This window comes from Lichenostomus cassidix, chromosome 1 (genome assembly GCF_008360975.1).
Source record: "Lichenostomus cassidix isolate B80296 chromosome 1, HeHo_3.0, whole genome shotgun sequence".
Taxonomy (NCBI): Eukaryota; Metazoa; Chordata; class Aves; order Passeriformes; family Meliphagidae; genus Lichenostomus; species Lichenostomus cassidix.
In genome coordinates, this window is record NC_139479.1 from 85,336,985 (window position 1) to 85,455,087 (window position 118,103).

Genomic DNA, 118,103 nt, shown 5'->3' on the forward strand with positions numbered 1-118,103 from the left:
CAATGCTCAAATGGTTTAGCTGTTTTGCATTAAGTGGTTGTTTTCCTGTTATTGTAGGAAGCTCTGGTTTCATGAAAATTCATGCTATTGAGAAGAAAATGTTTTGGACAACAACAAAAAATATTTTTACTCCCCCACAGAAGGAAATTTTGAATCAAAATGTTTTGTTCCTCTATGTCAACTTAAGCTGACACATTTTCTTTCAAATTGACATTTCAGCTGCAAATGCCAATTTAATGCTATTTTCAAAACTAAAATGACAGTTTTGAAATGAAACAGTTCGGTATGAATCAATATTTGTTTCAAATGCCGAAATGAGATTCTGCTCAAAATGTCAAAATATGTCATATTCGCAAATCCAGATCTGAATTGCAAGAAGGTTTTTGACTTTTATGTGCTTTATACACACACATATACAAGTTATGGAAAACATTTTATACTTTTCATCCCCAAGCAAGATGAAAATGGAATGCCAAGATATTGCAAAACTGAGATGCAGTTCCATTAGCTGAGTAATACTAATAAAATATAAATTTTTTCCTGTGAAAGTGGGGCTGAAAGAATGAAGAGAACACCATTAAAGCAGTACAATGCCTAAAATCTATCACTCTTTTTCTTTACCAATCTCCAAGTGGTCTCTAAGGCACTTATCTATAAAGTAAGCCTCCCTATGAGTAAAAAAGCTTTTGTAAAGGGTCAACATTTGGCCTGTAGGCACTTCCATCAGAGCACTCTTCCTCAATGTCAAATAATTTTGATGTTGCCCCCTTCTTCTTCCAAGTTTTTTACTCCTGTTCTACATCTGGCTTCTAATAACCTTCTGGGAATTGTCTCTTCTGCAAGGCTGAAGAGAAGAGCGGGTATGGTAATTTATTCAATATTACTACCAGAAGGTGTTAATTGAGAACACTGAGACCTTTCTCAAGTTCAGTTTGAACTCTTCTCATCAGACCAATCAAAACAGATTTTTACCATTCGGGTAATAAATAAGAATCAACAACCCCTTGGCAAATTTTCATTGAATATTAAAATGAAAATATTAATATTTTCATATTAATGAATATGAATATAATATATGAATATAATAATATTCATTCATTGAATATTAAAAATATCTTTATGAAACAAGATTAGTCTGACTTCACAAAGCTAAGGAACACAGTATTTTCCCACCTAATTCACCGTATCAAGTATAAAACATGCACTGTCAAAGTAGAATCTGTTTGAAGTATGAACATCTGAAAAGCAAAAACAGAAGGGAAATTCATTAATGCCCTTTAATAGTGAGTTTCACTCTGTGGCACCTGGTTTTGTAAAAAAGCTTCTGCTTTTTTAGTGGTGAGTTGATATTCCACGTGGGAGAAGTTGGCCCTTGAAGGACACCTGTCAAAAAGCTCATACAACCCTCGAGATATCAAACAGGGATTAGGAAAGCCTTCACTTTCTTCCCTGTGCTCACCCTCTGTTTGAAAATTCATTCATTTCTGTTTGAAATTTCATTCAGAAATAATTCAGAAATAATTCATTCAGAAGAGACATGGAGCAGGTAATTCTGACACAATATACCTCAACGTACATTTCCAGAGAGGAACATTATCTGGATTGGTTTGTGCAAATGTGATTTTAAAATCAAACTATTTCCACATAATTTGTGTCTTTTTCATTATTTTCCAATGTAAAGAAAACATTTAACATTGCTGTCCTGTTACCTCTCAGCATGGGTTAAATCAACCTGAACTTTCCATGAAAATAATTGAAACAAGATTTCAACCCACACTTCTGCACACAGTTTTGAATCCTTTCTTCAGCCTGTAGTCTTCTAAAATAAACAACATCCTTTGAATTCCTTTTAGAAAATAAGATAGTAAATCTGTGGGAAAGGGTAGCAGAGAAGCAAAGTTCTAGTCACTGATGACTTTAGTAATCCCAGGATAATTCTTAATTCTCTTTGAAGCCAGTGGTAATTTTTTCTCTTAGTTTCAACAGGAAGAGGCCAAGGACTCATCCCTGAGTGTGATTACCTCTACTGTTAGAAATATATAAAACATATTTATATTTTCCCGGTATTGTTCTGTTTAGACAGATTTGGGTTCACTCATGAGATTTCTTCCCATACAAACTAAGATTACTGTATCATGCTCTTTTTTTTTAATACTCTGCTCCTAAAACTAGTGTTAGGATGTTGCAATGAGGAAGATGTGGGCTGGAAGCAGCAAATGTAAGTTTTTATAACTCCACATCAGACTTCTCTGGTGATTGTAGACAAGGCACTTGGTGGATTCTTAGATAGGGAAGCACACCTTGTAGTAAGCATTATCAACAAGAACCTACCACATGATTGCTGGAAGTTTTACCACTAATGCCATAGAATGAATTTTAATGTAGTTGTGCAAACCTCCTGAGAGCTGTAGAAGATGTATTTACGCAAAATAAACATTGTTTGAACACCATTTGTATTTCCTACTGTATTTTTAACAGTCAGTTTATAACAAACGACAATAAAGATCCTTGAGGACTTGTCCCTCCACCTGAAAATCTCATTCTAGTTTGTATATTTAGCTTCAGCTGACTTCTCAGCTTACTTTCCATCTCCCTGTGAAGATGAGGCACCTGTGGAGATCCCTGTACACATATTCACTGGATTGCACAATAATTTAAAAGCAGGTCTCAAGACACACAAGCCAGTGGCAGGACAGTCAGGCAGGGAAGGTGTGAGATGCAGAAGAATCCAGGGAAGGTATGGAGCAGCCACAGCATGGATGGGAGCCCAAGCAGCTGCAGCAGCCAAGGTCAGGGAATGTTTCCATTGAGAGGGGATCTTAATGTGAGAAGGGGGAAACACCACTCCCTGCAGCATATTTCTCATTAAAGAATATGAACATGCTTTTCTGGGGCCACACTTACATGTCTTTTAAACACCTCCAGGGACAATGACTCCACCACTTCCCTGTCCCAATGCTTGACAACCCTTTCCATCAATGAAGCAGAATTTCCAAATACTCTAATCCTTTCCTAGTGCAACTTGAGGCCATTTCCTCTGGTCCTATTGCTTTTTATCTGGGAGAAAAGGCCAGATAAACCTAGCCAGATACAACCTCCTTTGAAGTAGTTGTAGAGAGTGATTAGAATAAAAGAATACATGGGAGAAGGCAGAGAAACTGTAGTTCTTCATGCACAGACTGAAGCTGTGTGAAATGGTGGTGTTACCTAAAGCTCTTACAGGTAAAACTCAGCCTGATGAAGAACTATAGGATTGCTAGGTCAGCTGTAGGATACAGAGTTTGATGTGCAGGGAGGTTGGGTTAGCACACGGAGCTGAAAGAGACCTCCCAAAATGCACTAAAAGCCATTGCACTAAGGATTATTTCCAGATCCTGGGTGACTGCAATCCTCTCCTCCAACCCCCTGCAGCTGCAGGGTGAGCAGCAACACACATTGCTCCTAGACCAGCAGCTACTGAGACAGGTGAGCAGGGAAAGCTTTTCTGTGTTCATCCCACACCAGGATACTCCTCCAGCCTTCCTGAAATGACCAGAGGAGAATGCTCTGGTGAAACCAGAATCCATGTTCTGTGCAATGCAAGAAGCATATAATGCTTTTCTTCTGATGCTCATTACTGTACAGCTGTTGGTATTAAATGTCATTCACCAGCTTTTTCATCATTTATAGTTTCTCCTAATTCTTCCCATGGCTGACTTCATATTTGCAGATGTCAGCGTCCCATGGTTCTCCTTCATTCCCTGACCATCCCTAAATGCTGCTGAACAGTGCCAGATGCAGTGTATGGACTTTGAGGACCACCCACCAAAGTTGTTACACAATGCATCCTGGAAATGCAATTCTCCACCTTGCTTCTTCACTCCACACCTATCCTGATCCATGACTTTCCTGCTTCACTTTGTCATTACTTGGTGCAATGCATCCTCCTTTCCTGCACAGGACCTGTTCAATCAAGAAAAATTTTATCAGATGATTCTCTTTTATTGACTGCTTTCATTGACATATTACAATTATTTTATTCAAAGGAATTAAATTTCCCTTTTGCCATTTTCTGTTCTCAACTCGGGGCTGTCCAGGGGCCAGACTTGATGGCACAAACTTCAGGCAAAGTTAAAAAAACAACAGATTATGAAAGTGTATACACTCACTTTCACAAATCTAGGTATCTGAAACATGTTCATTAACATATACAGAGAAGCTCAGGAAAAACTGATTCAGGGCCAAGGACCAAGCTGAAATATATTAATATACATATAAGCCTGATGCCCAGATGAAAACTGCAAAACCACGCATGAAATCCCAGTTGGTCTTGAACAGAAGGCATTTATTAAGTGCTGGAGACTTTTTTTCTCTATTGTTGTTAAAATTTGTCAAATTGAAAACACTCTGCAGTTTTCAAGTGGAAAATGGCCTGGTTTTCAGACAGTTTGTTTGCCAGACACCTCAGCTGCCCATCTGCTGGGCTATTGCAGTCACTGATTCCAAAGCAACCCTGAGGCAGATGTCTCAGGTCCAATCTCCACATACAATTTCCTCCTTTATTTTTTTTTTTTTTGTTGTTGTTCAAAAGCTGGAACTGAAATAGCATTTCAAAATATTGCAATCCTGCAGGAAACCAGCTGACCTTTTTCCACACTAGTGAGAAAAACGTGGGCAGGAAGAGAAGGCAGCAAAAAGACTCTGCAGGGCTAAATCTCCAGCCTTGAGGTCTTTTCTCACCAGAAGAAGTGCACTTTCTTGAACAACACACAGTAATATCTGATGACAGATGTGCTGCAACTAACTGCTTTATTAAGCATGGCTTATTGAATATTTCTTCTGTTGTCTCATGGACTGAGAGTCTGGTACTGTAAAAAGTTGGTTACACTTCCCTGCATGTGAATTCTGCTTTGGTACATTATTGCTTTACAGGACAAATCTAAAAACTATTAATCTGAACACTTCTGATTTTAAAGGAAGGCCAGGCTCGGCTCTGAACATGCATTTTCTGACTCAGGGCTGTTTGCAATAAAAAAGCATGACAGGAGCACAGCATTCCTTTCCAATCCTTGTTTTGAGCTGTCTGTGAAATCTTGGCACTGTGTCCCAAGAACACTGTGTGGAAATAAAGCTTTTGTTTAACCTACTTGTGTGGGCTCCCTGAGGAGGTGACTGCCTGCTCAGCCAAATCTGTAACTCCTAGCTCCCCAAACACCATCAGCAAATAGAAAGCACTGGAGGGAACAACCACAGTTTGTTATCCAAATAAGGTGCCAAAGTTTATTCATGGATTCAAAGTTTATTCAAAGTTTATTCATTTATTAATGTCATCAAGGTTGCTCTGGCTTACTGCACCTGTCAGGGCTGCAACACAGTCAGGACAAAAGGAGAATATGACCTGATACTTATGGTGGGTCCAAGACTTGGGTCCAATCTGCAGGGTGATCCAGGGAGCTCCATTTCTCAAGCTATGGAGGGGAGGGATCAGCCTGAAAACCTTCTCCTCTCCATCCCTGCTGCCATACTTTTGCTCTTCTGGCTGCTGCTGGGATGGGTACAGACTGTCTAACACTGGTGTGTGTGGAGAGGAAGCAGCCAGCAGAAGGTGGGCAAGTGGAAATGAACTGAGTAAAGAATCTTCCCAGATGGGGAGTCCTCCAGCTCAGGTGGGACAGTAGTTCTCATATCCTGTGAGGTCTCCACCAAATCATTCCCCATATCTGGAATAACAGGAGGCCCTAAGCATTGAGAAGAACCAGCTTTCCATTTTCTATCAAGATTCCAGTAAAGTGTTTGACACTGTTATACAGAACATTCCCCTGGAGAAACTGGCTGCTCATGTCTTGGACAGGTGTACTCTTCTCTGTGTGGAAAACTGCCTGTCTGGCTGAGCCCAGAGAGTGGTGGTGAATGGAGTTAACTCCAGTTGGCAGCTGGTCACAGGTAGTGTTTCCCAAGGCTCAGAAGTGGGGCCAGTCCTTTTTAATATCTCTATCAATGTTCTGGACAAGGAGATCAAGGGCATCCTCAATAAATTCACAGATGACACCAAGTTGGGTGGGAGTGTTGATCTGCTGGAGGGCAGGAGGGATCTGGACAGGCTGGATGGATGGGCTGAGGCCAATTGTGTGAGGTTCAACAAGGCCAAGTGCCAGATCCTGCATTTTGGTTGCAGCAACCCCAGGCAGTGTTAAAGGCTGCGGGACGAGTGGCTGGAAAACTGCCCAGCAGGAAAGGATGTGAGGATGCTGTGGCCACATCCCTGGGGAGCCTGTGACTATGGACATCACACCCATGTTGCCTCATGCTCCAGGGGCCCAGACACACAGTGTGCTCATCCCTGCACATGGCTTCAAAACAAATTCCAAGGCAAATGTGTAATCAGGATAATAATCTATGGAAGGGCTTGCAGATGTCAAGGGCTCCAAGGACTGAAGGCTGTTCTCTCTTCCCCTGAGGGGCAATCTGTAGTTTCACTTGGAAGCACTGAGTGGTGAATTAAGGTGTTGATGGGAAGCTTTTCTGTTTCACTTCTCTCTGGACACAGACAAATCCCATCAATTTGAATATCACCTTTGCTGCCCTTCCCACTGCAATAGGTCATCCAAAGAGAAAAGGCTGGAACTATGTGTTCAGCCAATACCTCCTATAGTTATGTAAGTACTGAAAGCTGCAGTGCTGAATGCATTTATCCTCACTATCTTGTGTCCAGATGCTGGACACATTTCTACTAGTTGTGAAGGGCTGCATGGCAAATCCTTCTACTCTTTACAGCTACAAGGAAAAATGAGTGGAAATATGATGCTGAATCCTTGCTGAACCTATAAAAAACCTCACCAAGGGTGAAGGAGTACTCAGATTACCTCAGCTGGTTAGTGCATAGTGCTAATAATGCCAAGGTTGTGGATGTGATCCCTGAGTTGGATTCAATTACGTTGTGGATCCCTTCCAACTCAGAATATTTTTTGATTCTGTGAGTACATGTCTTCCAAGTTTTCACCACTCTCTGTGGCCTCCTGCTATCCCAGACTGGCGTTGTGTAGGGAAAGGAACATCCGTGCTGTGGCAGTTATCTTTTTTGCTGTCCCTTATTTGCTATAAGAACTGGTCCTGGAAAAACATTTTGCTCTTGATTTTGTAGAGCTCACCCAGTTTCAGTGGAGTTTATAATGAGGAAAAGGACCCATGAAGACCTTGCTGGTCTCTTGAGCTGGAGAAAATATTTCACTACACTCCTATTATTTTTATTCTGAAATATTTTAAATGAACTAAATTTTAACATAATCACAGTAAAATCCTCAGCATTGAAAAGACCAGCCACAGCCAATGGCAATAGTTAACTACTGCTCACATCTGTAACATCACATCAGATGTAAGCATTTTTTGCTGCGTGTGCCAGTGTGTGTGTGCTCACGTGTGTATATCTATATATCTATACAAATGTGTATATGTAAATATACTTATATGCTCACAATTAAGCAGCAGCCATTCACCACCAGAGGGCAGGCGAAGAATATGGGAATCAATTGTCCTGTGTGTCCCAGCACATGCCAATGAACAAATTGCTCAGTGGCCAGAAAGATGTCACCAACTTATTCTTTGACTATCTCCAATTACTTTCTTTTCATAGAATCATGGAATAGTTTGGGTTGGAAGAGACCATTCCAAGTCATCTAGTCCACCCCTCCTGCAAAGAGCAGGGACACATTCAACTGGATCTGGTGGCTCAAAGCCCTGCCCAGGCTGACCTTGAATATTTCCAGGGATGAGGCATCCACCACCTCTCTGGACAACCTGTGCTTGTGTTTCACCATCTTCATTGTAAAAAACTTCTTCCTAATATCTAAACCAACCAGCTTGTAGTTTAAAAACATTAACCTTTGTTCTATCACAACAGGCCCTGCTAAAATGTTTTTGTCCTGAATCTCAGCCCTTTCAATTACCTCGCATTGCACAGTGTGATGGCTAGGTTTTTGTTTTGTTTATTTGTCTGAGATCTAAATGTAGCAATGTTGTTATGAACCAATGTGTCCACTGTTCCATATGAACCAATGAGTCCCAGGACCTTTTGGAAAGGTGCAGTGAGCAAAGAAGAGCTTCTCTTCTTTGCACTCACATTCTGGAAAAGATAAATATACTTAAGTCTTGATGCCAGAAAGCAAATCTTTACAAGCATATACGTCCAACCAGGAGATGCTTATGATATGGAACAGACAGACCTTCTCAATATGATGGGTCAGGAGATCCATAAGGATCATGGTCTAAAACCCAGTGCGTTTGACCTGAGGAGGAAAAGGGGTGTACAGTCTTACCTCAGAAGCTTCATCTTAACAAAGATCTTCACAATTGTGTACAAGGAGATGAAAGTTTATGGGGGTACAGAGGCCCCTCAGGGAAGGAATCCTGTTCAGGGCTTTGCTCAATGGGATGATGGATGTCAGACCCTCAAAGCAACAACAGAATGGCAGAATCACTTATAATGTTTGCAGCACATCCTGCAGTACCATCCCCAACTGGCTTCACTCAAGGAAACCTGGAAAGAATTTTAAGGGGTTTCTGTGTCCAGCCTGGGCTGGGAGGCTGGGATTTACACCAGCAGGATGTATACTCACAACCATCAGAATAATCCAGTTCTCTGTTTCCTGATGTCAAGAGGGATTAATTTCCTTTAATTCTGAATCTACATCTGCAGTAGTCACGCACCAATCCTTTCATGTTCACAAGAGAGTCAGAGTTAGTGGAGGTGACTCATCTGCTGGACGATTAGATGAATCATGAGCAAGACAAGCTTTCATTTCCCTCCATGAGCTGTGGAGGATATCAAGATCAGTGGCTCATTTGGTTGATCCCAACCTTGCAGCTGTCTACGTTTCACTGAGTGTAGCTCATCTCTTTCACCATTCTGGATTCTTTTTCATCATTCCGGATTTTCTCATAAATTTTTATGAGAAAAGGATACCAGGACTTTACTCAGCTCTTCAGTGCAGTCACTAATTCTACCTGGGCTTGGCAGGAGGCAGGGGATACATGCTTGAGCATAATTGTGTGTGCTTCTGTGTTCCCCATATTTCACCATACAACGCACGAAACTTCCTTGAAATGTAGCCCATGCACTGGATTCTAAGTTTTATCTGAGGTGCATCCCACTTCTGAAATCTAGAAAGAAATGCTCAGGAGCAAATTACACTTACAGTGTTTTGAAAAATCAAAGAGATAGATGAGCAGGATTTTTTCCTTCAGATTGTTGCCTTATGTCTGCTTTCTGTCTCCACTGAAATAACTCTAGGATTCCCCTGTGTCTCCCAATACATCCCTTGCTTCATCATTTGGTTCAGAGGGTTTGTTAGGTGGTACAGGTACCTTTCCCCTCCAGCAGTATTTTCCACCTAAAACACAGGGCAATTGTCGTGCACACATTCCTGCACACAGGAATTGTCATGATGTAAGGTTGTAGCTCAGAAAGAACCATGAAGGAATTAGATAAGGGTTTCAGCATTTTTCCTTCGTGAAAAAAAATACATCATTTGGGGTGGGAGTTAGATTATTCAAGAAAAACTAACACACTGAGCAGTAAGCAAAGACATTTTGGAAATAACCCAGAGTCCCACTGTGAGCTATAAAAAAACCCCATGATTTCAGTAAGTGATGACGTAGTGATGGATCAAGGGGCTGTGGGAAGGATCAAGGGGTTTAAGAAACATGACAAAAATAGAGCATTTCTAACTCATTTCTACTCTCTCTATGATTATGATTCCAGCCTTCTTTTTTTCAGCATTTGCCTACAAAACAGTATAGAAGGAGCAAAATACAGCATAGATCATACTCTCCATTAACTGTTGTGAAATCCTTTTCTGCAAGAGCTGAAAATTACCTGCATCATGATCAGCTCCAAGTTCTTGCAGATATAATGCCAGTAATCCATTCACTATAGCTTCCCTGCAGTAAAACACCACCTATCCAAAGTAAACATGGTAAAGAGGTGAAAAGAAGGGATAAGAAAAAGGGAAAACTGATTATTTAAATGGTGATTGATAGATGAGAGTAATTTTTATAAGGTTTGATTCAATAGTAGGGACTGAAAATGCCGGGAAAGAGACCAACTTCCTTCTTAATTCCTCCATCCAAAAGAAAACCAGAAGGAGGAAAAATGGATGCTATTACACACTTTAAATTAAGCAGGAGATTTAGAGAGAAACATGATCTTTAAGCCCATTAACAGAGAAGACAGAGCAAACTGTTCTGCAGCTTGTTCCACACCACCTGATTCATAGATCCTCCTGCTATTGCAGTAGTAGAGCAGACATATAGGAAATATTTGCAAGAGAAACCACATCAATCTCATTTGGTTTGCATTTCAAGATAAATCAGATTTGTCATGTGCAGCACAGTTCCCTGGACCTGCTGATAAAGCTTTAGGATGTTTCAAGCACAGGCTTGAAGATGTCCCTGGAGATGGTACTGTTTTTTTGAGATGTTCACCTATTAACTTTGCTTGCAAGCCATACCTCAAAGTCTCACTGAACAATGATGCATGTCTGAGGACCACAGGGTTTGGAAAATAAAACCAAAGGAGCCTGGAGATTGTTATGGCCTTCCATAATAAAAACACAATTTCCATCTGCACCATTTCAACCTCTCCAAAATTATGAGACTCTCTGCAGCTCCTGTGATATGAGTTTACTTGTCTAGGAGTTTTCCCACATTATTTCCCCCTCTTTTTTCTCTTACTGTCTCACTGCCATGAGCCCCAGCAGCAACCCCATCAGGCATTGTTTTCTCCCAATTTATTTGTGTTACCTTCTGTGCTCTCTCAGAAGAGTCTGCAGAAGACCCTAATCACCAGAGTCATCCCATCTACATCCTGTGGCAACACCTACCTTTGCTGGGAGTTTCCACAATATCTGCCACTCCAAGTGTTGCACAACGTCTCTCTAGGGTTCCATGAATGTGTTTTTGCACCGTTAGGTGCATTTTGCTTTCCTGCTCCACTTTCTGGCACTGTCTGCCTATGCATCAAGCAGTGCTTGAGAACCCTGGCACCCAAGAGTAACAAGATGAGCCAGGACTTTGTCCATCCTTCCAATCTCTGCATTGTAACATGGTCACAGCTAACTCTTTCACAGCTGGTCACGTCTGGCTGGGTAAATGTGGAGTGTCCCGGGAGAGCTGGACATGCATTTTTCACCCTGCCATGTGGACCTGAGGAAGGTTATGGTTGGTACCAAAGGGGACTGAGACAAATCTAGTATGGGGAAATGCCAAGTGCAACATCTTCTTTGAGTTCAAAAAGTCACAGTTCCTGAGACCTCCAGGCATCACACGATGGGGGCTGAGATGGGACAGGAATCACAGCTGACCTGCTGACCAGGACAACTTCACCATTCTGCTCACCAGTGCATGAAGCATCATCCCAGCAACAAACTTCCCTCAACAGCAGCAGAAACAGAAGAGTGGCCAGAGCAAAGCTCTTGCCCCCCTTGTTCTTCATGTATTTTTAAAAAAGAAGAGGTTATAATCAGAGCTGGAGGAAATGGAGCATAAATATCAAACTTTGTTTAGTCTGGGAAAATATAATTTATAATTAAAGATGTGCATCTTGTTGACAAGATGCAACTTATTTTAACTGTGAGGTGAGCACATGGTCAACTTCTAATTTTTTGCAAGTTGTTAAAACCAGCCGGTTCTTCTCTTCCTGGCTGGTTTATTTCACGTTATTTTTGGGGGGATTTTTTTAGTGTAATTTCTAAAAAAGCAACTGGGCTAACGTCAGCTCAAGATAATGATGCTTATACTGGCAGTGATGTCTTGGAGCATCTCAGTAGCTGGGAATTTTGCTTTTCGTTCATGCACTACTGCTTGTCTCCACGCCAGCCCCACCAACCAAGCCTGTTCCCCTCTCCCATGGAAGAGTGGGAATTGCATGACACTTTGAAGGGAAGGAGAGGGACCAGGGTTGACTTTGTGTGACCAGAACTAACCTGTGGGGTTTTTTTAAGTGGGATTTGCTGGTTGCTACATCCTGTTGCCTCAGTATGGAGGTGTTTAGGATCCGTGCATGGCAGGTACCAGCAGAGATTATTGCTGGACTGGTGCTTGTAATGCAATTTGGTGACAAGATCCTACAAGTCTGCAGGGTGTGGTGACCTTCCTCATATCCTCAGGATTTTCATGGGGTATGCTTGGATGCATCGATGCTGTAAGACAACCCAGCTCCCCAGAGTCAATCACACTGAGGGGTAGCTCTCCCAAGGGCCCTCTTTCCTATTAAACCAGCTTGTTCCCTCCAAGCTGCGTGTAGTTCTGGGGTTTCTTTCAGGCCCTGCATCTGGTTTGGTTACTTCTTCTCCACACAGTTCTCCCACACTATTCCACAGCAGATTTGGAAGTTGTCTCTGCAATATTCAAGGCATTCTGAAAGAAAGCTAGTAGGGAAACAACAAACTGAAGGCTGTGGGGGCACCATCCAGAGTTAGAGATCTGAATGCTACACACCTGGAAATAGTCAGCTTGCTCTAGAGAAGGGACAGGTCTGTATGGATCTGGGCAGGTATCACCCCCTGGGAGAGATGTAACTGGAGAAGCATCAGCACCCAGGTGTCACTGGGTATCAACCATTGGCTGACCCAGCTTTCTGCAGCCCACACACCAGAGATGAAGATCTAACAGCAGCACCATCTGTGTGAGTAATTTCTCCTGTTTCCATATAAGTCTGAAATTTATTGTGGGGAGACTTCCTATCCTTTCTGTGACAGGGCATTTTCCTTTAGCTTGCCACCTGGAAAATACACTGGCCCACATCCTCCAGGCTCACTTGGCTGCTGTGACATCAAGTTGGCCATCAGGTTGGCCTGGCATGATTACAGGAGGAGAGACAATATCTCATTGTACCTTGGTGACCCCCCTCTGTCAGTCCCAGCCAAATAAATAGCAGACTATGAGGGGAGGTGCAGCTTGGGTGGGAGATGTATATCAACACATCAGTGTCAAGCTGATGCCAAACAAAAAGCACAACCATAGTTACTGGGCATTGTGCCACAAGATAGAGCAATAGTGGAATCATAGTTTAGCACAGCACAGGGTTGTTGGGGCTTTCAGACCCCATGCTCACTCATTGATACTGTGCTGTATTGTTTGGACCACCCCCATGTAAGTGCTACTCTGAGGTCCTCAATAAGGTTTTGATGCAGCTCTACACAAGCAAACTCCTCCAGATCTGCTTGTTACCAAGATAAGTCAATGAGAAATAGTTCATTTACTAATTGTGAAACCATTCGGCCTTTAAAAACTATGCATATACAGCTGTACATTTTCATTATCATTCATGATACAATTATGAATATGTATCATTATTGTTTACTTCTTTGCCATAATGTACACATTACTTTTAAATTGATTATCCTTGTTTTCCCTGCATTCTTATTGCAGTACGTGCAAAATGCACTTATTGCAACGTTTAACAAACCACATCTTCCACATCTGTAGCCATTTTCACCTTGAATTTCCCAGTATGGTGCAGATCTGAAGTAATGCTGTCAGGAGCTGGCGTGCTAAAGAGAACAGTAACCTGTGGCAGAGGAGCAAAAGCTGGAGCCAACATATGTTTAGCAGAATCCACAAAGCTGTTTGGCACATGGAGTTAAAGGACACAGTTTTTATCTGATTTTCATAAACAGATCCAGGAAAGCTGAACAGAATTGATGCTGTCCAGGAGAAGGGAGTCAATAGCCCATTGTTTTTTGGTCGATCCAAAATCCTTGTCCATCATGGCAGATGTCAGTACAAAGTGGGGAAAACACACAATGCTGAAGGCAAACCTCTCCTCCAGGTGGGAGCTCTCTCAGTGGAGATACTCCTCATACATCCCCAGAAGAAGGTTTGCAGTGGCCCCTGGAGGTTTGCTTTGGTCTCTGATGCCTGCGGGAGTTCCCCAGTGGGGTAGCCCAGGCAGGGTTGTGTCTTGGCTGGTGAAACCAACACATTTTGTTCATGAGACACCCACTGAGGAGCTGGCCACACTCTCTCAGAGGTCTGCACTGCTGTAAACTCACATGCAGAGGCTGATGCACCCCGGTCCAGGTACCAGGGGATATCTAAGCAGAAAAGACAGCACAGGCAGTGTGCAGGTACCCCACCAGTTTACACAAGACCATTGCTTCTGAAATAAAAGAGAGCTTCATATCCAAGGAAAAGGAAAAGAAAGAAAAATCCATCCCACTGCCTTTTCTAGAAGGCATTTACATTGTTTCCCATTCAAGCATTAAATTAAATTTGTCCTTTCCCCCAAGGGTGCATTTGGTCACCCCACTGCTGTGCTATAGAGACACACCTGAGCTGCTGGGAAACCAAATGTGATGTGTTCTCCCTACTGCAAAGCTTCCCTCCCATATACCCTTTCCTTATGCATCCCACCCTCCATGGACTTGGAGTTTAGGGTTTGCAGCTAGCTCAGTGCCCCTGCTTTACTCCATCCCCTGGGAATCTGCAAGCTGACAGCTGTGGGACAGGCACGGATGACTTCAGAGACAAGCACGTGTCTGCAAAGCCTGCAGAGGGGATCTTTTTGTGGAATTTACAGCCTGTTTCATGTGTCAATACGAGAATAGTGTAATTACCAGCTGAGAAACTGTAGGAAATAAGCCAAGACTGAATGAATGAAATGGAAAATAAAGAGGAGTGCAGAGGACACACACATTTTAAAACAATTACGGAGGTATGTATTCGCATGCTCGTGGGAGCCTGGGAATATATAAGAGATCGTGACTGCAAAGGAATGAACTCAAGGACCAGTCTATGGGGAGTATTTTTTTTTTCCTGTGACTTCAAACTTCTCTCGGAGCTCACAGAGTTTTAGTCAGCTGGCATGCAATAGAGGTACGACTTCCCTAAGGAAACTCTTCCTCGACTTGCCCTGGAAAAGCTGCCGGGAGAGACTGTGAGACAGAAGGCTGCAAGCAGAGGTGAAACCTGCTCCTCCTTCTCCTCCAGCCACAGAGCAGGTACGTGGAGATGCATGCAAACCTGGCAGCATGCTGGAAAGTTGAGCTTTTGACTGCAGGAGAGATGGGGACTCCTGTGACTTAGAGCTGCAGCCCTTAAAAGTAACACAGATGAGGAAGGTACTGTGTAAATAAAATATATCATGTTTATGGATAGGCTGAGGAAGTGGCTAAACACAGGGTGTAGATGGCTCTATCCACACAGCTGTATATTTAATCCATGAGGGACTTGCACTGCAGCGAGTCAGATCCCTTAATCTGTTAAGGAGGAACGGATTAGTTTATAACAATACAGCTGTCATACGCCGGGTTTGTTATTATTCCCTGTGTTTACAGCAGTGAAAGGTGGGGTCATGTCTGGGTGTTTTTTCTCTCTTTACAGGACTTTATTCTGTTTGTGGAATTGCTGCATTGTAGTGCTCAGAACTGGGAGTGCTGCAGAGATCAGCCTTGTACACTGATTAAATGCCACTCAGCCAGCCCCCCACACTGAATCTTAACACAGCCCTGGGCAAATCACAGAGCCCTCGGGTAAAAAACCGGCAGAAGCCTCTTTGGCTCCTCTGCTCTTCTTCCTAGCAGCACTGACATTGAGCTCTCCCTGTTGGAGCACGAGGTGTGAGATGGCAGCGTTGTTTTGCTACTCTTAACATCCTGACAGCTTGAATGTCACCTTGGGTGAACAATGACTTATTCAGAGGCTTTTGCTGCATCTGGGCTGTTACCACGGGAATTAACACTTAGACAGTATTTGGAACCGATGAAGTTTTAGAAAATCCTGATTTTATAAAAAAGTCGCAGATGAGTTTATAAAGCTGTTGTATTTTGATAAAAGTAATTTTGATGAAAGTGCAGATGTTTCCCCTAAATAGAATGAAAAGTTAGGTTTTCCACAACAGTATAAATTTGGGGTTTTGGCATTTTTTCTTTTTTTACTCAGATGCAATCATTTCAACTTCAAAATAACTTATTACTCTAAAATGCTAAAATCCTTTACTTTTCAATAACAGAAATTCACAATTCATCTCTTTTTAAAGCACATGCTTACATTTCAGTGATTGTATCAGTGCTTAACCTTTTATTATTATAATGATGGATGGGTTCAAGGGTGGGGTATCAGTATCATGCAATCAGATCTATCAGAAATAATTATCCTCACCTCCTTTTGTCTCCTGTTGGATCACATAAATTGAATATATCTCTTCCCAGATACTGACTCCACCATCAACTAAAACAAATTGCTGAATTAAAAGCCTATTTTTCTCCCTTTTTCCTGCACTAAGATAATATGAGAAATTAATATGTTTTTGTTCCTGAGTTTGAGTTTCCCCAGGAAGTTTGTTTTCCAGGGAGATAGTTTGTTTTCATGGTCAGAGAGTTTAATCTGCAACTGTCACTTTCTGCTGATACAAGTGTTTTCATTTTCCCATCTCCTACTGTCCCTTCACCCAGCCCCTCACTCAGCAAGAGTTCAGGCTAGTGTATTTCATGCAATTGTCATTTATTTTCTTTTTCTTTCCTGGAGAGAGGAGTAGGGGGAAAAAGGTGAATAAAATGGGGAATCTAGCTAAACTCTGTGTATCCAATGAATTGAAAATGTTGTTTTTTTCTTGGGGAACTGCTGTTGGCTAAACACCTGATACAGGTGCAAGTGGAGAGAGGACAGATAGAGAAACAAGGAAGGCAACAGCTTCAAAGACAGGAGAAAAGCCATGTTGGAGTTACAGGGGATGTTGGAGTCCTTAGTTTGCTATGCAGACTTGACTTGGCTGTGATTTTAATGAAGAAAAGTCCTGAGCAGCAGAATCAGTGCATGCCCTTCCCTCCTGCTTTGGCATTTGTTTCTGTCCAGGCTCTTCTTCACAGTTCACCTGGCACAACTGTTTGGTCACTTGGTAAAACAGCTTGAGGAGCTGAGCTGGCTTTTAAAAAAGCACAACCAACAAAATCTCTGCTATTTTTATCCCTGCAAACCCAAACTTCCCAAGGTGCTCTGATCATCCATGAGCAGAAAATTTGAAGCTGCAGTCATCCTGGTCACTTGCTGCTCTTTATTGCAGGAATGATATTAGTACTCCATCTCTAAATTAAATCAAAATATCCTATTTAATTTATTGTTTTTTTTCTCTTGGAGGCCTCAAATATTTGAGGTTTTCCTTGCGAAAGTGTCTATGCATTGCAAGTGCTATTGCACAGTGCTGACCAGGCAAACTCTAAGCACAGAACATCCAAAAGGAATTTAAACTTCTGGACACCACAGTGGTCCCCAGCTTCAACATGAGTTCCCTGCTCACCCCAAGGGGGTTGCAGATAGAGTTCTTGACTCCAGGAAGAATGCCAAAATCAGCACTGCAGCCAGCTCCAACCAGGGGAAGCTCAAGACACAATGTGCTTGAGGGAACATGATCAAAAGTCTGATGAGAACTCAGCCAAGGGGAACCTGTCCAGGCTTCTGATAATCTCACTGACAGAGTGTCCTCTTGAGAACTTAGCATGGATTCTTCTGTCCATTGCACCTAACCATGCCCTCCCCTGCTGTCTTTTCATAGCATTTTCATGGCTAGAGCAGAAATGTGGTCTGGAGGAAGGTGTCCCAGTCCATGGCAGAGGAGTTGGAGCTAGAGATCTTTAAGGTCCCTTCCAACCCAAACCATTCTATGATTCCAGGATTTATGCCTCTCATTTCAGGGTGTGTTGTAAAGCAAATAAGGTGCAAAGAGCTCTTTGGCATATTATTTCAACCGTGGGAAAAGTGCATTGCGAGAGTTAATGCTTGTGGTTCTGGGAGAAAGCAACGGGGAAATCTGTGTAAAAGTGGATTTTCCAGCAGCAGTACTTAATTAGCAAAAGGAAGTGAGGAAACCAGCAATTAGACAGCTGCTTCAGCCCTAGAGGGCAGCACAAAATAATAAATAAAAAACAGAACTCACAAACAATGTGAAATCATCTTCTGCATGACAGAATCATGTCCGTCAGGGTGGTGTTCTGTTGTGGCTAATATCCTCAGCCTAACTCACTGGATCTAAACAGAAACCATTTCCATTTGAGGGCTCTTTTTACGTGATGCCAGACACACAGCCCAGCACGAGCATCTGGTCTTCATTGGGTGGCCTGGATATCATCTAGGCAGCAGCTGAAACCACAGAAACCCATTAAATGCCTTGAATCTTCCTTTTCCCACCGGGCTCAAAGGAACGCAAAGCTACACGGGTAGGTCATAAGTGTAGTAGGGTCAGAGATGGATTAATTTATTGCACTGTTGTGTCCATCTCCATATTAGAGGATGATCTGGTGCCAGCTTTTTGGTGTGTTGACCTCTGTGTTCCATTTGAAATCTGACCGTAATTGCTTTTACCTGCAGAACCATGAAACTGAACATCATCTTCTTGCTGGCAGTGGTGAACACAGGAACCTTGAACTATCATCCTACAGAGGGGACATCCTGTGAAATGGTAAGGCAGGATCCCTACTCAGACCCCTTAGGATCCCCTTGTTACAAACAGCTACAGTCTCTGAAATGGGAAATCCCCCAGGACCTGGGAATTCTGTGGTGGCAGAGGTGGGATTTGCAGGGTTAGGGGATGGGTAGCAGGCAGTTCTCAGGCTATGTCCTTTTTGTAGTGACAGCACATAAAAGGGGTGGAGGAGGGGTGAGGTGGGAAGAAGGGTCATTATCTCATTTTTTTCCTAAGTGGGAGCTGGTTAAGAGAAATCTGACCTGATTTCCCTATGACCATAGAGGGGTTCTGGGACTGAGACAGAAAAAAGACTTAGCCCTAAAATCAACTCCTTTATATCAGGCCTAAGTTCTTTGTGCTTTAAATAAAGAATCTTCTGTGAAATAGAATCATACCAGCCCTTTTGTAATAGCAGGGAGACTGACCTCCTCTGCCCTGACACAACATTGCTGCCAGGGAAGTTGTACCTGACTTCTACTGGAGGGAAAAAAAGTGACAAAGCCTCTTGCTCTGGTGTAAAATCTGCTCCTTGTATTTTTGCAAGCACCTGGTACAATATTATAAATGTTATTCACAGCTGAACTTTCTTCCTTCCCTATCAAAGTGCTTCTGACTGTAACAGGCTTTTAAAAGTACTTTTTCCCTGGGTATTGAAGCTGTACAGCACAAATCCTCAAGAATTTCCAAAATAGGAAAAAAAATATTTGCTAGCTGTACACAACTCCCTTATGGGACTCATTCCATTCCTGCCCACCCTGCTGTGTTGTTGCACTTCCTGAATTCCAAACAAATTAAAACCTAGTTTATATAGAGGGATCTTGGGAAGGTGACTGAGTAGCTCAGTTCATTGGCTGGAGAGGGAAGACTGATGCAGCTTGGATGCCATGTACCTCAGTCACATGAAGGCTGGGCAAGACACACAGTAATCCAAGCAGATTTGTCCCATCCCATTTTTTTTTGATGGGTCACAGACCAGGCTGACTGCTGAGAGGTAAACACATGCTTTTTTCCACCACTCCACTCTAAACTGCTTTCATCAAGCCAATGACCCAAGGCTCTAAGCAGTTAACTGAGATAAATTTAGCTCTGACAGAAAACTGCAGTCAAGGGCTGGGATGCTCATCTCGGATAAACGAACAGCTCAGCATTGCTGATGTCAAGGCTGATCATCTTCCTGCACTGGATGTTCGCTCCAACGAAAGGTGTGTGTAAATTCAAGCACTGTTTAAAGAAAAAAGGAGATACTGGATTAGCTGCTGTGTCCACTGAAGTCCTGCATTACTATTTTTCATCACAGCCTCACAGTTTCACACAGTACTTTCCCTGCGGTGACATCTTTAGAACAGTAAAGGCTCAGAAATTAATACTTTCCTCCCAAGTCTCCTGGAAGAGGCATGAGTCAGAAACTTGTGCTCATCTCTGACTCACCACTGGTGCTCCTGTCCTTGAACTAGAGTATTTGCAAGACAGCAGAGCACAGTTTAAATGTCAGGAGGTTCTTCCTAACTCATGTTGCCTTCCAAGGACAGGCAAGGCTTCAAGTAGATCATGTTCTACCTCTCAGAGAAAGATGTTTCTGCTCATTCGTGTTACCTGCCAAAGGATAAACTTTGAAATAATTACAGAAGGGAAGGGATTTGGGGAATTCTGTCTTACCTTGCACTGAGGTGGTGCAAGAGCATGTGCATAACTGGTTACCACAGGTCAGCTGGTGTGGGACATCTGTGCAAACTGCTGAGATTTGGTTGTGTAGCTGAGACTCCACCTGGGCAGCTTTTCTAAGAATGGCCATGAACACCATGCAAGTGCAGGTCAGTGCCAAGTGGCTCCAGCCCAAATTCTTCGGTTCAAATGTTCATGAGTTGACAAAGGAGAACATGAGTGGAGGCTTGGATCTAGCTGCTTTTTTGGTAGGGCTCCTACAAACATGGGTGGCAACTTCCTCCCAGTGCTGAGCAGTGAAGAACTGAAATCAGAATCCAAATAATGCTCAGCTTTTGAGCTGTTGGATCTTTTTTTTGCCAGCACATGGATGGAACCAGACACTGAAGGGACCAAGTGCTCCTAACCCTGCAGTACTTTTTGACAATGGACTTGAAATAAACTGATGGCAGCACTGGCAAAAAAGATGAAGTCAGAACATGCAAGTAGCAAAAACCTCTTTTCCAGGCTCAGGCTGCCAACCCACTGGGCTAAGATGTGGGAAGAGGGGAGTTACACCAAACAGATGCTGGCTCCATCCCACTGAGATGTGCTTCGTCTATGCTTCCTACTGCTGATGAAGGTGAAATTCACACTGTTTGATGCTCAGGGGAGAAAAGATGGTGCAGAAGATAAGAAATATGGTGAGGATCAAAAAGTCAGTGAAAAGGAAAGAAAGTTTAAAAAGAAAAATGGGAGGGAAATATTATAGGAATAAATGGAAGACTGAGAGATTTTATCTGTCCATTTTATCCCTGGGAGGGCCCCGTGGAGGCAAATTAAAGGCCAAATTAAGGGCCAAATTCTGCAAGATACATGGTGATCTGAGGCTGACCTCTCAGCCACTGACTTCAGTGAAAACTGGCTGGCTGGAGTTGACAGGAGTTGGATCAGGACTTTGCTAAGATGATTCCTCCCAAACAGAACAGAGAGGGCCCAACACTTGGTGAGATCTGGCTCAAAGTGTGTGAAGAAACTTGGCATCTGCCTTAGGCTGCAAAGCACCTGCTGCTTTTTCACTCTGGATTTTTTTATCCTTCTGGCTTCTCCTTCTTCCACAAACCAAATAAGAAAAGGCTTCCTTCTCATGCTTTGGAGCTAAGCCCAACCGTAGGCATATTTTAGCTCAAAATGAGCAATTCTGTGATGGCTTTGCAGGAAAGAAATAATGTCAGGGAGAAGCCAGAAAATTTCCTTCTTTCTCCCTAATATTTTTAGCTGGGGGAGATTTCAGTCAGTTGGAGGGGAGCAAAAAAGGGGTTCAGGTTTTAGTAGTCAATTTACTTGGGATCTTTGAGAAAGATGTTCTACAGGAAGGACTGTGGAGCAGTCTGACTATATCTAAAGTTTGGATGAGCACTTATAATTCTCTGACACATTTTTGTGTGGTCTCCAAAATTTGGATGATGCAAAAGAGATTCACAAAAACTGCCTAGTGCCACGCTTCCCCAAAACAGGCCTGCCACTTCATTCACCTTAAAGTTCACATGAAACAGATGAGTTTTAATATTTTTTCACTTTTAATGTTTCTTTCATAATATCTGAAAAGCTTTGTGTCATGGAACGTGTATTCTGCTTCTCCACAAAAATTAAGAATCAACAGATTTTTTCTTTATTTCTTTCCTTTCTGATCTTCCTACAAATACTATATGGTCCAGACAGCCAAATACATTAATGACAAGAGATTTCCTCCACTAAATTAAATGTTGCCTAAGCCTTTCACATTCCACATCCTCACATTGCTGTATGTTCTCCTTATTAACAAAACATAGCTTGATATTTATTCAAGGATGCTCATGTTCCTGTTTCCAATCTTCCTTATGAACACACACTCCAAATTTTGGTGTGGACACAGACTCAATCCTAGCTGCAATTAAACAGACTTGCATCTGGAAGATGGATTTGATTTTTGACATCTGGGTTTTTTTTCTCTATCTGCTGCTGAGAATTGGCCTGAAAAAGTATGACCCTCAATACACCTCACAGCTTTTTTCTCTCTCAAGAGCTGGCTTTACAGAATTTGTCTTTTCCATGTTGTGTCACATGTGTTTTGTTGGAGCAGTTTCACAAGGCACTCTCCCCATGCAAGAAGAAGGGAACTGTTGCCCTAGGAAAAGGTAAAACATGGATGGTAAAAGCAGGAAGAGTTTGGAGATTTGCATCAGAAATGTTTCAGTTCTTGAATGACCCATTTTGGATAAAGGTACTTTACTAAACTCAGCCATGGCTAAAGGAAGACGTGATCAAATAACTGAAGGTGTGACTTTGAGGTTTTGTGATAAAGGATCCTTACATGTTTTTCCACCTCCTTGCTTTGGGACCCACACTGCCAACAGAGTGCAGCTTTTTCAAGTACTGCTTACTGTTGCAAGCAGACTTTGAAAAACCTAATACAGAGATCAAAGAGAGAAAATTAAACATCAGAAGAAAAATTAAGAGATGGTGCTTGATTGCAATGGAAAAAGGGCAAAACCCCTCCACTCTGGATTATTAAAAAGGTACAAAAAGGAGAACATTTAGTAGTTATCGCATCCTGATAAAACTCTACTGTTGTAAGTCAGAGATGTCTTAAAAATGAGAAGGATGCTGTTAGCTGCAGAGAAGTGTTAGGATGGTTGGTCTTGCTGTCTGAGTGCTCCAAGAAAGTGGTGTGATCACGGTTTCAGAAGGAGGTTCTGTCTGGATGCTGAATGTTATTTTCCTCATATATATGTATCATGCAAAAATTATTTTCACTTGTCATGTGACAACCCCTTTTCTCTCTTTTTCTGGCAGGCAAACTCACAGGCATTTTGCCACAACAAAGGCCTCCATCAAATCCCTCATGATCTCTATCTGAATACAAACAAAATAGATCTGTCTGGAAATCTGATTCAAAGCATCCATGAAATGCCATTATCATTTTACAGTTCCCTCCAATGTCTGGATTTAAGCTCCAACCAGATAAGCTTCATCATGCCTGGAGTGTTTGCACACATGACGAATTTGCTGGAAATAAATTTAGCCAATAATAACCTATATGAGCTTGCTCAGAATGGGACAGAGGGGATTGGACTTTTACCCAAGGTGGAAATAATGGACTTGTCCCACAACAATCTCTACAATGGGATGGCTGAGTATTTCATTAAGCAAGCTCCAACCCTGAGGTACCTTTCCTTGGCAGACAACAGTATTGTAATGATATCGCACAAGATGTTTCAGGGATCTCCCAACCTTGTGGAGATAGATCTTCAGAGAAATATCATCATGGAAATAGAAGAAGGTGCTTTTGAGACTCTGATGAACCTTTCCAAACTCAGCCTCTCCACAAATTCAATTACTTGCATCTCTGATTTCAACCTCAGGCAGTTGGAGATACTTGACCTTAGCAGGAATAGCATTGAGACATTCCGCATCACAAAGACAGATGATGAATATAGCTTAAGATGTCTGGATCTTAGTGAAAACAAATTGCTTCATTTCCCCATCTTCCCTCAGGTAAATAAGCTGGTAACTCTGAATTTATCAAATAATTTAATCCAGCTCACTGCTGAATCCCCTTATAATAAAATGGACTACATGGATAATGAATGGCTAGATGCTTCTTTTCCTCTTGTTGATCAAAAGCAAAACAGAAATGTAAGTTCTCTTTATTTATCCCAGCTTGTATATTTAGACTTAAGTTATAATGAAATCAAATCCATTCCAGATAAGTTCTTTGAGTCAATGTCGTCCCTTCACACCCTTAATCTCAGCAAAAACTGTCTTCAGGCATTTGCAGTAAATTATGAGAGTTCACTGATGTCCCTAACTGTCCTTGACTTGAGCTACAATGCTTTGCAGAACCTTCTCCTCGATGCTGGGGCTTTGCCAAATTTGAAGGAGTTTCATATTCAAAACAATTATCTTCAGACCCTGCAATTTGACACCTTCTCAAGTCTTTCTAGCCTCAGACTCCTTGACCTACAGAGCAATAATATCAGCCTTTGCAGCATATACTCAGGATTAGCTAAGCAAAGACTTGCTGGAGAGGAAAGTGGTTGTGTATCATTTATCAATTCTCCTACTCTCCAGTACTTGTACCTAGCTGACAACATGCTGAACATCCTACCAGCACACACCTTTTACAACACTCCTCTGGTTGTCTTGGATCTCTCCATGAACCCTGGACTGAAAATTGAACTTAAAGCACTATCAGGACTGGAAAAGTCTCTGGAATACTTGCATTTACATGGTAATAGCCTGATAGATTTAAATATTGACTTGCCTTGTTTCAGGCACCTTAAACATTTAAACCTCTCTGAAAATCAGCTGAACTGGCTGCCCAAGTGGGGTAATGACTCTCCTCTGGAAGTTCTAGACCTACGGAACAATAGGTTCAGCACATTACAGAGCAGCAATATCTTAGCATTAGAAAATTCACTTAAAAACTTGTATCTCTCGGGGAACCCACTGAACTGCTGTGGAAACATCTGGCTTTCATCAATGGTCCGGAACAAAAATGTCCAGATCCCCAACGTGGAGCACTTAACGTGCCAGTACATTCAGAACTTCGGGTATCGGGAAGAAATGCACGTCGAGAACATTAGACCAGAGGACTGTGAAAAAGAGGATCTGAAGAAAATCAACATCCTTATTATATTAACATTTGTATTGGTTTTATCTGTGATCATCATTGGCGTGGGTTCATTTTTTTGCTTCCGCAGGCAAAACTTCAGCCATCACTTTAAAGCATAGGAACATAAAATGCCTTGAAAACTGAAGGAATAAGGTGCTACACTGGCACTGTGTAGAAATGAAGGATAAAATTCTCATCTTTGATCTTTAACTGTGGATTTTAAGATGGTTTTGAAGTGCCCCTGAACTGCACCACTGTAGTGGTCTGGGTTGCAGGGACTGGAAGGAAAATTTGCTGTGTTTTGCACTTGCTTCAGTCACAAGCAGATCTGCTTTAAAGATTTTACAGTGTTAGAAGAGGCCACTGTAAAGTGCTGCTGTTGTTTTGAGGGATGTGTAATTGAAACCAGCTCGAAAGAAAAAGGCCTCTAAGGTCTCGAGACCTGAGACTTTCCTCTAAGCCCAGACGATGACATCAGCCAGTTAGGAAATCCCTTCTCAAAGTTACCTCCACAAGATGTTTCCGTTTGGTCTGAGCTTCGCTTTCCCCTAGCTGGTTAGCTCCTAACCCTTCTTAAACTGAAATCATACAAAGATATGCCAGAGTGGGTCAAAACACCATCTTCACTCTGTGAAGCTGGTCGCAAATTCCCCTCGAGTTCCAAAACAATGTGAATTTAGCTAAAAACCAACCAACTAACCAACCACACGGAAATTACTGTTTGTGTCTATTTTGCTCCTGGCTATCATTTAGAAAATCCACAGCTGACCATGGGAGCCAAAGACCGTGGTGGTAGGAACCTCTTTGGATACCTTCTTTTATTTGTTAGGATGTTGCTTCAGTCACTGGGGCAAGACATGAGCGGCAGAGGAGGTCAATTAGTCCTGGCACTTAGTCCCCAAGAGGGATATAAAAGAAATATCAAGCATGAAACAACTGCTGATGTTACCCAGATCTGCTCAGAAGGTCACAGGTCCACAGTGCAAATAAAAGAGGAGAAATTTGCCTCTCAGGTGCAATACATATTTAACTAGGTATAATGTGAAGAAATCAATCACTGGGGTGAATACTTTTTAAAAGAAAAATTTTGGAGAATGAATTTCAACCAGCTAGTATTGGACTGAAATGCTTACATTTCTAAGGAAAACTGGGGGAAATTCATGGTATACAGTTGCATTTCAATGCAAAAGAGTAATATATCTATTTTTAAAGGTCATGGAAGGTTAGACTGCAAAAAGATACCATTGTGAAAAGATACACAGGGAACCTAGTCCTGTGCCATTACTCAGAAGAGATGTTCATTGTGTCTCCCTAGAAAGATATCATGGTCTAGAGGATGGGCTGTAAGAAAGGTTATGTAGATCCTCATTCTGTGATGGGTTTAACATGGCTAACATGGTACACTGCTAAAAGTTGACACTGACATACATTTTGTTCTGTACCTTGACAGAAAATTCACCCTTTTGAAGTGAAGAAAGCTCACCAACAGTGGGAGCCTGACCTGCTAACTGGGTGCCATGGCTTCAAAAAGAACTATTTCAGGTGTTCTCTTAATGCCAGGAACTGTACATTAGGTCCTATAAGAGAAATAGAGGTCAATCCAAACCTGTCCAGGTAAATAACTCAGAGTCAAATTGCTGCTTCATTTCTTCAAACTGGTGAATGCAATAATTAACACACTGCAAAAAGGTGTATAATTCTATTTTTAAAGCAGCTATGCAAAAACCTGGTTGATTTCACTGTGGAACTTTGTACAATAAAAACATCTTTGAATTTTGTAAAAAGCATAGGATTGTGAATATATTAAAGCATCAGTTTGAAGTGATGAAAAGAAAAGCCTTCCTAATTTTCTTGTGGTGTTCAGACCCCACCTTAGGCCTTTACCTTCTGGTCCTGAAGCAGGGACAACTGCACCATATCTTAAAGTGCAAACAATGGAGACCAAGGAGATCTACGGAAGATCTAGGCAAAAAATATTGGAACAGGTTTTCCAGAGAACTTGTGGATACCCCATCCCTGGAAATGTTCAAGGCCAAGTTGGATGGTGCTTTGAGCAACCTGATCTAGTGGAAAGTGTCCTTGCCCATGGCAAGGTGGCTGGAACTAGATGGTCTTGAAGTCCTTTCCAACCCAAGCTGTGTGATTCTGTGATTCTACAAATTTGCACGAACCATCAGCAACAATGGGGCCTGATCTAATGTCTGCAAAAGCTTATGCCTGAGCACATCATTGGCTCAAACCTTTAGTAGGGAAAATTTTGCACAAGCAGCAATCCAGGGAAGTCCAATGTTGAAACTGATGAGCTTTTCCTTCGGTGTGAAGGCAAGATGAGCTATGTACCCAGACATGGTCTGATTTGCCACACACTGGCTTTTGTGTCAAGAATGGCAATCTCATTCTGAGAGCCAGTATTAGCTTGACTAGCATGACTGGAATTAGTTAAGCACCTGATGACAGAGTCAAACTAGTTTAATTAATAGTTTTCACACCGTGTTTGGTTGGTTCTCCCAAGAGGAGGTGCTTGTTATTACTAAACATCTGGTATTAATTAGATTTCCATTGACTTCCCTAGGAGCAGAAACAGTTTTCTCAAGAATCAGCCTCAGGAGTAAAATGCAGGATGGCTCGTTTAGATTTTTCTGTTAGCAGCATAATCAACCAAGAAGTGACATGACCCTGCTGCAGCCAATTCTATTATTCTGGATGGGATGAGGAGCAAGAGGAAAAGAATGCATGAATAAAATATCAGAGGGGAAAACCAGGGAGAAATGAGCCCTGTATGATATTATTCATCAAAACAGGGGTATGTAGTTGACAGCCCAAATTCTTGCCTCTCCAGCCTGTTACGGTGCCTGCAAGAAGCCCAAACACCAAAGTACCTGATCCTGCATCAAACGTGGCACTTACTCACACATTACACATCTTCCCACCAGTCAGCTCCATTTTCCTAATAGGTTGGTGTCATGGTTTAATGAAGAAGAAAATTAATCCTATCCCAGCTGACATGAGGATAGTAGGCATGATAACAGGCTGTTTTGACTAGAATTTTGCAAACAAGAGTTTATGCCCTCATTCACTGTTGTTTTTTTTTTATTAAGTCCTTGCAACAGATTTTGTTGATGCAAAAAAAACTTATATTGCTAAGCCAAGGAATATTGTCCTGGGATTCTGCAATATGTTATAAAGTGTTTAGGATTTATGGAACCAATGCAATGTTTTGGGGTTTTTTTACTTGCTTCATGCAACAAGGGCCTTCCTCTCTGCAGGTATTTTCATGGTACAGGACAATAGAAACATAGAATCACAGAATGATAAGGGACCTTAAAGATCATCTAGTCCAACCCTATCATCTAGTTCCAACCCTCCTGCCATGGACAGGGACACCTTCCACCAGACCAGATTGCTCAAAGCCCCAACCAGCCTGGTCTTGAACACTTACTGGGATGGGGCAACCTGTTCCAGTGTTTCACCACCCCCTGAGTAAAGAATTTCTTCGTAACATCTAATCTAAACATGCCTGGAATCAGGTAGATATAAGTACTGGAAACATAAGAAACACTAGAAAGAGCAGAAACAGAAAGAGACCCTAAAGCATCAGCAAGTCATGGCTCATGTTAGCCATCCATGGAAAATCAAGTCTCAGTTTCCAGAAGCATTGGCTTTTTTTCCTGCAAAGCCAAGACAGTACCCTAACAAAGTACCAGAGCCTCTGACTACAGACTCCCCTGCAGGAACTCTACTCAGCCCTAGTAGGTTAGTATACAACACAGCAAGTGCCTCCTAATATTTTGGGAGCCCAAAGCATTTGCTTTCCTATTCCTGCCTAATCCCCACGTCATCCAGTATCCTCTTATTTTTCTGGGGAGAAAAAAACCAAAAGAACAACGTGGATCCCCTGTATCTCCATGAGAAAGAAAACCAAGCAAGGTACCCTCTGGCCCTAAACAATTACCTATTTTGTATTTTAATTTACTTTCCATAAACAATTGCCTATTTTGTTTGTGCACACATGTGCAAAGGCACAGATGCACACAGCCTCATTGAAGAAATACATCACTTCAGGGTTAGCTTTTTTTAACTTAAATTAGAGTAGCCTGTGCTAACTGATCATCTGTAAAAACAAACAGATTGTGGTGCTGCTGCCTGTGGATTCCTATTTCATTTCTGTCCATGTGAAGCATTTTGATCAAGATTTTCAAAAGTGATCACTGATTCATTTCAGATGCCTAAATTTGCAGCCTGCATCTTGCCAACTCTGAAACAAGTCTCATTTTCCAGAAAACTGGGTCCATTTCCTTTCAAAACCAAGGCTCTATGGTGTGTCTTATACAAGCCCCAGAAAAGAAATTAGGTTGTCCAGATGTATATATAAATTATTTCACTTAGAGCTTTCTAATGATAGTTTCTGTTCTGCCAGAGTTGTTTGGAGCATCTGAAGAGATGAAAAACAGCAAAGCTACAATAAACACCTCCTCTCCCTTTAGAAGGACCATGTTAGCCCAAGTTAACTATCCCCCCACTCTCACGCCCATCCTCAGCTAATGTTGTGGAAAAATTTGAGTGAAAAAAGGAGCAGCTTTTTAAATGGGCTTTTGAAACAGGACAAGAAGGAAGAGTTTTAACTAAAAGGGGGGAGATTTGGATTAGACATGTGGAAGAAATTCCTTACTATGAGGGGGCTGAGGCACTGGCACGGGTTGCCAAGAAGCTGTGGATGCTCCATCCATGCAATTCAGGTTGGACAGGACTTGGAGCAATCTGACCCAGTGGGTGGCATCCCTGCCCATGGCAGGGTGATCGGAGCTAGATGATCTGTAAGATCTCTTCCAGCCCAAAACATTCTGTAATTCTATGACTTTCCAGTTCATAAGCAGTATACTTTGTGAAGATACATTCTGAAAAGTGACTACAGAGAAGAATCTTCCGTACTGTTCCTGGCTTTCCCAGAAAATGGAGGGGAGCAGGAAATCCAGGTTGCTGAAGACAAAACAAGAGAAGGGGAGGATTCCATTTTCAGGTAGGAAATCACCAAAGAGAAGAAAGTTTGGGACAGACAAATGGGTAGGAGATGTGGCATGAGAAGAACAGAAGAGGAGTAAGAATAGCTAAACCAGGATTTTGAAATACAAATAATGGAATCAGAGAATGGTTTGGGTTGGAAGGGACCTCTGCAGATCATCTAGTCCAGCCCCTCTGCTTAAGCAGGGTCACCTAGAATATTTCCAGAGAAAGAGACTGGATGGGCACTTAAAAGGAAGAGAGCATCAGCTCCTCCCAGGAGGATTCAGTTGAAGGACAAACTGCAACTGCTGTGAGTTGCAATTGCAGAAGAACACATTAAATATAAGGAAAAAATCCTTCGTAATGAGAGAGGCTGAACTCTAAAAAATCCTTGTAGACTTTCAAAACTCGTCAGGGCAAAGCCCCAGACAAACAATTCTGACAGTGAAGTTGGCTCTGCTTTTACCAGGGAGCTGGACTGGAGTTTTCTAGAGGCTCCTTCCAATTTGAATTATTCTCCAAATCTTTGCAAACAGGTATAGGTCATGCGCTTAGGTGAGGAACAGAGTAGCAGAGAAGCTTTGGAGCAACAGAGCCTGCAAGCAGTATCTACTTCCTATCTATCACACAGATGCTGTGGAAGGGATTTGACAGTAGAAGTGTCCAGAGATGGCAAAAGTGGTTGATGACATCACATGTGGGCAGAGCTGGTGAGATTATAGAAATCTGCGTTCACACATTTTTAATTTGTTTGTTTTCATGTTTTTGTAGTTCAAAACTAAAATTAATATTTTCAACATTTTCCATGAAAATTTCCATGAAAAATGTGAGGCTGGCAAATGTGTCCTTTGTAAAGCCAAGCTTCAGTTTGAATTCAGATATTCCTACTGCACAAAGCGCATTCTCATACAATAAAATAAAGAAAAAGTAATCATTGCAACATTGTTTGCTTTTGCTATCTTTGTTCAAGAGAAGATGAGGAAATGTTTCAATCAGCTAATCCTAAATAACATCCCTCTCAGCCATCACTAAAACAAAACAAAGCAAAATAAAACAAAACAAAGTAAAAAATGCATCAGGCTGTTGAAATTATGTAAATGTTTTCATATTTTTACACTTCAATTAATGCTGGGACACAGGAAGAACTTAAAATAAAATAATGGCAGAAAACGTACAAAATTCCAGAAGAAACCTATCAGGTAAGATTTTAATTAAAAATTATTATTTATTGCAAAACTTCCTTTCATCATGAGTACTTACATTGTAATTTGTGTTTTTTATAATATTTACAAGTTTTATGACTCCACTGCCTTTCCCTTTAAAATGTTACAAAAAATTCTGGCGAGAGTCATAGATTGAGGAATTTCAAACCTCCAGCTTCATTAATTGTTGTTTACTCTTGGAAAAAGCTCCTTGTAACAGACTTTAGCATATGTTCCTTGCCTTACATATGTGATTTGAGACCATATGTTTCCTCTAATCTGCCCCTTGTGTTTCACCACAGACATCAGGCAAGTTATTGCAATGCTGAACTGGACCAATCACACCTTAATCGAGCTCCTTTCCTGTTTGGAAAAAATGATACTCAGTTCGGTGAAGCTGAAGTTCCAGGTACTTTAATTGCCTCTCTAGATATTTAAATCCAAAATATAAATCTTTGCTGTCCTTGTACAGTTGTTGATTCTTCCATCTGGTGCCTAAAGTCAGTAGAGGACCATGTTTAGTTTTGAAATTACTTATGAATTTCACAGTCTGTTCATTGTCACGTTCAGAAATGCCACAAAGAGCATAAAACCATTTATATCTGTGCAAACCCCAGCAGGGCTGTCATGTTGAGCATCCCCGTGCTGAGGGATGATCATCTCCTAAATGGATGAACATTGTCAAAGCATCACTGCTGGAAAAAGCTCTGTAGAAAGTGCGGCTGGAAATAGAGCTGCCATGATGACTTCTTGCCTAGATGACCAAACCAATTCTCTCCCCTACCCTCATGGGTATTTTCTATTCCCCAAATGGTGCCTGCCTTGGCAGTCCTTGGGGAATTCTATCTGGAGCCTATCAATTTATGCTCATTTTTGTCTCCATTTATAGAATGTTATGCTCCGTAAGGGGCATTTAAATAATCTCTGGAGAACTGAACACAACAAATTGGCCACTGGGACTGCAGAAGCAGAGGGGAAGAGTCTGAACAAGACTGTTGGGAAGCACCACCCTCCCATATTTTTTTATGCACTACTTAAAGCAATTCCCTTCCTGCAGGGAACACTGAGCCATGGTGTGCCATACTCTGTCTACATGGTGCTCTGAACACTAGGCTATAGGAGAGAAAAGAAAGAAAACTCAACACAACTGTCAGACCTTCACGGATGTGAACCACCAGTGGTCACTTCTGCCTCCCTCTATAGCCCAGATTTGGAGGCATTTAAGTCACTGAGGAATTTAAAATGAAGGTGCCACCATGAAGGATTATGACATCAGCACATTCCAAGGTATCTGAAAGGCAGCTGAGCACCAGTTTGTGGGAATCCAGTCAAACTCAGTGTTGGATAAGGAGTCAGAATTAGTTGGAAAAACAGAGGCTCCAAGTGCTGTGCCTTAACTGGTTAATATGTTAGACCTGATCTCTGAAGTTTAATGTCAGCTTACCCTCTTAGAACAGTAACCAAAACCAGAAATCAAGCCAAGCTTTCATCAAGGAAGGTTTTGCACAACTCTCTGCCTGTGTACACAAAATGTCATGTTGTCTTCTTTGTTTACTTTTCCAGCCTCCTGCTTCCTTAGACTGCTCACAAGGAGTCTCTCCAGTAGATGCAGTAAAAGTGCAATGACACCACATGTTTGTGCACTAGAGGATGTGTCACTTCATTTGGTTTGCATCATGTATTACCTACCACTTTTCAGTAGGCTTCTGGATTCACCCACACATCCATTCTTGGATGTTTCTTAGCAGAGTGCCCAACTGCTGCACAGTTAAAGAAATCATTTACTGCTGTCTGTGGAGCAATGCTTTCAGCATCTCACCTACCAAAGGCTGTTTTTTTCTTACCACTTCTTGTTTCACAACTTGCTGGTTGTGATTTTGGTCTTGTGCAAGAGTTTTTATGGGAAAATAGTCTTATCTCAAAGAAAGATCTTGCTTTAGTTGGATTAAATAAAATGAGCAGATCTTCCTATCTTCCCATCTTCCCTCCTGCAATAAGAATAAAAAAAGGCTTTATTCAATTAATAAAGTCTAAAAGACATGCCTAGCACATAGCTAAGTTTTCTGTGCAAACATCCAAACCTCTCTTGCTTTTCCACTGCACTGTTTCAGACATTCCACAAATTAGAAATAAATCCACGAGGTTCTATCCGCATTAGAAAGTCATGAAAATAATTTTTCTGGTTAAACCAGTGCAGCTTTTAAAGATGTCTCAGCTGTAAATGAATGAGGTCAAGTTACAATCTGTTCACCAGCCAAGATCTCACAGCTCTCTACACGTCTCCTTGCTTGTGAAGTAGTTTAAACCTTCTTCATGTTTTACTTGAGAAATGGGACAGGCTGAGGCTATCTGCAGTATCATTAACGTCTTGACTTGGGATAATTTACTAGGACACAGCTCTGTGGCAGCTGCTCCTAATCTGCCTTGTGCTGTCTTGCTTTGCAGAGCTCCCAGGTGTGCTCCTCAAGAACCATGGTCTAAAGAATAAGGTTACAAAACCTGGCAAAGTTTTCCAGTCAGACTCTGTGAGAAAGTTCAGAGAGGATCCCGGAGCAACTGGGAAAGGTGTGGGAAATGGGACCTTTACAAAAAGGTTGTGAGAGCTGGTTCACAGAGGGAGAGAATTAAAGGATATAAACAGAAAGGGGATTTCTGAATCAGCAGGGAAGAAGGAAGAAACACACAGAAAATATAAGTCAAATGTTTGGTGGATTTTTACATTCTCACTGGTGGCACAGATGCAAATGTTTGTTGGGATCAATCCTGAACCTGGGGAACCCAGCAGAGTCTGCTTCCTGGAAGAGGTTTTATGTATGGGGAAAGGAATGGATGATTCTCCAGCAGTTTGGACTTCAAGATGTTGAAATGTAAATTATTTAGGACCTCTAAGACAACTCTAATTTTTTTGGATGGTTTTACCAGCCTGAGTGCCTGAATCCTTCCTGTTCCATGAATGAAAATTGTCCCAGAACAATTAAACCAGCATATCCAGGTTCCTGACTGGGGGCACCCCTTTGGCAGGATAGCTTCAGTCACACTAGTGACTGACCAGCACTGCTGCCACTGGTGCTCATTTATTGTTTTACCAAAACAAAGTAAAATGTATGGGACCTGTCCCAGCAAGGGCAGCACAGTCTCACAACAAACATGTGGTTTGCAAAATGGTCTAACGATTGCTGCTAACACCACAAACCCAGGATATCTGGACTGATGGGCAGCTGGGATGTGAGGGATAAGTACTTGCTATATCTCACCCATGATTAGTCAACACAGGCAGCCCCATTTCCCTTCAGGGTTCTGGAGAAAGCTGTGGCACTTGCAGGACAGCAATGCTCTGGAGAAGAACTGTATTTGGTGCCTGGGGATGAAGAAGCAAGTAAGGATTGAGCTGGTTTTGTAGCCTAAGGATTCTGTTAGGTGCATTCCATTCCTTCCCTGTGAGGAGGAGTGACCCAGGCCTCACCAGGCTTCTTGTTGTCTGTGCAGTATTGTGGTTACACTACAGCAAAGCACAGAGGTAGATGAGACAGGCTTAACCAGTCCCTGGGAGCAGACCAAACCCCTTTGCTCTCTGTACTGGAGGGGGAAGATAGGCTGGGAGGGCTGAAAAAGGCCACAGAGCAGCCCAGAGGAGGGGTTTTTGGCTGATTCAGCAGTGTTACTCATGCAGAATCTTTGGCTGCCTGCTCCTGTCTGGGATGATTGAAAGATAAGCAGTTCCCTGATTATCAGCTGCAGAAGTGATAGTCAATTTAACAAGCCAAATATTACATTTTTCTCACAGTGGGAGGATTGTCCCTATTGGGGTGGCTTGGAAAATGCCCAAATGGGCATGAGAAATTGGTTGGACTGTAGGCAGACATTATTCAAGGTAGGATACTCTCTTTTCCTGGGGTAGTTTTGGGTCTTCAGCCTCTACTTGAAAAGTTCCAGGCAGTGCAGACTGGGGTACATGTGGACATAGGGAGCATGACATTTTGTTTGTTCTTTTTTCTGTTGTCACCACTTTTTTTCTCTGACCATTTATTGGCAGTGATTGCAAGGCAAACTAAAAATCCTTCCTTCTGGCATAGTTCCCTTCTCCTGTGTCCTCACTCCCTGTTCAGGTGACTCTCACTGCAGAGATAGCAGGATCTCTGTTGTTAATTTTTCCCATAAATTCTGGCTTGAATCACAGTTCACATGAATTGTATTGCTAGGAAGGCAGAGGTCTGGAGGAGGGCAAGTAGATGTCATCACTAACTAAGAATAGAAAACAACAACTAATCAACATTTGTAATTTATTTGTAGTATTTGAATTAATTATCAGTGTCTGAATATCTAAGCCTCTTTCTTTTAAGGCTGTCCAAACCATCACACTCCTATGTCACTACTGGGCTCTTGCAGAGTATTGCAACTGAGCCTTGGAGGAGTTAACTGAGTGTAGCAGTGTAGGTGGAAACTGAATGTAGCAGCTGTGAGTCACAGTCAATTTCTTGTTTCCCTGTATTGTTTGTATTGCTTGTACTGTTTTTAGAGTTTCTGTTTCTGAAAACTGGCAGCTGTAGCCAGCCTAGTAGAAACAAAAAGCAATCTAGAATTAACATTAGGGAAATAAATACCTTAATGACTAACCAATACATATAACTAGCAGTTACCTGACATACCAAGTTTGAAAGGTTCTGCTTCTTGGAGAGGTTGTTTTTAATTATAAGTTTAATTAATGGCCCAACCAAAAAAGGGCCACATGGGGTTTTGGCTGGCAGAGGGTGACAAGAGTCCAGCCAGGGCACCATTGCCAAGTCAGACAGGAATTTGAGAACCCATTGAAGAAGCTAAAGGAGCACAAAGGGAGCTACAAATTAAAACCAGACAATAGAACACTATTGATGCAGAAGGGGCAAGAACAGTGCTTTGTACATGCACAGTACTTACTTAAGATCTCTCAAGGCACTCATATTGATAAGGCAAAATACATCATTTGGGTTGAAAGAAACTTTAAAGACAATCTAGTTTCAACACCTTCCACTAGACCAGGTATTCAAAGCCCTATCCAACCTGGCCTTAAACACTTCCAGGGATGGACCAGACACAGCTTCTCTGAGAGACACCTGCCAGTCCCTCACCACCTTCACAGGAAAGAATTTCTTCCTAATATCTAATCTAAACCTTCCCTCTTTAAATATGAAGTCAATGCCCTTTGTCCTGTCATTCCATGCCTTTGTCAAAATTCCCTCTCCAGCTCTCTTGCAGCCCCACTAGGCACTGGAAGGTGCTCTAAAGGTCTCCCCAAAGCCTTCCTTTCTCCAAGCTGAACAACCCCAACTCTCTCAGCCTGCCTTTGTAGCAGAGGTGCTCCAGCCCTCTGAACATCTTTGTGCCCTCCTCTGGACTTGCTTCAGCCTGTCCACATCCTTATGTTGGGAGCACAGAGCTGGATGCAGCATTCCAGGTGGGGTCTCATGAGGGCAGAGCAGAAGGGCAGAATCCCCTCCCTTGCCTTGCTGACCACACTGCTTTGCCTGCAGCTCAGGATGTGCTTGGCTTTCTGGGCTGTGAATGCACATACCTGGCTCATGTCATGCTTATTGTTCACCAGTGCCACCAAGTCCTTCTCCTCAGGGCTGCTCTCAATCCATTCTCCACCCAGACTGTGCTTGTTGTTGGGATTGCCCCAACACAGGTCCAGGACCTTGCACTTGGCCTTGCTGAACTTCATGAGGCTCACAAAGGTCCACCTCTTCAGTCTGACCAGGTCCCTTTGGATGGCATCCCTTTCCTCCAATGTGTTGACAAGCTGTTATGGGAACCAGGGAAAGCAGATAGATATTTTTAGCCCATTTCACCTGAGATAGAAAATTACAGTTTCAGAAGATTTCAAAAGCTTGTCAGCCTGAATTCCAGCTGAGGAGTGTAGTTTTCAGTGAACAACCATGGTTATTGTGCAGGAGGTTTTTTAACATAACATCCTATACAGTTGAATTGCATATTTTTTTGTTAAGCATTTCCTTTGTTAAGCATTTGCATATGGGTAAAATATCAGTTTGTGAGAGGTTACCATGGAGATGGGGAGAAATAACAGCCTCAGTCATCAGTTCTACTGCCTTAACCCAATGTGCCAACATGATCCCAGAACAACTCATGTGTCATTCAGCAAAATCAAGGGAAAGGTCACTGTGCATTATCCCACTCAGCTGGTACAAGAGGAAGCAGAATGGAGCTTAGATCACACAGCTTGTGGACTTGAGAAGCCTCACTGCACAGACACATGGCTCCAACAAGGCTGAAGAGACCTCAATTATTTTTTTCCAAAAAAACACATCAGGCTGCCTTAAAATCATGGCTGCACCTGGGCTGTATGTCCTGCCAAATTTCAACATGAAAATTTGCATGAATTGTAGGAAACCAGCATGAAGCTGCTCATATCACTGATGCCTGATGGTGACTCATGTGACAGCTTTCCAGATGCTGCTGAGGGAGAGCTGTCATGGGGCAGGCTTGACCAGGGATCCAGATCTCATGCCAAAGAAGGGCACAGGAAGGCAGACACAGCATCCTGGTGCCCATCTCTCAACACCAAGCATGAATCCAGACTGCTGTGCATACAAGGACAAGGAAGAAGATCCTGAAGAAGAGCTCTCTGCAGGAAAAACAGGTTTCCCTGGCCCAAATAATATTTAAACTTTGGAGCTGTACTTGCATTCCAGAGGCACTTAACCTACGAACCTCTTAAAACTTTGGAGCCATTTTACACTTGAAGTATCTCACTTCTAAAGCATTGCTTGAGATTTGAAGATGACCTGGGACCCACCTAAGTTCAAGTACAACTGGTTGAGAACATGAAAAGCACCAAGAGTCAGTCTTAAAAGGATCCAGTATAAATCACTGCACAACTGCTCTTGGAGATTGTGTTTGGTCTCAGTGTTTCTAGAACAAGTAGACAGCGCTCTGACAACAAGAGAAATTACTAACTTGTGTTTGGGCTTCAGCAGAAAATGGGAAATTATCAGGAAACAGTTATTGAGAAAATTAGTTTGGTTCTCAAAATAATACTTCCTATTACAGCAATGTGTTGTGCTGGGAAAAACATCCTGAAGGAAAAAATCTTCACAGATCATTAATGAGTGTAATAACAGCAAAAATAATGATGCACTGACTCCAGTAATTAGAAAAACCACCAAGCATAATAAAATGGACTATCATCAAAGGGATCTTACATTAGAAAAATATGCAGATTACAAAGGCAGACTGTAAATGATATATAGAAATTGCACAATAATGTAATGCTTAACAATCAGTCATCTGAAATCCTGTTTTAGACACACAAGCAATTCCCTTATTTACACAATGGTTGTCCTCTTACTCCTTTCCACAATATTTACTTTCCTATGCACTTTGCATAGTTAGTGATATAACCAGGACTCAGAAAGTCTTTTCAAACAGAGCTTACCCACATAGAGCCTTTAAGTGCCCATTAAAGCTGTGATATAACAGCAGTAGCACTTATAATCCTGAGAGTCAAGATAATATCCTGGTGTACTCTGCAAATGACAGAAGAACTCTTCCTGTTGCCATCAGAGTGGAGTGTTGAATTTTTCAGATGCACTTTATCCATCAGGCTCTGATGGAAAAATAATAATAGCAGGTGGGAGAGAAGACTGATGATCTTCTGGTCATTTAGTTCTTCCCATCTGGTATCTGCCTTGCAAGAATTTTTATGTCACATTTGAATCAAATTAAATATTTAAGGAGATCTGATCTTAGCTTGTCACTGGCAGGTACTTTTCTTATATATAGATAATCTCTTTCACTTAAGGTACATGGGCTCACATTTTTCAGAAACATGTTTTAAGTCTTCAATTTGGTAGAGGCTACTTTCTTTTTCTTTTTTTTTTTTTTTTAATGTATCACCAATTAAGTATGGAATCTGATCACCTTCAAAGTCATCTTATGAAAATCTTTTTCCAGATATGGGCTCTGAGTTCTGGCCTGGTAATGGTCAGATTAATCCCATCTCACTCCATCATGGCTAAAGCTGGGCAGATAATTTGAGGTGTTGGTTTACAACCAACAGAGAGACAGAGACACCTCTCTAGGATTAACATCACCAAGAAATTATTTTACATATTTGGGACAGAAAGGATGTTTTTCAGAGATTTCTTTCTCTCTCTCCATGGCCAATAGTAGAACAACTTAAAGCAAGTATACAACTTTTCAGAAGATGAAATAAAGTGTCAGATACAATCAATCATCAGTTGGTGTGGGATTAAGTCATCTGTGAATGTCTTTTCTACCGAGGTCAACACAGAACATGGTCTTGCCCTTTTATTAATAACCACTCAGACAAACTTTCTTTGTCCAGGAATGTCCTGGAGTGCTTGATCCACCTTATTTGATTGACTCAATGGGGGCTCAGGTAACCTCTTCCAGATCTTCCCAGCCTGTATCTCTATGATATCATATGGAATAAAGATCAATTTCTGGATGAGAGTCCTCTTCAATCAGTCTCTAAAACTGCCTCTTTTTCTCCAGCAGCAAAAAGTGGAGCTCAAACATCACCATCAAATATGTTTATATTTAATCTGGCAAATCCCACCATTATGGTTCAAATAGAAAGCACATCTTGTGCAATTTAGTGTCAAATATTTACAGCTTTGATATTGCAGCTGGGTATCTCCTAGTTCCTAGCAAAGGACAAAGATTTCCAAAGCCATTGCTATGCCTGTGATGTTTATTCAAAGTAAAGTCTCTCTTATATCTGTTATTGAGTGATAATGTGAGAGGTTGAAGAGCAACCTCACAGTTTATATTTCAGTACACTTTCTGGCTGTCTAGAGACCAGATGTTTAAGCAAGAAGATGATTAGCACTGCATCGGTGGAAGGTTTGAGGACAGGATGATAATGTAGAACTGAAGATTACACATTCTCCAGAATCTTATGTGACTATAAATCAGTGGGCTTCTTCAAGCTGCACCAAGAGAGAAATTCCATGTATGCCCTCTATCAAAATGAAAATTCATAGCAGTGGGAATAGTTATGGTCTGGCTTTGACACATAGTAGTTAATAAACTAGTGGGATGAAAGCAATTTTATTTGAATTTCAAGGTAGCATGAACTTAAAAATCAATTGAAGATCACCTCCTATCATATTGTTGCAATGAAGTTGAATGGATAAAGGAGTGCAGCACATAAAAGTCAAAGCAATTCATAGAATTAGCCTTTGGAGAAGGCAAAGATTTCTTCCTGTGTATGGAAAAGGAATTATAACCCTGACCCATTCGCCAAAATGCCAAATCAGGGATTAATACAGCAAATTACTTCTCTTACTGCCCCTCACAACATTATGCTAAATGAGCCTCTCCAAGAGGATCAGGGATGAAACAGATCATTCTCATCAGAAAATGGGTGGCCACAGTTTCAGGTGCATGGTACCTCTTCTTGGGTTACAAATCCCAGCCATTTCTAGGAAGAGCACTTCAACACAGTTCAAGAAGAAAAATAACCCATATTCCATCTCATTTCTAAGTCTGATGACATAAAAACTTTACTACATGTTGGCAACTTGAGATACATTTTTCTAACAAGCTCAAAGACAAATGCCGGGGGTAAAATTCTGGCATTGGTAAAGGCAAGAGTTTTGATTTGAATGTCACAAAAGTTCTCCCCAACGTCTGAACTCTGGACACTTTTTCCTCACTCTGGACGTTTTTGACCCAGTTTTAAAGGTTGTGGAATGAATTCTATGTATGACTGGAGGGCTCAAGCCCTCAGACTGTGTCCTCTTGCAGTGCTCTTGTGCCACAGCAGCAGCGATGATGTTGCACAATAGCAAAATGATGTGACAAGATTTTCATAAAGACTGATTTACAAGGCAATAGATTATTTTCCTTTAGAGATACGAAAGATATAAACAGGATCTAAACTTTCTTCCTGCAAATATTTACATGTGCTTTACAGTTCATTTATCAGAGTGGGCTAATTGACATCAGACACTTGTGTACATGAAGTTAAATAAGTGCATGAATATTATCACTAGCACAGGGGGTCAAACACTAAATGAAAGCCCTTAGGCAAACAGTTATATATATTCAAGTGGGTGGTTAAGAAGATACAGTTTGTCAGCTTAGCTCTGGTACTTGGCTTGTGCACGTTCTTAATGTGCAAGAGCACAACTCCACTTTGGCAGGAGCAGCAGAAGGGAGATTAAACACGAGCATCTCCCAGCATAGATGAGGTACACCCAGAGCAGGAACATGCACAGTGATGACAGCTCAACAGCAAGAAGCATTTCAGTAAAGGTCAGCAGAGAATGCTGCCAAACCTCTGAACCATCCTTCTTCAAACCCACTTTTCAAAGGTCACCACTGCAAGTGATGGGAGGACTTGTGCAGGAGATGAGGAGTGTGTTTCCATCTCAGCTCAAGAAGTTACACAAATCTTGCTATAAGCTTCAGGAAAGGCCCTGTGGTTCCCTTGAAAAATAAATCTTATTTTATCTCAACACTGTCTCTTTCAAGAAGGAGCAACACTCAAAAGATTTGCACAGCTGAAGTGATTACTGAAATTGCTCAGAAGCATTTACCCAAAGAGAGCGACTCTTGACTAGCAGGAAAAATTTAAAAATACTTTATAAAAAACTTTTTCTTTACAAATTACTTATTGTTGACTCTCTGCTGGCTCAAAACTAACATTTTAGTCTTGAACATATTATAAAAATGTGCCAGCTTGTCTGAGTCTACTTCATCTATGCAGGTAAAACCAACTCTTCAGAAACAAGAGCAACATGTGTGTTTTATTTACCAAGCCATCATGCAGAGGAAGGATGACAGTGTTAATCAGCACTTTGTTGATACAAGAGGTGTACGTGATGAGAGAGAGGCTCTTTGTGACTTCCTACAAAAGGCCTGAAAGGACATAAAACAGTAAACAAACCTGACAGCACTCCAGGTCTGACAGCGTGCTAAATAAACCTGAGTTGTGTGAATTACAATAGCTCATTTGTTAGAAACACAGAGGTGCACTTAGAGAGAGGAAACAAAAAAATAGTTCTTGGCACCATCAGGGAGAACACACCAGTCTGTGATAGGATCAATCTCATAACATATCTGTACAAAAAAAAAAAACTTTGCAAAAGAAAGGAGAATGTAACATAATCTAAACCTACCCTCCTTCAGCTTAAGACCATCTCCTCTTGTTCTGTCACAATTTGCCCTTGTGGAAAGTCCCTTTTCAGACTTCTTGCAGGCCGTTTTTAGGTCCTGGAAGGCAATCTACGGTCATGTGCAGCTACCTGCGCTGTCCTAGCAGGAATGGTAGCTGCCTCAGTGGGAATGCAAACGCTGGCTTTGGCAGGCGTTCTGGGTGTCCCTGGTGCCTCTGCTGCTGTCATGCTCAGGAGCACAGTCCCATGAAATGTGGCAGGATGGAAAGCTGTTGCAGGCTTGTCCCTTCCCCATGGCACCTCTCGACAGAGCCACTAGATGGGGCAAGGCACTCGCCTGACAAACTCAAAGCCTCGAGATGCTCCCTTAACGCAACCCCAGGGCAGCTCCAAAATTGAACACATCTCTCATTGCTCCCACAGGAAAGATCCCAGCAGAAAGCAGTGCTGACCTTCACTTTCCCATGGCAGCTTCTAAACTGCTCCACCAACACTGGGGCTGTGTGCTCTCCTTCCCACCTAAATGTACCATCACGTTGTTTACTCATGTCAGATTCCAGCTCCAAAATTACAAATGTCCAGCCACTGCTCCCAAACAAAAGGTGCCAGGTGAGAAAACTCCTACCGGCCTTCCCTCTCCTATTGCAGCCTGTAAACTGCTATAATTGTTGGCAAGCTGCACTACCAGCACAGGCTGAGATTCCAGGTGAACTCACCCAGTACCAGGAGTCTTTGAAACACAGAAAAGATACAATTGTACACTTAAATTAGGAGGGTGAGTGCATAGCCCCAGTGTTGGTGCTGCAGTCTGTGGGATGCACAGGGAAAGAGAAGGCTGAAGCAGGAGGTAAAGGCAAGCCACACCTTTCTCATCTGTCACCTGTTGTTTTGGAATGGTGACTACATATTTTCAATATCTGAGCTTATTTGATGTGGTGGTGCATTTAGCTGACTAGGCAAGTTCATGTCCCAGTTTGGATGTGCTGCTGAAAGGCTACATGGGGAAGCATAAGGCCAGGAACAGCTTTTTGTTCTGTCACCTTTGGTGTTGGAGCACTCACCAGACATTTTCAATTTCAGAGCTCTGTCTGTGTTAAAGTCGGAGAGTGTGATTGTACACTTAGTTGGCTAGGCAAGCACATAGCCTGTAGTGTTGGTGCTGCTGCTGAAAAGCCACAGGGGGAAAGGCAAAAGCCAGTAAGACCTTTCTGGCATCTTTCTGTTGAGCATTTGCCAGATATTTTCAATTTTGGATCTGTACTTCTTGAGAATTACAGAGTGTCATGGTGCATTTAGGTTCTTCATCTTGACTTTGTAGCCTTTCAACAGGCTCAGGTGGCAGTGATGCTTAGGTGTCAAAGACAGAGCTTTGGTTTGGGCTGGACTAGCAAACAGGAGGTCAATAGCAATAGCTCTCAGTGCTGACCACTTCTTTTGGGTAAGCCTTAGGTGGCAGCTGGCCTTTTCCTTGCTGGCTGTGGTCACTGCCATGGTTAGGTGTTAGAGCAGAGACAGAACTCTAATTTTGTTGCTTTCAGATGGAGATGCCAAGGGAAATTGAGGGCTAAGAGCAGCTTTTTGGCCTTGGTAGTTCTGTGTGCACTTGATTTCTCTTTGCTTGTCTGTGCATTTCACACCACACCCATGGCCACCACTCCCGATTCCCGACAGTCCCAGAACAGCTGGGGACATTTCAAGAGCTATGATTGCTCCTTAATTACTGGGTAGTCATCCTGAGACTATAATCCTGAGCTGATACTATTCCTGCACACCTTGTCAGGGCAGCTCACAAGGCCAGGCAAAGACTTTACTGCAGAATCATCTCCAAACCAGCTCTGCTTTGCTCTGTGGTTTGAGGACCTCATTCCCACCTGTGCAGGAGAGTCCTGAGCTACATAGCTGGACTCGTTCTTGTGTTCACTCAGGAACTGCTATTCTTATTAGCTCTTGTGGAGCCTGAACAAGGGGTCAGAAGGCTGCAACACAACAGTGTAATCCAGGATTTTAATGAGTATATATCTGGCATTCACAGGAGCGTGTAGAAATACACTCCTTGTACTGCAGCACCAGGACCCACGAAGATTGGTTGTAGACTGGAAGGTGACATAGTCCACTTCTTGGGATATTCAAATTTTCCTTAAATATCAGTGCCTCAAAGCATTTGCTTTTAGCATTGATTGAACCATATTCACTGCTTTGAGGGAGAGATAATTTGTTCCTTTCATATTCAGGCACAGAGACAATTAGAGCAATTACTAATCTAAGTGAAGGAAATGGGTTTTGTTTATACAATTAAAGGCACTTTCACTAAAAGTAAAGATGCATACAATAAAATGCAGGTTTGGGCCACATCTAAGTTTATTCTCTTTTTCCACCTGTTGCTGCAAATGTTTGACATGTTTCTTGGCTGCAAAAAAGTAAAGCCCCTAATTAGTAATATGCTGCCTCCAAAGACATGGTCTTCAGTATAAGGGCTCCCTGTGTTTAGTCATGCAGTTACATGTGAGGGTCTTTAGGAACACTGAACACAAATTATATATCAAAGCATTTCTTTGGTGATTTTGTTTGTTTGTTTGTTGAGGGGGGGTTGTGGTTTGGGTTTTTGTTGGGGTTTTGTTTGTTTGTTTTTCTCCAATATTCTGTTGCTTGCAGGTTAGCTCAATTGAGTGCTGCCCCTTGCAGAATTACATTGGGAAGCACAGCAGATGCATGTGACTTGGAACTGCTTGAGGCAGTTGTTTCATATCACGAGGAGGAAAGCCTAGAAGCCTTTCTTAGCTGAAATAACAGACCTGAAAAATGTTTTGTACTGAATGGAAGTCTTGGAATTGCGAGGCTTGTCTTGGAGCCATTATTTATAAACTGTTCAAAAGACTGAAAAAGTGAGGTCTCAACATACAAAGAGGGATTCTCCTGAATCTCCCGAACAACTGGCAGCACGTAAGACCATGTTAACTAGTTCTCAGGTTATCCATGAAATTATCAGGTCTTTGTAGTGTTTACAGTTTGAAGATTCATGATCAAGATGCCTGGTTACCTGCATGGGGTAGTCCCCTTATCTTTTTGCTTCTTTGGCCCTTGCAGCTCAGGAAAAGTTGCCCGCAGGTTCTTGTTCTAATCCAATTCTAGCTGATGCTCTAGAGTGAGCAGATCTTTGCTGGCTCATGGACTAACTACAGCATCAGCCTGTGCAGATCTTGTGAAATGTCTGTTTGTAAGGATTGTCAGGCACTAAGGCTGGAAAACACCTCTGAGATCATCAAATTCCACCTCTGACTGACCACCGCCTTGTCAATTAGATCATGGCATTTAGTGCTACATGAAGTCATATCTGGAACTCCTCCAGGGATGGTGACTCACTGCTTCCCTGGACAGTTCATTCCAATGTTTAACAGCCCTTTCCACCAAGAAATTCCTCCTGATGTCCAACCTGAATCTCCCCTGGCACAACTGGAGGCTGTTTCCTCTCATGTCATCACTCAGACCAAACCCACCTGGCTACAAACTCCTTTCAGGCAGCTGTAGAGAGTGATAAGGTTTCCCAGGGGCCTCCTTTTCTCCAGGCTGAACATCCCCAGCTCCCTCAGCTGCTCCTCATAGGACTTACCCTACAGACCCTTAACCAGCTTTGTTGTCCTTCTCTGGATGCCCTTCAGCACCTCAATGTCTTTCTAGAAGTGAGTGGCCAAAAACTGCATCATCTCAGAAAAGTGAAAAGCAGCAATTTTTTGCAGCGTCCATCTCACTTTCCTGTGATTGCAAACTGTTTATTTGACTGGTAGAGTTTGGATATTTCCAAAAGGGTAAAACCAGGGGATTATAAGAGACAGGATGTTTTTGACTGAACTAGACTGGGGGTTCTTGTGTGACTCCCTTTAAAAAAGAAAAAAGATACAAAACTCAAATGAGATCCTTTAACCCCAAGGAGTAGGAGGTTATTCAGAACCTGAATCTGGAGTGAACTGATTCTTTTTTTTTTTTGTATCAGAATCCAAAATTTGAGATGATGACATTTCAAAAAAGAAGCTCTCACAAAGGTTTCTTTATTTTAACTCCATTACTGTCAGAGTGTTTTAAAGCCCAGTGAGACAGTTTGCCCATGTCGACCTGAAGAGCAGAACAATATGAATAAGGGAACAAGAAAAACAATGAAGAGAGAAAAACTTTTCTGCAGAAGAATAAAATTATTCTTACCCTTTAAAAGGCTCACTGTCACTTATTTTTGTCCTTTGTGATCAAGTGAAATACATGTTAATGGTTTCTTATGGCAAAAGTCTGTAACAATCAAATCTTAGAGTTGAATCAATATGTCTTTTTTTCCAAGATTTTGAGCTAATTCAGAATGTCAGCAACACAATTGCTACATAAAAATTGCCTGCTTCATAGATTGTTGGGTATTTTATGAAAAATGAATTTTTTTATCAAGATTTTAATTTAAATACGATAATATTTAATACTAATTAGATTGACTAACTCAATACATGACAATACTGATTGTTTGCACTGCTCCTGCACTCTTCTTGGCCTCGTCTATTCTTCTCATTAGGTGGCCCTGTGGATTCTTTGGCAGGCTTCCTATTTCTGTTGTTTCTGAAGAAAGACTGATAGCTGGTTTTGATTGTCTTGGCTTGTCTTTTTAAACCTTCTTTTTCTTAGTCTGCCTTGCTATGTTTACACCCTTCTATTTTCATCATTTAAACAGAGCAGGTATTTTTCAAGGATGTCTGTATACATTAAATTACTTTATAGATTAAAAAAATGGTTGGTATTTCAAGTGTTTCGTGACATATGAGGCTGTAATACTTAATTTTTCACATGCAGGGCTAAAACATGTGCAATAAAGATGATGTTGAAAGCTTAGCAGCTAATTTACAAACAGTCTATTTCTAACAAAAACCTTTCAGGCACTGAATGGTGTGTGGTTTGCTCTTGTCAACAGAACAGTGTTTACAATGTTTAGCATTACCTGATCTTTATTGCTACAGAAAATGAGCATTATGAGAAAAATGTTCCGTCCCTTCAACATGAAATGATACAGAATACTCTACCAACCACACTATGGCCGTTTGCCAGTAAACATTCTGAGAAATACTTTCACTTGCAAACCTAAGAGCTTGCGGAAAAGGATGTGCCTTGGAAAAATAGAAGGCTGTGTGGGCAAATTTATCCTAAGTATGTAAACTTTAAGACATGCACAAGACTATTCAGAGATATGTTGGCTTTTTAAAACAAAATGTTTCATCACAGTGCCTTTGGTAAGTGTGTTGCGGGAAAGCATATATCAGATTATAATTTCCTGGGAAAATCACAGGCTGGTAAATAGCCTGGGACTGCTGTGAGAGTGTTTGCCTAAGTCATATGGAAGCTGGGGCTCTGATCCCATATCCACCTCTTTCAGATAAAGAATTCAGGCCATAAAACAGGTATTGTAATGTGTGGGGTGTGGTGGATTGTCTGTACGTCATCTCAGGTGAAGTCATGACTTAGAAAGTACTTACAGTCCTTGCTATGCAGTGTTATGCAAATATAAAGTGAAGCCATAAAGCAGAACCAATTAATTATCCATTACTCATTCTTCTGGAAAATCCAAGGCTTCACTGCTAAAAGCTGCTCATATGTCTGCTGAACTTCCTGCTGATTCTCTGACAAAAAGGAGAACAGGCAGGACTTAGATCCGTATTGACCAAGAATTTGAATGTCTCAGTTCCACGTTCAGATATGCAGCATTTCTGCATGACAGATGGATATTCTTTGATGGTTTCATTTTCCAATTTGTGACTGTATCTAGTGCCTAGATTTGGCACATACAGCAATACTGGGCATTTTGGGACAGTGTAGGGATAATTGACACAATCTACACAAGTTAATTGGGATATTGGATGTGACCAGTCATAGCCTCACAGAATGCTTTGTTATTAGAGCAGTGTGCATGCTAAACACTGAAATACTCAGAGAAGATCAGTGGGTTCATCTTTGGTTGAAAAACTTCACATTGTCCTGGCCTGTATAGGAAAAAGAAGAAGAAGGTGGCAGCATCTAGTCTGATAAAATAGATTGGAAAATTCAGCTTTATTTGAAAGAAAATTAACTTGTGAAAAACATTTTCAATGCAACTCCATCATTTTGACTCTAGAGAAAAATGCAGGGGGAAGTATGTGTATATAAAATTTCCTAATAACAGAAAGCTAATTCAGTATCTTTCTGAAGTCTGGAGTCAGTGAGTTGAAGACATGTTGATTTTCTGTTGTCCAAAATACATGTGACATGATTCTACTTTGAAAACCAAGCATACATCTGTGTTTGAATTGCTTTGGTCTTGAAATTGACAGTGTTGCTCATTTAATCAAATTTCTAGCTAAGCTAAGACATTCAGTTACATCTTCCCTTATGCCAATAAAAAACAGGTCTACAGATTGGTTTAAGATTTCCAGTATCAAGAAACTTTCTGTGTGTCTTTCTTGTAATTGCTGCTTATTGTGAGGTTCATTATCTCTCCATGTTGAATCCTGATCCTCATGCTTCCAGATCAGTCCTCTCTGGATCCTAGATCATACTTTCTTAATCATACAACTGAAAAGCTCTTCTTTTTTCTTCCTACCAAAGACAACTGGAATAATTTCCTCCTTGCACTGGGATCTTAAGAGTTATCCCTGTCTTGGTAGTGATGTGTTCTTATCACAACATTGTTACAATACAAAGAGGTGCTCTGGAATCAGTAATTTCACTAAAGTAATAAATTCAATAGCTTGTTTCCAGACAAATATGTGCTTTTTAATTGTTCTGAACATAGCATCTCCTAGGGTTTCAGTTTTTCAAACACTTTATGTTTTCTTTTCCTTATATGTTTTTTAACAAGAAAGCCCTCATGCTCCTGCTGAAGGCACAATGCACTTAAATGAAGGGTGAACTTCTGTAGCAATTTACACCAGGACCTGGGGTTGCTTGCTATTTCCTTCTCCCTCCTTAATTATTTTTCCCTGTTACTTAGTACCCGTTTAAATTAAAAGATGGGGTCTCAGGCACTACAAAGGTGCAAATGTAAACACCTGTGACATTTCCTTAACTGTCTTCTGACATAATTTCAACTAATGCAAACAGCTTCCTTCATAGTGTGATTGCCCTGCCCGCACACCACCTGCCTGTCACTTAGCACTGTCACTGTAAGGTCACGTTATTCTGGGAAGCTCTGTGCAATATTTGTCCCTGGTAATGCAGTGGGAATAGTAGCTCCAGGAGCTCCAGCAGCACCTGGGGCAGTTTTCTTTGTGTCCTATCTTGGTCATCAGAAAGGTTTTAGAAAAGGTGAGTAGGTAAGCTCGCTAGGCATACGTAGTTTCAAACGTCACCTATGCTGATGGAAGGAATCACCCCAGTAGGGCTGAATCATTAGCTACAGGGTTCAAATAATATATTTTATCATGAAAGCTGAAACTTATAGAATCTGGTTTTCAACAGGCACACATCAATTTCTAGACCACATTACTCTAGTAGTCCTCGTTTCCTCCTCATACCCTTTACCTCTGAAATAACTTTAGGCCCTCTTTGCATTGCCCAACACTTTTTCAGTGCCCCCAGCTCTTTTTCCTGTTCCTAATTACTCCTACATTATACTCGGCTTCCTCTTCCCATTCATCATGTTTGGTTGAAGAAGACAAATTGGAAAGGAAATTGCCTGTTACTTCCCCGAGGCTGCTGTTACAGACTGTTGTTGATTGGCTACCTGATTTTGTTTCAGGTTGGCTCTTTTTTCAGTTTCCTAACTAAATCTGTGAATGCAGTCTGCAATTACTATAGGTTGTTTCGTTTCCTTGGTGGTATTACCAAGAGTTTAGCCAACACACCAATGAAACTCTTTTTTCCCATCTATTCAGCAGTTGTGAGACCACAATGAAGTTCTGCATCCAGTACAAGAAAGATATTGACAGACTGAAGGAGTCCAGTGGAAGGTCACTGGGATGGTTAGGGACTGGAACAAACCTATGGGAAGAGATAGTCTCATTTAAGTCAGCCTGGAAAAGTAAAGGCTATGTGAGGACGTAATTTCACTCTTCTACAGTGTAAAGTGGGATTTTAGAGAAGAAAGAGACAGATTCTTCCCAGGGGTGCACAGTGAAAAGGCAAGAAAAAATAGATATGGGATTGAAGGAAAAATTGTTCACAGCATGGATGGTTAAGCATGGAAGCAGATGTCTGGAGATGATGTGGACTCTCCATTCCTGAAGATACTCAAAACATGACTGTTTTGAAGTTAGCCCTGCTTAAAATGAGAGATTGGACCACATAATGTCAGGAGGCCTCTTTCTATCTAAATTATTTTGTGATTCTATATCTTGATTATTCTGAAAAAATTTCTCAGTCAGATTAGTGAAAAATTTGCCAGCAGAATAACAAATTATTTAGTGGGGAAAGCAGAGATGAGAGGGAAAAAGCAGACTGACAGACAGATGAGTAGACAAATGAAGTAATATTATCAAATTCCTTTCCCTAAAGTTGTAGTGGTCCTGACCACTGGCAAAAATGGTAGACTAGTAGCCAATATAATTCCTTGCTGAATGTTTGAGTCTGCAGTAAGAAATTCAGATTACCACGAGTTTCCTTTAGTGCCATTCTGAATGCAGCTACAGCTGTGTTTTTATTGATGCTGTATTTTCACCTGTCCTGGCTCCCTTGCAGGCATATGACAGCACAGTGTGAAGGTTATTTCTGTTGTGTGACATGTATCCACAGGACACATTTGCAGAATAAGGAAATACTTAAGCAGTGGCAAATACTAACAAGTTGAAACATTAAGGAATCTTCAGCCAATGACATGATAATCAAAGAGGTAAGCTTCAATGAAATAATCATATAGGCAGGAACCGGTTTGGCTTGCAATACCTCACAGAGCTATGTGAAATATGAGAGCTTTCCAAAGCTGTTGTTTGGGAGTTCAAGGAGTGCAAGAACAGAGAGTAGAGGGGAAATTGAACATATGCAAATTTTATGTAGATGTCTTTTATTAGAGTGTGAGGAGGAGGAGCACCATTTCAGGCCAATTTAAAAGCCAGAGACAGGCTGTCAGCTGGAGATCAGTCTCTCTTCTTCCTTCACGCACAGACATGTGGTCAAGGATTCTTCTTGGTATTCTGTCCCTGAACTGGTTTTCCATAGTGTCTTCTGAAACGTAAGTGATCACACATTCTGTGTCTTTATGATAACATATTTTGTTATATTTCCCACCAGTTTATTTCTTCTGGGAAACTGCTATGTAATAGACAGGATATTTCTGATCTAGATCCTTAAATGTGTGGAATTGGAAGTAGTTGACGTTGAAGGATAATTTGGAATGGTGCTCTCCACCATAAAGCTGCTGGGAATTCCAGTGTGAATGACAGCAACCTGGAACTGGAGAAGCTGAAGTCTGATGTGCATGGGTTTCAGTGGGAAGGAGATTCAAGACTACTCTAACAAGTAACGCTAATAATTAGGATTGATATGCATCAGCAGCTCAGAGGGAGCATGGGGTATGAGGAGGTGCAGGAGACCAGATAATGGCTGGGACTAGGGATCATGCTGAATGGCAAACCCAGCATAATTAGTATTCATATTAGCACTGTCAGTGTCCATGGCTTTATACAAACAGAAGATTCCAGCCACAGTTTTCAAAAATACACCAACATTAGAGCTTAAATCCCCTTCTCAAAAAAAAAAAAAAAAAAAAAAAAAAGAAATTTTAAAAGTGTTACAACCATTAACTAGTATTTTTGTCATTGATCTCAAGAAGAAGCTAAATGTTACTCCTCCTTATGGGAGTTTGCAGAGGTTTAAGCACACGTCTAGGTCATGGGAGGACAAATGCAACACTGCTTTAGCCACGTCAGTAATTCAAACTGTGTAAATACCTGGAATGGAGAGATGCAGCATCATGTTGGATAAGGCACTGCATAGAATGATGCCAGTCCCTCAGCTCAGAAAGAACTGTGAGGAATTAAAAAGTTGACATTTATACTTTTGTAGCATATTTAAAATCCATTGAAAGAAACTTAATCTTTCCACTGGTTTAAGCAAGCTTTGGACCATATCTTCCTTCACACATATGACACTTCTGTGGTATTCTCCTGTCCTGCTCTGACTTTCCTGCATGGCTGAACGTTCTGCTCTGGTCTTGCCCTCTTACAGTCAGTATGTGCTGCTGGTGCCATCGGTTGTGCGGAGCGACGCTCCACAGACCGCGTGTGTGCAGTTACACAACCTCAGCGAGCCTCTGTCCCTGAGAGTTGTCCTGGAGTATGGCAGTGTCCAAAAGACTCTCTTTGAGGAACCTGTGACAGAGAATGATTTCTTCAAGTGCGGCGAGTTCGAGGTATTTTCTCTTTTGAAACTACTGAAGAGGGCGTAGGAGCTGGAAATACTACTGATTGCAACTCTCCTTGTCAGTGAGGGGAAGAAGTGTGGAAAATAAGATAAACTGTTGGGAAGGCTGACAAAACAGGGGAAAAAAGACATATGGATTGTAGGAGGGAGCGAGAGAAAGACTTTCCATCTCCATTCACAGAGTGAATAGAAAAAAGCTTTAGATTGTCATCACAGTTGCATGCTCCTTAAGGAACTGTGTAAGTACCAAACAAGAGAACCCAGATGTGTCATGCTTATTCCTTTTCCTGTGACTCTGCCAGACCTGTACAGACAAGGCAAAGAGTCCCAAGGTGAGGTCTTCCAGAATGCAGCAGGAGAAAATGCTTCAGAATTAAGGCATATGACTGTGGCAACCTGCATGTAAGCAGAGAAATGAGCAGGACAGAGTATAGCTTCAAATCTAATTACCTGGTGACAGAGTATGGGACTGGCACAGCAGAAATTCCCAGAAATTATCTCACTGCCAAAGGTGGGGCTTCTTGTGCCTTTGCATAAGCTATTTATGACTCATATTTTATGAGTCTGGAAAAACTGACAGTATTTTACTCAAAAACCCTGGGCATCAGGGAACCTCGACATGTCTCATTTACCACTTTTCCTCTGGGGTTTTGTTCCTCTCCAGGTTCCTCCTGCTACTTCTGATCCCCTGGCATTCATTTCTTTCTCTGCCAAAGGCACCACAGTTGACTTAGCTGAGAGAAGATCAGTGGCAATTCAGAATGTGGATGGTGCTGTCTTCATCCAGACAGACAAACCCCTCTACAAAGCAGGGCAAACAGGTGGGTGATGAGTTTGAGTCAGATAGACAAGCAAGAAACTGACTGCAAGGGTGGGTCTAGGATGACAGAAACTTGTGGAATGAAAATCTCATCTGAGTTTGGGATCATCAAAGTTAGTGAAAAATAAAACCAATTTAGAAAATTGCAATGAAGTAGTCGAGTTCATGTTTTTGTACTCAGTTAATTGCATTTCTAGGATCTCAAGTTCTGTCAGGTTTACTTGAAGACAGTCACATAAAAAGTACCTTTAAAAATACAGAAAATAATAGGTATAGTTTGGAGCTAATAAAACGAATATAAAAATGAAGCAAGCACTTCATTTCCTGTCAATAGCTCCTTCTCCTTAACTGCCGATATATTTCAAAGTGCTGACTCCATCACAATATTTAAATGACAGTACTAGCTGTGGTGTGGTTAGATACCTCTTTAGCATAATTATACTCCAATGCTGCACAGAGTTTACACAGACAAATTCTTCCTTCTCTCTGATTTTATAATTGAACTGGTTTGTATAGACAGGTTTTTTAGGAAATGCTCCAAGGAATGGAGACTTTCAAGTAGGAATGAAGGCAGTAAACTGCATTTACTACAGAGGTTGCTTTAGTCCAAGTGTGTCATAATTGAAGATATTTCAGCTGACATTTGTTTTGGTTTTCTTTTTTCCACTGACTAAGATAATCAATTCCTTTCGTATTCTCTGGACACTCTTTAGTTTTCCCAAAAAGCCTCGGCAAGTTTGTATTGAAAATGATTTATCACTTGTAATAAACTAAATTATAGATGCATCTGCAGATGGCTCTTGGGGATAAGGCTTGGGGGTGATTATGGAGGTGCTAAATTGATGTTTGGACTAAAGAATCTCGGAGGTCTCTTCCAGCCTTGATGATTCTGTGATCCTTTTTTGTCCTCGATCTTTTTCAGTGCTGTTTCGCGTGGTCACTTTGGACAGCCAGTTCAGACCTGTTCAGGAGACGGTGAGTGTGATTGATGGTCAAGGCTTTTCAAGTAGCCTCTTGAAGTACCTCTTCACTGAGATTCCTTCACTTAGATATTAAATAAAAAGGGTCTGGGATAGGCCTCCTGATATTTTTTGAGAACTGTTGTAATTCCTTAGCTTCACACTCCATCCTTTCCCTGCATGCATGGAAAGCAAAAGCTCTGAAAGCACTTCTGGAAATTTCTCACAGCACACATGTTTTGTAATAGTTTTTCCTCTCCCAGGTATGTGGAAATAGACTGGATATTTTTGCAGAAACAATAAATAAGATTATCCTCTTAAAATTATCTCTTTAATTACATACATGAATTTTAAATTATTTCATTGGCCCAGTCTTCTCTATCCAGAAAATGCAATTCACAGCTTTGCTTATGTTCTAGTATTTAGCAGCCTCCACATTTAGTTTCCTGATGTTCTAAAATATTTTTCTCTCTCTCTTTTTTCTCCCTCCAGTATCCCAGAATCCTCATTGAGGTAAGAGACACAACATGTCATTAAAGCACAAGTTCCTTTGGCAGGACTATGCTTCATCATTCCCTATAGAGTGAACAGCTGAGGGAGACTCATCAAGAGCATACCATTTAAAGACAATGGATTTGAGGCTGAACAGTGGCAACATTCACTGCCATGCACTAGAGGAGAAATCAGCAGAACTGGAGCTGTTAGTCAGAGATGGCGTGGGGTTTCTGCTTTGTCTTTCATTAGAGTTCAAACAGGAGTGTTCTGTCCAGTCTTACTTTGGTACGACTACAGTAAATAACTGGTAAAAAACCCTGATTCTCACACTTCAGGCATAAGAATAGTGACTTTCTGAAATGCCATGTTCTCCTGGGGCCAGGCTAATGATGAGTCATCTTCTACCACATTTCACATCACTACATCTCCAGGCACTTTCTGAGAAAGGCCATCACAACATTCCAGTTTTACAGAAGCAGTGTAGTCAGAAAAAGTCATGCTAGAAGATTTACAGATACCCAACCTGTGTCCCAGTCAGGAACTGTTTTCTGGGGACATCTGTCAGTGTAGCTAATTCCTAATTAAACATAACTGACATTTGCTTAATCCACAGACAGAGACAGAAAGTCAGAGCAAACGTCATCAGCCCCAAAGCACACTCGAACTGTGACGCATTTAGCCAATATGTCAGGAGATAGCACTGGAAAGAAGTCAGGAAATAAGGTGATAAAGGTTTTGCTACATCTCTTTCTTCCACTGTCCAGGATCCAGAGCAAAACAAGATCTTCCAGTGGCTGGAAGTAACATCCAAGAGTGGAATCATCCAGCTCTCCTTCCCACTAATCCAAGAGCCTATTCTGGGGTCCTACCAAATCACTGTGGAGAAGAAATCAGGTGATAAAGAGTACCAGTCCTTCAGAGTGGAGGAATACGGTAAGCAAAGGCTCACAAACTACCTTGTGCTAGCAGTGAGACTCTGCCTAAGTCAGATAAGAGCTACTAATGCAGCGTTTAAGTCCTTTGAATGCTCCACTTCATGGCTGGAAAAGAAAGACATGGAGAGAGCTGGGTGGAAAGGTGCATGAGAAACAGGGCCTTTCCTAGCCATGTTGTCACTGTTGCTGCTGACCTGGGATAAAAGATAAGTTGAAGAGAGGTGGTGTCAATGATTTATTTGATTTTATTATTCCACTTAATCTGTTGCCGTCCTCCTTCACTGCAACTGGATTGCATAATAACTTTTGTTCTCCAGGGCTTAACTAGTTTGAGACTTTGGCATTACTCATTTTTTGTTAAGAAAAGAGATTAAAGTGGTTTATCATGGGTTTTGCTGTGACTGTTATAATTATTAGTATGGTTATTATTTAATGTTAAAGAAGTTACTCATCTTACCACAGAAGGTTACTTTTTTTATTGTAATATACTACAGCCAGTTCCTAGTTATATTCTTCTTTAATCCCTTTCCTCTCCCTTGTTGTTGAAAATGCCTTTGCCAACTTTTTTACTGTCTCACACACACATAAACCTGTACATGGCATGCAATTGCTGATCAGTCATATTCAAATTACATTCTCAGTGCTTCCAAAATTTGAAGTGAAAACCAGCGGGCCAAAGACAATTTCTTTCTTTGATGAAGAAGTCAGGGTGAATGTTTGTGCTTCGTAAGTATCAGAGCTGAAGACAACACATTTGTGTACAAAAAATGGGATAGGCATTGGATGGTGTGTTGTGCTGGGAAGCAAACATCCTGCTCCTGGTTCAGAGTGTGGCTTAGAGCAATTCCTTTAACTATGACTTTCATGATATGAAATTGGATAACTCTTCTGCTGCTACATAGGAGAATTAAAACTGGGAGAGTTTGTGTGTGTCCAAATCAAGCACTTCATACTTGATAGCTGTTGTTATTTATTATTACAGAAAAGGAGAGTCTATGATTAAAATTGCTGGCTGTGGTGCTGCCAAAGTGTCAGGAGCTAAAAGGGGGAATAGGGTCTTTCTGCAATATGTTCTGCTTTGTGTAAGGTACTAATGAGAAAAAGCAGCCAGGAATTAAGAGCTGGACTTTTTTAGAAATAGGAGTTGGACTACTGAGTCCAGCATCATTTCCCAGCTTCAGACCTCGAAGAATGACTACACCAAGACAATGGTAAAGCAGGGGAGTTTTGACAAGACAGCAGAAACAGCCTAAAAATAGTAGAAGGGAATTCTGCTAGTAACTGATTGTAAGTCCCAGCTGCTCTTCTGTCTGTGCTCTGGGCACTCCGGAGGAATTTAGAGTTTGCATTGCTCTGCAACTTTTTCAGGTTTCATGTTAAACCACATGATTGAATCCTTGTGTTTCTTCCTCTCCTAGGTACACTTATGGCCAGCCAGTGCAAGGGAATGCCCGAATCAATGTTTGTCAGCAGCGCTTTTATCGTCCATCGTGTGAACAAAAACGGAAAAACGCCTGTGAAGCTGTCACTGGACTGGTATGATACATAACAACTCTGTTCTTCCCTGTCAGCTTTACTACCCAACGTGTAGCACAGTGTTTGGAGGCCTCATTAATTTCCAAAGGAACACCAGAGAAACAATCTCAGTGGTGTGGTTTTTCTCACTATCTCACAGGCAATGCTGAAAGACCATGAATGTAGCTTTTAACTATGACCCCACTAAAAGACTTTGACTTTTCCCTCAGAAAGAATCAGTGAGAAGGAGGGAAGCTTATGAAACTGTAAATCTGTAATGATTTCTAAAACACTGGGGCTGTGTTCTTATCAAATCTAATCAGCAGACCTCTACTGGGAGTCTTCGAGGACACTTAATATTAGATAACTGATTCATTTATTCCCTAGCTCAGATTCAATGTGCTGTGGTCACAGAGTGCAGGCTTCATGCAAAATAGGCTTAAGAAAGAGCATGAGCATAGAGAAGACTAGAGGGGATAAGGAGAGAAGTTTTCAAGTGCTAGAGTAAATGATATTGAAACAGTCATCTGGGATTGTAGCTGGGGAGTCAGAAATGTAAGGTAGGAGGGGAGCTCTTCAGGGACACACTAATGCAGATTTAGGACCAATTTTGCAAACTTTGAGAACAATGGACTTTCCCCTTTGTGCTGCTTTTTTAGCTGGGGAAGGATGGCTGCCTCAACACTGTCATCTCCATCAAAAAATTCCAGCTTTACCGCAGCTATGCCATGATGTATGCCAGCCTCAACATAGAAAGCATCGTCACTGAAAATGGGACAGGTAACACCAAGTGAAGGTTGGGAGCAGCTGGTTAAAGCCAATACATGGAACTTCCTGAGAGGAATCCCCTGGATCACCCTCTGTGTGGCAAACAAGCAGCAATCATCCTTTTCTTTGTGTAGCTCTCCCTCCAGAGCATCACCACTCCATACAGCTTATCAAAAGGAACAGCTTCCTGCCCGTGTCTGATTTCTGTTTCCTCTCCTTTGTGCTGGGTGTGTCTCACAGGTATCCAGATGAAGGCCAGTGACTATGTTTCAGTCGCCAGAGAAAATGACCAAGTGCGTTTCAGGAACATGGATTCCTATTACAAGAGGGGAATTCCTTACCGTGGTGAGGTAGGTACATGAGAGGATACATTTAGACCAAAGCTCCATGAGGTCCAGCATGATGATCTCCATCTTGCCCCACATATGGTTGTCCCCTGACTGTGCTGTCAGCTTCCCATGATAATGCTGCAGAACAGTGACTGCATAGTTCTCTTGATAGAGAAAAAAAAGAAAATTGTATCACACCTGGTATGTCAGGGTCTCCTTTCTGCTTTAGTCAGAGGAAGCCTAAAAAGTGAATAAGTGGAAGGTCATATGACAGGGGAAGAGGAGTCTTCAATAAAATACTTCAGCAACTGATGTGCCTAAACTAAAGGCAGAATTCACCCTGTGTTGCATCACACAATCCCAGGGATGTTACTTAAAGCAGTAGAGATGTTGGAGCACATTCTCACTTCTTAGCAACCTGCAGAGGCAGGATAAACCCAGGCACAAAAAGGAAGATGACATGTACATCATCCTGACATGCAGTGGGGACAGTGGGTGTGTAGGAGCTGAAAGGTGCCACTGAGCTCCCCAGGCTGCCTGTGGCCATGAAGTCATCTGGTTGGTTTAGGTGTGTTAATCAATGCTCTCCAATTAATATTCCTCCTCCTTCAGTGACACATGGTTTATTATGCACTGATGGGAATTTCCCACTGATGGGAAGTTTCCTGTCACAGAACTCCTACTTCCTCAAAATATTGAGGAGCATTTGCCTCTTCAATACATTCCACTCTTGATTTCTACTCCCTGCAATTGTTCTCAGTGCTTAAGTGAGCATGGTCTAGTAAGCACAGCTTTTCTTTTTTTGTTGTTCTTTGTTTTTTTTCTGAATCTCTTGGTATTTGTTGTGTTCAGGTCACTGTGACAAATGTGGATGGTGAGCCTGTGGCCAACAGCACTATCGTGCTAGAGCTCAATGGAGATTACCTGATCAGCTATCCCACCGACAAAAATGGCACTGCTGCTTTTTCCATTGACACATCCAACTTCTTTGATGCCAGTTTTAAGCTGACAGTAAGTAAACACAAGCTACAATCTAATTCATGAAAAAAATAGTTTATGGGAGAGAGGCTTTAGAAGGAATACCTGCAAACTGTGTGAAATTCATGTGAGAAAACACCAGTGCCTGAGAAGAGGCACCCCAGCCGTGATTTTGGGTTGTAGTGATCTTCAGTTCCTCCTTGCTTTTCACTCCCCTCAGAACAGCTTTCTGCATTCATCTTCCTTCTCTTTACCCTGTGTGTTAGAGGACCTTCCTCAGAGACTGCACTGCCTTCCCCATCCAGCCTGGGTGCATGCCAGCATCTTTCACTGCTGCTGCCTGGTTCCCTGCATTTCTGCTGGCACAAACTGGCCAGCTGGCTGCTGCCTGTTACCATCACATGGCCTTCTTGTATTGCCATGCCTTTGTTCTGGTGTGATGGGAAGAGCTGAGTAAAAGTGTGTTGTTTGAGAACAATGCCATTCTAATTCACAGTAAGTGCCAGAAGTTTATGCAACTGGTCCCAAGCCTGAAAGAAACTGAAATGACCCCCCCAAAGCAATGTGCCACAGGCATCTGGATGCTTTAAAGTGTCCAGAAGGCCACTCTCTCTGCATTGGTGGAGCACAGATTTTTCACACCAGTTCTTGCTCATGGCTTCAACAGCTTCACAAAATCATCTTCCCAACAGAATATTTTACAGGAAAGATGCCTTTGCCTCTCACTTGCCTCGCATTTTCTTTTTTTCCATACTGTTGATTGCCCATATATGATTTTCTGTTTTGTAGGCCAGACAGGCACCAGATGAATGTGCAGACTTTTCCTGGTGGACTGATAATGAGCCCAAAGCCTCATTCCTTATCCAGCGTTTCTACTCACGGACCAGCAGCTTTCTGAAAATTGAGCCCGTGACAGAGCAGCTCAGCTGTGGCCAGCAGCGAACCATCAATGTTCACTATGTCCTGAACAGAGAGGGCTATGGCAATGCCACACACACAAACTTCTACTATGTAGTAAGTCCTAATGTTACTCCTAAAACATCTCTTTTCTTTCACCTTCTCTTGAACACCCTATAAGACAGAAATCTTGTGACCACACAGCAGTTACAGACCATGGCTCAACTTGATGGCCTTTGAGGCTTCTCAGGACAATACTAAAAATCAGTGATTTCATGGTGGAAGGGAGAGGGTGCTTTTGATCCGCTTTCATGAGGTTTTTCTATGCCCAGGTGATGACAAAAGGAAAAATTTCTCTCAGTGGCCAGAAGCAAGTCAGCATTTCTGGTGGTAAGTTCTAGACCATATTACTACTCATACTTCAGACCATCTTTCTGAGCAACAGAGCATAGTAAGTTTTGGAAGAAGTGGTGAAAGCAGAGCACTGTGGCTAAATCAGGTACTACTTCCTAAATCCCATGGCCTTTTACTACTCACAGAACCATTTTCTTTTGCTGCAGCATCTAGCCAACCATAATCAAATTTAGCCATAACATAATCAAATTGATCTTGTTAATAGAAAGACATTTTGATGTGATAAAAGACATGGAATGCAATCTTCATCTGTTTTGTTTCTTTCTAAGGAGTATTTATGGTCTCACAATTATTGTGTGACATCCTAGTCTTCATCAATTACAATGATAAAACTTTTTAAAGTTTGGAATAAGAGGTGTCCCATTTAGCAGGGGTATTTAGAAATCAACTCTTGAAATTCATTGTTCTTTCTGAAGTCTCCAAATACCCACAAATCACAGTGATTCTGACCTTCATTCTTTCTTTCTTAAAAATAACTTTTCTTGCAGGACCTGGTCTATTTGCAGTCTTCAGTAGGTGGCTTAAGTAAGCCTCATTCCACATATAGGACTTGTTTCATGTTTGCCATCTTTGGTCTTAAGCGTAATTCCCTGTTCATGCACTTGTAGTTTTCATCCATGTCGAGAAGAGCTTCATATTTCTTAGTGTTAAGAGAACTCTTCTTTAACTCAGGATATTGCTCCGTTTCTTCTGGTGTAGGAGGTTCTAGTTTTGAGACCCAAATGCAATGTTGTGCTCTTCACTTAACAATCATGCACAGATTTCCATGTTCAACTTCTTCTCAGCTTAGACCTCTCTCTGCAAAGCACCCTGGTCTCAACATCCTCCAGTTTATATCTGGTTTTTTGCTAATGGGAGCTTCTTTCTCAGCCACTGAGACATGAATCTTCCAATATCCAATTCCCTGAGTTTTAACATTGCTAATAAGTTATGAATAAATATGTGGTTCTTCTACCAAAGCTGAGGTTTGCCTAATCTCTTTTGCTTGCTTGCCATTCCCTGATCCTGTTCCTCCCACAGCTTCCAGAGGTACATTCTCCATCACACTGACCATCACTGAGAAGCTTGCCCCCAGTGCCAGACTGCTGCTCTACACAGTACACCCTCATGGGGAGATAGTGGCTGACAGCTCCAGCTTACACAGTGATGTGTGCTTCAAAAACAAGGTGAAAACCTTTGCCTTCTTGTTAAGGGATGTCGCAGGATTTGCTGAAAAACTGGGGATGGCATTTAGGAATGGAAAAGGTGCAGATGTGTCTGGGATCATGAGAAGCTGTCCCTGGAATTGGCACATATGGTCAGACTCAGGCAAAATTCTCCAGACAGTGGGGAGAGGAGGGTGGCTAAGGGATTATGTGAATTTCTACAAACAGGGATCCAGAAGAGCCATCTAGCGGTAGGAGCTTTGTTCCACAGGGAATGTCAAAGAGTGCCGGGGAAAGCTGAGATTTAGATCTCTCTGCCAATCTGATTCTAATTTCCGTGGGTTTGCCTTGGATTTGTTGATTACCAGGTCCAGCTCAAGTTCTCTGAGAAGCAGGGTCTCCCGGGCTCCAAAGTTGGACTCCACCTGGAAGCTGCTGCCAACTCCCACTGTGCCCTGCGAGCAATTCAGGGCGTCCTTCTTCGGTCTGGGCAAGAGTTATCTGCTGAGAGTGTAAGTCACATCCCCAGTCCCGTGTTCCTTTGAGCTAGGAACACCCAGAATAACATTCTAGTTCCCACCTGTGATGTCTGTGCTGTTGAGTGTATTTTTATTTTCCCTTTGGAAACAGACATCCGTGATTAAAGAAAGGTCTAAGGCAGTTGTACGCTTCAAAGGCAGAAACTGATAGCACAACACTGCTTTTGGGAGGCGTGGCAGTGTAACACATATGGATATGTGGATATGCCTTATGTAAATCCTTGACAGCATATTTCCTCACCATGGAGTGATTATGTCAAAATTGTGTTTTTATGGCTCAAATAGGCCTTGGGCCCAGAAAAAAACTGGAGATGTCAACTGGTGTCTTGTAAAACTCCAGTCTCCTCTTTGCTTAACTCAAGAGTATATGTCCATGCTCTCTGCTCAAATTCACTCCACAAAGCCCTTGAAGCTCAGAAGGAGGAGGGTACAGTCCAGTTCTTCTTGTGTACCACCAGCCAAATTTCTTATTCATCTCTGGGTAGGCATCACTAGGCAAGCCCACCAAAGTCTACAGGATTGCTCAGGGACCACCACAAACTTTGAATATATGTGATTTTGCATCTGCCTGAGACTTTCCTTGTGCTTACACTAGTCATTCTCACCTCCAGGTGTACTACCAGCTTGGTGGGGGTGATCTGTATGGCTATTACTACAATGGGCTCAACCTGGAGGATAACAGGCCACAGTGGTGTACCCCATCCAAAACCATCTTTTCTGATGGCTTGTACTTTGAACCTGTGAATGTCAGTCGTGATGGAGATGTCTACAGGCTTTTCAAGGTATGTGGTCTACGTGGGAGGCTCTTTAAGTGGGAGGTGTTCCAGAAGAATTCATCCACATTAGCATTCACCTTTCTCAAGTGGTGCCTCTTACTACTGAAAGAAGGCAGCTGATGCCCGAAACTGCCTAAAGCCTCCAACCACTCAGCTTCTGCCTTTTTAACCTCATCACTTATGAAGGAAGATTGAAAATCACTGCTAGATACATTTGCTGGGGTCCTGCCCATGCTTCAGTAGACAATTTCCTAAGTAGGATCATGGCCCTGGCTCATGACTTCAGGCATTCCTTGTAAAGATCCAGGAATCTCTGATGCAGGCCACTTGGCTCCTGATACACTGGGCTCCACTGCCCACTGGCCCTATGGCCTGAGACAGAAGGCCAACATCAGACACATCATCACTGCTCTTTACAGAACACAAGGTGTCACTGCTCCATAAGAAATACACAGAGTTTGGTGAGGTAGAGTTGAGACGTTCCAGGCTGAAAGAATGGGACAAGATAGGAGGAGGGAGGGGAGAAACGAGGAGTGATAACCAGTGATGTGCACTGGCAGCTAGCGAATGCCCTGAGTGATTTGACAGATTCTTTCCCGTTTAGGATTTGGGTCTGAAAGTGTTCACCAACTCTGCGATACAGAAGCCAGTTCTGTGCAATGAAGACAGATCCAATGAAGAAGTTTACCCTGTCCAGTATGCTGAGTCTGGTAATAGGATCATAGGTAAAAGAAGGTTCATTCTGTATCTCCAGTCTCAGCCTACTTGGTCTTTGAAACTGTTGCCTGTATAAAATAACAGCCAGTATTGGGGGGTTTTGGAAAATAGGCTTTGTGTCCCTGTTGGCATCCTGTAATGTCTTCCTGGCTGTCCTTGCAGTAGAATCCATTTTCTCTGACTTAGGTGCAAGTGCAAATAGAAAAGACAGGGAATAGTGTAATGCTGCTTCTTTCAAAAACTGGTACTGGCTTTTCAGGGGTTTTCAGGTCAGAACCTTTCATCAAATCATAATTAAATTAAATATTTAAAAGTCAAGACTTCACACAGCACTTGGCACACTCAGCACATAGTCTCCAAAGCCTTTATAGATCAGCAAGAGTTACAATTATCTCTCTCTCAAGTCAGATTGTTCAGCAAAAGAGCAAAAGTAGCAGCCATAAGTTGCCACGAGAGAAAGTGTTATTCAACACTAGGGAAATGTTCTTCCTCAGGAGATTTGTGGTACACTAGGAAGGGTTCTCCTGGAGGTTTTGGAATTTCTATCACTGTAGGATTTCAAAACTGAGCTGCACAAGAAGCTACCTGATCTGACTTTGAAGTTAGTCCTACTTCAAGAAGATTGGACTAGAGAACTACAGCGGTTGCTCCCAACCTAGATTTTTTCTCAATGATTCTGTGATTCGATGATTCTAAGTCATTGTAAAGCATTTATAAGCTTTGATGACAATACTGGCAACTGTTGCCCATTTGCAAACCAAAGAGAGCTACTGGTAGAGGATGGGGACACAATTTTCTAACTGAATAATTAGAACTTTCAGTATGAAATGAAGTGAAATGTCTAGTAAAATAGTTAATTTTTCCAGTATTTTCCCATGGGAAAAGAGAATAGATAAGAAATTGTTTCTTCTTACACTCCCATATCTGTTGGAACTTTCCCTATTATGTGGGGGAAAAAAAATTAAAAAATGTTCAGACAGGATACTTAGTGTTCATTTGTGGTGTGAAGCATGTCTGACAGTTCAGATTCTTCCCACATGATGTCTCTACTATTATCCATTAACCATATCCCTACTTCTAGGTGGGTTAGGGTCTCCTGGTGTGAGTGCTGTTAGCAGGATCCGGAAATTCTTCCCCGAGACCTGGATTTGGGAACTGGTTAACACTGAGTAAGTATGTTTGTTTATCTTCACTTCTTTCTTGCTTTTTGAGTTGATTCATTTAGCTAAATGGATTCTGGGGAGAAACCATGGAACATATGTTTGCTTTGTAGGTGTGGATCTGCTTTTCCCATCTTGATCAATGACCATTGCAGACAAATATTCTGTGCTCTGTTCCCTGTCTTTCTGATGAGGAGAAACTAATAAGGGCTAAAAGTGAAATAAAAGTATTTTTTAAAGAGAGAGAAAGAGTGAAACCTATTATTTTTCATCCATTTTTTAATTCAGCAGCAGAAAACCCAGTTTATTTTTATTTTCTTTCAGGCATTCACAGCATCTACAATGAGAATATCTCTATCTTAACTATGTCTTCAGATGCTGCTCTAGAATATTAATCTAAATTTATTGATTCTAATCTGTGTATTTGGGCATTTTGGTTTTTCAACAATTGGTATCTCTAAATATAAAAGGTAATTATTTGAATGCTTTTTAACATGTAGTTCACCAGCACCCTTACTTCAAGCATTATAATATTTTTTTAAATATGGAAAGGTATCCTGCAGAAAGTGAGATGAATACAGAAGTACTAACACAAGTAGAGAGCCTATTCTGTAATTAGTCTTGGAAAACTCCAAAGATCATTTCTCATTCTGTGTTTCTTATTCTCTTCAGTTCCAGAGGAGAGGCTGATATCTCTTACACCATTCCTGACACCATCACAGAATGGAAAGCCAGTGCTTTCTGTGTGCAAGATGATGTTGGGTTTGGCATTGCCTCACCTGTTTCAATCACAGCATTCCAACCATTCTTTGTGGATCTCACCCGGCCATACTCCGTCACTCGAGGGGAAAAATTTAATTTTATAGCCAATGTCTTCAACTACCTCAACAAGTGTGTCCAGGTATATCAAGTTCCCTTTTACTTCCTATATGGTTTGCCTATTTCCCAGAGATATTTTGCCCTTGAAGGAGGAACCTGAGCAGAGGGCATGGGTACTGTTCTGTGCAAAACACAATAAATACTGAGTCATGCAGCAGCCTCCCTTGCTCTGCAGCCTAGCTTTAAGGGCATTCTCCATCATTTGTAACCTTACTCCTTCTTTGTCTCAGATCAGTGCCATGCTGGAGCAGTCAAGTGACTACGAGGCAGAGATCCTTTCATCGGGGGGCAACACAGCAACAGTGTGTGCCAATGAAAGGAAAACCTATATTTGGGCTGTTAGGCCCCACAAACTCGGTAAGTTTGTCTTCTTACCACCTTGATATATCCCTGTTTGATCTTTGCACCCTTTGGTGCAGCATCAATAACCCCCAAGCAGGCATTTCTGCAAAACTCCATTAATTGCCCCACAAATTTAGCATTGGACCTCTGCTAAAACTCCCATAGATACACTTAAAGAGCACTGAATTTTTCTGGTGTTTTTCCTCTTCCAATTTTTGGTTAGTCCATTTCCTGCCTATTTTAGGAAGAACTTGCCAAATATATGAAATACTGACAGGATTTCATGTGCCTATGATCTTTCAGCTGACAGTTTTGTGTCTAACCAAAGGTATTTAGTAAGAACAAAATTTGCTAATAATTTTGGACTGGCTGTCCAATGGGCAATGAGGACACTGGTCCATCCCAGTTCTATAGCTGTGTTAATCCATGCTGCCTTCAAGTCTACATTGTCCTTTTTTTAAAGCAGTTGCAATTACTTGCATGGGTAAATGCTCCAAAAGTTGAAATAAAAATAAAGAAGAAAGAGCTATAATTAAACTAGGCCAGAGAAAACTCAGCACAAGGCTAAGAAGAGGTGGAAATTGGTAGTGAATAATGTCCATATTTTGGCGAGGACCACCCCTCTTTCATTCCTTATGCCACTCCTTTCCACTGATCAACAGATGTGGAGTCTTCATGAAATTTGGTTTTACTGAGCTGTCTTTAGAGAAAATACATTTCTCAGCAGTTCATCAGCCTAGAAGGGGCAGTGAAAACCAGGGATAATTGCAGACATTGAAGATAACTTTTTTTTCCTGGGCTGGTGGGTGGCTTTCCAGGTGAGGTGAAATTCGTGATAACCGCTGAGGCCAAAGAGAGCACCAGAGGTACTGGAAACAGCACATCTCCGGAAGAGAAGACCATTTACAGGGACACCTTGTTTCAAACCCTTCTTGTTGAGGTATGGTAGGAAACTTTCTGTTGCATGGAAACTGGAATTCCTGTAGCTGTGGGTTACAAGCAGATAGGAGGGAAGGAGGGAGTACAGTACAGTGAGGAGGGTGTACAGTAGCTGTGTACAGTAGCTGTGTACAGTAGGCTTCCCCATATCAAAATAAGAGTGGAAATCACAGTGGTCACAGAATCCACTGTCCTCCTCCCACTGTCTCCTTCTTGGGACCATGAGCACACATGTCCTGACAGCCCATGTTGCCAGAAGGGAGGAGATTCCATACCTTACTCAAAAGTGTCTTTAGCCTGTGACTCAAATGCTGGGGAAGAGGGTGGGGGAAGATATAAAAGGAAAAGGATTTTTCTTGAGCATCATCAAGCAACAGCTACATAGGATTAATCGGATAGAGTCCCTCTCAGTGGCTGGAAGTATCTACTTTTTAACTGCTTTTTAAGTAGAAGAATGCTCTGGATGGGATGTTGGATAAGAGAAGAAGCCATGGACCAAGAGATATTCTAGTGGAGATAGGGTGGGACTGGGTACAAGGGGTACACAGTCTGGATAGCCACATTCACATACTATTTTACATTGCTAAATGTCATGGTTTTCCTTCTCTTCCTGACCACTTCACTGCATTCAAACAGCCTGAAGGTATTAAAAAGGAGTTGACTCAGAGCTCCCTCGTCTGTGCAAAAGGTAAGGCAAGTTCATTCATTCATTTATTTATTCATTCATTACAGGGGGTCAGTGGAACTGCTTCACTGTCTTGTACATCTTGTCCTACAAAACCAAAAATGCTTCCAGGGGAGGAAAGATGTTCTCAGGGTCAGGGTGCTAGGCTAAAATTCAGGATTTTCAGATACCTTTGACTTATTGGGCAAGTCTCTGTGGCATTTTCTTTACCCAAACTGATGACTATTAACAGTCAAGACTTCTGTAAAAAACCCCGTAATTTAAACAATCCTTTTTTTTACATTTTCTCAATAGGCAAAATGATTTCTGAACAAGTGTCTCTCAGCTTGCCAAGAAACTTAGTGCAGGAATCAGCCAGAGCTTATTTTTCTGTCATTGGTAAGTACTTGGTCATTTAGTACTTGGACTAAATGCAATATGTCATTTCTCTTGTGCTGCACCAAGTGCCATCATGTATACACACACAAACCTTATGTAAAGTTGAAGAAGTAATTAATCTTGATTTTAGAAGATAAGTTTTCTACTTTGCAAAATGGCAGTGAAAGGCAAAAGTTGCTCAAAATTCTCTCATATCAAGAGAAGACAAAATGGTCCAGTAATTTCCATTTATATTGCATTTCATATTATACTGCATTAGCATATCCAGCTCTGTATAGTAAAACAGCTAATTCAGCTGAAAAGTAACATAAGGCGGACTTCTTTGAAAAAATTTATCTTAATTTCTTGGAAAGAAATCTTCAGAACTTCGCTGACTGCATAACTTCAAATTTGTCATTTTGCATAATGAAAATTATTTGTAAGTCAATAAGTTCCCATAGAATAAAGGTTTCAGGTCCCAATCAACTCTGCTAATCTGAAAGTCATTATTAAGACTTGAGGGGTCTCTTCAGTGAAAATTTTTTGAGGTTCTGAACTCAGGTTATTTTCTAAGCATGATTGATTTGCATTCCTGTGATTGTGTGAGATGTGCTGATGCTGAGCAATTAGAGCCTCCATAGCCCATCAGCATCGTACCCCATACAACATTTTCACATGTACATGCAAAAATAGGAAGCAGGTTGTAAACAGCAGGGAAATCTAACCCTTCCAAGGATTCATAGCTGTTTCTCAGAAGCCATGCCAGCCAGTATTAGTGCCCTTTTTTTTTTCTCAAATGCTGAGTTTCTCCCAGGTGTCCATCATCCAGGTAAGAAATGAAAAATGCACTTTTCTTCTGTGATTTGTCTTTGGTTACTGTGATTATACTGGTCATTGCCCTCAGGTTCACAATAAGATAGTATGGAGCAGAGTATAATGCTGCATAATAAAAATATGTCTGAACTGAGCTGACTTCTTATATCTTTCACTCTTTAGGAGACATTTTGGGTACAGCCCTGAGGAACTTAGATAACCTCCTCCACATGCCTTATGGCTGTGGAGAACAGAACATGGCCTTGTTCACACCCAACATCTATGCCTTGGATTATCTGAACAAAACTGGGCAGCTGACTGAAGAGATTAGAATCAGGGGTACTGGATATTTGTCCACAGGTGAGAGGTTTTTGGATTCTTCCATCTTCTTCCACAGGGAAGTGGTCACAGCATCAAGCCTGACAGAGTTTAGGAAGTATTTGGACAATGCTGTCAGGTACATGGTGTGATTTTTGGGGCTCTGTGCATGGTTAGGCTTTGGACTCGATTACCATTGTGGGTGCCTTCCAGCTCAGAATATTCTGTTGTTTTGTGATCTAACATTGTGATTGTATGCCTTGAACTCTTCAGCTGTTCATGATAAACACTGCTCTCTAAATTCCAGCACCGCAATTATTGCATAGGAGCAGGCAATGAGAGCACCCCAAAGCATCATGTTGTTCTTCCAGGAGTAAAAGCAGCTGGAATTCATAATGGTTGGCATTATTTGCCAGACATACATTACTTGATACTAAATCCAAAAGTCTCACTGCTTCAGTTGTACAAACAGCAAAACTAGTCCTTTTCTTTGATTAGAAAATGTGTCTTCTTTATTCTATTTTCAGGCTACCAGAGACAGCTATCATACAAACACCGGGATGGATCCTACAGCTCCTTTGGGTTACGAGATAGTGAAGGGAGTGTTTGGTAAGTGACAAAATTTTCTATTTCCCCAGCACAGGATCTTTAGGCTTTGATAAATGATCCAAGTATTCAGTGATTCTTATGTTTAATAGACAAATGAATGTAGTTCAAATAATTTGAATCCCTTAGTAAAGGAGAGATTAAAAACTGGAAAGAGGGCAACAAAAGGACAGTAGGATGGTTGGGAGCTGGAGTACATAATGTTCAAGGGAAAATGGAAGGATTTGGATTTGTTTAGCCTGTAGAAGGGGAAACTGAAGGATCTGGACTTGTTTAGCCTGTAGAAGAGGAAATTGATGGGAAACCTTGGTAAGCCTTTCTGCTACCTAGATGGAAGTTGTGGAAATACAGTCAGACTCTTGTCCGAGCTATACAGAGTAAAGACAAGAGTTTGTCCTTGCTCAAGTTGCTGCAGAGACAACTCCAACTGTGTAGAAGTGAAAAATATCTTCCCTAGGAGAAGGCTGTAGGACTGAGAAGATATGGATACATGTCCAGAGAGGATGTGGATATCTATATCCCTAGAACCTTTGACATGACTGGACAAAAGACTGAGCAACCTGACACAGCTCTGAAGTGGGCCCTAGTTTAAGAGGGAGGTTGAACTGGAGTTTTCCAAAGGTCCCTTCTGACCTAGTTTGTTTCATAATTCAATTAACTCAGTCTAGAAATTGCTAACATCAATCATCAAGCCATGTCTATACTTTACCACTGCTCTAAAAGAATGGTTTCAGATCAGTAATGCAGAAATATCAAGTAAATTATCAGTATCAGGATTTTACATATATTTTTTATTTAAAACTTAGAAACACTTTTTCTTTTACCTCGAACATGAATTTCATTCTATGTCATTTTCTATGCACATCCTATGCACTGGTAAATCTCCTTGGTCTTGTTCACACCATACCTGCCTTGTGTTTCTGTATTCTCTGCAGGCTCACTGCCTTTGTGTACAAATCACTGGAGCAAGCCAAACGCTACATCTACATCGATGACAACATCCAGTCTCAAACTTTGATCTGGCTGGCAAGCAAGCAGAAGTCAAATGGCTGCTTTGAAAATGCTGGGTCACATTTCAACAATGCTTTGAAGGTAACTGAGACAAGTGTAGTCCCAAACTTCAGTCCTGCTGTCAGGATTGATTTGGACAATTTCTGCCAGACACAAGCTTATCACTACACTTACTCTTCCTGGTACAGTTATCTCATGTCTCTCATATACAAGCAGGACTTGGTTCTTATGTGTGATCTTGATGATGAGGTAAAAACAAGTGGAACTTTCTGGGTTATAAGTCTCAGGTTTTATTTTCCTCCACTGCATTATGTGCTCAGTCACAGGCTATGGTGTGCTTTATTACACACATGCAAAAGTCAAGAAGTTGTAGACAATTAAATTGGCATTATCCTAAGTGAACACGATCTTTCTTGGTCCTGTGCACATAGGGAGATAGAAATTACTGCTGATCTCAAATCTGATATATGAACTATGCATTAATTCAGATGCTGTTTCTTTCTAGGACATTCATCCTAACCCGTTCTTTGCTTGTTTTTCATTAGGGTGGAGAAGAAGGTGAATATTCCCTCACAGCCTACATTGTGGCGTCATTGCTGGAGGCTGGACACCCTGCTGCAGTAAGTATTTGGCACTCTGGTAGCCCAGCCAGCCTTTTGTCAAACTGCACAAGTCACAGTCCACATCTGTGTTCCTTAACAATGTGGAACTTAAATCCTGATTGTAGGACAGTAGTTGATTGTAGGCAGCAGTTTTCAGAGCTCTGCACTCCCCTACAAGTATTTAATGAGTGTTACAAATCAGTTACCTATCCAGTGCCTATGAATTCACTTGAAAAAACCCTCAGGAATCCAGCTGGTTTAGACAATGGTAGTCTAAGCAGGTGCAAAATCCAGACTGAATTTACCCACTCCATCCAGAGTCCACTTTGGGATTTTCTCTGAATTTGCCCTGTCCAAAGTACAAGGTATCCAAACCTTCAGTCAACAAGCTCACTTTGTGCCTTTAGTTCCAAGTTGTGTTTCCATTTCACTACGGAATTCTTAATAATCAGAAGGACTTCAGATGGGAGTGATGAGCTGCTGGTTGTAGTATTGGGCATGGGGGAATGAGAGCCAAGTTAGTTTCTCTGTCATGTATTTCCTGCATGCCCTTGTGACCTTGTTTTTATGCTGACTTTGTTCTTTGGAGAGGAGGAGAATTGTTCCAAATCTGACAAATATGTCCTAGATGTGCTGATTTTTTGAGCATCCCTCAGATATGGGGGTATGGGCCATCATTTAAGTACATGAGACTGACAGGATAAAAACGCTGTGCAGAATTAAATAGTTCTTCAGCAACATTAATTTGGTTTCCAATATCTTCGTAAGAAGCTCCAAAACCTGGTGCCACATGTTTAGAGAACCTGCAGAGACAAGACATGGTTAGGAGTGTGCTGGTGATATCTGAGATGAAGTAGAACTCACAGAGATAGTCTGTGAGGCTAAAAGGTCTGAAGAGTTACCTTGACAGTTTGAGCTAGCAAATTAATTATATCTATTTGAGAGAGCCTGCTTAATCATGAGGTCTTAATACACTTGACATAGTTCTGTAAAAATGGTCCACATTTTATTGCTAAAGCAACCGAGGGACAAAGGATTCACTTCCATAAGGTCATCTTGTGAGTCAGGAAAAGAAACAGTGCTCTGTTATTCTGGCCATGCTGCCTCTAAATAAATGCAGAAAGGAGGCAGCATGACTGGAAGGGCAATTTTTCACAGGACACACACCATAGGCCCTCAAACATGCCATGGATCATGTTTATTTCTAGCATGAAGAGTCAGAGATTGCAGTTTAAGCAATGATGGAAGTATTTAAAGAGAAGCAGAGACACAAATCCAAATACCTGACAACCCTCCTGTGCTTTGCATTACTAGCATCCTGTCGTTCAGAGTGGCATGAACTGTCTGGAGACTGCATTTCACAATGGGGTCCACAACCTCTACAACCAGGCCCTCTTTGCCTATGTTTATGGCTTAGCTGGCAGAGAGCAAAGACGCCAGTTCTTCCTTGAGAAGCTGGATGGGGCAGCTGTCAGGGCTGGTAAGTGCAGCATGGCCATGGTGCAGGCAGTGCAGCTGGTGGAATGGGCTGTTGTGTCATGGAAGATGTTCTGATGTAGTACAGTTCTGTCATGCATGCTCTCCCTTCCCATTTTGTGCCTGCTATGCCACTGAGTTTATCTCTAGGAGTTTTTCTGTCTGTGTCCCTTGGCTTTGCAAAGTTTGGGCTGTGGCCTGATTTATGAAATTGTGAAATAATTTAGGAGGAGAGAGTGTCCCCTGCATGTCTCAGTCCAAGGTATTGGAAGATTGTATCTAATTTTCCAATTGGTTTTCCCTTGTATGTGCTGTACAAACCCAATTCCCTTGGCTATGTCATATCCTCCTGTTCAAGACTGCCTTAGCTTCCTTCTACTGCACTGCCTTCACTTATTCCTCTTTGTCTTATAGGGCCTGCTTTTATTAATTCCCTTTCCATCCCTTCCTGTTTTCTTTTCCATCCTGGAAATAAAATTTATCCAGTTCTGGACACCAATAGCTGAAAAAGATTTTTTTTCCCATGCTTTTTACACCCTACTTTTCTGTTTTCAGGTGGTTCTCTTTACTGGCGGAGAGAAAACAAGCCAGCAGCAGAAGTCAGTTTCTCTGACTTCTATTCCCGTGCCCCTTCTGCTGAGATTGAATTGACCGGCTATGTGCTCCTGGCTCTGCTCAACAGGACCAAATTCACTCCAGAAGACTTATCTTACATTTCCCGTGTTGTGTACTGGCTTATCAAACAACAGAACCCATATGGTGGCTTTTCCTCCACCCAGGTAACAACTGGGTGTGCTAAAAAGAAAGTTTTTTTGGGGAGCAGTCCAGTCTGCAAGCTGGATATGAATAGTATAGCAAATCTTCCTGACTGCCTATTGATTTGAATAATACTTGATAATTGGTGTTCACACAGGTTATCTTGTCAGAGCACATCATGCTCTTGATGGGCAGATATCTTCACAGATAATTTGGTTTTAGGCAATGAGAATTTACCTGAATCCCAAGTTATCCATGGACAGCAGTCACTGTTGACACAGCATTATCCCAGGTCTTCTGGTATAAATTAAAATCTGTTGTTCCAGAATCACAGAATCCAGAATGGGTCAGGCTGAAAGGGACCACAGTGGGTCATCTGGTCCAAACTCCCTGCTCAAGCAGGGTCATCCTAGAGCAAATGGCACAGGACTGTGTCCAGACAGTTCTCAAATATCTGCCAATGAGGGAGACTCCACAACCTCTCCAGGCAATCTGTTCCAGTGCTCAGTCACCTGCACAGCAAAGAAGTTCTTCCTCATGTTCAGGTGGAACTTCCTGTGCATTAGTTTCTGTCTCATGTCCTATTGCCTGGCACCACTGAGAAGAGCCTGGATCCATCCTCTTGGCACCCTCCCTTCCCATGTTTATAGATACTGATGAGGTCCCCTCTCAGTTGTCTCTTCTCAAGGCTGAACAGGCTCAGGTCCCTCAGCCTTTCCTTGTAGGAGATGCTTCAGTCCCTTAATCATCTTTGTCACCCTCTGCTGGACCTGCTCCAGGAGCTCCCTGTCTCTCCTGTGCTGAGGAGCCCAGACTGGGCACAGCATTGCAGATACACCTCACTAGGGCTGAGTAGAGGGACAGAATCCACTCTCTCAGCCTGCTGCTGAAGCTGCTCCTAATGCTCCCCAGGTGGTCTTCTTGGTCACCAGGTCACACTGGTGGCTCAGGAACAGCTTTTTGTCCACCAGGACAAGTTCTACAAGAACTTGTATCTAGTCTCCTTAGCTCTTTGCAAAGCCCCCCTGCATTTATGAGTACTGACAAAGCATCAAGGAAGTAGGAGCTGTGTTAATCTCATGCACCATCTTGCATCTAGGTATTTAATTAGGGATCATATTGTTCTTTTCAGGACACTGTGGTTGCTCTCCAAGCTTTAGCCCAGTATGGATATCTCACCTTCTCCAAAAAAAGTCATAACACAGTCAAAGTCCAGTTCACGGAGTCCTCCGGTAAGGTTTTCCAGGTGAACGACAAGAATCGCTTCCTACTGCAGCAGGCTTCCTTACCCACCATTCCAGGGAGCTACAGTGTGGAAGTGAATGGCACTGGCTGTGTCTATCTGCAGGTAAGCAAGCTGGGAGCTCAGCACCACCCTCTGAGAACTAAGCAGGGGGTTCTCCATGCTTTATTCCTCTCCATATGTCATGCCAAAGACACAAAACCATTTCAGTCTGTGACCATCTCACACTTTCTTTCAGACCACCCTGAGATACAACATCCATTTGCCAAAAAAAGTTGCAGGATTTTCTCTCTCTGTAAGGACGGCAAATGTATCTTGTACAGGAAACTACCCACCAAAGTTTGACCTCGTCCTCTCAGCCAGGTAACTTCCTTTCACTGATCTACCTCCTTGCATTCACAGTTTGGTAAAGCATCCAAGAAAGGACTTCAATACAGGCAGTTAACTGCTCCTCTGCAGCTGTAGGAAGAAAAACGGGATTATTGCAAGCTAAAAACATCATTCACTCATCTCCTTGCCATTTGCCGACCAGACTAACAGAACTTTTCTCATTTTAGTTACACAGGAAACCGCAACGTCTCCAACATGGCTATTGTTGATGTGAAAATGCTCTCAGGTTATGTTCCTGTAGACTCTTCCCTGAAAAAGGTAAAAAAATGGGACCAACGTGAATGATAAAGTCTGGAAACATAGGAAGTTGATAAAAACAGTCTCTCATTAGCAAATTTGAGCCGCATGGGAATACTGCAAAGTCCCTGGGCATAGCCTTCTCTCACATACTGTGTTTCAGATTTGTAGATGTTCATGTGTTGAAGAAAAATCTGTTAGGAGTTACCAAATCCAGTAGCCCAGGAGAGCTAAGGCTTCATATCCACAGGTCCAACCAACAGCAAGGTTCAGTGTGTAATCTCAATAGGCAGGCATGCACATTATACGTGTTTATACATATATATGTACATACACGTGCTGGCCACACAGATCAGTAGTCAGGAAAGACAGCACTTCCACAAACACAGCTGGCACAAATGGCTTTATCCTGTTGTCTTTTCTGACTGATCAGATTAAAATATCATTTGTGGAAAAAATGGATAGGTGATTGATAGATAGATAGATAGATAGATAGATGATAGATAGATAGATAGATAGATAGATAGATAGATAGATATACACATGCACATATATACATGCAAATACACAATGTGGCTCCTTATGGCAGCTGACCTCAGGCACTCAGTCTGCCCAGTAGCTGCCCCAGGATCCTTGTTCTGTTCACCCAGGAAAATAGTCAGGAACAGAAATTAATAAGAAGGCGGGAGAGGCTGTGGTGACCAGGTGCAGAGCAGACAAAGAGTGCTGATCACAAACCTGTAAATGTGCAACTGTCCTTTTTTATCTCATTTTTTCACCCTTTTCCCCTCCAACTGGATTTTATCCCTCTCTTTGTTATTTCTGTTATTTCTTGTTATCTCTCTTTGTTATTCCTAAACACCCTGTAATAACTCTTTCTTGAGTCCCAGCATCCCATATCAGCCCCATGGCCTGTAGGCAGCATTCCCCTTAAGTCTGCTAGGTGATCCAGGGATATTCTGCTGCTGATTCACCAGGTGGGTCTCACTCCATGACAGTGGGCTGGTCACTGCCCCGAGGGGTTGCAGCCTCAAGGGGAAGCAGGTCAGAGTGCTCCCGTGGCTCTGCTCAGGTTACTGGGGCTTCCCTATGTTTGTGTGTCTGAGTCTGTTGTCACACAACCTAACAGAATCTATGTGGTAAATACTTCTGCCATAGTTTAATTGCTTTAATTGGCATTTTGCATTATTTCTTCCTCTACAGTACAGTTCAACAAACAAAACAAAACAAAAAGTTCTTGATCGTCCTCCTTTACTATCCAGAAATTTTGTTATGATGATGGGAATGCTGGGGGCAGCACTGATAAGCACCTCATTTCAGTTCCTAAAGCAATTTAGGTTCACAATAGATGAGTTAGCTTCAAGGCACAAGCTGTAATTTTCAAGAAAAATTAAACTCTTTGTAGAGTCTGCTTATAGCTTTGTGCATTTATAACCATTCAGCATTCAGGCCCAAATTTGTTTTTTGTCTAGAACTGTATGGAATTAGTAAAGTTCCTTTTGAAGATTTTTCCTTTGAGATGCTATTCTGTTTGGCATCCTGCTCCTCTTCATATGTATTTGGGGAAAAAATAGCTGTTTTCTAAAGTTTGGAATATTTTTGGCGTGTATGTTTTGATTAATATAAGAAATAATTTTGTTGACATTCTTTTCTAAATGTTTTTAAACTTTTGTTATTTAAAACATACAATGGACTAGCAAAGTGAGTCAGCTTGAGCCGCAGAAATTAATTGTAAATTCTCTTTGAAATGCGAGCCTTCTTAGGTTGATGGTAAAAGTCACAAGTATCAAAGCTGTCTGGTAAAACTTTACCACTGAGACAGATCTGTGTGCATCAGGTTATAGAAACACTCAACTTGCATTTCTTTTTTTGGCGACTAGATGGCGGGGTGACACAAAAGGAGTGCGGCAGCCACTTTAAACGCATTTTGCTGAGGAATCCCTAAGTCTCCTTAGCAAGTCTCCCGTGTTAACATTGCTGTATTTTGCCTTATTTAAAGCTTCGGTACGAGGATGCTGTTGTGGATCGTGTAGACATCAAGAACAACCACATACTCTTCTACCTTCAGAAGGTAAGTTTGGGAGGTTTCCTTTCGGTTTTATTAAACTGTAAGTTTAAAACAGGCCCCCAGACAAAAGAAAAATCTTATTAATACAGATTACCAATACACATGCCTTAAAGATGTAAAGGCAGTTCACTCAATCCAACATCGAATACATATAAAAACATGTATATATGTATATATATCTGTAGTCTTCTCACCCCAAAGAAAGCATGAGAAGCAGAGGAAGATGAGCAAGGAGGAAAGTTTGGGACATTGGGCTGCAAGAGCATGGAATGAGGATCAGAACCACAGGGGAGAATGGGGATATTGAGATCAAAGTAATTAAAGAGAGAAAAGTATGGAGAAGATTCTTTGGGGTACTGAAGATGATTTTTGCTGGGAAAAGGCAAGGAAAGAAACTAACAGCAGTTTTTGATTACAGGATGAATGCTGATGTGCTGAAAACCACACTAACAGGGAATTAGCTTGGGGTAATTGGCAATGGAAATAGGAAGAGGAAGAAAGAAAAGAGCACACAATTTTAGCAACAAAACATACTTAGCAACAGCTTCTAAACAATTACCTGATTTGACATCAAGTTTACAAACCAGAGAGAACTGTAGAATGGCACACTGTCACTCAGTCTGATTCAGAAATGAATCTGTTCAACCTTAGCATCAGGGGTAGTTATGAAAAGTTCTGATGCGTTTTCTTGTCTTACCATTTCCAGGTCTCCCAGAAGGAAATCAGCTTCTCCTTCAGTGTGGAGCAGAGCCTGCCTGTCTCAGACATCAAGCCAGTGCCTGTACATATTTATGATTACTATGAAACAGGTAGGTGACCCCAGCAGGCCTCGGTAAAACCTGTGAAATCAAAGGAGAGACGAGGGGAGACTCACTTCACAGTTCTGCTGGTTTTGATTACTAACTGCAAAGGGTTTGTACAGCACAGACAGTTCTGCCCTCCTGTGTTTACATTTCTTGCTTCATTTCAACATAAAGTGGATAAGAAAGTAATATATGTCAAGTTCCTTTCTTACAAAACACGTACATGTGGTTCCACTTTCTTTCCACAATTTGGACATGATGGTTAAAATCTGTAACTCAAAGGCAGCAGTGTTCCTGACTTCTCTGAACTGCATTATCTCTTTTTTTTACTTAATATTTCTATAGTAGGCTGCAGCAAATATATCTTCCTTGGTGGAATTCAAATAGTTAAATAGAAATGACAATCCCACTTGACAAAAGAGGAGTTTAAGTAACTAAAACTAGAAAATTAAGTGCCTGACCACCTTTCTTGAACTGCATCCTAGCAGATTAGCAGCAGCAGCAGTCAGAGAATTGACCTTGGAGTGCACTTTCTGCCACCTAATCCACATCTTGCAGGGTCACAGCAATGATGTGTCCTGGAAAACATGGTCAGAGGAGTTCACTGGCTATGCACCCCTGCAACTGGGTTCCCTGAAAAGTGGGAGTCTACCACAAAATTTATCAAATGTTTTCTGGTTTGTAGTGTGTTAATGACAGGTGCAGGTAGACTGGGATCAACATGATTTCTCACACTCATACAAATGTCTTCTTCCTTTCTTCTTTCCAGATGAATATGCCCTCTCAGAGTACAACACACCCTGCTCCCCATCTTCCAAGTGAAATCAGATACATGCCAGAGGAGGTAAAGATTCAGAAATTATCAGGTGAGGAATTCTAGAGCAAGAAGAGGAAAAGAGATTTGGTTGTTTCTGGGAGTGCAATGAAAAACGTGGAATAATGACGAACAAGCAAATACCATATTGCAATAGATCAGAATGACCCATTCTGGCCCACACTTCGGAAAGAATTTGATCAATGTGGATTAGAAACTGTAGATAAAGTGCTTTTCCTGACAATTTACTGTGCAATTGATGACTCTGACCATCCATCTTGTTTTGAAACTTATGACATATTCCAGTGGGAGATTCATGTGAAAGTAAACAGTTGAAATGTGTGTTCTTGGCCACAAAATCCACTTATGAAATCCTAATCTCAGAGAATAATTTGCTGCTGCTGCTTCTGTAGATTTTGATTGTTTTGGTCTTTTGGTTGTCCAGAAGAAAAATCCTGAAGAAATTACCTTGATCCTCACCTTTTTCAGTGATTGAATGGAATCATTTACAAATGTCAGAATTCTGGTCTCATGGAGACAACTTTTATGCAGGTTTTGCCTCTATTTAGAAAGAAATGTTTTCTTCAGATTAGCATCTCATATTTTACTGCTCTTTGTAATAAAACAGTCTGATTGCCAATGGTATTTGTCCCAGTGTGCACTCCTTGGGCTATCTAGAACTGGGTGTTGTATTTAATATGGTATTTTGTAAGCTAAAGCATTCAAACCTTGGGCAGGTCAATCAGTGACTTCCTGGCATCAGTGACATTTTGTGGCACAGCCGTGATGGGGACCCTGACTTCTGTGACCATTACAGGAAGCTGTGTGACAGGGGGAGAGTCATGACAGAGACCCACAGGCTCAGGGTAATCCCAGAAAGATGCAAAAGATATTTGGAAGCTGTGGGAGAACATAAATGTTGGTTTGGAAGGACCTGGGGAGGACATCAACTGCAGCCTCCTGTTCTAAGAACCAACCATCAGAAACCAGCCAGCAGAAAGGTGTTCAGCTTCAGAGTGGCACTGGAATCAAGGCAAAAAAGCAGAATTCAGCAACACCAGGGCATAGGAAACCTTGGGAAGCAGCTAGAGAGTTACTCTGAACTCTCTAGAGATGAGGAATTGGACATAGGAACCTAAGGCTCTTTGTGAATTGAAATTCTGGCTGATGTGAGCCAAGTGCCTGAACACCCCTGAGAACCTGGCTTTATGCACTGATTCTCTCAGCTTTCTAAATACTGCACCTGGCATGTGAAAGCATCAGGCACAGAGCTGCTTTTCCTGTGGTAGCTCCCTGTGTGCAGGCGAGCCTGAAAGGGTATTTTGATGCATGAAACAACATTTATGAGCACATATGCCACCTATATTTTGGTTACTCTCCTTCAGATGGACAGAAATATGGGAATTGAATACTTGTGGCTTTTTTTGGCAGGGGGGGAGTTTGGGTTATTTTTTGTTTGGATTTTTTGTTTGGTTGGTTGGTTTTGGTTTTGGGTTGTTGTTGTTGCTTTGGGTTGGTTTTTTTTTTGTTTGTTTGGTTTTGTGTGGTTTTTTGGGAGTTGTTCAGTTTTGGTGGGGGTTTTTTGGGTTTTTTTGTTGTTTTTTTTTGTTGGTTTGGTTTGTTTTTCGGGTTTTTTTAAATTGAGTTTAAGCTTGGTTTACTGAGGAACAAGAGTAGTTTCTTCCCTGACAATTCTGGTAGAATTTCTACCTTGGGAAAAAAATAATGACACTTTGAGAAAAGGATATTGTGAGGTGAGTGGCTTTCAACTCTTTCAATTCTGCTCGAAACATTGAGTTTCTATCCCCAGCATTTCTCTTCCCATCAGAGGCAACCCTTGGGCACAACCCTTGACCCAGAAAGTCACACTGAAAGCAATGTTTTCATGTTTGCATGAGACCTGCAGTGACTTTTGCTGCAGACAGACACATGCTGAGAAATAAGTTATGACTCTGAAGATGTTAAGGGGACAAGTTGCTTTTCGCTGACCCCAAACTCCCCCTTGCTCTCCCATCCCTGTCAGCAAAAAAGATTGTGTGAGCTTCATGAGGGGTCAGTCAGGCTGCTTCAATCCACCTTCCTCAGCTGTGTAAACTCAGCCTGCTGCTAAACAAAAGCCTTTGTTTAATGCCATTCCACTGAATGGCCAACTGCAAGCCTGGTCAGATGGAAACTGATATGAAATGCAGATTCTTTCAAAAGCACAGCATTTAAATTTTACTACAAATTTCCAAAACACTAGGCTGAGAGGGAGTGGATGGAACAATGCCAGCAGTACCTAGCAAAATCTGCATTTTACAGCCTTCTTTTACCTCTTCAACTCTTTTAACTGCAGTGCAACTAGTGACCCAATTTTTTTTCTTGTGGAGCTTGCATCATGTGAAGCTGCTGCTGCACAAGCTCAGTTTGCTTAACCTCAGTGCAAGTCAAATGAAAAGCTGTAACAATTGACAGGAGCTTCAGACACTGAGCTTGTATCATGTGAATCAATCAGAAAACAGTAAGGACTGCTGTATCCCATCTCCAAAAATGCTAAATACAATACTTCTACACTCAGTTTTCTTACTGTGATTGCTATAGTTAGAAAGATGTTCTAGAACTCTAAAATTACCACAAATCAATCTTCCCTTTCACTTTCAGTGTGCAAAAAGGTCATCCACATCTTTACACTTCTTCCAGCAGTTCCTATGGGATCCACCTGCTGTAGTCCATGGGAACATGCCAGGACAGGCTCTGGAGGTTTTTCCCAGAGGTGTAAACTGCCAGAACTCTGCCACTGTTTTGTGCAATAGCAAAGCACTTGTGCTGCAAGCAACTATGGGTGACACTAGACATGGGTGTGATGTTCTAGTCACTCCCTCATTTCCACACGGTGCTCTCCAGAGGACAGTTTTGCATAGGGCTGGTCATTTATGGGTCACTAACAAAAAACACCTAGTTCTTCAAAAGAGGACAATGAGGACTTTCTCTGACTCCCTGTTTGCCTGAGGCCAGCTTGTTTGCCCTGAGACAACATGGAAACCTCAACAGTTTAAGAAGAGAATAAAAGATAATAAAGACTGGCTAGTCTTCATCAAGGACACATCTTCCAGCTTGCTCCGTACAGTGCTCAGTAGTTCAATATATAGCTGCAGAATATATTTTCACTGGAGACAAAGCAGAAACAGCCTTTATGTGAGGGGAATGAATCAAAAAAACTTTTCAGGCATAAGGTCAGGGGTTGAAGGCACAAACAGGCTCTCTCTGGGGGGCATCCTTAAAGTAGTGCAATTAATATATCGGGTAACACAAGAGTATTGTTTTGCTGCCAAGTAGATAATAATAACAGATAAAGGGAGAGAAAGCTGCAGGCTCTGAATAGCATTTGCATGCTTTCCATAATGTGCCTGGAACAAGTTCAATTTCTGGTGTGTCACAGTGGAAGGGAAAAGCCTTTGCAACAAAAAAAAAAAAAAAAAATTTAGGAGCTAGGTGTTGGGCAATGGCAAAAGGATCAAAGTACTCAAAAAGAGACTGAGTCTCCACATTTAGTGTTATCAGTCACTTGTCAGAGGCTCCTAAGTCCATGCTTGCTTTCACATTCAAGCCTTAGCAATATCATGCCTACACTGAAGGCTGACTTCAAAGGAATTAGAGGTGGCCCCTGCTCTAAAAGATGTAAGTATTGCATTCATCTCCTATGAACTCTTGGTTCTGATAACATCATTTAACAGCCTTGAAGTGAGATCCACACTTCCTCTCTGAGAGCAGTTGGATTAGATATGCAGCATTTCCCCAAAATCTTTGTCCTAGAAATTTCCTTTGACCCACAAAGCTGCGTCCAAACACACATGCAAAAACACTGATCCTCCACAGTTCTCACAGACCAGCCTGCAGTTCAGACAGAGGATTCAAGTCTCTTATGTCAACAGTGGCTGAAACTCCAGGAAAGGACTTTAGGGGTATGATTACATCAGTAAAGCCCTTGTAGGATCTGTAGTGTGATGGCTGAAATCCCAAAGGGAAGCAGAACAGACCCCTCTCAAATCACTCCAGAGAAGAAGGGCGACCAGCCAGGGAAGGCTGTTCCACTCAAAAGCAGTGGAGGGAAGGAGAAGAAAATAAGAGGGAATAATGGAGCCTCAGACACTTATAAATCTGTTGTTACAATGCATTTAGTAGTCATTTCTGCGGAATGAAATTTAAAAACAGGCTTTCCATAAAGCAGAGAATAGCCATTGCCATATGAAAGCCTCAGAGAGCTACTTCTTTATACATGTATTTGTCACAAGTTGTCATCTGAAATGGAAGCAAATGCTTCCACCTGCAGAGTGCAGAAGTTGCAGCTGTGAAGAGAGGATAGTTGTGCACAGCTAAAATAGAAGCAAAGGGTTAGGGGTTTGATCAGAGGTGAAAAGGTCATGGAATGATTTGGGCATCCTCCAGCATGCTAGAGATGGCTGGTCTCAGGCACCTTTCTGATAGCCAGGAGAGCCAATACATGACAACAACATGTGCAGCTGGTGTCAGCTCTTGGTACACAAGATGATTTGTCAGTGCCAGTCATGAGCTAATTGCTAGCATGGGAGATTTAGCAGGGGAACATGCACCCAGGCTAATTGTCCCACCAGAGGAGAGGGCTTAACTAGTTACATTTTCTGAATTACATGTCAAATGTTGTCCTCTTGATACTCATTGCTAAGCGTTTTCTTCCCCCCCCCCCGCCTTTAATAAAAACCTGATTGATATTTGCAAGCGTGAAGAATGAACTTACTAAGAAGCAGAGATTTTTTAAGGGCTTATTCAAATATTTTATTGGTGACCTCTCCACACTTGAACTGAACCCCTGATGCTGCCTATAAAGACCACAAAGAAAGGAGGGCTGAAAAATTCTTGTTCCTGTCCATGCAAGGACACTAAAACTGAAAAGCAGACTCTCTCATTAGCCTAACTGCAGCACTGCATTCATAGTTTAGCCTGAAAGCTTCCAGGCAACCTGTGTATAAGTAGGAATGAAAATTTCATTTGTATACTCGCATCCACTCTTAGGCTTGTGCAGGTGCAGTGACAGAAGCTGGAAGCTGTCAGATTCCAGCTTCACATGTTTCACTGGCATTTGTCACCAAAACTGCACAGCAAAGACAGTCTCAAAACTTCAGCTCACACACTTATCACTGCTCAGCCTCTACACATACATGGAGAAAGGTCTCAGTTGTGAAAATAGGTTATGGATGACCCATCTGCACTCAGCAGAGTCACTGGCATAACAGAATCCTTGCAACTGGCTGACCTTCAGCTACCTTCATCTTTTATATGGTTGCCTTTTCCAGGCATCACAGACCACTGAAAGAAGCTGCAGTCCTCCCCACCACCATATTTTGTTGGAAAAAATTCCATTACTCATCAAAATCACAGCTAGCTGTGACTATTCCACTACTGCTCTACTTATTTTCTTTTATGACCTCGCCATCCCTTTAGCTGCTAGAGGACTATGCCAAGGCTCACATATCTTAGAACAATGAAAGAAATCTTGCATGCTTGACTGGAGACCCTATTGACCAAGCAGGACTTTATCTGTAGTTGCCACGTTTCAGCATTGTTCCCCAAACACCTGGGCCAAACCAAGCATTTCGACCTTTACTATGTCTAAGAAAACGGTTACAATCTAATCTTCTTAAGGTTTTATAGGAAGCAGTCATAGCCAAAATCACAGATTGATTCAGTGCTGTTCAACTAATTTTTGTAGCTGTAATGGCCAAGTTTCTTTGCATTGATCCTCTTCTGAATGCAGCAATTAACCTGTTGGCAAGAAAGGTGACAGTGCCTGCACCACAAATATATGGTTACACATCCTGCAGACACATCCAACTTGGCTTTAGACTGCATGAGTGAGAAGGAATACTAGAATTAAATGAAATGAGAGCAGCCACAAATGCTTCAAAAACAGGAAAAAAACATGGAACTCCAGAGACTGTTTTAATTTTCCTAGAGCCGTTTGATGATTCCCACAGGAAAGAATTGGGGTTATTTTCAATAATAGTGAGTGAAATTTGAGGTCAAGTGTTTCCTTGACACATAGATCACTGTAACTGGCCAGCTCTATATGAAAAAATAATTGCAATTGAGTAGTATTACTATATCCTTTCACAACAGGACAGATTTTATTTGTAAATATAATCTTTTAGTGGTAGAACATATCTAGTGCCTCAAACCAAACCACCATCATAAAGGCACAATTTTTGCCATCTAGCCATGCCTGCAGCAGGGCTGTTTCAGTGGCAGAAAGCTATCTGTACTTAGCTGGTGAGACATTTTTTAACAAAGAAAACCAAATCAAATTTAACTAAATCAAACAGCTCATTCTATTATTGCCAAGGCTCCCTCTCATTGCCCTCCATGTACAAACACACAAATCTCTCTGTGTGTGCTACAGCTAAGCAAGAGTAACTGAGATCTGAAGTAATGGCTTAGGTAACACTCAAAGTTAGGCTGGCAAAACAGTCCTTTTGAGTCAAGAATGCAAGATAATCCATCTGTATACAGATATTTCTCCAACATTACCCAAACACAAGAACCTCTTCCAGTACCTGAAGTTACAAGAAATATGGAGAGAGACTACTTACAAGCCCATGTAGTGACAGGACAAGTGGGAATGGCTTCAAACTGAAAGAGCATAGATTTCAATTAGATTTCAGGAAGAAATTCTTTCCTGTGAGCATGGTGAGGCTCTGGCACAGGTTGCCCAGAGAAGCTGTGCATATTCCACCCCTGGAAGTGTTCAAGGTTAGGCTGGATGGGGCTTTGAGTTACCTGGTCTAGTGAAAGGTGTCCCTGCCCACAGCAAAGGGATTGGAACTGGATGATCTTTAAGGTCCCTTCTAACCCAAACCATTCTATGATTCTATGAAATGCAGTATTTTCACCTGATGATGAATTAGCATCTCTCTAACTTCCCCACAGAGCAATCTTCACAAGCTCCTTGCACATTTACAGTTGAGTTTAAATGAATGGGTAGGGTTTCAAGAGCAAAGAAATGCAGTCAGCAAATAATATTGATAAAAAACATAAAAAACAGATGTCAATGGTTTTGTTTTGAAAACAATCTTTTTGTTGCATCCAGTGAAATTGTTGTTTGATTCTCCTGTGAAAGACAAATTATGCTTGTCATAGTCAGGAAGATGGGATGGCCTCTAGTTTCCTTTGTTGTGATTGAGTTCAGTTCATTGACTTCTTTTCACCCAGAGGACTTGTTTGGTTGCAAACATATTAATGCAGTAATTTCTCTATTACAGGTGATTGCATTTTTGTTTGTTTATTTCCTTAACAGATGCACCTTCTTCATTGTGGTTAGTAGAGGATTTAAACTAATGCAGTGAATTATCTGGATACAGAATGCATGGGTGATCTTTGTCCTTCACCTGATCAGTGCTCAGAAGCCATAGGTGCACAGAAGGCATTGTGACAAGTGCCAGTTCTTGGAGATACAAAAGTGGACTTCCTGACCAAAGTCACAATCCAGCCTCTATTTGGGGCAAAACCCCTGCTCATTATAACAGTAATAGTAGTTATATGCAACTGCCCTCCTCTAGCTTTACAGCCTTTGAATGTCACCTAACCTACTTGACCCTCTGATTAAACTTTCAAAAGTAGCCTCAGAAAGCTTCTGGACAGTGATGATTATCAAATAGACTTGTTCAGAATTAATGCTTTTTTATGTTGCAATAAACTCATGAAAGAGTCGAGAAAAGCCATGAAAATCCATGAAAAGCAAGAACAAGCAATACTGGTCATCTCCTTTTTTCACAATGTCAGCTCAAGTTCAAGCCTGCATCAGTGAATTTCTGTTCTTGGTAGCTTCTGTTATCTATACCCATTGCAGAGAAAGTAAAGCCTGATCTTAGTGAAGCTCCTTAACTGTAAAATCAGCAGAGATCCTCTTCAGCAGAAATGACAGTGAGGTGGGTTTTCAGGACAGAACATCAGACTGTTTTCTCTTCTAAGCACCCACACCATGCCACAGAGAGACCTCTGAGGAGCCACCCATTGCTTCTGCCCTGTTCCCATTCCATATGGTTTGATACTTCTGTGAAAAATTTGAAGGCATAAGTTTCATAGCTGCCCTATGTGCCCTGTATTTCTATTAAAGAAAGTTTCACACACTGGCAAGAAATTAGAAGAGATGGTCATAAAACATATCAGGATATTAGAGAAAATCATGCTCCCATACAGGCACTCTGCCTTGGGGCCCATATCTCTCTGGCTCCAGGTCTACAATATTTAGCCATGTTGATAACACACATGGTGTGTTGACCCCAGAGAGCAGCCAGGTTTGCACACAATCATCTTTCACTCACTCCCCTTTTCCAGGAAGGAAGTGGGATGAAATAACAACAGTGTAAAAAGGAAAGCAGAAGGTGCACATGAAAGAGAAGCTAAAAGAGGGACTTATTCACTGCCTCCCATTAGCAGGCACACATCCAGTCACTTACTGAGAAGCAAGGCCTCAGTACAGGCAGTGGTTGCTTCAGAAGACAAATGTTATTACCACAAATATTGTCCCTCCTCCTCCTTTCCCCCACCTGTTATTGCTAAGCATGGTGTCCTGTGGTAGGTACAGGATAACCCTTTGGCCTGTTGGGGTCATCTGTCCTGGCTGTGGCCCGTCCCTGTCCCTTGTCCACCCCAAGCCTGCTGGTTTTTGGGTGGGAGGTTGGGGACGTAGAAAGCCTTGACACAGTGAAAGCACTCTTCAGCAATAGCCAAAATACTGGTGTTTGAATACAGTTCTAGCCTCAAATGCAAAGCACTGTGGAGAAAACTGACTTCATAACCTCATCCCAGACAGACCCAGAACCAATATTAATGGGAAAAAAATTATTTGCAGTTATCAAATAACTGCTTTCCAGCATTGTTTTTCTTGTGGGGAGCAAACCCTCACCTGGGTGATTTGTTCTCTCTTCAGAGTACAAAAGAACAAAAGAACTTTTTTCTCCCTAATAAAAAACTCAATTAGCTTCCACACAGGTGTGAAAACTGGAAACCTGGGGAACTAAAAAATTCCCATCGACCCAGCAACTGGATAATTCCAAACTGAAATTAATCAAACTTCAACAATGCTGTTAAGTGTTCAGTGGTTAAGGCAGAAGTAATTAAGACCTTTTAGATCTCTTTCTGTTTGTAGCTTCTCTATTTGTCCATTTCAACAATTTTCAAAATACCTATGAAGCAAGGGAAAAGAGAGGTCAATGTATTATTTTAGCCAGAATCTGGTGTCAAAATATAGACAATTAGCCTACTTCACCCAAACTGTCCATCCAGATGGTATTTCCCAAGAACAATGGGAAAAACCCTCAAATGTTAACCTGGTTTGACAGACTTGCTTTGGTTTAGGTCACTTTGTGCTTTTCAGTGCTGTGACAAGTCTCAGTGTAAAAACCAAAGCCACTTCCCTTGAAAACAAGACCACTAAAGACATTTCATGCAGACATTCAGAGACTACAGTGTAGTGTTACAGTCTGGAGATGGTGGGCTGATTTTGGTTGCAGTAGGCTTAGGGGAGGTTCTTGCAGGATAGACTGGGATCTCCACCCCTTGCTGCAGTTATAAAGGGACTAACATCAAAGGAAGGAGCCAGGGAGGAGTTGAAGAGCCAATTCCTTTCCTCTGGAGCACTGGATGAGGAATGCTGCAGAACTGTTAAACTAGTAGGCAAGGAGTTGTTTCATGGGAAGAGAACTTATCTCTTTCTTCTGTCTCACAGTGAGAAAAATGTGGCTGAAGTTTCTTTTGGCTGTTCTCTGGCATGTAGCAGCTGCGAAGGAACCTGAGCCGTAAGAACTACTGTATTATAAGTATTTATGAAGAGACTTTAAAGACAGTGCTGATCAGTGTTATTAATTTTGCTCTAAATATTACATACTGCCATGGGTCATCTTTTGTATCTGAAGAACTAAAGTGGAATGGGGATGGCAAGTGAATCATTCTCATTTAATATGATCAGACCTTCCACCTATTGCAGAACTTCCACAGAAGTTGATGTGTTTCCAGAAAAGGCAATAGCAGTAGTGACAACAGTGTGCTTTGCTAAACTAGGCGGGCTCAGATAAAGGGGTGTAAAGCAAGAGTTGGGGGCAATACCAGAGCTGGGGGCAATATCAGGGCTGGGCTGGTTCAGAGCTGCAGGCCAGAGTGAGGAGCACTGGCAGTCTGTCCTATTTAATCTAAAGTAATTGGTGGGTACTGAATAATAAAAATGCTATGTATTTGCTTTATCCTGTTGAGGCTGTTTCTCCTTAATACATGAATGTGATCACTTTGATGTTTGGGTCTCACAGGCAGTATGTCCTGATGGTGCCTGCTGTCCTCCAGAATGACTCTCCAGGTCAGGTCTGCCTGCAGTTCCTTCATCTCAACGAGACAATATCTGTCAGAGTAATCCTAGAATACAGCTCTGTTAATACCACTATTTTGGAGAAAACCACCACAACAAACACTGGTCTACAATGCTTTAATTTCAAGGTAAGTTAATTTTAATTTATGTCCCCATGGGAAAGAAATGTAAACAGGGACAAGAAAATTAAAGCAGAGAGCACAGGAGAGGAACTGGCAGGAAAAGAAATAAGATTCGTAAAAGGGAAAAGGAAGCACAGGACAGTAACACAGTAACAGAAAAGGAGGCATTTTTAATAGACATAAGTAGTAAGAAAAGACTCAAGAAAGGTGATGAAGGGGGTAGAAATGAGATTGTGGCTCTTTGTAGGAGCCCGGGCCACAGGTACTGCTGTTCAACAGGTTCTGGAGCAAATTCCTTCAAGACTAACAACCTCCCCCGTGTTTTCTCACAGGTTCCTCCTGTCCATTCTTCACCACTGGCTTTCATTTCCTTCTCTGCCAAGGGCAGCACAGTCAGCCTGGCAGAGCGGCGCTCAGTGATGATCTGGCACACAGCCAGCATCATCTTTGTGCAGACAGACAAACCCATCTACAAACCAGGACAGACTGGTGAATATCCACTTTGTCTATAACATGGGCCTTAGGAGGCAATTTCTTCTGGTAGAATTTCTCTGACTATTATTTTTTTCAGGCTGAGCTGTTTTCTAGGTAATTTCTTCGAAGTTTCTGTTAAAACCATTACAATTATTTGCTGTGGAGCTTAGGGATTCATCTTCAGGGTGTCAGGAGACGGTCATCCCATGATCCCTATAATTTCCTTTGTCCCTTCCTCCCAGGTGTCAGAAGCTGTCACTGCCACTGTTTCATTACTGATGACAGGCCAGGACAGTGGGAAGAGGTGATTAGATCACTATCTGGCACAAAAAATTCTTCCACAGTCTTCCCTCTGTGGTGCTGGTCAGCATCAAAATAGTCTAAACACCAAGAGTGAAATCCATTACTTTAAAATGAATTATAAGCTGTTTAAGACAAAATCATGCTATTTACCTTCTGTGTTCCGATGTGTTTGGACTTTAGATTTTCTTGTTGTATTCCTGCACTTATGCTATTCCCCTATTCATGCTTCTCACCTGGCCATCAAGCAGAGCCCCGTGTAGGCAAATAAACATTTATCTAGATCTGTTCCTCAATTCACTTCTAGGCTTTAAAGCTTTTAGCACGCAGCAGAACACTGTAGGAAACAGCACAAGAAAATTTCCCAGAGATTAGTCACATAATGCAGCCATTTGACTGGATTACCATTACTTTGATTAGGGTGAATGCTCTCTATATAAATACATAGTATGAAGGAAAGCTTAGTAGTCAGAATTTGGTGCCACAAGGTGTGCAGTGTGGTTTGGTTATTGGTCAGATGGCTTGGTTTGGAGCTGGGGCAAGCAGCAGACAAAATTAAATTACAGAAAGTTAATGCAGTTCTTATTTTTTAGTCACCTATGTTCTGTGAGGTTTAACTTTTATGAAAGCAAACTTTTCATTAGTTACCTTAAAGGAAACTTTCATGAAAAAGTACAAGAACTTGATGCTAGGGAAAAATCCCCTAATCAAAGTCTGTGTAGGATTCTTCTTGCTCCAGATGTATTTTATTATGTGCATCCTGTGCAAGTGGGACTGTTGGAAGATCCTGTGAAAATGGGAGTACTTATGAATGCAAAACATCATGCTCAGCCAGGCAAGCTTTGGTCAATGCTAACACCCTGTTCCTTGCCTTTCCAGTGAGGTTCCGTGTTGTTGCCCTGGATTCCAATTTTAAACCTGTTCAGGAGAAGGTGAGTGACCAGTAATATTCCCCTGTATTTAAAATTGCTGGGAGACAACTTCTTCTCAAATTTTACCTAAAGGATTGCTGTGGATAAAATGAGACATTACAGAGACTAAATGCCAAAGAATTAACATGATTTCCTAAGGACATGCTGTAATCCACCCTTTCAACACAGTCGGGGAAGAAGGCAAGTGTGTAGCAGTTTGAATTCCTGACACAGCACTTTCTGATATCACTGGGAAAGAGGCTCAAAAACCTCCTCCACGTTGTTGCCACAGACATTACCTTAGCTCTGACCAGAAAGCCCACAGTTCAGTCTCCTGCTATTCCAGTTCAGCAATTATTGCTTGCAGGCATCAGTAAATCATCCAACTGGCACTTGGCCCATTTTAAAAATGAGGGAAATGACAAAGAAAAACAATTGTGGCAACAACTATCTCCTCAGAGGTATTCTTTCTACTGCCAGCAGTCTCTCCTCATGCTCACAGTACATAAGCCAATTAATGGAAGGGTCTTTTCTGGGCTCCTCTCCTGTGCTCATAATGCAGGAGACAGCACTGTGGTACCAAAAGAGGTGGTGCTAATGAAAAACCAAAATCATGATTTGTGTGCATCTCTGTAACTCTGCTCACTCATAGGCTCTGAGATTGCTCCAAAACCAGTATGATCAGAAACTGTCCCACCATTCTCATCTCTCTCCTTTATGTAAGCTTCTTATTGAAGTAAAAGTGCTATTAAACCTATTAAAATAAGAGATTGGGATCTCTGATTATATACTGAATATGGTTATACATTTCCCACAGTCCTGAGGAAAAATAATTTGTGTTTGATCAGCCACCTAATCTCTTCTTCCATTTTGTTTTTTCCTCTTTCAGTACCCCTTGATTGCAATTCAGGTAAGAAATTTTTGTCTTTGTACTGCATTAATCAGGGCACATGTGCCTACCTGGGTTTCTATGAGTCCACACACAGACAAATCTTGCTGCTGAGTACACCAGCAGAAATTAACAGGAGCTCCACAAAAAACAAGGGTGGTCTTTGAGCCTGACTGACATGGAAAGCACACCTACAGTAGTTTCAGCAGTCAAAAGTAGCAGTGTTCCTGTGTCTGCCTTTGACTCCGTTCCCCTTCCCCCAGATTGCTCAACTTATTTTGGGGTATATCTTTTTGTAACTCTAGTACTGCTAAAAACTATGAACAAATATAGGTTGTGCATACAGCTAACAACTATGTTAGTACTTTCATGGCATTTTCTTGTGATTTTTAAAAAAATGTAGTTCATGTCTGGATAGCATACTTACAAGTTTTCATGTTATATTGTGAAGTATTGGGACTTCTTTTTTTTTTTTTTTCAGTGAAAACATACATATTTTGAGCTCTCCACATGTTTTTCTTCCCTTTGTTGCTTTAAAGAGTCAAGGAAATGGTGTGAATGAGTTTTCTTCAGTCTAACTAGCATAACATATACTGAGAGGCAAATACCACCCCAGTGAATGCAGAAGAAATGCTTCCTTCCTTCTTCTGGCAGCTGAAAAAAAAAGCTGGGGTTGCTAAAGGCCAAGATTTGTGTGGGATAAACTTGGCTGAAGAGAAAGCACAAAGAAGATTTTCTTTCTCTCCCCTCTTGACACAAATCTAGAGCAACATATACTAAAGAGCAGGAAAGAGCAGTATTGTGCAACTTTCCCTGATGATTGAGACTAATAAGTAGGCTGGCAGAGGATGCCTAAATCTGGGAACAATAGATGAGAATTTAGCAACATTAATAATAAGATGAATAATCAGAGTACAAAGGTGCAATTTAACTCAATGCACATATATTAAGCAACCTCTCCAATGAGTTAAAGCAACCTGCTCTGTTTTCTTCCTTTTTGCTGGTTTTGTGTGCTAGTAACAAAAGATTTCCAAGGCAAAAAAAACCCTTGTGAATCTGTATTCTTTTTTACTTCAGGATCCAAGGGGCAACAGGATCTTACAGTGGCAAAATGTGAAGTCAGAGACGAACATTGTTCAGCTAGAATTCCCACTCACTGAAGAGCCTATCTTGGGGAACTACAAAATTATCGTAGCAAAGAAGTCAGGAGATAAAACAAATCGCTCATTCCTTGTGGAGGAATATGGTAAATGCCACCCATTTTTTTCTTTCAATGTAGAAAATTTCATTAGAGATGAGCCCATATCAATCAACCCTTTTGACTGCTAAAACTTCAAGCAGCTTCCTGGCAAATGCAGCTTCAATTAGTTGTCAACAAGAACTGGAGAGATAAAAAAAGAAAGAGAACAGTTAAAAAAAAATAAAAAAGAAGAAGAAAGCTTAGCTTTTTTCACATACTAGCCAGCAAAACAATCTTCATGATAAATCAGCAAGTCAACTGTACATTTCAGTGAAACAAACTAAACTTTTCCCTGCTATGCCCATGAACTTTCTTGGCCAAAGACCTGCAAGGCATCTAGGCATCACAGGATTCACTTCAGAAGTCCTGTCTTCTCTTCAAAGTGTTGCAGAAATACTTTAGTAAGCCTTTGCAGATCAGGTCAGCTCTTAATAATTTTGCCACTCCAGTTCTGAGATCCCATTCCCTCTATGACTAACAATGAGATATATCCTCATTTTTGCTTTCATCTTAGGAGGGTCTGCAAATTTACAACATGATAGTGTTGGTATTTTTTCTTTTCATTCTTTGTCCTAGTGTTGCCAAAATTTGATGTCACAGTCACTGCACCAGAAAGCCTGACAGTCCTGGATTCGGAGTTCACAGTGAAAGTCTGTGGGTTGTAAGTAACCAGGTGCAGAGTTGTTAGGAAATATGCTGAAGAAGAAGAGCTTCCCAAGGACTGGGGAAAGAGAGAGGGCTTAGAGAAGGAACCAAAATATGTAGGGCCCCAGAAGACATTGGTCAGGGTTGACTTGGTGGTTGGAGTTTTCATTTATTTGTGTGCTCATCTCATTTTATTTTATGAGTATTTGGTTCCCCATGGTGTTCTGTGAGTGGGATAAATTTTTTGAGAGGTTCCCTGGTAAAGCAGTGTCCACTCCCAATAACCCACTTCAGAGAGAGAGCTTGAGAGAGCAGAGCACCATTAAAGTCTAGCAGAGATCTTGTGGTTCCAGATGTATGACTCCCCCTTCTGCAAGCTTTGTCCTTCACAAAGACCTTGCTTACAACAACACCAAGATCTTGTAATTTGGAATCCAGAGTTGAAATCCTGATCCTCTTGCAGATATGAGGAGTTTTGCTTTGATTTCAGTGAGTCTAGAACTCCAGTTAAAGCTGAAGATTGGAGACAACAGTCTTAATTTGGTCAGTAGGATGTCTGCTCATTATGTTTATTGAAGAATTTGCTCTTACATTCAAGGTGTGACTATATTTCATGGGTTTAATTGTGAAAAAGAACTATCTTTTATTTCTGAGTTGTGTTTTCTTTTTTGTTACACCAGGAGAGTTAGGAAAAAGCCTGTGAAATTATTCTATGCTCTGTCTTCCCAGCTCATTGCTTGTCCTGGATCTATTCCTGCACATGTTAGCTTAGATTATTTTTCAAGCATTAGCTCATAGACCTCATCAGCTCATATTTCCTCTCCCCCAGGTACACCTATGGCCAGCCTGTTGAAGGGAAAGTCCAGCTCAGTGTGTGCAGGGATTTTGATTCATACGGGAGGTGCAAGAAAAGCCCAGTTTGTCAATCATTTACCAAAAATGTATGATACCTAATTATTATTCTTTTTCATGCTTGTCCTCTCTCTTATATTCTTATTTCTCTCCCTTTGCTCTTTGTACTTTGCCTTCTCTTTTTAATGCTTCTCTTCACTCTACTCATCTCTTTGCTTGTATCACTAGCTAGGAGCTCAGGGCACCTCATTTCTCTTCTTGGCTTCCTGCAAGCCTGAAGGATTCATGTTTCTTCTTCCTGACTCTGTTTCCCATCTGAAAAGCATGGACAGTGCTATCTCCATCAGTTCCATATAAATCTTGTTAAAAATAAGGGGGAAAGACTTTACTCACTAAGGAAGGGTTCTGTGTATTGTGAACACCCTTTGCAAGCTATGATCCTTGACAACAGGATTTTTTTTCTTCCCTTTCCAGCTGGAGACAGATGGTTGCCTCTCCCATGTTTTCAGCTCCAACATCTTTGAGCTAAATCGCACTGGTTACATGAGGAGCCTTGATGTGAAAGCCACTGTGACAGAGAAAGGAACAGGTAATCCCTTCCGGATGGTCAGAAACAAAAGCAAAAGCAGTGTGGTCAAGAAGGGGAGTAGGGGATAATCAGTCTCTGATTGCTCTGCTTGCTAAGTACAAAAATGTACTGAGGAAGATCCATTTTTACAAGCACAGTGACCATCTCCAGGCAAACTCTGATGATGCTCTGTGCAGGACAAAGTGTATCTTCTCCTGACTCTGGGCTTGTCTTCCAGGCCTGCAACTCACAGCTGCTCAGGTTATTTCCATAACTCGGGTGATGAGCTCCATCCAGTTTGAGAACATGGATCACTACTACAGAAGAGGAATCCCTTACTTTGGACAGGTGAGCAACAGTTTAGGAGGCCTGTATTGAAGATGATTGACAAGCAATCACATAACAACAGTGCTGGGAGCATGTAGGGGACTGTTTGGAGTGGGGCTGTTCTCCCCAAGCTTCTTTCTTTACATACAGTGCCCTACTGGTAATTCATTTCTAGCAGCATAGAATTAACTTAATGGGGCCTGTTATTTCTTTTTTGTTTGTTTAACACATATAGCAGAGACAGTGTAGACAGAAAATGTTCAAAAGAAAGATCTGGAGAAAAGGCCTTCAGACACTGAATAGCGCAGAAGCAGACTCTCAAGACTAAGAGAGAAAAAATAGGAAGGGAGAAAACAAAATATATTTTTAAACTGCAAATGTATAGTCAGAAGTGACTCATTAGGAAAGGGTATGAGATATGACAAGTTCTTGCTCCACAAAAGAACATTATAAATGGTGTGGCAGATGCTGAGGAAGCTCCTACTCCAAACTTCATAAGATAGCTCAGACAACTGCCAAAAAGTGAACAGAGACATTTCAGTTTTAAAGTATTGTTTTGAAGGAAGATGAAAAAGCAATTCTGCTATGTGCAGACCAGAGTGCAAAATATCAGTATCAACACACGGAAAGATAATACGCTCAACGTTTCACATTCCCTTTTACAGATCAAGCTGGTAGACAAAGACAACTCTCCTATTTCCAATGAGGTTATTCAGTTATTTGTCAATAACAAGAACACAGAGAACTTCACCACGGATGATAATGGCATTGCTGAGTTTAGCATTGACACAACCGAAATGTTTGATCCCGAGATCAGTCTGAAAGTGAGTACAAAACAAGTCTGAACAGAGATGCAGAGAGAGATGGCTGCTCTCACAGTGAACCCCAAAAGAGATGGGATGAGGTTTGAATTCTAGTAATAAATATATGCTTTCTCCATCTTACTTCATGGTTTAGACCTCTCGAAAATTCCCTCAGGAGGAGTGAGGAAAACACCTAAGTCATGGCAAAGCAATGGTTTCCTGCAAGGCTGCTTTTTCCTTACCAGTTTGGCTTTAGATGCAGTTCTCATGTATATGCATTATGTGAACTAATCATTCTGACATCAGAATGTGATGATGATCTCCCTAGTGATATATGTTTGTTTTCCTTTCCTTCCCCACTCTCTCTCCTGACCAGGCAATTTATAAAAGCAGTGACCACTGCCACTATGAGGGCTGGATAGAGCCTTACTACCCAGAAGCGTCTCTCTCCATCCAGCGCTTCTACTCCTGGACTAGCAGTTTTGTGAGGATTCAGCCCTTATGGAAAGATCTGAAATGTGGGCAGAAGAGGCTGATCACTGTGCACTATGTCTTAAACACAGAAGGATACGAGAGCATCAACTCCACGAACTTCTACTATGTGGTGAATATGAGGCAGTGGAATGGTTTTCTGCAAGGGCTTTAGCGGGCAGCTATCTGGCAATCCATCTGCAGGAATTACCACAGTGAGTGGTATTCTCTGCCCCCCTCTTCCCTTCCTTTTGCTTCTGCTTTGTGACCAGCAAGAAGGTCCCCAGCAGCAGCAGTGGGAGCATTCAGCATGCCCTAAGCTTATGCTTAAGCATTTGAGATCAGCTCATTGTAGATTGTCCTGTCAATGCACAATGAACCTGATTGCTGCTTTCTCCCTCCAGCTTCCACCAACCCATTCATGTCTTGATCTTCTCTGCACAGGGCATGGCAAAAGGCAAGATTGTCCTTACAGGGGAGATTCAAGTTAATATCCAAGTTGGTAAGTTATGTTGCCAATCCTAATTTTTGCATTAAAACAAATGAACAAAACCCCAGATGGCTGAACCAAGGCAAGACCTCTTGGGTGTATATAGCAGCTACTGGGAGGGCTGTGTCTCTCTCCATCCATGCATGTATGCATGATAGTAGCACTACCACTAGGATCACTATAAAATCAGGTTTAGTCCAGCAATTAGTTTATCTGATATTAGTCAAATAGCCTTCTCCAAAGATCTTCCCAAAGGATGATGTAGGGAATGCAGAGGTCTGCCTTAGGGGTCTATCCGAATATGTTCAAATCTACAATAAATCTGAGACCACCTGGATTAAACCTGGTCACATCACCCCTTGGAAAATTGTTCAGTTAACCACCTAAGTCCAGATTGCTTCACTGACTGGTAGAGTTACATGCCTGTTGAGTCTGGCTGCTTCTACAAGAAATCTTTGATGTTCCTTCTTCATGGGTGCCTTTGTTTCTTCTAACAGGCCAAAATGGCACTTTCACCATTCCCCTTGTGGTCAGCGAGGAAATGTCTCCAGCGCTTTGGTTGCTGGTATACACCTTACACCCTGACAAGGAGCTGGTGGCAGACAGTGTTCAATTGCCAGTTGAGAAGTGTTTCAAAAACAAGGTGAGAGGCACTAAGATATAGAAAGTGTTACCTGCTGTCAGAGAAATACAAATTCTTTGTGTATACATTCACAACACATTTGCAGTTTTGTTTCTTGTTTCCATCCACTTTTCTCCACATTACTCCTTTTGTTCTTCTTTTTTCTCTTTTGCCTTATATCTTTCCTCTACCACTACCCCCTGGTCTTACTGTAAAAGGATACATCTTCTTTTAGAGTTAAAAATTTCTCAGGAAATCCACATGAATCCCAAATGATTCTTGCCTCTCTTAAACTCTGCTAGTGTTCAATGTAGTGTCTAGACTTTTCTGTTCTCCAGTATACTGAACACACATTAGCCTTATCCCACTTCATTATTCAATATAAATTTTTTACACTTTTTTGTCAAAAAAACCCATTTTAGGTTTACCAGAACTAAATACATATAGAAAAGAAAGCAAAAATAGTAGTCTGGGGTTTAAGTTTTTCTTTCTTTTTTTTTTAATGGTAAATTTTCATTAATCATTATAAAATCAGATTTCACCATTAAGATTTTTCTAATCTTCAGTTCCTAAAAGTTAAAATGCATGAAACTGTATGACAAAAAAGCCCAAGTGAGATTAAATGTTTCTAGTTACCCCTCTTATTTTTTCCCCTTATCTAACACAAATGTGAAATAGATTTTGTTCTGAATAGATTCAAAACAGAATCTGTTTTATGTATTTGCTAACATGGGCCATGGACCTAGGTAGAATATAATTTGCTCACTGTACTGCTTATTGCATGTAGTCAAGTCATAATAAGCTTGATTTGATTCGATAATAATGGCAAAAGGTTCACATGTTGTTTTAAATCACTTGAGGTATGCTTCATTTAAGCTATCACAGGAATCTAAACATGCTTATTACCTAAGTCCCTTTTATAACAGAAGCATGCTCAGCAGAGGAGACCAGACATCCTTCTCCAGGCAGATTTTCTGTGCTTTAAGAGAAAATCCTTCCACTCTCCTTCTTGCCCTCCACTCACAAGCACAGTGCAGCTGCAGCAGCATGGGTTAGCCATGCCAGCATCTGTTTGATGAATTGCAGGTCCACTTGGAATTCTCTGAAAAGCAGATGCACCCAGCTTCCAATGTCAGTTTGGTCATTGAAGCTGCTGCCAACTCCTTCTGTGCTGTGAGGGCAGTGGATCAGAGCGTGCTGCTCCTGAAGCCTGAGATGGAGCTGTCCATGGAGATGGTAAGCTGCCAAATGCCTTGTCTCCTTCCACTGCTTCTTCCTCCTCCATTACAGTGTCTGTCCACTGGAGATCATTAGACTGTGTTAGACCTCTACAGTTTTTGGCACAGCTGGTCATAAGGCATCTCAAATACGAAATAAACAGATTTGGCTTCCTGTGGATTGGAAGTCCTCTTTCACTTTGGATTTTGTTTAACCTGTGACTGGTGTCTGGCAGCACTACCCTCTGGCATAAATGCCACTCCTCCCAGTTTTGTGCCAGCAGCAAACTTGCTGAGGGTGCACTATGCCCCAACATCCAGAAAATCAATGAAGATGTTGGAAAAGATTGGACCCAGTACTGGAGTACCCTGAGGTCTACCACTAATTATTAGCTTCCAACTAGACTTTGTGCCACTGACCACTGCCCTCCAAGACCAGCCATTTGGCTATTTCTCAGTCCAGAAAACAGAGCAAGGTTTCAAACAGGCTGACATCTCAGCTCTGGCAATTTCCTGTATTTGATGGTGTAATTACATTTACACACACAATTTCTGTGTTTCCTTACCCCTCACAGGTATACAGCCTGCATCCCCTACTAGACTTTCAAGGCTATGTCTTCCATGGGTTCAATCTAGAAGAAGACTCCCAAGAGCCCTGTGTCTCATCTGACCACATCTTTCACAAAGGCTTGTATTACACACCTGTAATGTCTGGATTAGGCCCAGATGTGTATCAGTTCCTCAGGGTAAATGTCCTGTCCATTACTTAAATATGCTGAAGTGAGTTTCTGCTTATGTAGTACTAGATTCTGCAAAAGACCCTGTTAGTAAAACAGATACATGACAAACTCTCCTCTTGGGTCCCTATTAATTGATTCTGGTGCCTACTGACTTTCCAACACACACTAATCTCCCAAAAGTCTCTGCATAGATGTATCTGGGCACCTCTGTGGTTGAAAGACAGTAATGGTAAAAAGGGAAGAATGGAACAAACCTCAGCTACCGTATGATTATGGCTAACATCTAAATGTGTTCTTTACAGGAGATGGGAATGAAATTTTTTACCAACTCAAAGGTTCGACAACCAGTTGTATGCACTAGTGAGACTGTAAGGCGTCAACCATATTTAGTGAATGCAGGACACATGGCTTCTGCACACCATGTCAAATCATCAGGTAATACAGGGGACAGGAAAGAGATTTTACCTTTCTCCTTAAAGGAAGTGGTATTTGTGTAACAGGGACATGGACAGTACTCATTAACCACATTGGTTTTGATACTGAATATTGGTATGGCACAGAACAAGATAGCTTAGGCTAATGCCCAATGCCCAAAAGAGTCTTTCAGGTCTACACTTCTGATTCATGTCCAGTTTCCCACTGGGAATTGTTGGCAATCGAGTGTCACACAAAACCAACACTGTTGACACTGATTCCCTTCTGACCAGAGCTAGTTGGAAGAGACTGTGCGACAGTGGGGAGAGTAAACAGAGCTAAGAGCCAAGTGACCTGAGCACTAGCCCTCAGTCTTATGCTCATATTTGGAGACCAAAACACTTCAAGTAATGTTTTCTCTTTCCTTTGACACCAGGTTATGCCTAAGTCAGGGATACATTGGTGACACTAAATAATATTTGTGTGGCATTACTTGTGGTCTCAGTTAGAAGGAAATGGTAAAACACTCATCATCCTTTATACTGGCCCATGCCCATTCAAACCTTTCCTTTCTGGGAGTCTCCATTATATGAACCAGGTTTTACTTAATTCTCTTTATCTCTTACCAGCTGAAGTTGGTAGGGAGGAACATGAGAGACAACTCCTCATTGAGACTATTCGGGAATTCTTTCCTGAAGCTTGGATTTGGGATATAGTTCCAATTAAGTGAGTACTGCTTCTTACTAAAGGAATTACTAAATATGTCCCCTGATGTCCTGCGAGGTGGCAATCCTTTGCCAATTCTTCTTACTTTCTGGCCTAGAAGACTTACATTTTTCAATCATCAGCTGCCCACCTGCCCTTCACTTTTCCATGATCAAATTACCAAAGATGTCCCTAAAGACACCTTTTCCCACACTGGGTGCACCATGAGTCATATTCCTTTCCTCAGAAGAAGGACACCTCTATTTAAAATATGGGTTTGCAGAACAAGAACTCTGAGTTGTCTTTCCATTCTCAAGGAAATCATGTGCAGAACTTTCAAATGGGCTTTTCTCAGAAGATTTTAGTGGTAAATTTCAGGGACTTGTATGAGGGATTTCTATAGATAGAATAAGAGTAGTTCTGATCTTCAAAACTTGTTGCTTCTATTGAGTAGCAAGGTATATGAAATATGCCCTTTCAAAAACTTTCATCTTTTCTCCGTTCCCATCAGCTCCACTGGAAAAGCCAGCATCTCATACACCATCCCTGACACCATCACCAAATGGAAAGCCAGTGCTTTCTGTGTGGAAGAGTTGGCTGGATTTGGCATGTCTGTGCCTGCCACCCTGACAGCCCTGCAGCCTTTCTTTGTCGATTTGACCCTGCCATACTCTATCATCCGAGGAGAAGATTTCCTGCTTAGAGCCACTGTCTTCAACTACCTTGACCAGTGCATTAAGGTGTGTACTTCTGCCCACATTGCTAGACCTTGCCCTGTCTCCAAAGAAGCCACAGCAAAATGATTGGTGAAGGTGATTGGATCTGCTCTTGATTGAGGTACTTGCTCATTCTAGCTGCCAACAAGTTATCCTGACTGGATTTGTCCTCTTAAACCACTGCAGAGCAAAGGGAGATCTGTGTGAACTGTAACTAGAATGGGTCTATAAAGCAACTCCTACAAGATCCACAGAGAAAGGAAAGAAGTGTTTTGCACAGTATCATTCACCATCCACAGCCATGCAAGCCATCAGTGGTTTAAGTGTGGCTTTTTCCTTAAGAATCAGGTGTGCATAGGATGCTTAATATCTCAGTGAGAATGCTGTGAGAAGCAAGCAGGGAAACTGTTCCTGTTACATCTGATGGATGATTATCAAACACCATCATGCCAGGCATTAAATCTGCTCTATACTTAAATCTGGATGTAAACAGATAGTCTCTCACCCCTCTGTAACAATAAAGCACCATTTGCATATGGTACAAAATATTCATCCCATTACGTTACTCTTTCTGTTCTCAGATTAATGTTTCACTGTCGGATTCCCTTGATTATCATGCCAAACTCATCTCCACAGAGGATGATGGATGTGTATGTGCCAAGCAAAGAAAAACCTATGTCTGGAATATTTTCCCCAAAGAAATTGGTATGTGCTTTGAATCTACTTGGTTTTCTGTTCTGAAATTGGTACTAATCAATTTATATCTCACTGAAAAAACTTAATCCTGTTGCAACTTGGAGATCTTGGTTTACCACTGGTCTTTCCAGTTGTCTGGGTTAAAGAACTTCTCCACAACTGCAGTGTTTTTATCATTCCCATTTTTACAGATCAGTTCTCTTCCCATATCTCTCACCTACAGTGACTGATCATTCATTTTGTTGAACTACTTCATTCTATTCATCACATGAAATTTCTTACTTTGTCAATCATCCTGCATGATAGAGGTCCACTTTTTTTTTCCTTTTTTTTTTTTTTTGCTGCTATTTAAGGTAACGTAGTGTTCAGCATTACTGCAGAGACCAAGGATGATGAAGCTTGTGGAGACAAAGCCCGTAGGAACATCAGAATTGACTACAGGGACACCCAGATCAGAACACTGTTGATTGAGGTACTGCTGACAGCTCTTCCTGTTTGTCCTGCACTCCTTTTCATGAGGAAACTATAATACAGCAGAAACACCAAAAGCAAGTAAAAGTTTTTCAAGTTCCCTAAAGAACTCCTGGTATGGCTCCAACTTCATCAGGCTGGGACAGGGTCTGGCTGTTCTATCTATGACCAAGTCCAATCCCACCTGATGTCCTCTTCCATGAGGATCAGAGGGTGTTGGTAAGTGCATGTCTTCCTCATGCAGAGGAGAAACTGGAAATGAGGGATTCCATCTGATGGTATGTCCCTTTTATTAGCAGCCACATCAAATATGAACTTGTAAACTGTTGCTTCATCCACCTGTGTCATGATGTAGGAAGCTGGGGAAGGGAGTGGCTTTTCTGCCACTGCATTTCTTCTGCATGCTTTGTTCTCATCCACTGCATGTGTCTCTTCTTTCCATCCCCACGCAGCCTGAAGGAATCAGAAGGGAAAAGACTCAAAGCTCCCTAATCTGTACAGAAGGTAAGGGTCTTACATACTGCTGTCTTGAGAGGATCTGAAAGGGAGGTTGGAGTTTGCACTCCTTCCTGCAGTGTTTGTTGATGTTATCCCTTCCCTTTTCCCCAGAGTTGTCCATATGACAGCTAGTATGATTATAATAATTCAATTCCTTGCTACCAAGTTCCTGTGTGATCTGATGTACGTCACTGAGGCAGCATCTGTGCCCTGGTCAGGTGTGCTCAGATGCTGAAGGAAGGCTGCAATAAAGCTCTCAAAGGGAGATGACCTTTCTGTGCAAAATATGTCCTGTGCTTCATTCACTCATGTTGAGTGCTGTCCTCCATTCCAAGGATACCTGAATCTTACAGCTTTCCACCTCTCATGGGAATGGGAGAGTGAATATAATATTCTTTCTACACTATCTCTGTGCTGCCAGCAAACAGTTCCTAAGATTTCCTGGCTGTCCTAAAAGAGGCACAAAAACAGTTCTGACCCTCATCAACCAGCTCTACCCATTGTGTCACTGAAGAAATCCTCAAGGGTCACAGATACTGCAACCTGGGAGCACCAACCTTACCCTGTTCCACTGTTTCATACTGAGCAATGACAGTGACTGCACCACTTGATCTTTTATTCACAGTTTTGATTTTGCTGTGTCCCCTTCCCTCTTCATGTTCTTGGTGAATGCTGTGAGTTTCACTTTATTGCTGTCTCTTGTGGGAAATTCTGTACTATGCAGTTTGTACCAGGAGCATTTCACTGTTATAATTAATATTCCTATGCAAATAACAATTATTTTTCTCTACAGATGATATAGTTATTCAAGATATAGCTCTAGAGCTACCTACAAATGTTTTGGAAGGATCAGCCAGAGCCTCCTTTTCTGTTGTTGGTAAATATATAATTAATAAAACATAAACCCAAAGAAAATGTATAAAATATAAAATGAAAGCTCTTTCAGGATTCAAAATGTGAGTTTCCACTCCTGGTGCGGGAAACTTTTGAGAAAAGGAACTGATTCTCAACTTGTCCAGCAATGCTCTGCATCAGTGAGATGAAGTTTAAATATCAGTTGCATCACTCTTCACTATTCTGTTCATTTAGTGCATTTGAAAGTCTTCTCTGAAACAGCAGCACAGTTGAGTTATGACCCCCAGCCAGATTCATGCCAGAACAGCTTTTTTCCACACACACACACCTGCAAATCAGAGATGCCAGTAGAGTCTTTTTTAGTCTTTTCAGGCCCTGGACTTGGTTACATGACATACGAGTCATAAAATCTTTGCTTTGTAATGTTGGTGACTTCCAGAAGCTCATTCCAGAAATCCCTTGCTGGGTCTGTGCCACCTTTCCTAGAAATAAAAATTTAGAGGTGGTCTATGATGCATCTGCATTATCAATGTCCCTTTGCAGCATTAGTTGTTAATTCTGCAGTAAGTGTCTCTGTCTAGCATCTCCAGCTATTCCCTTCCATCCTCTGGAAGTTTCCTGAAAGGGCTTTTTATTTTCAATCAGAAGTATCTGCCTGAAGTGGTACTAAAATAAGCACTGTTTCTGGTAAGGGCAATTTAGACTAAGGACAGGCAGGGAAGGGATTTCTTGTTGGCTGCAAAGCAGAACAGAACTCAGCACTGACAGCTTCATGCTTGTTCAGAAGGCTCCCAACCCCAGCTAGGCTTTTATGGCTCTGCCTGTGGAATGGGAATTATTGGTAATTTCAGTGGCCCAGAGTTGGGCTAATCCCCCCCTCCATCTCCTCTTCCCCAGGTGACATCATGGGCACTGCCATGCAGAACCTGCACCAGCTCCTCCAGATGCCCTTCGGCTGTGGGGAGCAGAATATGGTCCTGTTTGCACCCAACATCTATATCCTGGACTATCTGAACAAGACAGGGCAGCTGAGTGAGGAGGTCAAATCCAAGGCCATTGGATACTTAATAAGTGGTGAGAGCTTTGTGGTTCCCTTACAATGTGTGCTGAAATTCCTGTTGAAGCCTAGTGAGCAGAAGCAGCAGCAACAGCATGGCTACCCTTGCAGGTGGCATCACAGCTGTAGCACAGCCCAGCGACCCAAGGATTTGCCCTGATCAAGATATTTTTTATTTTTCTTTATCTTCTTTTCTTATGCCTTTTTTCTGATATGTAACTGTCACATCTCCATTGAGGTTTTGTCTTTTAGCCCCCTTCTCTTTTTCCACTCAGGCAGAGTATGTATCCTGATCCTGTTAGTTTAGTTGGACCATAGAGGTGATAGAGCTCTGCCTATTCTGTGACTCAGTGTTTCTCCAGGACAAGATGTTCCATACTTCCATTTATAGGATCCCTCAGGGCTCCACTCCTGCTTGGTAGATATGCATTGCCTTTCCAATCTTTCCCACTGTGGTTTCAGACAAATATGTTAGCAAACAAAACAGGGTTTTGCTTTTACACCCAAGAACACTTCCTTTTCCATGTTCTTGCAGGCTACCAGAAGCAGCTGTCATACAAACGCCCTGATGGGTCCTACAGCATCTTTGGCACCAGAGATAAAGAAGGGAACACCTGGTGAGTGACTAGGAGCAGAAGTGGCTCAGAGATGAATTTGCATTCAACTCACATGGTCCAGCTAAGAGGCAGCTTTACTGGCTGAATCAGATGTACAGAGCTGCCTAGGACTGGGGGTTGGTAAGTACTAAGGAAAATGTCTCTCCATGCCCTGCCAGGTGGGGTGCACAAAGAAAAGTTGATCCCTAAAGACCCAGCTGACTTTCTGATTCACACTCCTGCTCTCTCCCATGAAATCCATTGCACTGTGGTGTTCTGTAGACAGGATCAGCCTCAGAGTGTGCTGGACATCATTCCCATATCCTGTCTAGCTACTAGAGCTTTAACTGCTCTCTCTTGGCAGAGCACATAGAGAAAGCAAGACACCAACATGCTGGCTGTAACTCTATGCTCTTCAACAGCATGAATGGGACAACTGCCTTCTGTTTCTTCCAGTGCTCATCTCACAGCTTCATCTCTCCCTTGCAGGCTCACTGCCTTCGTGTACAGATCATTTGCACAAGCTGATCGCTTCATCTATATTGATGACCAAGTCCAGTCTCAAACCCTGCTGTGGCTGGCAAGCAAACAGAAGCTAGATGGCTGTTTCCAAAGTGTTGGGGCACTCTTCAACAACGCCTTGAAGGTAGCAGAGAATTACTACTTGGTCAAATTTACATTTTTTCATTGAGAATATTGTCTCCTATTCCTGCCAAAAACTTTCACTCCAAATGCCTGTCCTCTTTCAAGAGCCAGCTCTCCACATCTTACAATGACTCTTTTGAGCTCAGTTAGCTTTTCTATGCTGTATTTTACATCTTGTGAGCACCTGAGATAAGGCTGACTGTAAACTTGAGGGATTGATGGTTTTGGGTTTAAGAGCAAAGGGCTTCTCTTGATCTGTGAGTTTTCAAGAGCTATGCAAATGCTCTCCTTCCTTTTGGCCTGCCTGCAGAACTGGCCACACTCTCTCAGCTGGGATATGGCAATCCATATTTAAAGGCTTCTCATCTGTGGCATTTGCTGATTCTTCCTCTCTCTGTGTTGTTTGCAGGGAGGAGTAGATGATGAGCTGTCGCTTTCTGCCTACACCACCATTGCCATGCTGGAAGCTGGACACTCCAGTTTGGTAAGGAAACCTTCAGCTCCTGATGCTCAGATGGAACTGATCCCCAGTTGTTGACTTGGGTCCAGCATCTGCTAAATTGTTTAGGTAGTAAAGAGAGAGAAAGAGAGAGATCCCACAGTACGTGACTGTAGTCTGTATCTGCACTGATTGCTGTGATAAAATCCCCATCCCTATACCTCCTAAACCACCAGTCTTCAAGTAGAAACCATACAAACCTCAGTGGGATTAGATCTTCTGTTTGAAAGACACAAAACATTTAGTGACACCTCTAAGTTTACAATAAAACAACTTGACAGGTAGCAATCTCACATACTATGGCTTAGCCTCAAACATAGCCCAGTCAAGAAAGTAAGTTGTTACAGGCAAATCTATAAAATCTACAAATGGAACTAAAATCTATGTTGGAAAAACAAAGGTCCATCAGAGCAAAATCTGATCAGTGCTTTTCAAAAAGTTGGTAGTACAAAGATGACTACAAAGGAGATGTTAGACTTCAGTATATGAGTTAGCCTCTACTTCATCATATCCTTGCAGAGGACACAGAGTCAAACTGCATTTTTTTTGTGGATGTAAACCTAGTTCAACCTCACAGAATTAAAGTTACACCAAAGTCACTGAGGATGGAGACTACTAGGTTAGATTTGCTCAAGACAACGCACTTTTGACTATAGAAATGCAGAGCAAATTGTTATCATGAAGGTAAGCAGAAGAAATTATCTGCGAAAGGAAGAGAACAGTCTTCTGTTTATAGACAAACCTGTTCAAGAGCACCATTGAAAGCTACTTAATTTGTTTGGTACTTCCTGTGAAATCCCTTCTTGAAGAATTCTGTATTCTCTCTCCTGATTATATAAGCTGAAGTTCCACTCTCATTGCTGTGATAGTGACAGGATGAGGAACAGCTTTAAAGAAAATAAATTTTTGAGAAGATGAAGACTACTGTCCTGAATCAGATCCATTTGCTTTTTTGTTTTTAAGTACCCTGCAATCCGAAATGCCTTTTTTTGTCTGGAGACCGCATCTGAGAAGAGAATCAGTGATGTTTACACTCAGGCACTCATGGCCTATGCTTTCTGCTTAGCTGGCAAGGCAGAAAAATGTGAATCATTCCTTGAAGAGTTACAAAAATCAGCAAAGGAAGTTGGTGAGTTTCAGTCATTTGGGGAATTTCGGAAGTGGGAAGATGGAACAGATCTTACTGATGGTCTAACCTTGACAATATTGAGAGTACGGGCACATGAACCAAACTGCACAAAATATCTGTGGAGTTTATCTGCAGAACATCCACAGGTCTGCAGAGAGTCCTTTAGAGGAAGAGGCCAGGATGCAGTGAGACTCCAAGGCAGCTCAGAGCAGTGGCACCTGTAATCAATATTGGTTCTTTCCTCTCTTTGTTTATTCAGATGGCTCGTGGCACTGGGAGCAGGAGGAGAGGTCAGACAAATCAGACCAATCTCCCTCCTTCCTCGACCATGCCCCTTCAGCTGAAGTTGAGATGACCAGTTACGTGCTGTTGGCATTGCTCTACAAACCCAACCGCAATAAAGAGGATCTCACAAAGGCCTCGGGGATTGTGCAGTGGATCATCAGGCAGCAGAATCCCTATGGAGGTTTCTCTTCTACCCAGGTGCCAAAACTACCTTCCACTCCTCAACCACTCCTAGGAACTGGGACACTGTTTCAGGGTTCCAGCAGGGCTCTGTCTACCTAGTCCTATTTCTCTTTTCTACTTGCTGTCTCTGAAAGAAACCAATTCTTTCTCTTAGAAGAACAAAATACATTTTTCCCCCTCTTGTTAAGTACCAAAATGTTAAAGCCATACAAGAGTAATTTGACTAGCAATAAATACAGATATTTGTGTCAGGGATGAGCCTAGAAAACAGCAAGTCCCGTCTGTTAGATGACCCAGAAGTTCTGTGTATCTCCTCAGAAAACACAGGCTTTAACACTGTGAAAAACTCTAGAATTGCACTCTGCTGCTCAGATTTTATGTTCTGAGACCTTTGTATTAGGAGAGAGATTCTTCTACCCTTAACCACACATGAGAGAATGAAGTGTCTCCTTTTGTATGGGAACCCTGGAACTTCATACAAATTCAGGATAAACCAGCTGTGATTCATATTGGAACAGTGACTTTGATCTCCTCTGCACTGGTCATGCTGCATAGCCAATTGTCTTTTATTATTTTCTTTTTTTGCAGGACACAGTCATTGCTCTTCAAGCCCTTGCTGCGTATGGTGAGGCCACCTACAACTCTGCTTCACAAAACAGAGTCAAGATCGCTTCCAAAAAGCCTTTTGAGAAGGTATTTATTGTCAACAATGAGAACAGGCTCCTGCTACAGCAGACTCCCCTTCCAGAGGTTCCTGGGAAATACAGCCTGACAATGAATGGCAGTGGATGTGTATTTGTGCAAGTAAATATCTGCTCTCTCCTTCATTGTGTCTCACATTTTGCATACAAGATAGCCATTGTTTTGGTGATTTTCTAGTTGACTTCTCTTTATTTTTCCTAATTGCTTGATTTCCCTAGACCATTTAAACACTCTTTTCCCCATCCTGCATTCTGACTCCTGGGGAGTTCTGGCATGGAAAACGAGTCCTTTCTGATCAACATCTGGTTTCTTTCTGGGAGGTGACTTTGGGTACAAGCACCTCTACTGTTAAAGAAGTCTGATGTGCTCATCACTGATGTAAGCAAGAATCTTCCACATAAAACCAAGTGGAACATTGCCAGAAAAGTTCACTATGTCTGACTTTTGTTTTTTGGAATGCAAAGGAAAATTCTTGGCAAGCTTGAACAAAAGGGTTTCTTTCTTTTCCAGACAGCACTGAGATACAACATTCACCTTCCAGAGGGGTCCTTTGGATTTCTGCTTTCAGTACAGACATCAAATGCTTCCTGCCCAAAGGATAGACCAGCAAAATTTGATATTGTCCTCATAAGCAGGTAATGTGCAAACCAGCTGCACAGATGACAGACACGCAGAGAACATTGCTGTGTGTTTTCACTTCAGCTTATGAAGTCATGAACCACGATCTGATCAATATTCTGATGATATTTTAGTATCCCAAAAGAACACTGACAGAGCCCTCTGTTGCTTCAGTTACACAGGGAAACGCAGCAGCTCCAACATGCTCATTATTGATGTGAAGATGCTCTCTGGCTTTGTTCCTGTTAAGTCTTCCCTGGATAAGGTAAGCTTAGAGGAGCAAGACTAAATTAACTCCCCACAGGGACAGAGGAAAAGGCTGGTCAAAGAGTCAAGGCAAAACCAGAGATGTGGTTAAGAATGATTCAGCCACAAACCCTACAAGGTGTTTCTGTGGCTGCACTCTCTTCATTACTGGGTGGAGGGAATGCCCTCCAGGGAGCTTTGGACACACAGATCTTCCTGTATTTAAAACTAGGAAGGGTTTCAGCTCAAGCCTGAGCAGCTGGCAGCTGCAACTGGGAGCTGGCACTGCCCAGGTAGGGAAAGGGTGGGAAACCTCTCAGACTAGCTCTGAAACACAGATCACACTAGAGTTGGGCAGCATTCCCCAAATGAATTGCAGTGGCTTGTGCATTTGGAAAGTGCTCATACCACCCACTAAGTCAAGTGGTAGGTTTTTCTCCATTCTTTCAATCTATTCATCAACATTTGGACTCTAAAAATCAGCTGCTAGCCCTTGATACTTGGCTAGGAGAAGAATGAATACCACAGACATGCAGTGGTAGGGTCTGAGGCAGAACTTGGTTTTTAATGTTTCACAAAAATATTTATCTCCATTTTCTTGTTTTAAAGCTCATTAAGAGTCATACAGTGATGCAAGTAGAAAACAAGAAAAATCATGTTCTCCTTTATCTGCAAAATGTAAGTTCTGGTCATGGTCTATTTGATTTTCACAGAGGATGGAAACAGCATGTAATAGGAATAACTACAATATGGATATACCCTATAAGGTGTATTTATCATGTTCTCTTCTTCAATAGTTTTCTTCTGTAATCACTAAGCTGCTTACTTCTCTAACTGCACATAACATCCCAACCTTCCCAACAGCTTCAAACTAACACCTGTCCTACCAACAACTAGAAAAAAAGGAACAGTTAATAAAAAAAGGCATGTAGAAATTAATCAAAATTCTTTCTCCTTGCAGTCAAAAGCAGATAAACACCAGAAAAGAGGTTCCCATGTGTGTATATGTCTCTTTGGTAGGCTTCTCATAAATCTCAGTCTGTCCAACAGGACAGGAAAAACTGCTTTCATTCTCCTCTGGAAAGATTTTCATTGCTTCTCTTACTAGACTATTGCAAAATTTTACCTGTAATCTAATCCCTGATCAGAATTTGCTCAGTAAAAAAATTGCTCATTAAAAAATTTGCTCAGGGCCCTGTAGAACTAAAAACAGAAGCCAGTATCCCAGTGACGCACACTATAAATTAATTCCCAGTTTCTTGGTGGCACATAATGCTCATATCTTAAATGGGAGGGATTGGAATACCAGACTTTATCATCCTGACCATTGGGAAATCCTGGAGAATTAAACCCAGCCCTTTTGGACAATTTTTCCACCTCTGGCAATAGGATATGTAAAAATTACAGAAGCAGGTGATACAAGCAGGATAGAAATCCTATTAACTTTCCAGTTCAGTTTCACTTTGGACTCTCCAAACATGTTTAGATAATGGCTGTCCCATATCTGTATGTGTGGTATCAGTGGGATTTGGGATATGAAACCTGTCAGTTACCACCTCATCTGCTCCAGATGGTGTTGTACAAATAAAAAGGCTGATGTGATCTCTGACCTTCCATTCCAGATCTCACAGAAGAAAAGGAAAGAAATCACTTTCTCGGTTGAGCAGGACTTTATAGTGACCGACCCCAAGCCAGCTCCTGTGCAAATCTATGATTATTATGAAACAGGTAGGTCTTTGATTTTAGCCAGTGTGAAATGTGGAGGAGGGACAGGGACAGCAGAAACACTGTGTGCCTTAAGGAAGACCCAGAAACCAGACCTGCTGCAAACAACACTCCTCTGAACTCCATCAGCATCTGAATTTACAGCCAGGGGAGAGACTCGTTTCATTTTAGTGACCTTGGTCTCATGCCCAAAGTTACCAATGGCATGACTAGAAAGTTATAAAAATACATGCACCAGAATGAGGGGCATTTCAAGGATCTCCTGTTTAAGCATGCCAAGGGTATATCCACCTCCAGGGAAAGGCACAAAAGTGTTCTCCAGGGTAACAAGAACATTTCTCTTCCTCTCCAGAAGAGTATGCTGTTGCTCAGTACACATCACCTTGCAAAGAGGTTGTTGCAGAAATGGACTGAGAATTCGAAAAGGTAAGTGAAAGCTAGAAAATAATCAAACAGCAGATAAGAAAGCGAAGTATAAGGCAGCAAGAGCAGAATAAGTAGAACAGTAACAATTCTCAAAGAACTGAAGTCTCCATGAGGCTTCTCAGAGAGCAGGCAGAGATAGTGGCCAGATCCTGTCCCATGACACCTGTGGAACCCAAGTGGGTACCATGTCGCTGTTCATGGGAAGAGCTTAGCTTCTAGAATAAAAGACAAAATTCAGAATAATGGAGAGACTGGCAGATACCTTCCAAGTTTCCTCAAAAGCACGGACATATAGCAAAGAAAGATTTACCTGTGGCCATCCTTGAAACTCTTCCCTGTGGACCTATGCTTCCCAGTCCCATGCAATGTTTCCCACAAGGACTTACAGAAACTTTTCCTTGGACAGTTAATACATTATCAGAGAAGAACACAAGGTGACATGAATCACAGTGTATTATGTAGTCAGAGGTGTGATGCTGCCTGGCTGTAGAGGAGGTCCAGGTCTGCATCCTGCTCAGCACAGCAGTTCTGCTGGCTGTTATCTGATGAGCAGCTTCTGAGGAGTCCAGGCACAGCTTGCTGCAAGACCTTGGTCCAGCTTTTGTCTGTTTCACACAGAAGGAATTGACTACCCCATATCTTAAAAAAAAATTCTGTGTTTTGTAACCTGCAGCTTGGTTTGTTCTCATATGGTTTGTTCTCATATTTTCTTTTGGATTTTCATCTGCAGGAGCATCATAAATATTGAACAAGTGGTGAAGCACCCCATTTTCTTCTGTCATGAAGTCCTGGAAAGGGCCATTGCACCTTAGGAATCACAGTGGGACTCTGTGACATTGTTTAAGCTAGTGCCTGCTTCTCTGTTTCCTTTCACATCTCTCCAGTTCTGTAGCATAATCATGTATACCTTTTCACCAATAAACCTCCCTTTTACACTGGGTGCTGGGGTTTTTTTTAATCAGTGTCACAGAAAAGGCATTTTAATGATAGTCCACATGTCATGCCTGCTGGCTGGGGGAGGATGAAGAGAGGAACATGCCCGTCCTCCCTCAGCTACAGCTGATAACCACTGGCCACTGCTGCAATACACATCGTGTTCAGTCCCTCTGGAGGGGGGTGGGACCCATTGTTTATGGCTGCTGAACAATCCCTCACCTTTCCCCAGCCTGGTGAGGGCTCTGCCTTTGCCCCTCTGGCACAAAAGCATGGGTTTGGGTGTGGACATCATGGAGTGGCTCTGCGCCATGCTTAGCGGAGGGCAGGGTGAGGAAAGGGGCAGCTTGCAGTCCAGGCCTGGCCAATGCCTGGTCCCACATCCTGGCTCTCACCCTGCCAGGCCCTCCAGTCCACACGTCTGGCCAGAGTTTGTCCAAACCAGACCAAGCTGGGTCACGGTACCAGCCAGCAGCAGCAAGCCTCCCGTTTGCCTGCACCTCTCGTCATCCTCTGCTTCATCACGCTCAGAGTCGCGGTGGTTTCTGCAAACACACACAGCAGAGCAGCCTCGGGAGGGCTCGGGAAGCACAGAGGGATGCTGCTCCTCTCTCCCGATGCTGCGGTGCGGCTCGCCGCCTGCCTTGCTCCACTCCGCCAGCATTCCGGGAGCGGGGATGCAGCGAGGCAGGCAGCGGGCCGGGGGGACAAGCAGGATTTAACTGCAAACTGCTCAAGTGCCGAGGGCTAGGATGTGTTTTGATAGGATCCATTCCACCAGGGGATTTGCTGAAAGCTTCATGCGGGCTTGCATTTTTTTCTTAATGAAAATTTATCGTCATGTCAGCACAGAATATTCCTCCCCCTGAACCTTTTTTTCTTTTTTTTTTTTTCTGCAAAAGGCACTAGACAATTTGAGTTTTAGACCCCCACAGGGCTGGCCATGCAGGATATGTATGATACCGTTGTTATAAAAAGCCATTTTCTTAAGCTTCACAGACGAGGAATTTGTGGGACATGAAATGGCTTAGGTACAGTGCTGATCTCCACTCAGAGTTCCGAAATTAAAATGTCACTGGCAGTAAGAGGAAAAGGAGGAAAGGAAGAAAGGCTGTGGATTTTGCTTTCCTGACACAGCCCAGACTGTAGCAACTGACTTGATTTAGATGAGGACCAGGCTGGAATAAAGCAAGAGAAATCCTTGTTAGAGTAACAAGGTTGAAAAGGAGAAAGGACTGAGTGGATGTGGATACAGGGTGTATATCTTTCTGAGGAATTTAAGGCCAATTAAGGCTTCAGCATCTCACATGGAACTCATAAAAATCCCCTCAGGTCTGTCTGGCCAAATGCATTGTTCTGTTCTGCCAAACATAGTTTCCTGGGAAGAAACAACATCCTGGAAAAAAATAAAAGTGCATTTTTATAATTCTTTTGGAACCTCATCTTCCTCCTAGGCCAAACCTGACTATTAAAACATCAAGTGCACCTTTCCCACTGCCATCTCTTCTTTGCATGCTGAGAATGTAAAGTTTGTTACCCAATTTTATCCTTTGACTGAAACAGATAATGGCTGGTTGAAGTCAGATCTAATAAATATCCCATGCTCACACTCTTCCTCCAGATTTTTACATCTATATCATGTCTCCCTGGCTTCCACTCCCACAGGGAACAGCAGTATTCCCAAAACACATTCCAACACCTCCAAGATGTCTGGAACCTTGGTGTCGTGTTTGAACTCTAGGTTTTGTGCCACACACCTGATACTGAAGCAAATATATTAATTGTGGACTGGACCTCCTATGGGTCCATGCAGAGCTCTCTTAGAAGTGCATTAAAAGCTGATCTGAAAAGTCATTCTTATTAATAAAAATTAGTTTACAAAGTATAATCACGCCACAGTGTCTTTGACTAAAATGCTCTGTCAAGCTTACTTCCCTTTTGTGTTAAATAATTTTTTGTAGAGTTTATTTCTACCACTGCGCTTGGTTTGCTGCTAATGTGGAGTCCACACTCAGGGATCTGCAAGAGGCTGATGTCATGGCCTAGTCAAGAAGAAGACTTTTAATGACCATACTTGCTTTGAGATGTGAACATAAATTTTTTCACAGTAGAAGATGAGTGCAGTGCAGGAAGAAGGATGCAAAATCTAGAGAAAAAAAGGGGTTTTTCCAGAAAGATGAGCTATAATGTAGAAGCATTGTCTTGCTTAGGCCCCTCAAATGCTTAGCTAGGGTTAGACAAAGGAGTCCTTGGTCCAGGGAATTTGGTTGCTCCATCTTTATTGGGACTCACATCCTTTGTGATCCGTGCAGTGTCACAGGTAACAGTGCCGAGCTATTAGACAGTTGCACAGCAAGACCTGTATGATTTAGATGTTCAGGTCTTCTTCTCAGCACCTGTGTCAAATATGAAGTGTGAGTAATGACCGACCAATTCAATGATCAGAGAAGACCAGAAATGTGTCAGAAGAACCTTCAGTCAATGAATGATGATGTCAAATTGCTGTGAGGAAACTACTCAGCCTTGTTCTCTGATTATTTCTTTGTTGAGTTCATTTGCAACCGAATTGTACCTGGTGGACAATTAGGGAGGCAGGGCTTTGTCTGCACTCAAGTGACCCTCACCATGTGATTCATCAGTCAGGTGACACAGAAGCATGGGAACATCTCTGGCACCACTGGCTGTGAAACAGAGAATCAGAGAAGGACTTCCTGAGGAACATAACACATACATTTTAATTTTTTATTCAGAAGCAATAATGAAATGTCTCCTCAAGAATTTTTTTAAATTAAAAGCAACACTGTGTTAAGCTAACCCTGTAGCTCACAACAAGAGAAGGCTTCTTTCTGCTCAGCCTCTTAAAGGGTCACCTTTTGAGGGTCATGAAAATCCTAAAAGCAAGGTATTACATTGAATACAGGACTTAACAGCCTCCTTCAAGGGAATGTCTCGCTCTTCCCCTTTCTGGTACTCTTGCAGCTCAGCACATTGATCTCCTTTCTGCCACATTGCTGTTCCTGCTGAGGAAACTCCCCTCAGCTGTTCCTGCTGAGGAAACTCCTGCTGAGGATCTCCCTTAAGAGCATAATTTCAGCAGGGCTTCTGGACCCCATGTTGTCACACTGTGTATATAACCTGGCAGCTGGAAGATTTAAAAATTCCTGTTTGAGAGAGAAGAGAGGGTACATATGAACAAGGCAGTCAGAGGTGAAGGGAATAAAGATCACCACTGAGATTGACAGGACTCTGTGCATGCTGCTAAAGTGCTAACCTCAGACATATTTTTTCAGCCTCCTACCCTTTGACTCACTACCCACAGGGAGGTTAAGGCTGGGTTATTACTGGAAGCAATTGCATAACTGTGCCAGATGTTTTCTACTTCTCTCAAAGTGATAAGCTCTAGATCCCACTGGTTCCCCTTGCTGTCTTTCCTGTCAAGGCAAGGTATGTCCCCAAGGTGTGTGCCAAGGTAAAGCACCTCTGGGAATTCCTGTGCATTGACTGTGGGGTGCACAACTGGCTCTCTCTTCAGAGCCCATGGCTGCTGAGGCGAGATCTTGTCCTGCTCCCAGGGCAGGCTCTGTAGCAGGACACTGTGTTCAAAAGGGTCCTGACAGATGGTGTGTTCTCCAGCTGTGTTTCACTGTCATGGCTCACACACCTTACCCTGATCTGAAAGGTCAGCTCTGCCCTGCCCAAGAAGTTGAAACAGAACAAAGCAGAGCTGCAAGGGAATGGATTAAACGTGACAATATCTGATTTCTTTGCCTCATACTCCATTAGGACTTCCTTGTTTGGCTTTCCTGTAGCATGCTCCGTCTCAAAAACCTGGACAAACACATCAGCTGAGCCCCAGCTCTTCCCTGCACTGGGGAAAGACTCACGTCCTGGGTACCAAACATCTGGCTTAGCTGTAGCACAGAGAGCCCTTGGCTTCTGTTACCCAGCAAGCCAGGAACTGAGCTAAGCACAAAGCCCTTCCCTTTGGCCACCTCAGCTCAGACAGCAGGCTCTGGGTGGTGCATGGCTGAGGAGAGAGCCCCTGCACACCTCTGCAGAAGGCAGGGGTTATCCCAGGTGGGTACAGCATGGGCCATGACACAGGGAGGTGGCATTGGCACAGCCTTCTGCTGCCCTAGAGCAGCCTTTCAGAGGCAGGAAGTCATCTGGAGTTTTACTGTTTTATAGCTAAATGAACATTAAATCTAAATGGGAGAAATCTCTGAAATGCCTACACACTATGAGTATTTTTTTCCCCTCCACTGGCATTTCTGCTCATGGCCTTGTGCTGTGAAGTGTGGATGGTCTGGGGGATGGATGTCTCATGGCTCCTGTGAGTGCCTGTTCTGTAGTCACATAGCCCTTGGGAGAAACATTTTTTTTCTTTCCATCTGTTCATCATTTCTCTATATGAAGCTTGGCCTATTGTCTTTTCTCCTGCCACTGTGCA

General features: G+C 41.9%; 3 protein-coding genes across 4 annotated transcripts; all 3 read left to right on the forward strand.

Annotated features, from left to right (window-relative positions):
- The first annotated feature begins 14,463 nt into the window (after positions 1-14,463).
- Positions 14,464-27,935, forward strand: LRRC32 (leucine rich repeat containing 32). Of its 2 annotated transcripts, none has more exons than XM_085066963.1 (3): positions 14,464-14,975; positions 18,337-18,427; positions 22,910-27,935. In XM_085066963.1, exons 2-3 carry the CDS (start codon positions 18,341-18,343, stop codon positions 24,848-24,850), a joined length of 2,028 nt encoding a protein of 675 aa, XP_084923089.1. In that variant the 5' UTR covers positions 14,464-14,975; positions 18,337-18,340; the 3' UTR covers positions 24,851-27,935. The 2 variants fall into 2 exon arrangements, with proteins under 2 accessions (XP_084923089.1, XP_084923096.1); XM_085066970.1 differs by lacking the exon at positions 14,464-14,975 and adding an exon at positions 17,982-18,185.
- Positions 27,936-51,124: 23,189 nt separating this feature from the next.
- Positions 51,125-79,854, forward strand: LOC146445069 (ovostatin-like). Its single transcript, XM_085067158.1, has 35 exons — positions 51,125-51,238; positions 52,234-52,417; positions 53,093-53,249; positions 54,171-54,223; positions 54,700-54,720; positions 55,467-55,635; positions 56,279-56,363; positions 57,056-57,173; positions 57,812-57,932; positions 58,161-58,270; positions 59,102-59,260; positions 60,017-60,241; positions 60,457-60,514; positions 61,559-61,704; positions 62,052-62,195; positions 62,834-63,004; positions 63,603-63,733; positions 64,822-64,884; positions 65,548-65,776; positions 65,985-66,111; positions 66,915-67,036; positions 67,672-67,723; positions 68,015-68,098; positions 69,074-69,250; positions 69,736-69,817; positions 70,750-70,906; positions 71,371-71,445; positions 72,742-72,907; positions 73,459-73,682; positions 74,792-75,007; positions 75,141-75,265; positions 75,460-75,550; positions 77,529-77,600; positions 78,304-78,406; positions 79,170-79,854. The coding sequence occupies exons 1-35, from the start codon at positions 51,174-51,176 to the stop codon at positions 79,220-79,222; spliced, it is 4,335 nt and encodes a 1,444-aa protein (XP_084923284.1). The 5' UTR covers positions 51,125-51,173; the 3' UTR covers positions 79,223-79,854.
- Positions 79,855-88,916: 9,062 nt separating this feature from the next.
- LOC146445070 (ovostatin-like) lies at positions 88,917-113,636 on the forward strand. The gene is made up of 36 exons (XM_085067036.1): positions 88,917-89,023; positions 89,528-89,711; positions 90,038-90,194; positions 91,359-91,411; positions 92,280-92,300; positions 93,357-93,525; positions 94,096-94,180; positions 94,994-95,105; positions 95,491-95,605; positions 95,823-95,932; positions 96,577-96,735; positions 97,091-97,318; positions 97,630-97,687; positions 98,173-98,318; positions 99,384-99,533; positions 100,090-100,260; positions 100,557-100,689; positions 101,298-101,394; positions 101,885-102,113; positions 102,671-102,794; positions 103,139-103,257; positions 103,709-103,760; positions 104,548-104,631; positions 105,507-105,683; positions 106,202-106,283; positions 106,752-106,908; positions 107,317-107,391; positions 108,370-108,535; positions 108,795-109,018; positions 109,592-109,807; positions 110,216-110,340; positions 110,498-110,588; positions 111,179-111,247; positions 112,192-112,297; positions 112,647-112,720; positions 113,451-113,636. Exons 1-35 carry the CDS (start codon positions 88,917-88,919, stop codon positions 112,706-112,708), a joined length of 4,413 nt encoding a protein of 1,470 aa, XP_084923162.1. The 3' UTR covers positions 112,709-112,720; positions 113,451-113,636.
- The last annotated feature ends 4,467 nt before the right edge of the window (positions 113,637-118,103 follow it).

Excerpts from the sequence above, each read along its gene's own strand:
- LRRC32 (XM_085066963.1), top strand. The coding sequence starts at position 18,341 with ATGAAACTGAACATCATCTTCTTGCTGGCAGTGGTGAACACAGGAACC. Across the intron at positions 18,428-22,909 it reads AGGGGACATCCTGTGAAATG|GCAAACTCACAGGCATTTTG; the intron begins GTAAGGCAGGAT and ends TTTTTCTGGCAG.
- LOC146445070 (XM_085067036.1), top strand. The coding sequence starts at position 88,917 with ATGGGAAGAGAACTTATCTCTTTCTTCTGTCTCACAGTGAGAAAAATG. Across the intron at positions 89,024-89,527 it reads GCTGCGAAGGAACCTGAGCC|GCAGTATGTCCTGATGGTGC; the intron begins GTAAGAACTACT and ends TGGGTCTCACAG. Across the intron at positions 95,106-95,490 it reads GTCAATCATTTACCAAAAAT|CTGGAGACAGATGGTTGCCT; the intron begins GTATGATACCTA and ends TTCCCTTTCCAG.
- LOC146445069 (XM_085067158.1), top strand. The coding sequence starts at position 51,174 with ATGTGGTCAAGGATTCTTCTTGGTATTCTGTCCCTGAACTGGTTTTCC. Across the intron at positions 61,705-62,051 it reads ATGTGTGCTTCAAAAACAAG|GTCCAGCTCAAGTTCTCTGA; the intron begins GTGAAAACCTTT and ends GTTGATTACCAG. Across the intron at positions 72,908-73,458 it reads TGGGGCAGCTGTCAGGGCTG|GTGGTTCTCTTTACTGGCGG; the intron begins GTAAGTGCAGCA and ends TTCTGTTTTCAG.